General features: G+C 35.3%; 6 protein-coding genes and 2 non-coding genes across 12 annotated transcripts; 5 read left to right on the plus strand and 3 right to left on the minus strand.

Moving 5' to 3' along the window:
* Positions 1–2,810: 2,810 nt before the first annotated feature.
* LOC129274867 (uncharacterized) lies at positions 2,811–7,765 on the minus strand. The gene is made up of 5 exons (XM_054911608.2): positions 7,632–7,765; positions 6,214–6,273; positions 5,701–5,766; positions 5,024–5,149; positions 2,811–4,200 (listed from the first exon to the last, which is right to left on the minus strand). Exons 1-5 carry the CDS (start codon positions 7,732–7,734, stop codon positions 4,088–4,090), a joined length of 468 nt encoding a protein of 155 aa, XP_054767583.2. The 5' UTR covers positions 7,735–7,765; the 3' UTR covers positions 2,811–4,087.
* Positions 7,766–9,158: 1,393 nt separating this feature from the next.
* LOC129274856 (protein unc-93 homolog A-like) lies at positions 9,159–19,703 on the plus strand. 2 transcript variants are annotated; one of them, XR_010296001.1, is made up of 4 exons: positions 9,159–10,712; positions 13,836–14,103; positions 16,899–17,621; positions 19,171–19,703. XR_010296001.1 is itself a non-coding variant. In XM_064111009.1 (3 exons), the coding sequence occupies exons 1-3, from the start codon at positions 9,663–9,665 to the stop codon at positions 17,120–17,122; spliced, it is 1,542 nt and encodes a 513-aa protein (XP_063967079.1). In that variant the 5' UTR covers positions 9,159–9,662; the 3' UTR covers positions 17,123–17,681. The 2 variants fall into 2 exon arrangements, 1 of the variants encoding a protein (XP_063967079.1); XM_064111009.1 differs by lacking the exon at positions 19,171–19,703 and having other exon boundaries at positions 16,899–17,681.
* A 3,991-nt stretch (positions 19,704–23,694) lies between these two features.
* On the plus strand, positions 23,695–53,493 carry LOC129284231 (cell cycle control protein 50A-like). 4 transcript variants are annotated; one of them, XM_064111038.1, is made up of 11 exons: positions 23,695–23,782; positions 24,228–24,357; positions 28,689–28,822; positions 29,959–30,111; positions 30,476–30,692; positions 31,440–31,574; positions 32,942–33,148; positions 33,555–33,720; positions 37,576–37,599; positions 40,640–40,681; positions 50,283–53,493. In XM_064111038.1, the coding sequence occupies exons 2-11, from the start codon at positions 24,228–24,230 to the stop codon at positions 50,317–50,319; spliced, it is 1,245 nt and encodes a 414-aa protein (XP_063967108.1). In that variant the 5' UTR covers positions 23,695–23,782; the 3' UTR covers positions 50,320–53,493. The 4 variants fall into 4 exon arrangements, with proteins under 4 accessions (XP_063967108.1, XP_063967095.1, XP_063967089.1 ...); XM_064111025.1 differs by lacking the exon at positions 23,695–23,782 and adding an exon at positions 23,852–23,866; XM_064111019.1 differs by lacking the exon at positions 23,695–23,782 and adding an exon at positions 23,912–24,030.
* Positions 53,494–54,881: 1,388 nt separating this feature from the next.
* LOC135155914 (cation channel sperm-associated protein 4-like) lies at positions 54,882–71,042 on the minus strand. The gene is made up of 17 exons (XM_064106397.1): positions 70,917–71,042; positions 67,956–68,104; positions 65,640–65,679; positions 65,180–65,290; positions 64,121–64,225; positions 63,161–63,323; positions 62,259–62,331; positions 61,931–61,989; positions 60,749–60,859; positions 60,018–60,082; positions 59,149–59,253; positions 58,447–58,543; positions 57,330–57,415; positions 57,040–57,147; positions 56,278–56,385; positions 55,677–55,970; positions 54,882–55,142 (listed from the first exon to the last, which is right to left on the minus strand). Exons 1-17 carry the CDS (start codon positions 71,040–71,042, stop codon positions 54,882–54,884), a joined length of 2,061 nt encoding a protein of 686 aa, XP_063962467.1.
* Positions 71,043–76,028: 4,986 nt separating this feature from the next.
* On the minus strand, positions 76,029–95,929 carry LOC135155916 (cation channel sperm-associated protein 4-like). Its single transcript, XM_064106402.1, has 17 exons — positions 95,798–95,929; positions 94,832–94,887; positions 94,072–94,111; positions 93,115–93,225; positions 91,354–91,458; positions 88,673–88,835; positions 87,468–87,540; positions 87,199–87,257; positions 85,971–86,081; positions 84,855–84,919; positions 81,640–81,744; positions 80,030–80,117; positions 79,467–79,552; positions 77,813–77,920; positions 77,220–77,278; positions 76,537–76,894; positions 76,029–76,220 (listed from the first exon to the last, which is right to left on the minus strand). The coding sequence occupies exons 1-17, from the start codon at positions 95,927–95,929 to the stop codon at positions 76,029–76,031; spliced, it is 1,911 nt and encodes a 636-aa protein (XP_063962472.1).
* Positions 90,393–90,466, plus strand: TRNAN-GUU (transfer RNA asparagine (anticodon GUU)). The gene has a single exon. It is a non-coding gene; the product is annotated as a tRNA-Asn (tRNA).
* Positions 90,766–90,839, plus strand: TRNAN-GUU (transfer RNA asparagine (anticodon GUU)). The gene has a single exon. It is a non-coding gene; the product is annotated as a tRNA-Asn (tRNA).
* Positions 95,930–96,549: 620 nt separating the features above from the next.
* Positions 96,550–100,423, plus strand: LOC135153268 (sperm axonemal maintenance protein CFAP97D1-like). The gene is made up of 5 exons (XM_064095770.1): positions 96,550–96,652; positions 97,270–97,459; positions 98,384–98,507; positions 99,496–99,641; positions 100,282–100,423. The coding sequence occupies exons 1-5, from the start codon at positions 96,550–96,552 to the stop codon at positions 100,421–100,423; spliced, it is 705 nt and encodes a 234-aa protein (XP_063951840.1).
* The last annotated feature ends 9,896 nt before the right edge of the window (positions 100,424–110,319 follow it).

Consider the following 110,319-nt stretch of genomic DNA (forward strand, 5'->3'; position numbering starts at 1 on the left):
AATATTATGCTTGGGGACTTCATTAACTTTTTTTTATATAATAGATATGAATAATTTATATGTGAAGCTTACAATAGCTGATCGCTCATTGATTTGAGCTTTGGGAGATAATGTTGAACAACTATACAGTGTGTCGCCGAAAAAAAAGCGCAACTGAGAACTGGATGCTCAATGTCACAAACGTGACCGACCTACACGTATCATCATTGTAATGGTTAACGGTTTCCTCTCCGCGTGCACGCCCGAGTGAGTGAAAACATCCCGAAGAATATATATAGACGGTATCTGAACGACAGATCGTAAATCGCATTCTCAAATTCTCGGTTTCGTAGTGTTTTTTTTCAGAGACTCGCTGTATAGAGGACAATCCGCCCTCTGATTTTATGACTTGCAGGTATTGATTTCATGAACTTTCTCGATATTATAGCCTTATCGGCTTTTTGTTATCAGGAAAGAGCACTCGCTTCTCCCCCCCCCCCTCATTACTTCTTTCTTGCTTTTTGTTCTTCGTCCCAATTCTTTCTACCCACCTCTCCCTATCAAGTTCTCTCTTTGTTTTGTTAGGTTCCATCTTTATCCCTGTTACCCTCCCTCCTCTCTCTTCCCCTCTGACTTTCTCCTAACTCTTTACCAGCCCCTCTCTTTAGCTCTTTCTTTTATACTTAATATCTTTCATTTTCACTTCAAGGTTTCTTTCCATGGTAGGAGCTTTATGGATTATGCTATAAGAAGCTATAGTAGCCATAAAACTCGACTTGTATTTCAAAATATCCGTTGAAAATATAAGTACCTCTTAGAGACTCCTGATGAAGATTGTTGGCAATATAAACATCGGATAATAGAACTGGTTTCCTTGACAACCATACCAACAAATCCATTATGTACTCCAGCACGTGACTTTATCAGAATTATCTGCGATGAAATGATACACATTGTTGTCAAGGTGATAACAGGTTTTAGACGCCTTTTAACCCCTTGCCTACCTATCATTCGTATATTATACACCAGCAGAGCGACACTACAGTATAGGCGCGGTACCTTTTATAAACATGATCAGGAGGCAAACGAAATAATGATTGATGCGAGCGCGAAGCGCGAGCTATGTTTTCTTATTTTTAGACCCCAAAATAGAACGTTTTGAGCTGACATGAAGAATCTAAATTTTAAGGACTCTTTGTGCGAATTCATGAATAGGATACCAGTTTCACTAATCAAAACATAAGCGTATCCAGCATCAACTATGACAAAGGAATTTACGGGCCCATGGACAAGCATAATAGAGTCACTGTAAAATGATGTGTTCTTGCACATTTTACCCCATGACCAATGTGCGTTCCAAATTTCATGAGAATTGATTGAAAATTGAGAAAATAGTTCGAAGCGCGAGATTTGCAACTTCGTTTGGCGTTGGTATAAAAATTCCTTCAGCAAGAAATTTACCCACATTGTGCTGCACTCAACCCAGGTGAGGTAAATGGCCGGTACCGGCAGGAAGTAATTCCTTAAAAAAATGTGCGCACCGCAATTAGACTAGCTTAGCCGGGGTAATATAGGAGCGCCTTGAGCACCAAGCAAGGTGGATACGTGCGCTATTCAAATACTACATTAAGTATTATAAGGAGAGGTTTGGAATATGTAACCGCGTAACTATATAAGTATCTCTATGATTTAATTGAGCAAAATATGAAAATACTTTTAGGTCGTCCCCCCCCCCCACCAAAAATATCCAGGCACCGTCCCTGGTATTTAATTAATATCAAGCATTTTAGGAGTCCCATAAAGCGCAGTAGAATATATGCTTTATGGAATAGTTTCTGCACTCTATAAATTTATATATCATAATTATTTATTATAATTAAAAGGAGATACATTTGTAACTGGTGACACGACATTTGCTCCTGTGACAATTACTCCGGGCTTAATTTCATCTGAGATATAAGGTTAGGGTTGCAATAAGGTTTTATTTCAGGCTTAGGGTTAGGTTTGGGATAGGGTTTTGTGTTAAATCCAGGGCTGAAATTGGCGATTCCATTAGAGTGTGGAGTTCACAGCTGAGCAATTGTCGCCGGAGCAAATGTCATGAAACCGATTATCTATGCAGGAAATGTATTTCTAAAAATGAATTGAATATCATATAAAAGATAAAATCAGAAAAGTAAAATACCCTTTTTATAGTCTCAAATTGTTCTAACGCATACTTTCAGCCCTGTTTGTGAACAGTGAAGCGTAACTCGCGATGCTTCAATGATCACGACTTAATTCTTTTCTCATCTGTAATACTCATCTGAATAAAGCAAATGGAAAGAATAAGACAGTTCTAAAAAATATACACTATAGCATGTCCCTGATCGCATATAGGCCTACTGTTTGAAAATAAATATTCGTGCATGACTGATCACAACATTAGGCGAAAACAGGGGGTACAGGTTTTTTTTTCTCTTGATATGCAATTACGTTGGTAGCCAAATTAGGATTTTTTTTAAACATTCCACATTTAACTTTTACAAGTCAATGGCGATATTTACAGTGCATAATGTAAAGTAAGCATGTAAGGGATGTTGTATAATGATCATATTAATGTTTAAAAACGACAAGATAACAATTGCATAATAACTGTGCAGTGCGAAAATGACAATATTTATGATTTTTCCCCTTTCTTTCAAGTAATAGTTCAAAACGACTAGAAAGTATTTAATCATTATTAATGGTGAAATATTCATTTTGCAGCATTAGGCCCTATGTTTTTATGACTCTTTTCTATCATTTTAATTAAATATATTTTCTATAAATATGTTCTATATTTTTCTTTTATAATATATCACATAAAAACATCGAATTCAAATGGTACCATATCAATGTCACTTTTGAGATAAACGCTCTGGTTTACTTACCATATTCAATACAAATGAGTCTATAATAAGAAAAATAAGCGAGCTTTTCTCTTGGTTGAGCAAATTTCCCAAATTTAGTCAAATATCATCTTGAAGACTTGGTGCATTGCCTTTAAATACTAGGCTAGTGCCTAATCTGTTATGGTGATTGAAACTATTTCTTTGTTCTGTTGATATTCTTGCAACTTTGCTCTATTCTTAATAATAACCTTTTAGCTCGTAGAACGGTGGAATAGTGTATTTTAAAACTCAAATGTTCTCGTTAAAAAGCGTTTAACACTTTTTCAAATTCAATTCACGAGATAGAGGTACATTTATAGAGCTGTATTCTTGATTATTTCAATATGTACTGGGGCCCGTTGCAGAAAGAGTTGCAATCAAACGCAACTCTAAAAATCACGCGCAACTTGATTTTCAACCAATCAACAGCGCGCATTTGGGACTTGCGATTGATTTTTTTAGCTGATTAAAAACTATATATCTATGGTGACAATGTTTGCTTATCTTTTAACAAAGATACCAATAAGACAAATAGAATATCTCTTAAAGTGAATATTAAAATCTATACTCAGTAAAATAATTCGCTCTGTGTATAAACAGATAATTTATCATTCTTTCCTCACCTCAATTATAATCAAACCGTCAAAGCAATTATTCCGTTTGCATTTTATTATGTATGTTAGCTCCAAGAAATTATACATTCTTTCCATGATATTTGTTATATTCTAATTGCAGAACATCGGCACCGTGTTACTTTATACTGCGCTTTAGAAATCTTATACAGATAACCGAGTTAATCTAAATCATAACGTAAATCATGAGATTTCAGATACAACAGAATCAAATATCATATTTCACGATTGTAACTGAAAAAAAGGAGCAAACGCTAGAAACACTGGGATATACATCAAAATTTGTTTTACCATTCGAATTCAGAATTCGTTTTCTTTGAACTGAACAAAGGTTTCTGTAATTATGATTATCATCCCTTTTGTATAAACAACTGTACTCCGACGTTCATTTGTTCTTGTTTTTTGTAAAGTCTGTAACAAAAAATAAATATTAATTGGTTAACTGGTATCACTCCTGTTGAACAGTGTTGGTTCTCGTGAAAAAAGGCTACCTGTTGGTGATGTGCCCGAGCCAAGGCTTACTGTTAGAGAAAACAATGATCTTTTCGATTTTTAAAATACTTTTTAAAAGAAAAATGAGAATTTTTTGGGCGTGGTAACCTTGACTAAAGAAGGACGAAAGCGACATCGCATCATGGTCTTGACATCAACCAGCTGACCAACGAACGGTGACGTATCTGGTGAAGATAAAAATGATGAAGGATTATAATGGTACTCATAATAATTGTTAAGTCGTTATGATACCAGTCGTTATGACACTTTCACTTCAACCAAATGCTGCTATACTAATAGCAATGATAACGAAGATAATGATGTGATTATATCAGTAAAAATTGTAATGATGAGTGTGATAATGATAATGACGATGATGATGATGATGATGATGATGAAGATAATGATGACGGTACTGATGATGATGATGGTGATGACGACTACGATGATGATGATAATGATAATACTGATTATGACAATGATATATATAATTATAATTGTGTCAATAAAACATAATTATGATTATGAAAATAATAAAAACATTAACGATTCCAAAAACCACAATAGTAATGACAGTAATAATAATAATAACAAGAACAAAGAAGAAATTAAGTAATCATAACAATCAATAGCATTAACATCATCAATAAAAAGCAATTTCATGATAGACTCCGTTCTTATACATTCCGCATCAGTGGACAACTGTAACATTAGATCCAATCCCACTGAAATTCCACATTCTGTACTACGGATAATACACAAAATAGACTGCGGCGATTGTAAACAACAAACCAAAAAAGGAAGGAAATGCACACAAACCTTTTTGATTGTTCATCAGAAGGGATTTACTTTTTAGATTCTTGTTCCCCATTTTCTTTTATATTTTGTGCCTTCTGATATTGATATTTCAATTCGTAATTTGAAATTTATTTCACATATTCCAGTGTTATACCCTTTGAATTCGTTTAGCTATTTTCTGGAAACAAATGGGGATGGAATGTTACTTACCATTTCGACATTTGTCAATGATACTCTTATATCTGGAGAAGCAGGCGATCAGACCCTGAGGCGCCAAACCTCTCCCGGTACCAAACGATAGGCAGAGGTGACTCATTCCATTCTCCCGCACACAGTCTGATCAAAGTTAAACGTTATTATAAAATTAATCAAACATTTTAATTTGCATTTTAAACATAATTTTCTTAATAAAAAATATATTATTTATGTCTCTGCAACATATAAAAATCCACTATATCCACGCATCTTACACAAATTGACCTAAAATCGAAACAGATGTAGACCTATATAGGCTATTGATAGTTGGAGTATTTAACCCCCCCCCCCCATTACTTGAAGTTGGAGCCGCCCCCATGGAAAGTAGAATGAATGAATTAGGGTAAACGCACTTGCGTACAGATGGGGGGTATTGGGGGCCATGGACCCACAAAAAATTCAACGATCGAGAAAAAAGGGAGAAAGAAAGAGATGGAAAGGAAATGTGATGAAATATGATATTGACTAAAATAAATATCATGTCAAAATCTAACATAAATTTCGATTTTTTTTTTTTTATCAACAGCTCACAAGTTTACTTTTTTTTTTTTTTTTTTTGGGGGGGGGCTTATTGCGCTCCTGGCCGGCTCTAAATTTTCAACATGTTCATATAAAAAGGATTGGCACTTTACCTGTCACATCAATAGGCATCTTACTCTTGTCAAGCAGGTAACAATCTTCCAGGTTTGATATATCTCCTGTCATAACATCAAATTTACAGTAACTTTCTTATTAATAAATCTTGTTTTACTATGGGATTATATGGATAAGGTGGAATAGTAAACGGGAAAGTAAATTTTGCCCCTTAAAAGGTTGATAGCCCAGAGTCTCAGGATTTCGTAAAATACGAGGGTAATTGTTTAAGAATGACTGGCAGTATGAAAGACACATAGGCATAATGATTCAGAAGTATAATAGTGAGCTGCAAAATATTAATCATACCACCCTCCCCCCCCCCCTCCATCCCCAGCGTTCGATCGCCCACACTGTTCCGAGTCAACATATTGTACAATGTACATTATACATTTCATGAATTTATTTAATATAATGATATACCTATTTCTATTATTCAGTAAAGGTTTCGAAATAAGATATTTTCAAAATAAAATTGCATTGAAAGAGAAATAATCACGATTTCTACTTACGACTTCTAGCATCGATGATAGCAGTAACCGAACAGTTTAGGGGTTTGATGGGTTTCGCACCTTAATGAGAAAATACATAACTTGAATGTCTTAAATGCTATTCTATATCAAGGGGTCTGTTAGAAAACACTTTGCTTCATGCCTCGCATATTTTGTTCCTTGTTTGCATTGAAAAAAATATATTTCACTAAATAGTTCCAAGAAACATACCAAAAGATTAACATTATACAATTTTAATACTCATCCACAGAGACGTCGACCCGTTGGGCTCACGTGCGGGGGCGACGGCCCCGTTGAAAAAAAATTGAGGGGCAAATATTTAATTTTGAAAGCTTAAAAAAAAAATCATAAAATGCTAGGCAAAAATACGTTTAAACAGCATTGAAAAGCACTTTAATACCATTAAACCTGGCATAAAAGAGTAATAAAACGTAAATTATAGAATGTCAACATGGTCAAGATTATGAATTGAATTGAATTTATTGGAACATCATTGGCATCTGCCAATACTCTGTTCAAAACAAAAATACTAAGTAATACAAAACATGCAAAACACACAATATATACATTTCACGAACATTTGGGGAAAAGCTAAATAACACAAGGTAAAACGAGGTATAACGAATTATTATAACCAATTTTGTCGGAAAAAGACATATACACTCTAAAAACACTGAGTAAAGTTTACCCAATATTGGGTAGAAAGGAAACATGCATGTTTAATGAATATTTGTTTACCCAATATTGGGCTGATTCAACGCAACCATTGCGCAACCAACATGCATATACCGATTTTACCCAATATTGGGTAAACCTTTTTTAGAGTGTAGTTAATGAAAACGATTAAACAGTATATAAATTATGTGAAGAATGGAAAATGAGTTATCATTTCTAAACACCAGATGGCAGAAAATAAAGGAAAAACAAAAATATAAAAATAAGGGTGGAAGTCAAGGTGATATTATTTCCAGAGGACTTTAAACACATGCAAATAAATTAAACTAACATCAGAAGCGGATCTAGAGGGGGGGTTGGGGGGTTGCAACCCCCCCAAAAAAAAAAATCCGGGGACCATTTTTTTAAATCTTATCTTTTTTTTAAAACTTGTAATGCAAGAAAACGCCATTTTCACACACAGATTTTCAAAAATTTTCCCTACTGTGGGAGGGGGGACACCCCCCTCCCACACCCTCCCCCCTCGCTCGCTCCGCTCGCTTGGACTCGGTCGCTACGCTCCCTCGCATACCACCCCCCTTTATAAAAAGCTGGATCCGCCCCTGAACATTAATGAATAAAAATGATATGGGTCATACCGATTTCCACTGGTGGAAATCAAGGTGATATTATTTCCAGAGGACTTTAAACACATGCAAATAAATTAAACTAACATTAATTAATAAAAATGATATGGGTCATACCGATTTCCACTGCCGACAGCAAGAAGCTACTGAGAATCAAGATACAAATATGACTTGGATGAATAGAGGAAACATAATTTGTTGTAGCTCTATTCGGATCCATCTTCTCTTATTAGTCTTGATGAGGAGAGAATGAAATCACTCTTGGAGCGAAACAGTGTCGCGATACTATATGCGGTGAAGGGCGTACATCAGGGGTGTGTTAAGGGGTTACCCCTCCTTTCCCAGCAAAAAAGGGGGATTGAGTTTATTTCGTACATGAAAAAGAAACAACCAAGAACGAAGATGAAAAGATTATAGGGAAAACAATTGATATTTTGTGGTAGCTGTATCCCGACCCCTCGTTTCTCTCATGAGCTGCATTTAGGAGGGAATAATTCCTTTTTTTGTATCTGAGTGAACATAATGCATTGGAGGGTGGGGGACATGGGTGGGTTATGAAGCACCCCCCCCCCCCCCCATTCCTCACAAAAATATGGACCTCCATGTCTTTCACGAATATAATGTGTCATTAAAAATATGGCTGCTTTGTGTGATGTATTCGCTTTGGTGCACATATACATTGTACACAATGAAAATGATTCTTCCGTAAATGTATACCGTGCAGTGAAATTGAACCAATAAGCATTGATCTATGACTTAATTATTGCTTTCTAATTCGCATTTATAATAGGAACTTAAATATAAATCAAGTGTTTGAGAGTAATCTAGTGTAGTTCTGGTAATTACAGATATCATTACTGCAATTCTGGATTACTGCGATCATGGCGATATTGGAATTCTTAAAGAAAACATCGAAAGAGCAATTGTCAATATTGTCACTGAAAAACATTTGTTTTTCAGTGACAATAATAGACAATTATGCTTTCAATGTATAGATAAGAGACTGCATTTATAGAGATAGTTATCATAATGATGATGAGGCTTCTTTTGCAGTTTCCCCATGATGATTAGGGGTTTGTTATTATTATTATCATAATATTGTCATTTTCATAATAACAAGGAAAACAATGTTTGATGATTATGATGAATATTAATATTATCATACATTCTAAATTCCAAGGATTCAAAATAAATCCAGATCGGCTGTGAATCAATGGTGACCAGCCAAATTTTGGATTTATTTTTAATCTTTAGGATTAACTTTTAAATCTCAAATAATTTAAATTCTAATTTTTTAGCTTTATCTTTAAGTCCTAATGGTTTGAATCTTAATATAATAATAATTATTATTATATTTAAATTATCATTATGATTTTTATTTTTATTATTGTTATTATTATTATTTTATTAGTATTATATTTTTTACAATAGTTATGTACACACCCTCCCCCTTCTCCTCCCTCGGCTGGTCGATAATCGTAGATCAAGGTATTTTAATTAAATTCATTTATTTTCATTTTTGTAGATACAATAAACATGGGAATCAAGGGTGGTGTCACATAAGAATCCCTGGAGAAATTATTTTGCCTCTTCTTTGGCATGCATGGTCTGCCACGCCCACTCTCTGATCATGTGACACTTTCCAATGGTCACCTGACCGTAACCAAACCAGATCAGAATTAACGTATGGCCGACATCTTCCGAAAGAGGAAATAACGAAGTCGAAGAGTAAATAATGAGCGACAATAATTACGTCGTGGTTTCTGCGGACAACTGCTTCAATACGGCTTGTGTAAACAGTAAAGTGACAAAAGTATACATTCTTTGCATTGTATTCTCTTCTTTCGGGCATGCAGTCCAGTCCCAGCAAAAGTAACGGACTGCTGTATGTACTGATTGAGTTTCGGCCGTCGGCTAGCGGCTGTTCCCTGTTTCGTCGCGTCTCCGAGCTCGGTATCACTGACCAATTCTGCTGCTACAGTATCAGCTACAAAAAAAGTACAAACTTTATCACTTCGGCATCGTTACCAAATACCAACACATCCTGACCGATGACCTTATCTGTGCAGATCAAATCAAACTGAAGAGGTGCAAAGTGCAGGAACCAAGTGTGAGGACTAACTGATAACGGTTTCTATTGGAAAACGTATGTCAATGGCTCTTTCAATAGATTTCAAAGGATTAGACGACTCTGATCATGATAACTCGAGAGATCATAATATCCTGGAAGGGAGCCCACATGAAGGCAAAGAGGAGTTAAACATGAGTCACGAGGAAAGACAAACTTTGCTTCATGGAAATGATTCATCTTCCAGCAATGCCATCTATTCCAGTTACAGCTCAAGCAGCAGCAGGCTCATGCCAAAACATTTCAGCCCGGCTCGATATTGGAAAAACCTGATAGTTATAAGTCTTGCATGCATGTTTATGTTCAGTGCATACAGTGCCTTGGCAAACTTGCAGAGTAGTCTTCATTACAGTGAAGGACTTGGTGTAGCCTCTCTATGTGCTATTTATATTGGTGTTATCATATCCAGCTTGTTTGCACCTCTTGTGATCTGGGTATTGAAGGTGAAATGGACTCTGGTCGTCTGTAGCGTGTTTTATGCCATCTTCTCAGCAAGCAATATCTACCCTGCTGTCTATACCCTCATTCCCGCAGCGGCTTTACTTGGGTTGGCTGCATCCCCTTTCTGGACAGCTATTGGTACCTACCTTACAACATCGGCCATTCAGCTTGCTGATGTTCAGGATGGGATTCCGGAACCCATCATCAATCGTTTCAATGGCATCTTCTTCTGCTTCTTCCAGTCCGCCCAGGTATGGGGTAACCTCATCTCCTCACTTGTGTTACAGAACACGTCTTCCTCTGATACAATGTCCCAATGCGGACGTTCCAGTTGTGGAACTGGCATCACCTTCAACATCACCGGCAATGTTGAGATGGCTGGGGAGGAAACACTAGTCCTCATCATCATCTATATCATCCTTGGTCTCGTAGCAACGCTCATCTACATTTTCCTTGTAGATAGTATCCCAAAGGTCAATTACAAAGGAACTAAAACATGGAAAACTCATCTATCTGATCACTTGGTTTCAACATTCCAGTTGATGAAGACCCCGTATCTCTTTCTTCTGATTCCACTCATGATTTATAACGGAGCTGAGCAGGCATTTATAAGTGCAGATTTCACCAAGGTAATAGCATGATTCTTTTTATAATTTGATAAATTATAATATGATGAGGAGGAGGATGAGAGAGCATTTCATTAAGCAAACTTATTATAAACTACTGAAATCATTTCATTTGCTGAGAGCAAATACATCAGTTTGAATAATTGACGTGGTTCTCTGTAAAATGCATCTACTGATGGTAAAATGAGAGAATAAATAGCAACCTAAAATTACAACAATTAACAGAAGTATTCTTAAATTTGTAAATTTTATCATTTTTATGGTAGTCATGTTATTGCAGTTTTGGTTTGGAATCTGGATGTGGTTGCTGCTCAGCCTGAGTCTTGATTTATCCCTAACTTGTGGGGGGGGGGCATCTCAAAGAGGTTTTGACTTGACATTTCCTGACTTTTTTGTTTGAAGACTTTTAAGACCAAATTTGTGACACCCTGTTACCAAGTGCCAAAGTTATGGAACATTTTGGAACACATGTCAGAACCCAAATTGTTCAAACATGTGATTTCATGTACAAATCCAATGCAAGTTGTGTTTCTTGTTAGAATTCATATTATTTTACTTCTACACATTGAAATCAATTAATTTTTATGTTGTTTATCATTCAAAGAGTGTTGTCGCCCATTTCCACCGAGTAAACAATGGAAAACAAAATATTGAAAAGCACAGAACATAAGAAAATTACAAAACAATAAAATACATGAGAACTTACTTTCGATGTCAAAATTATCATGTTATATTTACATGAAGGCTTACATAGAAGGCCACAAAGAGTTATTTACCCCAAATTATGATATTCAGACATTGATTTCTTGATTTGGAGTAGAATTCTCATTTCTTGCTTAGCAAATCAATGGAAAATCATCTATACAGTTTTGTAAATTATGCCATGGACAACATGCATGTCAATTTTCAGCATGATTGCATGAATGGCTAAGATCAGGGGGGGGGGGGCAAGGATGCCCCTCCCGGCTTTATATGCTCCCAAAAAGCTCGGACTAAATATAAAAAAGTTATATATATAAACATATCAAACAAATACTAGTATTGTATTGAATGAGTAGTAGTTTTGTAAAGAGCTATTGCCTACTGTGCATATGCTGTAGGACCCTTGACCTTATAGTAAACCAGTTTAACAGCTGCAAAGGATACTCTGTGTAAATAGGGTGTTACTCAAATCAAATGATAATTGGTCGTGAGCTTGATTGAGGTATATCATGGAGTAGAATTCTCATTTCTTGCTTAGCAAATCAATGGAAAATTATTTATACAGGGGGGGGGGCAAGGATGCATCCTTGATCTTGATCTCCAGCACCTTGGATCAGCACTCACTCTGGAGTTTAAGAGAGATGATAATCATGTGATTTCAGAAGCAAACTCTTATTGGAAATAGCTTCCTAATTATGCTCATAATACCATTGTTGTCTCATTTGAAAATTTATGCAGCTGATGAAAAAAGAAGAAGCTCAATGTGCATTGAAGTTCCAAGAGTCTATAAAGAAGAATGGATTCTTCATGGGGTCACACCAATTTTGGGTTTTTGTGGTATTTCACCATGCTCTATCGATATATAATATAAAACATGCTGAAATAAAAAAATTGAAATATAATGTCATCACACGTTGGTATTCTGCAGTGAGTCAAAGAGTTTAAACTTTGAAGAAAAAAAAAACTATTTATATATTCTTGGAAGTCGGTCTTTTCTATCAGATGGCAGTATGATTATTGACAGAATTTCATGTTTTAATGAGCACTGGCCACTTTTGTAAAGCTCGCATATATTGGTTTTCGCAGAAATGCTCATTTTCACCCTTTGTCGAAGTAGGCCAATGGTCTCGCTAGGTGTGTGCAAGTGGGGGGGGGGTGCAATGGGACCCGAAGGAATGTTAGAAAGGAACATCGAAATTAATTTCCTTACCTAAGGTACATGTGCTTTTCATGTTTATATCCACTTCCACCCATATAACTCTTCAATTTTAGCGCAAGTCATTTTTATGACCTTTTTAAAAGTGAGTAGTGCTCACCTAAGCGCAAACTTTGTAAACACTCATATAGTCGTTCGCTGAAATTTTCCAAGATATTACATCATTTTATAGCATTTTTTTCAGTTTTTTTTTTTTTTTTTTTTTTTTTGGGGGGGGGGGGGGGGGTATGCACTATAGTTTCCATTGCTGTGTCATTAATCAGAGAAAATGTTGATCTCTTCAATTTCCAATACGAAACTTCATAGCTCCAGGGACCTTTAAAACGTTGTCCAAGTTGAAGTTGGTCTTTTATATAACATAAAATAATTTTTAGGATTTCATTTTGCTTTTCCAATCAAAATACTGTAAATTTACTTCCTCCCACTCTCTCTCTTTTTTTATCGTCTAAGCAATCAAAATAATGTACACGTGATGGTTGTTTCTTCTCGGGTTTAGAGTCTGTTCTGCCCAATTCGTTCTATCTTCCTTCTCTATGCCTTTGTTGTCTTCTCCTTCTTCTTCTTCTCCTCCTTCTTCTCCTTTTTCTTCTTCTTCTCTCTCTCCTCCTTCTTCTTCTGCTCCTATCGTATAGATTACTATTCAAGATTCGTAATGGAACAACAGAACAATCACATTTCTCATTACTGAATATTAAAAAAAAACGTATTGATAAATTTATCCCTCTCTTTCCAAGATTTCAACACGTAGGCCTGTAGCAATACATTTTGACAATAATGTAGGGCCTGCATTTTTAATGGCGTAAAATATTCTCACTATGAATTTGTGTCCCGTGTTAAACAACTACAACATTCATGATGATGAGTGTAAGTTCAGGAGTTAGGGTGGGGGATGGGCGCCCCATTCTGAAACCCCCAATCCTCTTCATCGGTTTCATTCGCATTGAAATTCCTTGAACAAAGAAGTAATTGGAGATGTTGGTCCCCTTATAATTGGTAATAGTCCTGCATAGTGCATGTTGTTATAGTCGACATAATATTCCTTTTGAGCGGGTAGGGGAAAGCCAAGTTTCAATTCGTAAGTGCGTTATGAGCAACAACAGAGTTGATCTTGCGAACATCATAACGTCTAGTATTCAATTTAAGATTTTTCTGGACGTTGTTCCTCCTTTTGTTTATGTGAACAATTGTAACTCATTATGTTTTTGCAGAGTTTTGTCAGCTGTACGAAAGGAGCTGGTGAAGTCGGTTACGTCATGATCGGCTTCGGTGTTGCTGATGCGTTGTCTTCGATAATCTTCGGCCAGCTCGAGAAGTATTCGGGCCGGATTGTGATCTTCTTGTTTGGGGGTGTGGTCCATTTGGCTCTTCTGATTGGCTTTGAACTGTGGAACCCGGAGCACTCGGCAACATGGCAGCTTGTTCTGTTTGCTGTGGGATGGGGTATCGGCGATGCTGTCTGGCAAACACAAATATCATGTAAGAGCAATCTTTAGAAAAACAAACTTGTGTGATGCTTAAATGACAAGTCCACCCCAACAAAAAGTTAATTTTAATAAAAATAGAAAAATACAACAAGCATAACACTGAAAATTTCATCAAAATCGGATGTAAAATAAGAAAGTTATGGCATTTTGAAGTTTCGCTTCATTTCACAAAACAGTTATATGCAAATACTGGTCGGTATGCAAATGAGGAGACTGATGATGTCATCCACTCACTATTTCTTTTGTATTTCTTTATATGAAATATGAAATATTGTAAATTTTTCCTCATTGACCTGCATGTCAAACAAAGTTTTATATCCTCCTTAAATGTGGAATTATCATTGTTTTAACATTTTATATTTCAGTCAAGTTGGTTCTTATTGTCAAATCTGTAAAAATTGAAATATTGTACAATTCAATCAATAAAAAACAAAAGAAATAGTGAGTGGGGGACATCATCGATTCTCTCATTTGCATGTTGCTGAGTTCTGCATATAACTTTAAAATGTCATAACTCTTATTTTACATCCATTTTTGATGAAATTTTCAGCATTATGCTCAAATTATTTTTCTCTATTGATTCAAATCATCATTTTTCTGGGGTGGACTTGACATTTAAAAAGGTTTATATGGACGTTTTTAATAATTTTATTTCATTCATTTTCACACCGGCCTCTCAAACTGTCAAGATACATGACTTCACATCCATCACTCTGAGAAACTTGACTCACCCCGTATTTATTTCATTTAGGGTTTGAGTGGCCACTATTTGAATTTATTAAAATAACAACAATGATATTGATAATAGAATAAATTGATGATAATAATAATAATATCAGTTGTGGCTTGGTCTATATGGAGGTGCACGTCTTAGTTGCGTTTCGTTTGTTTCTTTAAATTTGTTTTGAATTCATTAAGACCACTTTTTCTTTTCTCCCGTAATTCAATTGATAGACAGAAAACTGAGCGCTATACATCTGTATTAAGCGCCCTATAAAATGCCATGAGTATTGTAATTACTAATGATAATAATAATAATAATGATAATAATAAATTGATAATAATAATAATAATGATAATGATAATAATAGCAATAATAATAATTATAATGATAATAATGATAATAATAATAATAATAATAATAATAATGGTCATTTTGCCTCCGACGAAGATTCTGCTAGGATCGAAAGCTTAGGCCCCTTTTTGACTTTCTAATAATAATGATAATAGGAATCTAGATATACATATAGCGTCATCTGTCTAGAAATAATACATTCGGAAAAGCACGGCGGCTTTAGCTCAAGCTCCTGTTTCTTTTGTTTTGCATTGAAGGAAATAATCCCACCAGGTACACACTCACCTTACCTGGGTTAATTGAGTGCATTGCGATCTGGGTACATTGTTCCCGACCTTTCGTCGGAGAACGCGAACGCTTATTTACGACGTTAGTTGATTTTGGAAGAGACTTTTGGGCCCGTCGTCATGGTCGTAAACTCTGTCGTGCAATGCAAACTGTACGTGTGACATGATATTTTTTTTTCGTTTCGCATCTGCAACGGAAACATTCAACATGCGTTTCGTGTGCAAAATTCTGGTTGCTACTATGGTAACAGCGATATATCCGATCTAGGACGACTTTCCAAAGCCACATTTGGTTCCTCCCAGAGCTCGAGAGGCCGCCCGGGGGGCCCACTTCCATTGAAGAGTAGATACCAGGCGCGACCACGCGTAAAAAGGGAAAGAGTGGGCAAGTACGTTACGTATAGGCCTATGTAACGTTATAAGGGTGTCAAAAACGATGTTTAAAATACTGAAAAGGAGGATATGTTTTCAATACTTGTAGGGTTTCACAAGCTAAATACTTGTTAAGAGATGCATTTTCATAATCTGGAAAAGCCTTGCTTCCCTTGTTTAGGGTGCTTTTCGAAACCGCATGGTCGTGCCTGGTATCCACTCATCAATAGAAGTGGTTCCCCCCCCCCCCGGAAATTCGAATCTAATCCCCCATTTCTGGGGAAAGCAAAACATAATGCTATAGAGGCATATCGTTTGCGTAGGAGCAAACAAAAGAAAAAAACCGTGTTCAGACGTATACATGCTGTGTACATAATCAACGCATGCGAAATGGTTTCGGCTGGAGAGGTGATTTGATCTATGGAATCAATTGCCAGAGATCCACCAATTATCCACATTAAATGCAATATCTATTCGATGGACTGTAATGATCTATATCTAAGCCTTAATTCAGTAACTTTTTCCTCACTCATTATGTACTCGATTTGTTTAAAAAACCACTTTCTTATCCATGTCATAATCTATTGTAGGTCCTGTATTTCGAATATCTCCAGCCATCAGTCGTAATGTACATGCATGTATGGTGCGGGTGTCGCGGGAAAGAATTTTGCACACGAAAAGCAGATCTGTAGGGCCTGTTACCTCCCTGTAACACAAAGCTTAGCATTGATTGTAGAGCAGTTTTCTACGTTTGATTCTATTGACTATAATGTACAATCAATCTTAAAAATCAAGTGTATGATTAAGCGTTAACTCTTGTGTTAGGGGACCCTAATATTAGCGTCCGTGATGATTGCGAAAGGCGGCTATTTGCTGAAGGAAAACGCGCTATGACGGGCATGACTGGGATTCTCACCCGGGGATTTGAAACCACTTCACACCCCAGAGTTGAGGGTCAGAACCTCTATACTGCAGACCTCGTCACACTAGTGATATAGGCTATTATTTCATTTAATATTTTCGCCTTCACCCCTCTTTCTCTTCTCCTCCTAGCTCTGGTAGGTGTGATATTTCCGGAATCTCAGGAGCCTGCCTTCGCAAACTTTCGACTGTGGCAAGCTGTTGGTTTCGCTGTGACCTACGCTCTGACCATCCCGTCTGCTATCTGCATCTCTCACAAGATATACGGACTAATGGCATTTTTATCATTTTCCATTATTTGTTACATCATAGAGGAATATTTGATATCAAGACCAGCCCCTCCGTGGACAGATTAAAGGACAATGAATTTTTGGATATATGTATAGTCGTGCATAAATTAGATAAACAAAATAATAACAGAGAGGCGAATTGAAAGATCCATATGCGGTGGCGTGAGGGGCGCACGCCTCATTATTTGGACAAATGCACATTTAATATACAGTGTACATATTAATAAAGCTAAAGCTTATAAAATATGCAAACTCTATTTCCAAATTTGCTCTTTGCATCCAATCTATTTCAAAATCCTGGATCCGCCACTGAAATTGAACTCTCTTAAAGGAGGATGAAATCCTCAGAACCAGATTAATTGTTAAAAGACAAATATAAATGAAACATATTAATGAAATGATATATTCAACAGAACACTAATGAAGCTGATCACCATATACGATCAGGAAATATATTTGTTTGTTTCAAAGAAGAAAAGAGATACATATTATGATTAGGTTCCATTAATTTATATAATCTTATTCAGTTATTTAAGAGACCATAACTCCAACCCGGGACTCCAACATCCGATATGCCTAGTAATTATTTGTAAAGAAACAAAATTCAAGAAAATTCTTTTCTATGATGATGATGATGTTGTTTTTCGTAATCCAACTAATTTATACCACGGTCACATTTGCTCTATACGGCGGCCGTACGGCGAGTCGAAAACAGCCGTTTTATTTATTTTTATACAAACCACCTATATTATGTATAGATCATACATGAAATGTTAAAACGGCTGTTTTCGACTCGCCGTACGGCGGCCGTAGAGCAAATGTGACCAAGGTATAAATGATGAATATATGAGTTCCTTCATATACATATTAACACTCTAAAAACTTCGAGTAAACAATTACCCAATATTGGGTAGAAAGGAAAACATGCATATTTGCTGGGTATCCCCCCCCCCCCCCATTTTGGCAAAATGCATGTTTTAAGGGTAAATTTCAACGCAACATTGCATAAAATTTACAAAATATTTTGTATCTTTTTACCCAACAAACATGCATGTTCCCATTTTACCCAATATTGGGATTTTTTTTTTAGAGTGTACCCTTTTCTAAATGATTTTCAAGCATTTAACAAGCTCTTAATTACAGCGCAGAAGAATATATATATATATGCACATAGATTCTGCGCTCTACAAATCAGGTTATTACCGTTTATTATCATTGTCATGATTGTAGAATTAAGCGATATCTTAAAATGGTGTAACTTATTTTTCCCCCATCTGATTCGAATGGATTTGTTAATGTATTTTCCCCATATATTCAATCAAATCAACTTATTGTTCGGGATGGACTTTACTTTTAAAGTCCGTGCAATTTTATCTCTTTACAGAAGGCCTATTACGTTAAAATTTGATGCCGCAATTTCATATTTGTCGCCATTGCAATACAAAATGTCATAACTTTCGTATTCACCATCTGATTTAGATGGATTTTTATAGTACTATACTTCTTTAGTTTTCTATATTTAATCAAATCAAAATTATTGTTCAAAGTAATTTATTATTTACTCTATCGATGACGCTAAAAACTATAGTATGATTTAAAGGTCAAGTCCACCTCAGAAATATGTTGATTTTAATCAATAGAGAAAAATCAGATAAGCATTATGCCGAAAATTTCATCAAAGTCGGATGTAAAATAAAAAAGTTATGACATTTTAAAGTTTCGCTTATTTTTCACAAAATAGTTATATGCACAATAATTTAGTCAAACGCAAAATGAGAGAATCGATGATGTCCCTCACTCACTATTTATTTTGTTTTTTATTGTTTGAATCATACATTATTTCAATTTTTACAGATTTGACAACAAGGACAAACTTGAATGACCCATAAAATGTTGAACAATGGTAATTCCACATGTTCAGGGAGAAATAAAACTTTGTTTCACAGGACAATTGGACAAAGGGGAGAAAATTAGAATATTAGTAATAAAACACAAAATAAATAGTGAGTGAGTGATGTCATCAGTTCCCTCATTTGCATACCAAGCGGGATGTGCATAGAACTGTTTTGTGGAATTAAGCGAAATTTAAAAATGTCATAACTTTCTTATTTTACATCCGATTTTGATGAAATTTTCAGCATTATGCTTGTTGGATTTTTCTTTTTTTATTCAAATCAACTTTTTGTTGGGATGGACTTGTCTTCTAATGGAACAAAAGGCCGGTTTCAACCATATCGATTCTTCTGTTGTAGTATTTAGCGTTTTCGGGAATTTTTTCGTCTTGTGACGTAAATAGGGAGATTTTTGCAATCGCGACGGGGTCGGATTTTACAACATAGAAAATATATTGTCAAAGCCCTTCATGACAAAGAAGTCTTTGTCGAAATCGGTGAATCAAAACAGCAGCTGTCCTGGTTCACCAGTTTTCGACCACGACCTCCCAGCTGTTCATTTTGATTTGACTTTGATTGTCAATACATTTACTGTGTTCTTGAATTCGTTCTGGGTTGTGGTGCGATAACTCTCTGTTTACGAATCATTTGCGCTATTGTACTCACTTTTTGACTATTAATCAGTAAAACTGTTGGTCGTTGCTATTCATCAAGATTACTAAATACTAATGAATAAAGAAATATAATTTCTGTAATCAATATGCATTGGAGTTGTCTTCAATACAAACTGATTTCACGATGTGGTGAATGTTATACATTTAGTCGGAGCATGGACCTACTAGGCCTACTAGGTCCGTGGTCGGAGGCAGGACGGATCACTGAGCCGACTAAACGCTTTGAGAAACGCCTCGTATGACAACGGTGGTGATGATGATGATAATGGTGATGATGATGATGATTATTATGATGATGATGGCAGTGATCATTTTATGCGTGTGGTGATGGTGATGGTGGTGGTGGTGGTTGTGATGGTGGTTGTGATGATGTTGGTGGTTGTGAATGTGATGAAGGTTGTGGTGGTGGTGATGGTGATAATGGTTGTGATCACGTTGGTTGTGATGGTGATGATGGTGGTTGTGATAGTAGTCGTGATGGTGGTTGTGATGGTGATGGTGGTTGTGATGATGTTGGTGGTTGTGAATGTGATGAAGGTTGTGATGGTGATAATGGTTGTGATCATGTTGGTTGTGATCGATGGTGATGATGGTGGTTGTGATGGTGATGGTGGTTTTGATGGTGATGGTGGTTGTGATGATGTTGGTGGTTGTGATGATGTTGGTGGTTGTGATGAAGATGACGATGATGAAGAAGATGATGAATAATTGACAGGGGCCCATTATACTCTGATCGGGCTAAAATCTCGAGATTGAGCAAACTCGGTCTGGTGCAGCACCGCCTTATACTATATACAATCATGGAAAGCGACCATTAGCAATAGGCAAAAGGTCAATCTGCATGGGTCCCGTCTTACAAAGAGTTACGATTGATCCGATCAATTGTAACCAGTATGGAAATCCATCAATGTCATAATTTTTTCTTCGAAAAATTTGCACAATATCCTTTGAATGCAAAGAGAAGCACAGTGAACTTTTAAGAAAACAATGAATGCATGAATATACTTCAGAGCTACAAATTATTTTGAACAAACATGCATAATAGATGTTGACGTTGCTGGCCGTCCATAGTTACGATTGATCAGATCAATCGTAACTCTTTGTAAGACGGGGCCCAGAAAATTACTTAATTAGTTGTACTGAAAATAAAAAAAACATTCGAAGGTGTTCACAAGAAACGGGTATGCAGTAATACATGTAATTCAAAATAAGCATGCATATTTACATAAACCATGATAGGAGGCTGTCCAAATTATCTGCCAAATTATCGAAATTTATAATTTGCTTGGAAAGACAGGGAAGGTAGGGGAGAATAAAATAGGTAGTGCAATACAAGCTGGGTCAAGCTACTATCATGACTAAATATTATATACTTAACAAAAAAGCAAGTGCCCAACTAAAACATTTGAACGGAATATTATTTAAAGATTTTTTTTCACAGGTCATGTTATACACTCGTTGAGTAAGTTCTGTAAGAAATGTGAATGATCGGTTCGAGGCATGCATGTGTGATCAAAGTCAAAATGACATTTTTTTTAAGTCACATAAGTTATTTGGGAGGTTGTGTAAGTACGGAGTTGGGCGAATTATGATATTGTGCGTCTTTTATGGTGCTTATAATGTTTTACTATCCATCACCCATGATAACATATTTTCATGGTTGAGTGCGCACAGTTTCTTAATGACGTATCTTCACAGGGGCAGGAAGCGCCCCTCTATAATTGAAAATCACTCATTTAGGGTCTACTGTAAATGTTATATAAGAACATTTTAGCGACACCCCTCACTATTTTCAGAGCCCCCCCCCCCCCCCAATGATTTTCAAATCCTGGATACGCCACTGATTTTCACATAACTCAAGTTCGAATTGATAAATGCCGGACACATGCATTGTCTTCATTTTCAATTTTTCAAGTGTGTTCGCTCAACTGAAAGTGTAAAAATATATAGAAATTGTGTGTGGGGTGATATTGGATGCTAAAGAGCAACATCAAGTACAATAACTTAGATTTACAATTGAATTGGAATTCACCGTTCGATTTTCCTTTTAAATCCCCTCAACATTAGTTTATACTTACTTAAAATGATAACATTTCCTTCATGTATTCACTCTTCCATAAAATAATAAGCGAATCATTTTTTTATTCAGAACTCCCTCGATATAGTGACTATTTTCAAATGATATTACTCAAGGCTTAAAAAAATAATAAGTTTCACCAATCACTAACTCACCTAAGATCATGATATGTCAATGACGGGGATATAAATTTAAAAAAAAGTGAAATGAGGCTTTGTTTCAAGGATTTATTTTTTTTCTGCTCTAAGGTTTTCATGAAAATTGGCACGTGTTTTCAGAGTGACGCTAATTTAACAAAAACACGAAATTAATACTTTATATACGACAAATAGTGTGGCCAAAGCCTCAACTTGCTTCTATTCGCCTATTTTCGAATATTATGTGCTCATTGAAGCACATGCAAGACATCGATATTGAAACTAAAATCAAGTGAACTGTATATGCAAGATGATCTGTGATAGATATCCCAAAGTAAGCAATTGAAATTTAGTCAAAAAACGAAAACCATGCATTGTAAGCCATACAATGTTTCTAAGCGCTATATTGGCCTACTAAAAAGTCTGCAAATGAGATAAATCACGTGATCATCAGAATTACTGGCAATAGCGTACCTAAGGGGGGCAGACTGCCCCCCCCCCTGACGAGTCACAACTCATGCAGGGGACGTATCCCTGCCCCCCCCCTCCCCGACGAGAACGTGAAGACTTTTTTTTTTTTTTTTTTTGCTTGTCAAGTTTTTTGTGGTAAGAAATCCTTTATTTGTGGTTGAAGACCTTTTACCTTTTACGAAATATCCTCCAAAAAATTGCCCCCCTTCTGCAAAATCCTAGGTACGCCAGTGATTACTGGTGTTACTGGTCAATCATAACCTGTCCGTTCCTTACAGAATAATTGTTTTCATAACAATACTTAATATCTGTACAATTTACTATCAATGATTTCAGTAGCTTTAAACTGTTATTGCAAATTTGTTATAAGAAGTCTTTGTTTAAAAAAAGGCTCCAGTTGACTATATCAGTGAGGAATATATCTTGTTTAATATATTATAATACATACGTATCTCACCAATACTTAAAAAGTTGTGAATAGTTTCTGCGCTTTATAAATCTGACAATGAAAATTTAATAATAATAGTAATAATAATAATAATGATGATAATAATACTAATAATGATGATAATAATAATAATATTAATAATAATAATAATGACAATAATAGTGATAGTAAAATTACGAAAAAAATAATAGTGATGAATATAGGCGACATGTATATGTCTTTCTATAAGTTGCAATATTAATTTTAACTGATCTGACTGGAAATAAAGTAATTAACACCAGTTTGATGATTAAACTGGTTTTACTACTTTGCTTCAACATGAATACAATTGATGCAAGTGCATTGTCTCCGTTCGATTTTTATTAGTCCAGATAAGAATCAACTGGCCAAGTAAAAATCTACGGGAAACCAAAAAAATCTTGCTGGTTTTACTGCGGGTTTTACTGGTGCGGACATAGAGATTCATAACTCATCACCCTTTTCCCTTGGCCCTTTCCCACTCTTTTCTCGGTAGGTGGTTGGGCGCATTATGCGGGGCAGTATGGTCCCCAAGAATAGACAGCGGGGGGGGGGGGGGACGGCTCCTGTCCCCCCTAAATTTGAGGTGCAGGGGGCGGACCCCCCTAAAATTTAAATTTCTGTTGATAACCTTTTTTTAATTTTTTTTCATTGTATTATTTTTTTTTTTTGCTTGTCAATGTTGTTTCCTGCGCCCCCCTAAAATTTATGTTGATAACCTTTTTTTTTTTTTTTTTTTGTTTGGTTGTCCAATTTTTTACCTGTGTCCATCCCAAAATTTCAGGTGGACCCCCTAAATTTTTTGGCTTCCGCCGCCAATGTCCTCAAGGGAAGGCGCCTCCTATCTGCATGCCAATGGAAATAGGAATTAACAGAAGAGGTGGGTGAATAAACTTATTTTATCTTCGGTAAGGCATTTATCCTCATTACCAGGTCCATCGGAGAGGTCCTTAAGCCGTTGGTCCACTGGTTGCTTGCTCACAGTCATTCGTGCTTTCTTAGCAGTCAGGTAAAAAAAACCTCGGTAAACCTCTAGTCTACCAGCTCTTCCTGGGCGCATACATGTACGTAACCAAAGCACAACCATAGAGATGTATACTAATTACGCGTTATTAGTATATATATCTCTATGAGTACAACACAGAGATATAAATATCCGGGATAAATATATCAACATGATGAAATAGTTTAGCCTTATTATGAACTGCATAATGTGGTATCTAATTCCAATTGGGTTTTGACAACATTTAAAGTGAAGTAAAAATACATTTGTATTTTTGTAAAATTTTACCCATACTGTAGTCTAATTTTTGTCGTTTTGAAGAATTCTAAATATACTAAATTTTAATATTGAAATTCGGATATTAGTTACAGTATAGTCCATCATTCAGAAAATATCTTGAATAACGTCTATGGAATGTAACCATCAAATAAATAATTAATTATTTCACAAGATGGCGGATATTGAGACGATAGACACTGTCCAAAGCACGGAAAATGACGTTCATCAGAGGCCTAAGACATCCAAATCAATAATTCTTGAAGAGAGAGATGAAGAGGAGAAAGTCAGTAAAAAGCCAGGAAGTAAGTGAATTTATATTTCTGGACATTTTGTAAAATATCTACTTTTTCTGTATCCTGTGTGTACGGTTGCGTCTTCCGCCCTTTTTGCACAGTCCCACACGTTTCAAATTGTGCATTGTTTTCTACTCTAGTTGGACTCGTTTTCACTTGTTTTGTCAGAGACAGAGGCAGCGCTGTAAAGTCACTAGTCTAACCTGTCTCAGTACGTTATGTGACAATTTTGCTTGATGATCAAGGTTGTGGGTGAGGGGGCCTGGGGCCCGTTTCTCAACACCGTCATAAGTCTAACTTCTTGACTAAATCGGAGATAGTGATACTGCATTAGTGAGCTACTTGTCCGCTAGGCGCTAACCGTTTCACGAAGCCCTCTTTACCAAGATCGGGTACAACAACCTCACTAAATATTTATGACACCTCCGAACCTGTCTTAACTTCTTTCTAATGACGTAGTGGCATCACGTGGGTAGACTATGACATGCGAAAGTGCCTAGAAATTTTAAAATTATAATCTTACGTAATCAATCAATCATAGTGGTTGAAATTACATCACAAAACAAGTGGGTTGATGCATTCAATGATAATTGTAAATGTAATACAAAGAAACTATAAAAACTGTTGGTAAACACCACAAAACCATTCATTTTGAAATAGTAAAATGATTTAATCGATAAAGATTCTACCACGTCAGGCCATCCATAACTGAGCTCGTATTTGTTGTTTTCAGACCCCTATTAACAGTTGGATGAATTCTATCTATAATTTATGCATATAATTTGTCCAATATCGTATCTTTCGGTATCAATGATTAAAAATGTTTCGTTAAACTATATTTTGATGACGTTTGGAATCGTAAAAGTCCGTATACAAAGAAAACCGTTATGGTTTACTTTCGTAAACTATTAAAATTGGGTCTCCCGGGGGGTACCCATCTCAACTTCCACAAGTGAATTTTTAGGAATGAAATGAATTATTCATACGGTAATTTAATTTTCTCTGCAATTGAATGCTCCAGTCTTCATGGTCTAAGTATGTATGATGCATAATTCACCTGTGCTATTATTTTGATAAGATTTATTTCCCAATTCATCATAATATTTGCAATTTTGTCATAATTTTTCTTTTTGAAAATTATGCTATTTTGTGACTAAGGCTACGTCTCGGCTCTTTTTACCGATAGTATCGATATCAAGGTATTCTAGTTAGGAAGCCTTTCGAGAAACAGGTTTAGTAAGATTGGAACTAACTCCGTGGTTGGTGGATAAAGATATGACTAACTTGTCCATGTGTTGAGAAACGGGCCCCTGGGAGACAACACCCAAGCCCCACTCTAGGCGACACCCCAATACTTACCCGCGTTAATAAACTGGGACTCCACTCACGCGCATTTGGGCCGCCCTAGCTTAGAACTAAGCAATATTATCTAGAAATTGTTAAACTCTAGTCATAAAATATGTTCTATTAAATAAATTGATAATGTTTAATCGGTACTCACCGGTTCTTTTGTTGCATCTTCAGACCATTTCTCACAATTCTTCGTAAATATTTGCGGCAAATTTTGTCGCCATAGACAGCTATACATCCATCTTTATTAATAAATGGAGCGCCCTTTACGATAGTTGTTAATGCCGCGGAGAAATCGTTAGGCATTTTGGCCTGTGTTCAAGGCGTTCTTTCTGTTTTATTTTTTATATTGAAGATTGTGCATTTGTTGAATAGCGCCGTCTACGTCAGGTATGAGATCGAGTGTATAAATACACTCTTCCAAAATAATTATGATTCCGACCTGGCGCTGTTTAACTTCAATCTCTTTCACCTAAATTAGCGATGAATGCTAGCATTATGAAATATATATTATTAACGTCTGACGAAAAGAATAATCAACCGATCAGCTGACGAGAACGCGAATCACGTGATCTTCATATCAGCTTCGATCGCGAGTCAGAAGTGAAGAGCAACTGCCCAGAAAATCAGGAAAAAGCCGTGAAAATGTAAGTTCCCCTTCATTTCTTTCATTTTTTGTTGTTGCTAACGATGCATTTACACTATAAAATTATAATTTAAATAAGAGAAAGGAATATAGCTTGTACTTGTGATATAATATAGAAATATCCTGTTCTCAGAGATTTCTAACCAAAAATACTAGTGATGTCGCCTATGAGGTCCATACATGTAATGTTTGGACCTCATTGGTACTAGGAGTGCCAAGCCCCAAGGGTTCATTACATGTCGCCGCGCACAGAAAAATCAAGCCATAAAAGTTGTGTGTTGTGGACCCAAGAAGTGAGATCCCAGCACACACGACCCACTAGTTAGAAATCCACTGCCAAACGCGGTTCGTGGTGCGAGGTTAGTATACTAATACTAACCTCGCAATACGTGTGAGTGGGGAGACAATAAATGACATTAAGATGCACATGATCCGATTAGGCCCGTTTCGGGTACACGTGTACACGTGTACACGCACGGTCAAGTCAGTGCACGTGTACTAAATTCCATCACCGTGTACACGGTAGCATCTGCATAAAGCTTGCATGGGACTACAAAATCAGTGAACAAGCTCACAGCCTCACATTAAATCATAGTTCTCAGACACTGCACATATTCTAATTACTAATATGTCAATATATTTCAATTAATCTAGAGTGAGTTCACTTCCAAAATCGCCGATTTAATCCACATACATTCTGGAGACTCAAGTTTTTGTACCACGAAATGGGTCTGCTCCGCCTCCGGTCTCGAAAGTGTTGCTCAATTACACTCATAGCCAATTTGAGAATCACCAATTGCAACAGCGATCATTGCTACAACTTACGTGTTATACGCTCGTACACATGTGCTACAAGCCTACAAACAAACGCTCCTCAAATTGGCAACAAAATAATGAAAATCAATCGATAACTTCAGTTACACTTCATTCTGCAGCGATCTGTGCATGCACGTACGGTACAGTATACAAAATGCGCATCCAACGAGCGTCGGCGCTAGCAGGGCCCTGCACTGATTTTCTTTTGCATTCTTTATTAATTTAATGCGCTGCTAAGCTGAGTAAACTTTTAATTTGCACCAATTTTTGTGGATTGATACTTCAAACTTCTCTGGTAAGCTTTAAAACCGTGACTTAGGCTATATAGACCCCCTTTTTAATGACATGTTGATGCAGGTCCGTGTCGACATGAAAACAACTCGCTCTCAGAGTGTTTACAACGTGTACACGTGTACACGACCGAAAAACACGCCGTGTACACGTGCATCAAAAATGGACTTTCAAAACGGGCCTAGATCCGATTGATGAAGAACTTGAAGGAACAGATTCATTTCCATTTCAATTTCATTTTTGAAAAAAAAAAAATCTTTTTTTTTCTTCGTGTGAATGTCAGCATGAACAGAAAAATTACTTATAAGTTATTGACTTACTCATGTGTACTTTGATTAAACTTTAAAGACTGATGCAGGGAGAGTAGGCAGCTAAAATTAATTTCCTTAGTTTGGAGGAGTTTTTAAACATTTGTTTTTTGCCCTCTTCCTAATCAATGGACAACATGTTACTTCGCTAGCCAAGGCAAGAGGACTCTGTGAGTCTGTGATATAATATGATATTGATATTGTCATCATGGAGCCAAGACACTATTGCAATGCAAAAAGGCCAGTATCGAAACACATACAAGGATTCTCTAGGAAATCCATGCACAATTATTTTGAAGAAAAAAATGGTGTTAATCTGGGTTTTTTTTCCTTAGAGTAGACTCCTAATGCTAAAAAATGATTCAGAATTTGATTGAAAAAAGGTTCATAAATTACAATGAACAGGTTTCTAACCGGCCGGATGTCTTGCTTGTTCCTTCAAAATGTTCCCACGCTTTCTACGTAATGCGTTTGACATGCTTCACGATGATGCATGATCCACATGGAGAGAATTGATGGGATCGGGGCTAATGCTGAAAAAAGAACATGATCCAGTTTATAATACATTCATGAAAAAGTCATGCAGCATATCATACAACTTTTACATTTTGATGACTGGTGTTTGAATTAATCAACTCATTAAAGTTTTGTGTATTAAGCCCAAGCCTGTTTTTTACTCAATATGTGGAAAATAAATTGAATTGATTGTTGTGTATGACGCTTTACCTAGAAATCATGGCATCGATGATTGTTGAAAAAATTTAGCAAATTTGTTAGTTTCATCTGATTTTGATTAAAGAATTTACTGTTAAGCTTCTGTGTTATCATTGAGAACAACTTGATAGGCAGTGTTGGTCCTTTAATTTTGCTTGATGCTATGATATATGTCTCATTTTCAAATAATTCTCTGATTTTTTACATTATGACAGACACAGCCTTCAAGCAGCAGAGGTTACCAGCATGGCAACCTATCTTGACAGCAGGAACGGTCCTTCCAATGTTCTTTCTAGTCGGTATTGTCTTTGTGCCTCTTGGAGTTGGTTTCCTGGTTACTTCTAACAATGTGAGTAGCAGTTTGATAATAGTTTATTCAATCAAAATTCAATATTTAAGATGTTTATTGGCAGTTTAAAACCAAATAAATTTGTCCTCGTACATACACATACTACAAGCATAAGAAAAAAACTCCAACTTTTTGTTATTATTTCTGTAGCATTACATGTATGTAGTACTGTTCCAAAACCAGGTCATTGCTGTATCTTCAGGGACATTGAAACAATTTGTATAATTCCTGAAATAATCTTTAAATTTGAGACTCTACACTGTCTCCAACCTTGTCCTTATTTCATCATCTTTTCCCCTACTTTCTCCCTCATCATTTCTTCCTTTTTTTCCTGGTTTCATTTTCTCTGCCCTGTGAATGTCTTGTTCCTTTGTAGTTTCCATTAAATATATTTTAATATGTATTATGAGCAAGTGCTGGAGCTCTTAGTAAACATTGATATCAATATAGGATTTAATGTAATTTACATGAAATTTGAAGGGGTACTTCAGGCTGAAAATTTAATAGCCAAATCCTGGTTTGGTCTTTGCTTAAGACAAATGACTGCTATTTAGAAATGGCCACTATTGTTTGGTCATTTAAAACGTGTATCATTTGAATCAAGCCAGCAGTCAAATCTATTGCTTCACTTATATGTCCGATGGTCAACTTTCTTTATTTTATGGTAATCATAGCCTTTTTGTAAGTAAACTGGCTCCATGGAAGACCAGCAGCAATTCATTATTGCAGCTGAATATGGACTACCAGCTGTATAATTTACTTTATTTCTTACCTTTTATTATTGTATCTTAACATTGACCTCATCATCTCATGTTATATGTATTTGTATGTACTTTGTATCTGTTATTTTATATACGGAAATAAAACAAACAAAACAAACAAACTTTTATAAAAGGAGTGCTGTCACTTCTGCATATTATGAACTCCTCGATAATGTGTAATTTCACTAGTAAATTCACAATTATCAACTATTATCCATTCCATTGGTATATTAATAAATGCTGTATTCTTTTTCTTTTCACTGAAACTTAAACATTTGTTAAAAAACACAAATATTGTTTTTGTTTTTAAGTATTCTGTTGAGTGCTTTCTTGATGGCTATTTACACTACAAGCACAATCCTATTTTACCTACAGGTTCAGGAGGTGATCCTGGACTATACGAGAGCATGTACATACCTGAATGAAACCAATGGAACAAACACATGTATTGACTTCTACACCTACCCAGAGAATGAAAATAGTTCTTGCACCTGCACCATGAAGTTTGAGCTGAATACTAAAATAGAGGTTAGTCCATAGTTGGAATGACAATTCTTGTGTGTTTGCAAAATGAAAATATTAATGAAAATAAAAATGGTAACAATAATGAATTTAACAGTAATGGATAGTAGGCCTAATGATAATGATGATGATGATAAAAAATACTGATAATGATAATCACACTATTAACTTTATTGGTTATAATGATAAAAAAATATGAACATAATGATGATGATGATTTTAATAGTGTTAGACAGTCATATATTAAATGGTCAAATAAGACATTCCACTTTTGATGATGTACTTAACACTTGTTTATTGTGGTTGTATCTAACTCAAATACTTATATTACTTATTTTCACAAATTATTGTTATTTAAAATATAACTCAGGGTCCCATCTACATGTACTATCGATTGACCAACTACTACCAGAACCATCGTCGTTATGTAAATTCTCGTGATGACATCCAGCTCTTGGGTAAAAACCCCCTCAGTGCGAGCAGTGATTGTAGCCCGTATGACCAGGAGCTGCGAATATACTCCAATACATCACAGGAGAGGATCACGTATGCTCCTTGTGGAGCAATAGCAAACAGTCTCTTTAATGGTAAGTCCAGTCTCTGCACCTGTTTTCATAAAGCTGTTTACAGGTGCTAAATCGGGTACCTGATCATTTCATTCAAAACAGCTAAAGTTGAAATCTGATCATTGCAACAATAATCATCACATATTATTTGAATAGGGATATAGGAAATTAAGTTGAAGAGTTCTAAGCACGACCAACAAAAATTATAGACACAGCAATACATGTGACTCATTGCAAAACTCAAGTGAATTTCATTTTTTTTAAGCACTAGTTGTGGCTGACCTTTAAGAAGTAGTTGATATATGTAAACCTTTTTGACTTGTCATAAACAACCTTACAAAGACTGGAATATGACAAGTCAAAGCACACATATTTGATATGTAATCTCATTGACCAATGTACATTAGAGAGTATCCCATGATACATTGCATCTCAGAGCTGCCAACTGTTATGAAAACTTTGTATTCCGTACTTTTCAAACGTTGGCAGCTCTGTATATCACACACAACTGGGAATAAAAGTGTGATTTTAGTCTGACCTGAACCTCTGAAACACTCATCGGGGGCCTGTTTCATAAAGAGTTTAATACAATTATGATAACTTTTCCATTATGGTAACTTCCATGGTAACATGACCAATCAGGAGCAAGATTTCCATGGTTACAATAATGGCAAAGTTACCATAGTTATAACTCTTTATGAAATGGGCCTCTGGTCTCGTTGAGAAAAAAAAGTTTGATTTCTAACTCTCTTTTCTCCACACACATAGATACCTTCAACATAACCTTTGATGATGATGGTGAGCTTCCTAGTGGTAAGGAGGTCATGCTTGATAGAACCAATATTGCTTGGTCCAGTGACCGTAGGACCAAGTTTAGGAATCCTCCAGGAGATCTTGAAGAAGGTTTGTAGAAATTCTTTAGTGTTAATAGTCAACGTAAAATGCTACTTGGTCTATACCGGCTTTTTCTACTTTTCGTTTGATCTTATCCTGCATGGTCTAATCTTATTTCATATTCAACCAGTTTGTCTAGTAACCATTTGGTCTATAGTCATTTTGTCCATTACCACTTTTGTCTTATTTCTTGTTAGGCGATACCCATTTCATCAAATATCAACTTGATGTTATATACATCTTTTTTCAATTAAATTCAATTAAGTTTAAATTCAGTGTTTTATTTAATTCCAATAAAAATCGATGCAAAGTATAGGATTCAGTAATAACAAATACAATGTACAGTAATAAGGCAAGAAAATGAAAGATAAATCAAGAGAATATATGGATACAAATGACAATAAAAAGATACCATATTGCAATTGGATGGTCATTGAAACCTTTATATGAATAAAGTAAGTCACATTAAAATTTCAAATTCTTGATGTCAAAGATGCCATAAACTGTTTATAAAACAATTTTTCATTTGACTAAGAATAAATTATCATAGACAAAATTATAAATCATCCGGTTATGAGACTCGGTGACTGTTAGACCAAGGGACTTGATATATCCTTCGACTTTGCTCAATGCTACAATGTAGTAAGAGTTAGATAATAAATTGATAGAAGTGATAGAATGATTTTTGTTTGGGTTAATGACCGTATGTCAGGAGCTTTAGTTGAAGTTTGTGGAACACATCCCTTTTCTATGCTCAATACCATAATAGAATCTCCTCATGTAATAATAATCCATTCTAATTTATTTCCACTTGATATTATTAATTTCTTTTTATGAGATTATAAGTAATAACAGAATCCCCAAAATAACCTTTTTGAATGAAAATTCTTTAGCCAATGATTCTGATAGAAAATGAATATTTGCTCATCTATTGGCAAAATGAACATTAAATCTTTCTTATAGATGGACACTTTTCCAAGTTGCAGCACATAAATGTTACTCTACCCACTTGTACCTATCTTTCTTGGCAGTTTTCAGTGTACTTGGTTGTCAGCTACTCTTAATTTTCATTTAACAGTGTTTGACTTGTTTAAGCTATATGGCAGAAGGTACTAGGTCTAAATCTATGTGGATATGATAATGATACACCTTTAAATGGCTCTCTGAAAGGGAAGGAGAGAATAGAGGAGAAAAACAAAGAGAATGATTGGTGTCTTGTGTGTCTATGTGTGACCAGTAATTGCAACCTTTCCAAATTTGTATCTCATATAAAAGTCTTTTATTACATGTATGTCAGATGAAAATATCTTTAGCTCATGAAAATCTCTTTATTGTATTCTAATTGGGTGTTGATAATGTTTCTTGTTTTGCTACAGCATTCAACGGAACAACTAAACCACCTAACTGGCAAAAGTACATATGGGAAATGCAAGATGGCTACAAGAATGAGGACTTTATAGTCTGGATGCGTACTGCTGCATTTCCGACCTTCCGCAAGCTTTACGGTCGTGTTGTAGACCAGCCAAACACAAGGCTAGATAATGGTTTGCCTGTTGGCAACTACACCCTTACAGTCCAATATAGTATCCTTTTGAATCATTGTTTTTTTTTTGGGGGGGGGGGGGGTTAACGTTCAAGCAAAGTAGGAATAGTACTGCTATTAATCTGCCAGTTCGAATAAAAATTTGACAAATTGTAGTTGCTTTTTTTTTTCTTTTGTTCTATTACTGTCCATTGTACAGGACAAGTATCATACATTCGGAAAGTTAATTCAAGGCTATTTTCTTCTGTTTTTTTCTGTAAAAAAAATGATTATATTATTTGTAGCATCTCTCTTCATCATCCAGACTTTAAAAAATAATCAATGTTGCTATATTAGCAGGTGAAATGTAAGGAAACTGATCGTTGAACTGTTAGAAATTGCTCATAATAGCACGTCAAATAGAGAGGAGTTCTTAGTCCTAGTCCTTAACCAACATTAATCTTCAGACTACTTGGTTCACATGTTTGATGGTACAAAAAGCATCGTTCTGACCACAACCTCTTGGTTGGGGGGCAAGAACAACTTCTTAGGAATAGCATACATCGTTACCGGGTCTATCTGCATCGTCTTTGGCGCTATATTTCTCATCGTTCATATCAAGCACGGCAAAAAGTGAGTATATCTCATTGCAAGAAAGTGGCATGCTAATGAATGATAGTGTTATTAATTTGATTTCCCTCTTTTTTTATTTGCTTATTTCATCTTGACTAAGACTGAACCCTTTTGCTTACTCCTTAACTTTGACCATATTTGTAGTTTGGTTTTATATATTGCTATTCCCTTTTCCTTCCTTCTTTTGTTTTTCTTTGATAGATCAGTTTCACTTCATAGAGAAGACACACTATAAAACAGGTGTCCCAAATAGATGTAACTAGTACACTTCAATCAATCATCCTTTGGAATTTATTGAATATTTGTATATTTCACTCAATCAAATCTGGTAATTTACATGCAAGGTATTCCTAGCAGGTGAAATAAACAAGGTAAATACAGAAATCAACAAGTAAAGAATTCATCTCTGGTGTATAGAAATCTACTACCCTAGATATCTCATATACATGAAGGATGAAACAACTACTTAAAATGATATGAGAGCAAAGATACTACAAGGGGAAGATCGGACACTTCGGCAATGTTTTTAAATGCTCAATAAATGCTCATGGGGAAGGGCGCCCACTAGCGTTGAGTCAGTAAATCATCGCACATCGGCATGCTGCTGTGTATATAACATATGGGGAAAATGAGAGAGGGGTTTTTGGTGAGGGCTCAAAATAGGCGCATGGGAATAATTCCACTTTTTATTACCCAGAAATATATTCATCTCAAATTTAAGAAAAAAAAATTGAAGAAAAAGAATCTGAAAATGTAAAAATTGTCTATTCCTTCACTCCTTCACCATTTCTCTCATATGTTTTGTACGCAACCAGATCACGATATGCAAAGGTAAAAAAAGATTGTTACCTACTCAACTCTTTAGGGCGCTCTTCCTGAGCGTTTCATTACGCGGTCTATGTACTGTCCGATCTTTCCCTTGTAGTATCTTTGTAGAGAGTGAAATTTTTTTTTATTTTGCATGAACTGATATAAATAGCCTGTGCCCTGGCTTGCTTTGCATGTTGATGTTACCCTTGCAAGAGAGATTTAAGAATAATGAAAAATATCAAGATAGTCTTTTTAAGTTTTATCAAATTAAATGTCTTATTGTCATAAATTTTTTTCCCGTGACCTTGACATTTTGACACAATGTTTAGTGATTGATTTAGGGCTGATTTTAGGATCGATTGCATCTATCAAAATATGTAGCATTAAGCATTTATAGCATTGTTCATTATCATACAAATCCATTGTATGATCAATCTCTTTGTGTCTTGGAACCGAGCTATATTCTCTTTCATGAGGAATATTTTCTTCCACTTTTTCATGTACGAACATGTTCTTTGTAATGATTTGTTATAACATTTCAATCATAACATATAGTTGATTACATCTGTCTTAAATAATATTCAAATTTCAATGGTGAATATTTGAATAGATTTGATTCTTTTTAAATCTGATTTTAACAGAATACATTGAGACTTTTTAAATGGAATGATTTTCCCCATTTAGACTGGCTGTACCACCTGGACAGAAGCGAAAATTTGAATCATTGTAATTCAACCTTTGATTACAATTCCACTAAATACAAAAAGACGTGGTAAATTTAGTAGTAAATGCAAAAACATCTTTCCTCTAACACTACAGTTCTATATGCCTAACATGGTGATGTGTTCCAATAACATCTACATGTGTGATTTATAGCATTATTATTGCATACTTTTTCATTCAACACATTGCATACAACATGGTTGGGATGGCCAGACAACACATTCAAACTATAGGATCATTGTTATAATGTTTTTCTTTTAAAATTTGATTTTTTGGCCGGTGGCAAAACCCTTGTGACCATAAAAGATCTTGAAATCATTAAAAGTGCATTTCAGTGTATCACTTGGTAAGCCATGCCTTTAATACAGTTCAATTCATTGGGCATTTTTAGCTTCCCCTTTATAATTTTCTTTTTTTACCTAACATACATGTAGGAGGGGTTCAATCCAGACCCCTACTTAATCCCCCACACATACACACTCGACATGAAATAGAATATGTTAAAATAAAGGAAATCTGGTCATCCTGATCAAATTGTATGTTGCGTCAAAATATATTTGCCGGTGGAGGGAGCAATATAGCCTGTAGACATCTTTGTTCTTTGTAAACGAAGTCACTGGTGATTAATAAAATCTTGAATTCTTATGATATGGCAATAGATCTAGCTGTAATTAAAAATAAGTAAATTCTTTATGGTCTACCCAGAATTTATGAAATCTCTCTTTTTTAAAGATTTCATCTTTCTTTGTTTTTCTTTAAAGCAGGCCTAGTTGCTTGGATCGTGATAGCTGTGTAGAAATTTATTGGGTTTTTTGGTATATTGAATTCATTGGAAAATATTGTAAAAACTAATTACATTATTTCTGTATACATATTGTGATTTTGGTTTGAAGTTTATCTATTTCTAGGACAAGCTCATGCAAATCTTTCAGGTTATACAATTACTGCAGAAATATCATTCTAAAACATTATTGTTGGTTAAAGAAAAATAACAGAAAAAAATTTGAACTTGTGATAAGCCAAAACATTCATTACAATCATCAGGACATTATCACATTTTGAGATTCTATTATTGAATGCAAATACATTGCATTGGTCAATTCTGATTAGAAATATTGAGACAAACAGATTTTTAAGAAAAATCTGCATTCAACCTCAAAAAATTATTCCTGACTTTAACACCCCTTCTTCATCTTGTCTGGAACTATAACGATATATTTCCTAAATGGACAACTGAGATCTCTTATTGAAATTAACATGTCTCTATTGGAACAACGTATCGAAGGAATTGATTTCTCAACAGTTCGACAGTTTACAACAATTTTGATTAGGCCTATATTCACATACATGTAGATCGAGAATGAAACCTAGATGCATGTAGTGGAAAGAAAAGGAGAAACTAATCCAAATATAATGATATCCATAGAATACTATTTTGTGCATATTTAATACAGGGCTGAGCTTTGTTTCCAGTTTAAATTTCTTGCAGTTGATTCTGGAAAAATCAACTGCTCAAATACCCTGATCCTCTCTTGATTTTTACAGAAACAAAGGGAGAGCGTTGGCCATTGCATTGCCTGATTGTCTAATATTTACTTCCCAAATCAAAGGTCACTTTGCAATGTGGTATACAATGCACATGACAAAGAACAAGGCACATTGCAAAAGTTGAATCACAATCTAACACTGCTTGGTATATAATTTACATAATTAAATGGGTTGTCATTGACAGTAGTAACACCAATTAGTTTGTCTATTTATTTGTTTGTTTATACTCTACAATAGAATAACTTTGTGCTATGAATGCATGTGATTGATGGGTTTTCAGTTTCAAGCAAGCATACAGATACATGTAGCTAAAATCTAAAAAATAGCAAGAGTGTATTGTGAGGAGATAATTATTCCTTTTGAAATAGAACTTTAAAATGACTCCCATAGAGCAGTGTAGGATATTGTTCTCCATTGTGAATGGGTTTGATCATGATAATTTGATTTGCTTTCAAAACTTAAAAAATAGATTTTATGGATACTTGCACCAAGCATATTCAGCTTGATTTTAGAGGCCTATAAATGTTTCCACTGACTCTTCATTTTGTCAGATAATCAAAGACTGAAATTAAATTAATTTTGTCTTTATTGTAAACTAGAGATCAGTCTTACTGCAAGTCATTTCTACCATGATTTTGTGCAAGCCTGATATGTTTTTTTTTTTTCAGCCTTCTGTTTTATGTATATGATCACTGTCAATAGAAAAGAAAATTCCTTGTTTTCCTATTTTCATCTCACGATCTGTTGTGTATGATTTTTAATCCTTTCATACAGAAATTCCCTTGATTTGGCATTGGCGTAAGCAATAATCATTAACTTTATAGTAGACTGCATTCTTGTTATCATAATTGGCTTCCTCATATTGTGGTGGGCTCTCTCTTTCCTTTTTTTTTGCCATTGTAATATTGTGGTTGTAAATTCTAGTTAAGCTGGTGATATACTGTATCTCATCTGAATGAAAACGAATGCATGATATAATGTATATTGTAGTAGGTACATGTAACATCATTTTTGTATTACGTTTTGATCAATATCCTCCCTCTTTGTTCTTTTTGTGCATGGGTATTGGTGTTGCTCTTGGCTTTGTTTTGTGAGAAAAGGTATTTTTAGTCAATAGTACTAGTTTGATAGGATGTATAATTTTGGTATGACTTTGAGGATATTTTGCCAATTGAGCTGTTGTTTATATTTCTTATTGTGTTAATGATGCACAAAACAAGATTTGTGGCTTGTTTAGTTAAAATTTGATTAATAAATCGGAGGCGAAATCCTGTTGATAATAAACTCTTTACTGTAATAATGAAAATTACCTTTGCCCAATAGGCATTATGTGAAGCACAGTGCTTCAACCTGACACTCAGTTTCTGACTGACTTAGCGTTAGTCAGAATACATGTATATCTACACATCACATACAGTTCTTCAAATATTGACTCACATATTGCGCATTTTACATTTCAAGGCAGATAATTTGACACTACAAGTATGATGCAGATTAATATTCTATTATTTCCACTATTGGGAATAAGCCTAAGTCTTCCAGGGTTAAAGATTTCACACATGCGATGTGGATCTTTATATTATTTGAATCACGAAGCTAATAGCTTCATGTAATTAAAGATTCCATTCATGCATGAGATATGATTATGCCATTATTTTCATCATCATTTTATTTGAATCATTAGAAAACAGTGTATTGCTATGATGTTCATTATTTTTAAAGTCTTTGCAGACTGCATGCTTGGGCAAAAGGATAAGGAAAGGAGGTAAAATAATTCAGTTTGCTTTTTTTTCTTCCAACTTCAAGAGCAGGTGTGCTTCTCTCTTTTCCCTTCACCTGAGATTTATTATGCTCATTTGAATACTTACCTATTCTACATTGTAAGGCGGGCCACACTTTTACGTACAGCTTTCCCTAACTTGAACCCCAAATGTTTGACTGCCACCTGAGGACATTTCATATTAAACAGATGTCTATTTTAATATGATGGGAAGAAATAAAAATGGTGTAATTTTTTGTATGATGTCATGAGGTCTGAGGGTATATGACATCAAGAGCTTTTATGTTGGAGTTCCCCACAATTCCTCTCTAAATGCATCATCTGGGAGGCATCCTCCATAACCTTTCATAGTGTAAAGTTATCTGACAGTCGGCCTGGAGATTCCCCCCCCCCCTTGATTCAAACAATCTATCCTTTATTCTTTTATTGTTTCTGAGCCTTTCTCAAAATGTTTTCATTTTTATTCCCACACACACAATGCGTGAATAATATTACAATTTCCTCATTCTTGTTTGTAGTCAACTTGTCATACTGAGGATACTTTTGGAATGGCTTTTGTGCATGACTGCTTGGATTTTTGCATGATATTGTATCACCAGTATTTAGACAATCAATATTGCCAGTTTTAAATATGTAGTATTTTAATGTTCATAACCGTTCTTAGTGTATTCATGGGAATTTGGTGGTCAGCGATGAGTAAATACTGCCTTTTCTGCATTGATAAAGTACATGTATAAAGATATAGATATGTGATATCTTTGAGTCAATATCAATTCAGTCCAGAAATGAGTCCATTTGTCTTGTATTCTCCACCATGGTATGTAGTCTTCAGCTCCTTGTGGCAAGTTTTTAAAAGATTTGTTCGCCTGAATTTCCATTGAAGAAAAAACAGAAAGAAGAATGATCTTTCAGCTTCCTGCAAAAGAGGTTTTGAGAAGATAGTGATGGGTTCACTTTTATGTTCAGAGCCCGATAGTACAAATACAAGTGCAAGAATATCTGTGATGAATCTGCTATTGATTTATGGTTTTATTAGACACTTGTGATTTGATCATAGTATCTATGTGTGCTTTTTCAATCATATTGAATGATATTTCTTCTTAAATTCCATTTTCATTCAAATTTTTGAACGAACTACATGTATCAATAATTTAATACTTAATTCGATATTTCTTTCTTTTTTCGCAACCAATAAGTAATATTCCTTTCCTAATTCACAACTAACTAGAATTTCTTGCCCAATGCACAACTGATGAGTAATATTTTCTTGCCTTATTCACAACCAGTTAGTAATATTCCTTGCCTTATCCAAAGTTATCCACAACCAATTGGTAATTCACATCTACTTAGTAGTATTTCTTGCCTAAGTTCACAACCAGTTAGTAGTTTTTCTAGCATAATTCACAATCAATTTGTAAATATATCTTGGCTAATTTACATATAACCTAATTAACAACCAATTAGTGATGTTCAGGTAGTTCAAGCCCTGTTACAGGCTTTGCATACATGCTATGATCCCCTTTTGACCACTTTCATTTTAGTCACCCTGCCTTTTAATACCAAACATGTATTATCAACTAATTTGATATTATTGCTATCTCTTTAGTCTATCCATAGACACTTACCCAGGTTTTAGCCATGATCTGATCCCTGTTGTGAGGATACACTTTCTTTCTTTGTAGAATTTCACATTAAAAAAATAAATTCAGGTTGGGGATTTGAGCAGAGCATTTTGAAATCAAATGAGCATGATTTAGAAATTAATTATCAGTGATATTTAAAGTTTTTTAAATATCCGATTAATTTATCGATTTTTATGAACAAAATAAAAGCACGATTTAGCTTTATGAAGAAATCATTTTATCTTTTGCTTTTGCTTGAAATTTATTTCTTTCCTTCAGAAGAATTAGAATCATTCTAAGCAGAAACTCACTTTCCCTTCATCTTGTTATCAGTCGATCTTCTAGTTTTACTAGATGTTCCCTTGCGCCATTGAATGATGATCACTTACTTATCTTTCTTTCTTCTTTTGCACCCAAATAATCGATATTGCTATAGCCTTGGTGACCCAGAAAGCAAGCTTTCCCATGAGTGCCCACAGTCAGTTCATTTTTGCATGTTGGGCCCTGTTACATGAAGCTTTGCAATTAATCATGGAGCTGATTTTTACAATTGATCATACACAATAATCATTGCAATCAGTTGTAGGAAACAGCTCCAAGATTAAGTCCTAAGCTATGGCATTGGGGCCCAGATATACGCATGTTTTATATTTATTTGGTTTTCAGGTTGGTTTTGCAATAAATGAATTTGTTGATTACCGGAACATGTATGCCTTGCTGAGGTATACTCTTTAGAATATATCGTCGGCTGTCATCCGAACCGTCGTATCACTCATACGACGATGCAAACCCATTTCAGAGAAAATTTACTTTTAAGTTTACTGTAATTTTCACAAGTTCCCCAGCCTTACAACATATACACTGCTAGAAAAATGCATGGTTGGAAAGACCAAGACAATTGCTTGACATTGGTATCCTTATTTTTACACAAAACTAAAGGATCAGAGAAAATATCGCAAAAGAGCTACATGATTGTAATTTCGGTTTGAGCGGCTTAGATTTTCACTGTACAAAAATGCCATAGGGAAAACTGACCGCGATTTCAATTAATTAATTTATTAATGGTACTTTCATTTTCTGCAAAAATCTCAAAATTGATTTTTTTTTAAAAACCAAAATTGACTGATATGACGGTTCGGATGAACGGTGACGATATGTGCGTATAATTGTGGTCAGGAGCCACGTGGTCTAATATTGGTTTATGTTATTCTAAGATCAACTTTAGCTTATTTGGTCAAGACTTTGTTTTGAGTTTTTTGGTCTTCTTGTTGTTTGGTCCACTCATCACTTGGTTTAATAACATTTGGGCTAATTGCTATATTCAGATGGTCTAATTTCCAAATTCAATGGATTTTAATCATTTTATAAATTTTTGTATAAATCAGAATTTGGGATCCAGGAATTCTATAAAACTTTTTTAGTACATTTGTACAATATATATTTGCTTTGTGCCATGAACTATGTCATTTCTGATTGAGGCTTATTACTGGTAATCTGGGCTTTTGTGGTGCAATGAGGTTCAAGAGGGAAGTAGAACACCAGTCTAACTGAATCCATCCAGTCTGTTTTATGTTAACATTCTGTACACAAATCTTATTTTTAGATCAATATCGACGGTGAATCGGTACAGTTTCACAATTCAGATTTTAAAAACTGATCTTTCCCAGTTAGAGACCTCCACATAAAATGATCTTTGATTAAAAATAAACAATAAATAGTAAAATTTGGTCTGTATGGTCAGATGTAAGTTTGGATTTGATATAAGTAATCTAAACTGTAAGGTTTTTAAGGTACTCTAAACAAAGGTAGAGTATGTTCTGGTGCTGTGATCATCAGATTAGATGGTTGATCATTTGGTATGTTGTATTGAGATGTTGCAATTTTGGTTTAGCGTCAGTGTATGTAAGGTGTGTGTATGAATTACGGATGAAATGTTTTTTTCTGGATCCTTGTCACCTTTTAAAAACAAATCTGTAATGATTATGGAAATACAATATGCATGTTTGTAGTTTCTTGTGTTGGGACTTGGGAGGCATGGATCCCCCCCTCCATTTTTACCATGAGGCTCCCATTTTGAGCTCATGCCCAAATTTGCTACTTTGTTTTACAGTTTGTATTGGACCTTATTTGAATTTAAAGATCTATTTGTTAGTTTCCAGGGACTTTGGGGTGTAATTCATTTCTCTGGGCTAGCTAGATATTGGTATTTTATCATACTGTAACTAATCCTGGGAGAGGTGATGCCACTCTGCTAAGCATGAAAAAAAAATCAGTTCCAATTACACTGTACACTAGTTATGAGCCAGAAAGTGGGAGGGGTCAGATGTGACTTAAAGGAGAATGAAACTCTTGGAGCAAGTTAGCTTTTGTGAAAGCAGAAAAATCAAAGAATAAGATCAACAAAAGTTTGAGTAAAATAGGACTAGCAATAGAAGAGTCATGAGCATTTGAATGTCGAGATCACTAATGCTATGGAGATCCTCCTGTTGGCAATGCGACCAAGATCTATGATGTCACAGATGAACAACTCTCCCCTTTTGGACACTGAAAATATATCCCAAAACATCTCTTTTTGCTCATTCTAATCATATGACAAATGATTCATCAATGATATAATGTTGTGAAACCTCTGTACTTGTCCTCTCATAAAGAGAACACCTCACCTTGTGATAGACTCTATAAAAGTGAGAATATAAGTGAAATAAGTACTAAAGTAATGAGGGAGTTGTACGTGTGTGACCTCACAGATCTTGGTCGCATTGCCAATGGGAGAATCTACATGGCATTAGTGATCTCAATATTCATATGCTCATAACTTTCTTATTATTCATTCAATCTTCCTCAAACTTTCAACAATATGTTTCTTTGATTTTTCTCTTTGATATGGATTCAGCTGGTTTCAAGGGTTTCATTCTCCTTTAAAGACACCATTCTCACTTCCTTCCTAAAACTAGTTTAACATGTAATGAGAATGGTCGAAGCGATCATGGAAGCATTTTTCCAAACCAGTTCAGAAAACCACCTCGCGATGTAGTTTTCAAGATTGTTTTGCATCGTTAAACTGGTTTTAGCGTGAGGACACAACCGTTCCTCGGGAAGCGAGCGCGCTACTCTACATGACAGGTGTAGAATGCCTATGCTGCGGTAACGAATTTCACGCGAAACGTGTCACCCACTGAGAGTATTTCCATAGCAACAAGATCGCTTTACGTGAAGTGATTTTGAAAACCACTTTTGTGTGATCAAATGGGAATGCTAGCAAAGCGATCTTCCAAACTGGTTTCCTGAACTGGTTTTCAGTAAACTAGTTTTAGAAAGCGTAACGAGATCGGTGTCTTAGTTCTTTTTTTCAATTCAATTTTCAGATACATGGCATTGAGACATATAACATAACGGTGAATACAGTAAGAATATTTTTTGAAAAATTAATAAAAAGTTAAAGAGTCATCCAATATCCATGCTGTGATTTTTTACACTAAATTAAATAATAATCAAAAAAGCTTACAGAGAAAATCAACCCCAACAAAAGTTGATGTGAATGATAAAAGAAAAGTCAAACAAACATAACGCTAAAATCTCATTAAAATCTGCTGTAAAATAAGTTATGACATTTTGAAAATTTGCTTATTTTGAAAATTTGCTTATTTTCACAGAATAGTTTTATATGCACATCCTGGTCATGATGCAAATGAGGAAACTTATGTCCCCTCTCGTTGAATATTGCTATGTGAAACAAGTTTGGGTTGTCCTTGAATATGTAGCATTACCAGTGCCATTGCATTAACCTATTTTGATTTAATGAAAGTGTTTCCTTATTGACTATAGTGCAAAAATGAATTATTATATATTTCATGTAAGAAAATACAAAAGAAATAGTAAGTGAATGACACTAGACTCTCTTCTCTTATTTGCATCACTGTTTTGTGTATAGAACTGTTTTGTGGAAATTAGCAAATTTTCAAAATGCCATGATTTGCCTACACTGTACAGCGCGTCCCCAAAAAATGTCCCTCTGATATGCGGCTAAATTACTTCAAAAAATAAGAAATATTCTCAATGAAATGTATAAGACTAGGAAGCTCATATCATGTTCTAACTTCTTTAAACATTTCATTGGTCTCGCTTCAGTGGTTTTGAATACACAGTATATTATGTAACAGTGGTGCTTTTCAGCCCATTCCAAGTTTGCATGTATGCAGCACTGCTGTGTGTTCTGCACTTTCTAGCATATCAACCCCCTTTGAACATTCTGACCAAGGTATTCCCTGATCTGATCAGGGAAGTCTCCATGATCTAACCAGGCTCATCAAATCACAACCTTGAGCATGATCAAAAGGGCAAAAGCAATATTTGACAGTTCATTTCACGTTTGATAACAGGAGATGCACAATGATTAAGACAACTGGTCATGTCTGTTTCATGCCATATTCATGCCTACTTCATGCCTAATATTGCAATTTTGTTTTCATAATTTTATTTAGTTGATAAGCTACTGTGGTCAAGTTAATTCAATGAAACTTTTTGAAAGAAAAAAGAGGTCAATTTTTTCTCTGGTAAAGTTCCTTTTTGCAAAGGGTGATTAACTTGTGGATTCCCCTTTATTTTTCAGCTTATTTTACTCATCCCTCATTCACATTTTCTTTCCAAGTTGGTGCACAGATTCCCCTTATCATCAAACAAACTTATTTTTTTAATGTTTCTTGTCCTTCTGAACACGCCCAAGTTTATGATTTGATGAGCCTGGATATGATTAGGGAAATGTCCCTGCTCAGATCCTGGATGTACAAATGGGGGTTAATATGCCATAGACAATGCAGAAATGCAGAAATGCTGCAAACTTGGAATGGGCTAAAATGCACCACTGTTACGTAACAGAGTATGTATTCAAAACCGCTGAAGCGCGACCAATGAAATTTTAACAGAAGTTAGATCATGAAATGAGCTTTCTGCTCATAAACATTTATTTGAGAATACTTCCACATTTTAGAATAAATTCAGCCCTTTGTCAGAGGAACATTTTTGGGGGGACGTGCTGTATTTTAACTCAGATTTTGTTGAAATGTTAAGCATTATGCTTGTATGATTTTTCTGTATTTATTCAAATCCACTATTTTGTTGGGTGGACTTGCCATTTGGAATGAACATGTAATCACCTCAACAAGAAAAGCTTTTTTCATTCATCCTGTTTTAATTTCTCTGAATGCCCTGAGCATTTTACATGTCGTAATTCAAATGAAAAATGAAATCTCATGTATCATTGTTTATTAGTCTCATAATTATCGCTATGGTTATGAATAAAAGTCTGAGTTATTTAATCATTCTGACAGCAAGTGTGCTTCTTCGTAATTTTCTCAAAATATATTACTCCTACTATGCAACACAAGCTGTATAAAAATTGCAATAGGTAAAAAATGAGAGGGGTTTAGTCGTTTTTGAGAAGGATACATGTATGTGGTTCTTTACTTAACTTTCTTTGGGAAGTCATTTTAAGGGGGAAATGTATTATGTTCAAATGATTATGACATCTTTGTATCTATTTTATGAAATCTTCTCTAATAACATTTTAAAAATGATTTAATGATTAAATCATTTTGAAAATGTTAATATTAGAGAAGAATTCATTCATGACATACAAGTTTCTAAAATAAGGTACCTCTAATACAAACTAAATTAAAACTTGTTACGTTATCATCTAATCTAGATGCACTTTGATATTTGTCATATTTCTTATACGTATATCATATTAAAGGACAAGTCCACCCCAACAAAAAGTTGATTTGAATAAAAAAAAAAAATTTCTGGGGTGGACTTGACCTTTAAGAAATGGTAAATCTGTAAACACCACAAGCTCCCTCGCTTGCATACAGGCTAGGATGTGTATATCATGCAACGGTCATGGTTTGTGAGAATATTCAATCGTGAAACTTAAAAATGTCATAACTTATTTATTTTTCATCAGGTCTTGAATGAAACTGCAGTGCATGAACTGTTTGTTTCAAATTGGTATTTTTTTCCTCCATTTACCAATCAATAGTAATTGCGATTGACATGACCTTTGATTTTCTCTTGTTCCATGACATTCTGAACAAAAGTCATCTTTCTTTGTGCTACTGTATATTACTTTGATAAGAAATGATGATACAATAATGAATACTCAAGCTGCCAAGTATTAATTTGGTCTGATATCTGATAGTCATTTGCTCTTTTAACTTCGGGTATATATGTTTACAACACAATTAGCCACCTTTCTTTATTCACTTTAACCAGAGTTATTTCCTTAAATAGACATATCTTAACCATTTATAGGTTCTGAATACCTCCACATAATCATCACCAATCTGATACATGTATTCTACTCTTGTAATTACCATACGATTCCTTCTCATTCGCCATTGACCTTTCATTATTGTTCATGGTTAGATTGCCCCATGTTGGGGCTATGGTGAAACGCAAGTCCAAGGAGTATGGCACTAACCGTACTAACATTGCCCCCCTCTGTAAGTAATGTAACTCAAAGAGTGCTATATCATTTTACACATCATATATCATAAATTATTTGATGTGGTTGCAAATACATGCATTACCATTTCATCTACATCGTTTTGATATTGCACCTTTTACAATGCATATTATGCAACAGAAATCTTGATTTTGTATGAAATATACACACATAATTCACAAAGTAGCAATGCTGACACAGAAATAAAGTTAACTTCTGTTGTTAAATTACAAATTTGAAAATAAAGACATGCATTGGTCTTGTTACTCTTATCTATGACAATGGCATCTAAAATAATATGAAAGAAAAACTGAGTTTTTCTTGCCCGAGAGTTTCAGTTTTATCTTTGTCTTAGCCTGTCTACCCATAATTATCATGGCTTAATATTCTGTTAATTTGTTCATCATAAATCTTTTGTGTTAATCATGGAAAATACAATATACAATATTTCATAAAGGTTTGTTTTCCATCTGGCAACTACAAATGTATACAAATAAGAGGCGAGCAAATAAAATTATGTGAACTGCCCTTTTTAATTCCCTTTTTCCCCCTCTGTGAATAAATGAGAACACTTCTTTCTTAAACACAAGACCTATTAACTGTCCTGCATGATTCAGGGGGACAATGACATATTGGAAAAAGAATCATGACTTTGGATTGTTTGAAATGTGTATTTTTTGAGAATCCGTGATTAAACTTAATCTATATTGCAAGAAGTGGTCTGATCAAATGGTGATTTTTGTAAAGTTATTCTCTTTTTTTTGTACCTGTCAAGTGGGTGATTGTCCCAGGATCCTCAAACACTTTTCTGTGACACTCAGAGGGCCCACGCCCAACTCCCCCCTCACATCGTTTAAGACAATGCACATTCGTTATTACTGTTGATAAGAAAATACATGCTCATGCGCATACATTTAGTACAGGTATGCGGCAGTTAGGTTGGTTTTGTTCATAATACTGGAAAATTCTACATCACTAATTGTGTACACAGTAAAAAAAATTATACAACGCTGTTTACTATTTGAACCTTACAGTAATTGTTTGAACAGTTTAAACAAGTGTTTAAATCTTAAGCAACAAAGTTTAATTTTCAATATCTAATCTTCAATAAATTAAACATGATTGTTTAAACAGTTAAACAAATACTGTAAGGTTCATATTGATATAGTAAACAGCATTGTATAAAATCTTAAACAGCATTTTTACTGTGTACACATCAGGTCAAGTAACCGTTGTGTAACGAATGTCACAGCTGACATGTTGATTTCTGACAATGTAAAAAGTATTTAACAGTTAGAAACCAGTGCTTTTTATCTAATCACAACCAAGGATTTCTTTATTGTAAATGTCTGAACTTCCCTGAGACAGTACCCGCATGCTTTAAAATAAAAACAAGAATATCATCAATTTTGTGGGGGGGGGGGCTAATTCAAAAGTCTTTCAAATGAGGAAAATATCTTTTCATCATCAAAATATTAATTAGAAAGTAAAGTAAGCAAAAAGAAAACCCATAAATTTACAGGAAAAAAATTGTGTGACACTTGATTCACATTACCATCTGTATCCACAATGATCAGCCTTTTCCATCCTATCAGAATCCAGTTATTTTAGGTTGCAGAGCCAGATATTACAAAAATGACAATATAGTGGCTTCAGATATTTCATGATGAATATTTGCATTGAAATTAATGGTGGATAGGGCACATCATCAGTGATTTTACGAACTGGCTCAAACCTGATTTTTGGTCAAATTTTCAAAATGATTTTTTTGCATATTCTGAAAGCCTGTGATTCACTCTATTGATTTGCCAAATTTCAGATCAAAATTTGCATTATTGAAAGAATAAGAGCATATTTCAATTTCTTATGAACCGGCGCAAACCCTCCTTTGATTTTACGAAGTGGCATAAATCATTCTTTGTGTACCATATACTGTAAAGTCTTTGGAATGGCATGCAGAAGTCAAAACCCAACCTAGATGTTGGGCATATGTGGTTTGTGCCCCTGGTTTGTGCTACTAAAAACCAATGCGCATGGTACGCATGATTTTACAAAGTGACCTTAACCCCGGACCTATTTTGGGTAAAAAATAATCAGTTCCTGAAATGCATACCTGCACTTCATTTCAAACTTTGAAAAACTAAATTTGAATTGCAGATAAAATTTTGTGTATTATAAAAGAATAAAATGTATGCTTTAAATTGGTTGAATAATCGATCTGGTTTCTTTTCAAAGCACAAAGTTAAGAGCATCTGAAAAACATTCAAACTTTGAACGCAATTATCTCAAAATCATGTTTTGGAGACCAGCCATGGTTTGAGCCGGTTCGTAAAATCATCAGACAACTGAAAGAAAAAAATCAATTATGGAAATTTTTACCATGAGTGTAAAACCCATTCTGTGTTTTTTCCTACCTATTTTTTCTGTCTTTTTTCACACATGCTCTGAGGGAGTCTGAGCCATCAAAACTGGACCCTAATTTGATTATTTCTATGGTGGTTTGCAACTAATGCTGAAGTACATAATTAAGCAATTGCAAAATGTGAGCCTGCAAATATTGCTGAAGCACAAACCTGTTGCTGCAAGTGTGCAACTAATGTCAACATGTGATTGTAATATATAAAATATTTCATTATGAAAGTAATATTGATGATCAGGGGCCCTTTGCAGAAAGAGTTGCAATCAATCGCAACTCTAAAAATCATGCGCAACTTGATTTTCAACCAATCAATAGCGTGGATTTGGGACTTGTGATCGATTTTTTTGACTTGCGTTTCAACGCAACTCTTTCTGCAACTGACCCCAGTACTGATAATGATTAAGACTTTTTTTAATGCACTTCAGGAATCATTACAATTTGCATGTATACTGCCCATCATTGATTTGTGTGCCTTCATTTACTTCATAACACATAATACATGCATGCTCCCAAGCTTTTCTTTTTATTTGTGTTTGCAATTTTAATGTTTATTTTTTCATTTATTGTGTTTGACTTCTCATATTATTTTTATAGATGTTAACATTATAGTCTATCGAGATGCAATATATACATGTACATAGTTTAAATCGGCTTGCTTTATATGAATTGTTTTAACTTTGGGTTGTATGGTAAACTTATTATTCAAGTTCAATTTGCATTTTTTTATCCGATATGAATTAATTCTTTTAAGTTAAAGCTCTCTTGCATAAGCCCCAGTGTACATGAATGTTGACCTTTATTATTCTAAAAGAGAAAATATGTTTGTTTTTTTCAAATTGCATCTCTTTGATGAATCTTATGATTTATTTAGTAATGAAAATTTCAGTTCATTTTTTATGAATAACTTAAAATTAAATATAATACCCATTTTCGGTTAATATGAAAATTCAAATTTATTTTCACCCCTGTTACAATCTGATTGTAAGTATGTAAAATATATATTTCTTTCAAACTCACAAATGCATACAATACCATGTAGGAAGAAAGGTAAGTAACCTTTCAGATGCCTTTTTATGCAACTTAGCCTCAGCTTTCCAATACACAAATGACTGTAACTTGCTATCAAGTTCTAAGATGTTTGTATGTTTATTTTTGTTTTAGGAACAACCTGGAAAGTACCACAGAAGTGATTGGGTGATGACCATGACTTCTTCTCTTCGCTCTTTTTTTTCATTCTTCACTCGATCATTCCATCTTGGGCATCAAAGGAAGGGTACACCACTTTTTCCTGCATCCTTATAAAACACCGGTGATTCTATCACAAGACAGGTATTGGTGGTACAGTGTTTTACACAACACCATTAATTGTAGTCCCACTACCCCCACCTTCCTACCAATGCAGGAAAAGGAACTTACATTTATATCCTCTAGGGTGTACAGTGTAAACTGTGATATATTCTAATCCTATATTCCCAGACTGCTACTTACGCAGAAGACACCAAAGGTTTTATCATGCAAGGTGTATCTTGTAACTGTTACAACACCATCACTGTCCTATCTCGCTCTGTTACTCATGCACAAGAAGTTAAGGTTAAACCATGTAAAGTATATGGAGTGAATCACATGAAATGCTTAACTCTCGATTCTAGCACCATTACCCACTTACATGACACCAAAGGTTACTTCTCAGAAATATCAGTCTTCAGGCTTTTATACGATTTTAGATTGACAACTTTCCATTTCAGGCCCTTTTAAGCATGGTATTGGTAGGTGCCGGAACATGATTTGACTTCTTTTCTGGCCCATGGTGTAAAACTAACTGGCATCCCTGAATTATTAAAAAAAAAAGTGTTTTGTGTAAATGTTTTGTGCATATAAACCAGGGAGGTGTCTCATAAATCTGTTCGTAAGTCAAGAACGACTGGTGAACCTTTCTTACATGCTAAACCATTGCCAATTAACATTTTGGTGTATACCATTTACCACAAGAAAGGATCACCAGTCATTCTTAAATTGCTCTTAACTTACAAACAGCTTTATAAAACACCCACCCGACATGAAGAAGGGTCTCAGGTAATTCATAGAATAAGGGTCTGCTTTTGAGAACAAATATGACATAGGGAATATGTATTGTGGCCTGAATTTCACTTTTCTTCAAATCCAACTTGCATGTATTTGGTAATATTGGTCCGAAGTAAACTAGAGTTGAAGATGCGATCTGCTATTCCTGTTTGCGCTTCTTTCTTTCTCCATTGTCTCAATATCTTCTGTCCGAATATTACTTGCCCTAACTTGAAGAAAAGAGAGATGGAATCCCATTTTCCATTCAGGTTCTGTTATGTGGCTTTATATGAATATCCAATAAAACAGGTGTAAATTTTATTGTACAAGCCAGATACTGTAGCTAAAGCATCAATGTTGTCATCTCTTTCAATAGTTAGCATTTATTCAGATCCATGAAGTATTGGAGCAATATCTCCATTATGTGATACTTTTTCCCCATCTTGGTAGCGAGGAATGCATAATAAGCATAGAATTACATAAATGTTACTGCTTTGTAAGGTTACTAAGGTACATTTTCTTTATTCTTTTTCTTCCCCCTTATTTTTTCTGGATCCCATTTCATAAAACCTATCAATTGCAAGTCATGAGCTGTTTTAAGTGATTGAAAGCATGCCGTGTGATTGGCTGAGAATGAATTTATCATGGTATTTCAGCATTTGTGATTGAACAATATGTGTTATAAAATAGGGTCCAAAACTTTACACTGTTATGAATCGAGGATGTGCAATGTACACTGTGTAAATAATTCATTTTGTGTCTATTTCTATAACAAACACAGGATGTTGTTCAGGAACATACATGTTGATTTGTGAAATGATTTTACATAATAATTTTACTTTTAAAGATGCTATGTTGTTTGTTATCAAAAGATGTTTGTTATCTTGATGATGCTATTTGATTTTATATGTGGTGATGTAGAATATAATTAGATATATATTTAGAAGAAATACATTTATTATATTGTCATTATTAGATATTATTATGATTACTTTTGTATTGCAACATTGCTCTTGATTTCATTCAGGAGTGTGATGATTATTTATTAGATAAACTGATCACTGGTGTGTATATTCTATTGTAAGTGCACTGATTATAGTTTAACAATGTATTCACACTAATAACATGTCTGCATGATTTATCAATAGTTGTAACTTAATTTAGTCCCGTAGAGCCGATACTGGCAACACTTTGGTGGACACTTCATAAAAGTTATTTGATTTTAACAAAGGGGTTGAATTGTATCATATCACGTTAGCTTTGAATCCAGGCCCTTTTTAGTTTTCCATGCCTTTTTTAGTTTTCCATGCAGATGAGACAATATGTAGGGTAATTAGTAGTTGTTTCTGTAATGAACTTAGGAAGGTAAGAAGATATATAAAAGCCACTATGCCAGAGATACATTAAACAGCAGCAGCTCAAGACCTATCACTGCATTCCTGGATCCATGGGCAAAAAGCCCAGGGGGGACGTGTCCCCCCTACCAAAAATGGTAGGGGGGACACTATCAAATGTCCCCCTACTATTTTTGTTTTTTTACGATGGAGAAAAATACATCACTTCACAATCAAAATAATACATGTATTTTGGACTAAATGACCTTACATTTTGGGTGAAAATTTTATTTTTTTGCTTGTCAGATTTTCCAGGCCCTGGTCCCCCTACCGTTGGGGACAGATTTCCACCCATTCCTGGATCATTACCCGCGATGCAAGAAATTGTTTTGATATACAATTATACAGCCTTACATATGTTCAGTAATTTACTCTTTATAACACCCACAATATCTGCCCAGATATTGTTTACCACCTCCCTCCGCCTATGGTTTATCAAAGCCTGTGTAGTACCTTGTTTCATATAGTCATGGTTGTTTTATTTGGAATTCAAGTTCAACTACCATAATACATTTCATAATGGTTAAGAGCTATTTTGTATAGTGGATGTTTCATTACTTTTCTTTGAATAATCTTTGTATGTTGCAGGGTTTAGTTGTCTTCGGTTTTTTTTTAGTCACATTTTTTATCATGCAACGTCATGGGAAAATCTATTTGATTGTCCCCAAATCTGAATTTTATAAATATTTTTCTTTTAAAATCACTTTTCATCCAATTTATGTCATGTACAATGCGAATACATAGATGCCATTTTCCTTATCAATTATAAGTATTTTCAAACCTGTTTTTATGAGATAAATCAAGCACAATGAAAACTCAATTCATATTTAAGTCAATCAATGGTATGTAAATTAACCAAAGTTTTATTAATAGTCATGTGAATTAAGAATTTCAATAAATTTCTTCTTTTAACTAAATACTATTTCATATTTGTATAAGAAGTGTTTGTTTTTGTGAATGATGTTCAGGACACTAATTTTTTAGGAGGTAAGAATGCACTTTTGGCATATATATACAGGAAAAGCATATTCAAACCAACAGTCTTGAATATAAATATGTGTACTCTCAAAAATAACTTTTCTGCTACCAAAGTTACAAGGAAAGTATATTTTATCCTCCTTCCTCTCTATGCCCCTCCCATCACACGGACATCATGTCCATCAGTTTTTCTCTCCATCTCTATCTGTCCCTCTCTATGCCTTTACCCATCTCTGTATCTGCTTACCTATCTCCGGGCCTATCTCCACATTTTTCTGTATAGATCTGTATTTACCCTTTGCTATTTATTTATCTCTCTCTCCAGTTTAATAAGGTAAAGGAGAAAATTGAGAAAGTCAGTTCTAGGGAATTAGTCCAACATTATGCAGGACCAAGACAATATTGTTGTGATTTGCAATATAAATTTTTTAAGTCACCCTTTGTCAGTAAATACTGATAATGCATACTTATTCTATTGACTCTGTGATCAGTATGACAAAGAAGTTTTCTTTATGATATAGAAAAATGTTTGTAAGGAGTCAGTTACTTTGTCATTATGTTTTAGATTTACATTTACAAAAAAAAAAACCAATACATTTACCACTGGATTTATATGTTAAAATGGATTTGGCTGAGAAAAAAGAAACTTTAATCTCCTCATGTTTAAATTCAACGTTGAATCCACTTTGTAACACTTTAAAACACAAACAATTTTCAGTAAAAAAAAAAGAATCGCCATGCTCTTTTTGATGTACTTTGCGTGCAATATATTGAGTGACAGGCATCAACTTTCTGTGTTTTGAAGCATGGGCTATCTGCATTACAAAAAAATAATAAGTAAAGAATAATTAGGAATAATAATAGGCAATAGGTATCAATAGTGATAGAAATATTGTTTTATTGTCGTAACATAAATGAACAAGAAAGAAATCATTAAGACAACTATAAATTGATACATATATTAGAGACATTAAGGGCTTCAGATGCGAGGGATAATTGACTAGAGATAAGGTGGGAAGGGGGAGAAGAAGACAATAAATGTTCTTATTGGATGAATTAAAAGCAGGATAACATGTTAAAAGAAACTGAGATTTGAAAAAAATAATAAAGAATAATACACAGATTGATTTGAGAGTTTAGATAAATCTCAACTTCTACCGTTTAGAGGCTCAACTCCTAGAGAAAAGGCCTAACAAATCCAATTAAATATGAAGATATGATGCAGTAGTCCTATGGAATGGAGAGCGAGTTTCAGCCTTGTCTGAATTTGATGATTTTTTAATTTTTGCAATGTGTAAATGCTGGTTTCGGAGGTACGTTCCTGGTCCTAAGATGGCGGCATTGACTTTGGTATGTGTCGTGGGACTGCCCAACGGGGCTCCGTCTCGGATGTCAAAGACTCTGAACTTGGATGCCAGGACTCTGGTGGGTTGGACCCGGACTCGGGTTCTGTTGGGATAGACCCGGAATCTGACTCTGGCTTCTTGGAGATGGACTCCGACTCGGGTGTGATGGACCTGTCTTCAGCATTGGATACTGTGGCCTCCGTAATCACACCACGTGTCGATGCTGTTGGTTGTTCTTCCACCTACTCAGAATAACATAAAAGGAAAATAGTTATATATTGTATGGGGTCATCTTGAAAGTAGTTTTGACATGGATGGGAAAATTTCACATCATGTTTCCATTTTTTTCATTATTCAATTAGACTTTATACAGGGGTGGCACCAGGGTATTCTGATAGATGTAATGGTCCAATCCGACTTCATCCCCCCCCCCCCCAATAAAAATAAATAAATAAAAATAATAAACAAGGGTTAGGGGTAATATACAACCCAGATCCCTCTTTTCATACTCCTTGGATATATATATTTTTTGGCCACCACTTAAAAAATCATAGGAGGCGGTCGGTCCCTTCCATTTGTAGCGCTGCTCCTCATTTTATAAGTCGGGGGTATCTTCCTTTTTGAGGAAAAAAAATAATTCTGACATTTCGAGATCAATTATCTCCTATGATACCCAAAATTTATGGTTTATAATAACTTGGTCTAAAAGCAGTTAGTGGTCTTCTCAGATCGTCCAATACCATTTATGGACTAAACACATATGGGTTTGAACTCACCCCGACCCTGGGAGCCATTCGATCTTGAGACTGTGACGTTCCTGTGCTCACTCCATCATGGTTAATCTTCAAGGATGTCCCTGAATCTCCTAGGTGTGTCTTGCTTTTGGGTTTGCTGGTATCTCTAGAGGAGTGCTGTGATGTGAAGTGTGCGGGTTGGCTAAGAGTTTTGCTGGTCGGGACCGGGACCAGGCGTGCTGCATCTTTGATTAGATCAGAGAGGCTCCCTTGGCGCGTGGAGATCAGGTCATGCTGTTCCAGTTCCAGAAGATTGGAAAGGATGTCTCCCTTTTTCTGGATTTTTAGATTTCAATACAAAAGAGTTTAAATAGACAAAGCATAATGAAAAATCAATTAAAGTTATTGTTGAAAAAAAGAAGAAGTAACACAATCATCTACTTATTTATACCTCCCTAGCTCCGACCGCTCATTTTTCTACTTCCTCTTCCTCCCCCTTCTCGTTCTCCTCCTCCTTATTCTCCTTCTTCTTCTTCTCCTTCTTTCTTCTGCTTCTTCCTTTTCTTCTTCTCACCATTATCTATATAAATTCCACCATCATCTATATGTATCCACTCTGTGCAAATTATCATTCTTCTCTTACCCCGATTCTCTCAAAGTCTACCGTTTCTGGGGCTACTGCTCCGGATGCGGGTTGGTCATGATCATCTGTATCATCGAATTCGTTCACTTCCTTGATCAGCAGAAATAACTGAAAACCAAGAGACTAACACGATGTGAATTTGAACATTTTCGTAGTCATCAAAATGATTTTCTATTTTCATTTGTATGATTTTCGATATCTTTGTTAAAAAGATTGACTGTAATGAATGGCTGTGATGATACGTTGTGTCAACTATGGTAGTCATAGCTAGACGGCGATTTCGTGTGATTTTGTGGTCCAGCTAACGTTAAGGGGACGGGAAGATCCTCTCCCATACGCTAGCCTGCTGTTTAAAATTCGAAAATCGAGGGGGTGTCCTCTCCGCCCCCCCTCCCGGATCCCCGCCAAAGATGATAGCATATTAAATTGGGACTAACTTGGGATGAGTATGTTACATCTTGTTAGTTCCGCTTGCCAATACTGTATATTATTTTGCAGCGATAACAAACGAATGCTTCATGGTTGAGGATGATATTTGGTAATGAATTGAATTGAGTTCATTTCAAAATACTTCGTACAATAACTTTTGTGCACTGATGTAGCTATATTTTTTGACAGAACTATTATTCCTACTGATGGGATGTAAATTTATAGCGTCTGCATTTTTTTAAAGAAAGGGGATATCTTTAATTTCATTGAAATTTGTACCGTCAGCAGAGGCCACAGTCAAGCTAATTTCTTCACGTTTCTTTTCATACAAACCTTATCGAGGTCATCTCTGATCGTCTTATATTCAGCAAGGTTGTCCTCAAGAGCCGAGATGAGGACCATGTAGTTCTGAAATTTCTCTGCCGTCAGATACTTGAAATCCTGCAGGAAATTATGCAGTGCAGTATAGTTTATGATAAGAACCTGTCTTCGATTATTATTTCTAACTTTTAGGGCAAACAACCACAGGAAACTGGAAGTCAAAATCAGAGTGTATTTTTTTGCCAAATGTGGCCTGAAATAATGTAGGGCCTATAGGACTTATGTAAGTTTGGTTTGCTTACCCCGAAGTGTAGCGGCTTCTGAATACTCAAGTCTGTTTTTTCCAAAACCTCTCCAACACTTGTGATCGGCAAGTCATTGTCAGCATCTTGGTTAAATCAAAATAATGGAAGGGAAATCGTAGATAAATATAATATTGATGAATGGATGGCCGAGGTTTTTTTTTTTTTATACATTCATGGATATATCTTAGGGAGTTGTGAGTATCCCTTGGGCCTGTTGCATAAAACTTTTGCCATAAAGACTCTGGCAAACAAAATGATGCCATTGAAAATTACACATTAAAAAACTCTGGCAAAAAATTTGCCAAAGTTTTGTATGGCAAAAGTTTTATGCAACGGGCCCCTGGATATATCATGGGTAAAAATTGCCAATTCGTCTACTGCCAACTCTTCCACTCACCACATGGTCTACTTTCATTTAGTCCAATGCCATTCTGTCCATCAACATTTCATCTAACAACCATTTGGTCCAATCATTCGTCTAATTCGTCTATGACCATTTCGCCTCATAACCAATTGGTCTAATATCCATTTCAATTTCATTCATTTTGCACAATTAACACTTAGTCCAATTAGACCAATATATAGACTAAAAGGCTATTGGACCAACAGGCTATGTAGACGAAATGGTGAGTGGACGAATTATCAATTAGACCATTTGGATAGTGGACGAACTGATGGTAGACCAAACGATAGTAGACCGTGTAGACGAGTTGTAAATTGGACGAATTCGCATTAGACGAATTTGAAATAAACCGTTGATATCATCCCAGGTTGTGATTGGTCAATAACGGCAAGCATGGTTGAATATCAACATGACGGAGGGAGGTAACACTTTACAAAAGGCTTCGACACCAACATGTGACGTCATCACATTTACGCAAATCCAATTCATGATTGAAACAACCTGAATCAAGTACCATCATCCCCATCGATGTCTTCTTTTATTATTAACATTATCATTACCATTATAATTATCATCATCATCATCAATGTCATCATCACCATCACAACCATCTTTTTCACCATCATTTATCTCTTTGTTTATCCATTTACTTATCCATCTATTCTCCACTTATTCGTTTATTTATGAAGCACTAATATTTAATGAAATCACTATGCTCACCGGTATCATCTTCGTGGTGTGCTTTCGTATTGTTTAACAGATCTTCTCTCTTTTTCTTATCAAGTTTTATCTCCTTGACGGCTTTGTCCTGTAATGAGAGAGAGAGATAACCTTAATGTTACGGGGCACTGAGGGGTGTTTTTGTTTAGTGTTTCAACAAAATTTGGAACTGAATTTTCTAATGAACTCTTGATATATTTCGTCTATACTAGATGAAAGAATTGTATTCTGCAAATCAGATCCCAGCTGTGGTTTGATATCGACATTTATGTGCGATCTTTAAACTATTGATTCTGATCACCAAAGGCAATTTCGTCGATTTCTTCTGCACTTTTTTTTCTAGAAAAGATAGCACATCTAGAAATATTACCCCAAATCAGTCTATCCCCGGCTTTACCTCTCCCTGTCATTCGGCCTTTTGTATTTCAAAATGAAAATTTCAAAATGGAGAAAACATTCACCCTCTGATTTTTTCCATGATCATAATGATGATACTGTATGTCGTTACCATGGGAACGCGGTACCCGAAACATTCGAAAATCTGTCTTGCACATTTTCACACCAAGACCAATGTGAGTGCCATGTCTCGGCAGCTGTCCATTATCTATTCCTTCCAATCTCAATCTTTAATTTATATAATGCAATGAAGGCAGGAATATATCGGTATATGAGCTATGAATGGTTTGTATTTACCAAATTTGTGACGACCACGGCGACGACAAGGTTAGCGAAGATGAATGCCCCGACTGTGATGGCTAATATGAAGTATAAAGCTCCAAGCATGTACAGATTAGTGTTCTGAAATAAAATAAAGCATTTGCTAAGATATTACATCAGTGAGTGATCGCCGTTTAGATTTATAGTGCGATTCAATTATATCTTATATAATTTAACTACAAATGTAAAAATAGGCTGATAATGTTGTAGCAAATTCATTCAATTCATTCAATACAGCTATCATTGACAAATTCGGCAGTATCCGTTACTTATAAAATACATGATATTAACACCCCCGCTCCCTTATCTAGAAGAAAAGCTTTCACTGTATATAGTCGATCTGTAATCATGGTAGTTGTCATAGTAGTAGGGCCACCGCACACCATACGACTATAGTCCACGATCCGATTTGAAACAAATCACATTTTGTTCATTTTCTGAAAATGTGGATGAAAAATATGTTCTTTTATTTGAGGTCCAAATTAAGTGAAAAATATATAACAATTTTGGATGATTGCAAGCCTTTATTTTAGAGTAAAGATCAAATTAGTTTCAAATTGTAGCCAATCGTAAGATTGCTATGACGTCATTACGACTAGATATTAAATTCGCTTTTAATATAATAAGAATTATAGCATAGTCGCAAATTTGAATATAGGTATCAGTGAAATGAATTAGAACATTACACATTAAGTTATTCCATGTCTCAATATTAGCATCAAATTCGACTATACTGTTTTATTCCAAAATCGGGTCGCAGACCAATCGTAAGATGTGAGGTGGCCTTTACATATATACATTTCATGTATGCATCGACATTACAATAATAATCTGAATATTCCTACCTTAAATTTATCGAATATCCCCATCCATCCATCTTGGGTTAAGCAGATGAAGAGAGTAAACATGGCTGCCAAAGAAAATGACAATTATAACAAGATGAAAGCCGTGCTTTTCTTATTAAGGCAGACGATGATAGGGAAAGCAAAATAATGAAAATGGTTGTCAACGGTTATTATTACAATAAATTTATAGAACACGGCTGCTATGTAAATAATTAAGATGCCCTACCTTAAACGTTAATTCGACATAGATTCAACTTTATTTAACAAAATCAATTATTTGTTAATTGTTCAGTTGAATTGTAAAACAAATAAGAGAAAGGAGCTGAGCCATCGTGTCTATAGAGAATCGGAGCCCAGTACGAGATTTAGAGTCAGTTGGTCGAAGGTCGTTTTTGTCCGAAGATATTTGACAAGCAAAAAGGAAAAAAAGTCAGTCTCGTCCCGAGAAATTTGACTAGCAAAAAATAAAGGGTTCCCAACCCAACTATTGGTCTTTTCCCTTACATTTTTCGAAACAAAATAATGTGCCACACCTACCAGGGGGTGCTGCCTATGGAGCATTATAATACACGCAGCATCCCCTGGGAAAATATTGGGGGTGCACCCCTCTTCCCAGGGCCATGATGTCAAAATAACACCATGAATTTTAACACTGGTGTAAAATTCTTGCTGTGGTATTTTCAGAATACCGACTGGTCTTTGTTTTGAAACCTCTGTGTTTGTATCCTCACCTGATGGAAGATTGCCGAAGTAAGTTGGGAAATCATTGCCAAAGAGGAACACACCCAAGACACTGAGAACGAGCATGATGATGACAAGGAAAAGGGCGATGTTCGACATGTCTGCCAAAACGAAAATAAAAAGAGAGAAGAATTTCAAGCGTCTAAAATTATGAAATTCTTTTTTTTTTCTTTATCAAAATATCTTTCGACCATTAATCATAACATAACACTATAATTATATACATAACATAAATAATAATAATGTATGATTTAAATTTACAGCATAATCGATATATTATATCTACACCAAAATTAAATTCTCCATCTACTATCAAAATATACAAATCTATTTTTTTTATATAAATATAATGTTCAACAGAACGGTAGTAATTTAACATAGAGTTGAAAACATTTTAACGGAAATTCGTATGATGCTCTTCATGCTTTTACGAACTACTTTTGACGTTTGCAAGGCGTTCGCAGTGGACTCAAAACAATGACCCAAATGACTTCTCCTTCTTATGAGTGCCGTGAGTTGCACGTCCGACCATCTTGCAACAGTCGTCGTAAGATGACCGTAAGTCTGACGAAAGAATAACTCGATGCATTCTTACGAAATACTTATCAATTGCAGGGCCATTGTATAACCGAAAATCATTTTGTTCCTCAGGAAAGTGTTGAGTTGTTCTTAAGAAGCCCATAAGAATTTTCACTCATCTACAAATCTCTACGAACTCCAGAATTCGTAAGAACTAGAACGAGATTTATCTTTCGTACGAACCTTTGTGCCCGTAGCTTCAGGAATTATGAATGTTTTTATATTGTATTAGTATAAGTGAAATTTTATATATTGAATAAGTGATGACACTCTAATCTAGTACAGTCATACCAAACATATCGACCCATGGTATAGCATTTCATTGAAAATAACGTTATACTCGTCGTTATACATTTTGATCGGCTCTTCCCGTGAGACAACAAAAATCGATCGGCAACACAGAATTTTAGTCTTATTGAGCGGTATTTAAGCAATTTTATTTACTCCTAATTTGAAAATACTATTTGCCAACACACATAGCTCGCATTCCAATTACGTGTATTATTTACACCATTTTCGAAATTTCAATTTCACTATAATAAAGAATAAAATTAAAAAATACTACCAGGAAAAATATACAATTTGATACTAACCCGGAATCGATTTTATTATAGTCTGCAGCACAATGGAGAGACCGGTTAAGGTACGCACACTGAAAATAGAAGAGAAAAATAAAGGTTGCTTAATATGTTCGTGAAAATTTTAAGTATTTCATAGTTTATGAACTATCAATATCTTAAATCATGCTATTAACTTCTCATACACTGCATGTAGAAATAAAATCTTGATCGTGTTGGAGATGTAACGACTACTGCCAAGATATCTAAATCTAAATGGTTCATATAAAATTATTTAATTTGAATTATTTCATTTTTCTAATCGTATATAAGCAAAGTGATAGAACTGTTCAAGTTGACGTACCTCCTGAGACTTCTGAAAGCTCTAAGTACCCTCAGGATTCTCAAGTTCCGATTGCTTCCTAAGAATTTGAGAGCTGTAAAAATAAAACGGTAGGTTCCAAAAAGTTAAAAGGGGATAAGAGAGAGAAAGGGAATAGTTGTTTTGCTGCTGTGAGGCAACGGCGCGGCGGTGTCCTTGATGCTAAAATGACGATGATAACGATGATGATGATGGTGGTGGTGATAATTATGATGATGATAATGACACTTCAGATTATGATTACGATGAGAATAGTGGTGGTGGTGTTGGTGATAAGATGATGATGATGATGTCGATGAGATAGATAGCAATCATGAGAAAGACAATTATGATGCCGAAGAATAAGAAATGTAAAGGTGTAGGCCTGAGCAGATAGGTTTACCATTATGTGTGCAGATGAAGAGGAACTATACCGAAATAGAATATGTAGGCCTTATGCCTGGAAAACAGACCATCATAAATGACCATACGTCCATACGTAATACGTAACACTTGTATACTCACTTGTATACTTAACGGTGATTATATATATATATTTTTTAAAGAGGTGCTGTAATGTTTAATAAGCAAACACTCTAGAAGTTTACGAGTGAGCAAAAACTATAACTAGTTTGGTAGGAAAAATCAGTGGCGTAACTACCCCTCTTCGGATGGCAAAAAAAGAAGAAAAAGGGAAAAAGAAAGAAAAGAAAAGAGAAACATATATGAAAAAAAAAGGAAAGAGAAGTTGCTATTTCAATGAGTATTTATTTATTTTGGTTTCAAATTTATGATAGGAAAGTTAAATTGCATGCATGTATTCTACTTTAATTGCTAAATTTCATGCCATCTGCATGAATTTTGTATTCATCCCCTTAACTCCCATTACACGATCAATTACTCACTCGGTCCAAGTAGGAGGATGACAATGATGAAAAAATCAAAAATGTTCCATCCAACTTTCCAGTAGATGGTGAACCCATTATACCATTTGAGCATCAACTCACAGACGAAAATTCCCAAGACAGTGTAGTCGAAGATGAAGAAAAGCCAAGCATACTTCTGAGACTAAATATAAAAAAAAAACACGTTTCTTAATTACTCGTGAAACTTATTCGGTGTTGAAAGAAAATTGAAATAAATTGCAATCGAATTTAAGTCCTAATTCAACACCAATACATGTATAGGCATAGTGGATTTCTTCTTCCGGCACCATCATGACCATGAAAGTAAAAATCTATTTTATTGTTCAAGTTTATTCTAGCACTAGAAACAAAAAAGAAAACTGCTGAAGAATAAAAAATTTTACGTTATTGTCATTAAAAATAATAGAAATTTAGGGAAACAGTGGATTTTCTTCTGGTTCTATACTGTACATGATGTAGTACCTGTTTGGCAAGTAATATAAAAACATAAGTTTGCTCAAGAAGATAATTTTCAGAGGAAATGTAATAAAAAAGAGATAGATAGGCGTACCTGCAAAGTGATCTACACCAACTAAATTCATTGTAAATGTTTGTGTAAATAGTGACAATACGTTCGATTGCCAAATACTAGTATTATGTTCATGACGTTACAATGATAACAAATAAACTAGTACTAAGTGAGATTTGTTAATCAAATTCAATTCAATTTACCTTTAAGAAAGGTATAAAAGGAGTCGTACCTTAACATTTAAGATTAAACGCTTAAAAAATGCAAACAGGTCATGTGGGTGCCCTTGTTTGCATAATTATGTAGATACTGTTTCATAATACTTGTAAGCAGTAACGAATTCTATAGAAAAATTATGAGGAAAATGATTTTGGTCAATCAAGTAAAACTTGTGTTAAAGTACATTGTGTGAAATATTTGTATTTTCTTACCAGATCTTGGTTGGTCTGTACTCCAATGAGAATAGCGTTTACTATGATACTACCGAGAATGAGACCACGAAACCATTTGTTACCCACCAACTTTCCTACCAGATCCTTTGAATTGGAGAAAGAAAGATTATGATGATTATCACGATGTATACATGTATAGATAGATGGAGTCATGGTAGTGAAGAAGGAAGAGAAAAATAAGTTCTTCTCTTCCTCCTAATACTCCTCATTTTCTTTCTTTTTTCTCCTCCTCCTCCTCCTCCTTCTTCTTCTTCTAATATCACATTACTGATATTTGATGCAATCTGGGAAGAATCCAGGGAGTGCGATCACTGATTTTCAGTTTCCCCGAAATTTTCTAATGTGGGAATTATTACAAGACGCACAAGAGAAAACAATACATGCAAGCAGTGATCTACAACAAATTTAGATTTATTTTTAAATAGCATGCATAATTGTGTTCCTTTGAATAATGAAGTATTGTTTCACAAGTAAAATTGATACTAATTATCGATTTTCATTAATCTTGAGTCTACATGACTTGCTAACTTCGATAACCATGTATTGTCTGTCAGCTCTAATTGCCAAATACTTTGTATGGTACAATAATATTATAAGAAATCACTTTATACAAGTCATGTAGACTTGTATCAGTGAGATTTGGTAAGAATTATTTCAATTCAATAATCAGAACCCCTAAAACGCATTTAGTTCTTGAAAAAATCTGAGAGGGGAATAGTATCTGGAGGAATTTTTACAAAAGGGCAAACACATACTCCAAATTTGAAGCGAAGATGGGGGGGGGGTGCTCTCTGTTCCCCCTGAAACCACACTAGGGCTCCGTAACATAAAGGTTTGCGATGAATTGCAAATATGAAAGAACCGCACTGATTGGTTCCCAGTAAGAGTGCGCCTGCAACGATGATCTTGATTGGTCATTGGTTAACGATTGATTGCAAACCTTTGTGTTACGGAGCCCTGGAACTACTAGTAAATATTTGAAGTCTGACTTGACTGAGTGTGATGTTATTTTGACAAATCATGCATGTACGACCTCACCTGAGACACGACCTCTTCCACCCTTTCATCATCTAGTTCAACGACCTCGTTGAAATCTTCTACGATCTCGTCGCTTTCAAATAACTCGGCAAAACGTGCCCCGCGTTGTATCTGTACGAGTTTAGAAAAATCATTCAGCTGAACCGTTAGAAGAAGCGCGAATCCTAAAAACATCATTAAGGTCATTGTAATCTTTAAAAAAGAAAACTTAAAATCTACTTAGTGTATTAATTGTTTTGATGGACATTGTTTTTCAGCCAATCAACGACAGGAAAAATTGCCAGACGACATAATGAAACGCTCTACTGGTTCTTCTTTTCATCCTGCCATAGTGCCATATATACCCCCCCCCCCCAAAAAAAAAAAATGCACAGTCTCCCCCTAAATGACTTGATGGACCAAAAGCTGATGATTAATGACCAATATATGAAAAAATAATTAGGAAATAATTTATACTTACAGCATGTGCATCAAATGTAAACAGGCGAGGAACATCATCTCTGATGTCATAAAAAGAAAAGAAGAAAAAAATCACATCGAATGTCTATCAGGGGGAGGGGAAAGTTTCCTACTTAGATTCTACTTGAGTCCAGGATTGTTGTGTGATTACTAAATCCTTCATTATTTACGGCATTGAAATATTGCAGATCTATCACTCAATATCCTCGATTCAATTATAATTGAGAAATTAAAAAAAAGATATCGTTGTTTGCCAGATTGAAAAATTTGATATTTTAAAATAATTTTTTAACATGAAGTGTTGTTTGAAAGTACTGAATTGATGAGAAAATGATGAAATTATAATAATAGACCTACATCTCTAGAATTCATGATTCGCCACTTATTACTATCAGGAGCAGCTGTTGTCTACATGCTAATTGTATTAAACCATTTTTCTGACATAGCAGTTACATGCTGCTGCCAAATAAGAGGAAAAATAATAAGAATAAGAGTGAGAATAAGAACAAAAATAAGAATAAATAGTTATGCTCGTAACCGTATAGTGTGTCCATCCATTTAATTCTGCTTGACTCTAATGTAGTGGCGTATAGATCATTGGCGGCGGAAGCCAAAAATTTTAGGGGAGGACCACAAATTTTTTTTGACAAGCAAAAAAAAAAAAAAAAAAGGTTATCCACCAAAAATTTAAGGGGGGACGCAGAAAAAAAAAAATAACAAGCAAGCAAAAAAAAAAAAAAAAACAAGCAAGCAAAAAAAAAAAAAAAAAAAAAAAAGGTTATCAACTAAAAATTTAGGAGGGGGGGCCGTCCCCCCACCTAAAATTTAGGGGGGACACGTCCCCCCCGCTTCCGCCGCCTATGGTATAGATGGAAGGCTTTTTATGACCAAGAAAAAAAAAGAAAAGGAAAGAAAAGGAAAGAGAGAAGGATGAAATGTGATATTATTTTCGGAATATCATGTCAAAATTTATCACACAATTAGATTTTTGTAATAAAAAAATTGAAATTTTTGCACGCTCGCAACTTTGTATAAATTTTGCCCGTATGCCGTAATATGGGAATTCTTTTTATGTTATAATACATGACTGTAATACAGGGAATAGCCTTAACAATGATGTTATCACTGCCCCAAGTGTGCACATTTTTAAAGCTGCTATAGATAGATGCTGGAAAAATGAGCCAATAAGATATGACTACGAAAGCCCTGTTACCGAAAGTGAACCAGTCACCTTGAGGAGGAAAAACCTATAGAATTGAATACAGAGGCATAACATGCCTACATTCAGAAACTTCCCTAGGTAGGTATTCCTAGGTAATCTGCCCCCTCAAGTTTTTTTTTTGGATCACTTTTATGCCACTTCTATATTGTGTAAAGTGTTTATAAAATTGTAATCTTACCTGTGTTTCTTTTTTATATTTGATGCAGGTGTGTCGTCATCATCTCCAATCTTTTGGAAAAAGAATACATTAAATTGCGGTAAACAATATTAGCTCAAAGGGTATGATGGTGGGCCCCAAGTCTGCGTTCCTAACAATTTGAGTTAAGACTTAAAATGAATTTCTTCTTATTTCACAAAATCTTTCAGTTAATAATGTTTCTTATATTATTAAGAGTAAGTGTACCAAATTTCCCATTAAAAAATGAAAGAAAATATAGGATTTTCTTGAAAAAACCTCGGGCAGTCATTTTCAGATTAAAAAAAAAATGATACTCAATGTCTGCGCACTCATTCACTTTGCACACGATTCGGGGATTTTGATGAGAAAGGCTGCATTTTGAGGCCGTCACATGAAATGCCCTAAATTCATTATTTTCCACCATTTTGAGTCGGATTTGTTTATGAATACCTGTCTATGTATTGCATGTTTAAAGTTCGTGCTCGTTGCCTATCTTCTTTTACTAGAATCGCGCAGATATGCGTGTGCGCAGACAAGGGGGACTGCGCAGACTTGGGGGAACTTGCCATACCGTATGGGCACTAGTACCGTATGGGTATGATGGTGGGCCCCAAGTCTGCGCACCTAACAATTTGAGATAAGATTTAACATGAATCTCTTCTTATTTCACAAAATTTTTCAGTTAATAATGTTCCTTATATTATTAAGAGTAAGTGTACCAAATTTCTCATTAAAAAATGAAAGAAAATATAGGATTTTCTGGAAAAAACCTCGGGCAGTCATTTTCAGATTGAAAAAATAAATGGTACCCCATGTCTGCGCACTCATTCACTTTGCACACGATTCGGGGATTTTGATGAGAAAGGCTGCATTTTGAGGCCGTCACATGAAATGCCCTAAATTCATTATTTTTCCACGATTTTGAGTCGGATTTTTTTATGAATACCTGTCTATGTATTGCATGTGTAAAGTTCGTGCTCGTTGCGTATCTTCTTTTAGTAGAATCGCGCAGATACGCGTGTGCGCAGACAAGGGGGACTGCGCAGACTTGGGGGAACTTGCCATACTAGTATTCAACCCGGCATAATTCAAAGATTTTGACATATTCCCCAAAATATTTAGAAATAGGGAATTTATCTTAATTTCATACCTTTGTTATTTCCAGGGTAATCTGTTGTCGGTATTTTCTTTGTCAATCTGTCGACTGTATGCGCGGAGGATCGAATTATGCGGCGATGGCCTTTTGCACTGAATGGCACTAGTATTCAACCTAGTGAGGATTGATAGCAAATCTTAAGGGTTTAGATTGCTAAATTAGATCTAGATCTATGAAAGTCTCTGGCTTTGATTAATTCCCTGTTTGGTCTCATCTCAAATGGTCTAGTCCATAGTCGGATGGGACAAGGGCAGATTGAGAGACAGGGCCATCTTTCATCGCTAGGTTGAATACTAGTGCCGACGGGTTGAATACTAGTACCAAAATCCGTCGCCGTATAATTCGATCACCCGCGCACACAGTCAACTGGTTGAAGAAAAAAATAACGGAAAAAGAATAACCAGCATTGGCTCTTGGAAATAAGAAGGGTCTGAAATTCAGGTAAATTCTATATTTCTATATATTTGAGGAAACTCTCCAAACGGGTTGAATACTAGTGCCCTTACGGTATTCAACCCGGCATAATTCAAAGATTTGGACAAATTCCCCCAAATATTTAGAAATAGGGAATTTATCTTAATTTCATACCTTTGTTATTTCCAGTGTAATCTGTTGTCGGTATTTTATTTATCAATCTGTCAACTGTATGCGTGGAGGATCGAATTATGTGGCGATGACCTTTTGCACTGAAATGCACTAGTATCACTAGCGTACCTACGGGGGGGGGCAGGGGGGGGGGGCACTCTGCCCCCCCCCCTGACGAGTCACAACCCATGCATGCAAAAACCTTTTTTGCCCCCCTGACGAGCTTTAAGACCTCTAATGCCCCCCTGACGAGCTTGAAGACCTTTTTTTTTTTTTTTTTTTTTTTTTTTTTTTGCTTGTCAATTTTTTTTCTGGAACGAAAACCTTTATTTGTGATCGAAGACCTTTTTTTTTTTTTTTTTTTTTTTTTTTTGCTTGTCAAATTTTTGGGCGGACGGTTCAACCTAGTGATGATAGATGGCTAATTTCAAAATGGTTTAGATTGCTAAATTAGATCTAGATTTATGTAAGTCTTTGGCTTTGATTGATTCCCTGTTTGGTCTCATCTAAATTGGTCTAGGCCTAGTCCATAGTCGGATGAGACAAGGGCAGATTGAAATTAAGACAGGGCCGTCTTTCATCGCTAGGTTGAATACTAGTGCCGACGGATTGTATACTAGTGCCAAAAACCATCGCCGTATAATTTGATCGCCCGCGCACACAGTCGACGGGTTGAAGGAAAAAAAAAAATAATAAATAACCAGCATTTGCTCTTGGAAATAAGACGGGTCTGAAATTCAGGTAAATTCTATATTTCTATATATTTGAGGAAACTCTCCAAACGGGTTGAATACTAGTGCCCTTACTGTACATGAGCAATGAAAGATGCTGTGAAAGAAGTATGGTCAGTTCCAATGAGAGAAATATAAACTATTTGATGAAAAATGGATGAAAAAACCAATATTTTAAGTAGATCTAGGCCTAGATCTATTTCCTATTTTTTTAAAGAATGAGAAGCCCGCGTCATCGTATCATCATTCATTACAATTTGTTATAGGCCTAGTCCCACATTCCAAGGGCGTAGGCTAGTTTGAGCATGGGGAGGTGCACATCCTGGGGAGGTGGAACTAAATATATGGGAGGGTGCAGACGGCAGACATGCCATTTTGATGGAACCATTGTCATTGTCATTGGTTTTTCAATCTGTGGTCCGTTTCATAAAACTTGTTATAGTAACAAATTTGCAATAACAGTTAAAAGCTACTGAAATCCTTCAATCTGATTGGCTAGACAATTTGTTATAGAAATTATGAATTTGTTATTATAACAGGTGTTTATGAAACGGGAACCTGATGTCATGACAGGGCATGGTTTTTCACCAAAATAATATTTTTTGCAAATTCTGGCGAGATCTTTGATAATATTACTCTTGAGAATATATACCGTAAGGGCACTAGTATTCAACCCGTTTGGAGAGTTTCCTCAAATATATAGAAATATAGAATTTACCTGAATTTCAGACCCGTCTTATTTCCAAGAGCAAATGCTGGTTATTCTTTTTCCGTTATTTTTTTCTTCAACCAGTTGACTGTGTGCGCGGGCGATCGAATTATACGGCGACGGATTTTGGTACTAGTATTCAACCCGTCGGTACTAGTATTCAACCTAGCGATGAAAGATGGCCCTGTCTCTCAATCTGCCCTTGTCCCATCCGACTATGGACTAGACCATTTGAGATGAGACCAAACAGGGAATTAATCAAAGCCAGAGACTTACATACGGTAGATCTAGATCTAATTTAGCAATCTAAACCCTTTTGAGATTTGCTATCAATCCTCACTAGGTTGAATACTAGTACCATTCAGTGCAAAAGGCCATCGCCGCATAATTCGATCCTCCGCGCATACAGTCAACAGATTGACAAAGAAAATATCGACAACAGATTACCCTGGAAATAACAAAGGTATGAAATTAAGATAAATTCCCTATTTCTAAATATTTTGGGGAATATGTCAAAATCTTTGAATTATGCCGGGTTGAATACTAGTACCCATACGGTACATAAATTAAAAGTTAAAAGGAACAATATTCTGAAACTTTTTTATTTATTCCAAATAGGCCTAGGCCTATGTCTTTGTTAATCGTAGGCCAAACGTTAGCACTAGCAGACATGCCCCCCCCCCCCCTTCATACCTACCTTCTTAAAGGCTCCTCTTGCATATTCGACCTGTTGGGAAGTGCGCCGCACCCAGCCCATCGGGCGTTGAAAATCCTCACCCTCGATTTCAACACCTTTCTCGTTTCTCGCCTCATCGCCCATCATTGTGGAGGATTAGAAAATTCAAGATGATGGAAGAAAGCAATTAGGATTTTGGTGAAGAAGACGATAATGATCAGGGTTACGAATTGCGGCTGTAGATGGAAGATTAATTACTCCAGTCTCGGAGGAGCGCCTAGACCTCCTATTTCATTAGTCTATTTTAGGCTATAAATATCTAATCTTACTATTTCCGTAGTTCTACAAGATTGTGTGACGTCATGATGATGATTTTAAAACAATCCCCTCTCAAATTTCATATCAAATAGTCTACTTCATGAATTATCATTGCGGTAATCAATGGTTATGCGAATGCGTATCAAAGATTACAACGCGTGCGTCATAAATTTGGCGCGCAAAAATCAACACTTTTGAAGCGTCGTTATGGGAAAGTTCAAATTTGTGTCCTATTTTCTCTCAGAGCACCTTTTCGATAGATTATATAGATTTGACATTTCTTTGTTTGTTTTTATCATTTTGTTGAACTAATATTTATGTAAAATATGCTAATTATATGAATTATTCTTGGTAAATTATAACACTTCCTATACCACCGAACACTATCATCCTTCTATTCTACCTTAACATTCCTTACTTTGGAATTATGGACTATTTATTGCATGGGGTTGTGCATCAATTTAACGAATTTATGAATAATTATTTAATTTTTGAAGCCATTCGTATATAATCAATTATGCAAATTTCCGGGCACACACAAGTAATTTTTTATTTAATGGTTTAAAATTAAAGAATTGTGTATACTTTTCAGTTTGGACGGTAAAGGCTTAGCACTATATAAGCAGTGCCTGTGCAAACTCTTTTCATTTACCACTGAATAGAACTATTTATTAGTCCTTAATTATAGGTTTGGAGATGTCTCTTGCTTATTCTCTAAGTTCTCTCCACTCGGTATCCGTCTCCGTCACTTCGCCGTCCATCACACTCAAACAAACCAGTAAAAAATGACTAGTTAATAGGGTCAACTGGGTGCAACTGTTATTCCAGTCATATTTGACTATTTTCTAGTCGTATTTTATGAATATAAAATAATATAATTATGTCAGAAATGTAATAATCAGTGATTGTCATATCAGTTGCACCCAGCTGACTAATGGTCTAGTCAATTTGACTGATTTATTTCAACAGTGCAGTTCTTTGAGGATTGGTCATAATTTTGAGACGTATATAGGCCTCATATGCCTTGTTTTATTCATTTGCACATAATGCTTTATTATTGTCATGTCCGCGAATGCAATTTTTATGGTTAATTTGATTTATTATTTCCACGTGTGTTATACTTTGTTATGTTAATTTTCCATTTATGTTATTGATGAATTGAAATTGAATCGAATTCATGGTAACTGCTATGACCCGACCACAATATGCAATAATAATGATAGGCATATTCGCATCATATTGACTTGCCTATCTAAAAGCAACCCAAATTTCATTTAGTTATCTAAGTTAGATATAGAGTTCTTGTATAGATTTTGTTTAAAAATGAGATATAGATTGACCAAGTAAACCATAGGCCTACCTTGGGAAATGTTGCAAGCGCAAGCACATTATAAGGGGCATTTTTTGATCTACAGGCAACACAGAAAAATGTGCCCCCCAGGGGCGGATCCAGCTTTGGTCAATAGGGGGAGGGGTGGAAAAATATTTTTACTAATATTTTATACCCGATGTGCCGCTAAAAGCTGATTTTTGTTGTGTTTTTAAAGGGGTAGTCCTTATAAAGACCTAAGGGCTTACGCTTAATATACAAATAAGATAAAATAGATCTATCTCATACGGCCAAATAGATAATGCGAGCGCAAAGCGCGAGCTCAAGTTTGGGAGTTTTTCATTGCATTTCGACATGAGAATTTAACATTCTGAGTAAGCATGAACATGATGCGTATCAAACTAAGCAATCTAACTTTTTAATAAAATGTCCTGAAAGCGACCTGTTAAGGGATATTTTGAATGATTTATGAAGAGGATACATAACCTTTCATATTTTATCAGAGAGATAAAAAGTTATCTCAGAATACCAATTTCAAGATAAGATTAAAAAACAAATGAAGATAATATAGCCTCAGAATACCACCACCCCGTGTATACGTTGCAGTGTTCTTAAAGCACCCCACCCCCTCCCCCACACATAGTTAAAATAATTATAAAAACAACACCCAATCTGAATGCACCAGCACACCCAGGGTAGTTACCTTGTCACCAACATTGTCGGACCTGACAATTTCACTTGAATGCTTGATGAACACTATTACATGGTACCTGTCGGATTAAACAGACTTTGTCGGATAAAAGTCAATGTCCTATCATGAAACGCTTTCCAAGAGAGAGAGAGAGAGAGAAATAAAGGGGGCATATTATCATCCTCATCCAGTCCCTTTACAACCATGCAACCCCTTCATCCACCAGTCAAACACCTTGCCATCATCACATCCTGACTCCCATGAACTCAACACTGAGTCTACCACAGAAAATTACAATTCTACAATAAAAAATGCAACTCGTCACTCATGAATACACTTGTTTTTAATTTAATACACAATGAAATTCACTCAGTAAAGTTAAACCCATACTAATCCGCATGGATTTATCACATCTCCCTTACTTTTAAGATCCACGTGACTCACATGGCATCTCACTTATTGGAAGGCTAATTCCTGCGCAACCTAATTTCCATACTGCACCGTAAAAACGCTGTTTAACATTTTAAGCAAGTTGTTTAAGCCCGTCACCGTAACAACTACTGTTTAAACTTTTTGAACATCTGTTTAATCTTTAACTTTAACTTAAACTATTTAAACAATTACCCAAAAAAAAGTTTAAGCAAATTGTTGTTAGAGTGACAGACTTAAACAACGTGCTATTTTTTTTACTGTGTGTGAGCAGTACTTGCCTAAGCATGACTAATTTTAGGATTTCTTGTGTCATTTTTATATTTGGTTTTGGTTTTATCAACCATATAAAAATAAAAACAATGAATATATAAAAATGTTGAATAAAACATGAGAATGTTAACCTAATATGAAATTAAGACAAAATAAAGACGAGGATGGATAACCATATTAAAAAACATTAATATAATAGCTCTGGAGACTTTTCATTCCTGTCATATCATGAGCTAATTATACATAATACCATTTTTACCAGAGTCATATCTGTATCATTTTCATTATTTTGGAAACCATTGAAAAAATAAAAGGCGTTTTGAGATGCACGGTATGAATTATGGTAAACAAATGCATTTTTTCTTAACTGAGAAAAGAATGCTTGCAGCTGTCGCGATGTTTGTATTCGCCAACACTTCCAAAGAGCGTTGCAAGTTACGCTTACGTCATATAGGACATTAAAAAAAAAAAATTGTTTTGAAACGGGCAATAGGTATAGGTTCGCAATCGTTCGAACTTCAACATTCTCTCAGTGGTCTATTACTGTAACACCATGGAGCTATTACATGGTAACACCCACATGGTCGCTAACTTCAGTGTCACTGTCTTACAGCAGTTCACAAAGGCTTGTGACTGTTTTGGAAACGCTTTCAACTGTTCGAAAGAAATGTTGAATAAGTTCAACATAGAGACAAGAAGGTGAGACTGCCACGGGGCGTTCCGGCTCGGCTCCGCTTGTTTAAAAGCAAGGGAGAATCATTTGAATTTTCACCGAATCTGAATTTCACTTCAATTATTTAATCAATATCACATTCATGGTAAGCATATTATCACTATCTTATTCATACACAAGTATTGTAAAACCTGTTAGAGATATATTAAAATCGTCAGGATAACTCAAGCACAAGAAAATGCCATTCATAGTCACGTCAAATAAGACGTATATAAACCAACAAATATTTCAACGAAGTACATATAAACTAATAGTAATGGAAATCTTTGTTTTTTCTAAGGAGGGGACGCATAACGACTTTGAAAGTGAAGGGAAAAGGCTAATATGGTGGGTGGAATAACATGCAGAAATCCCAATTCGATTGTCATTTTCATATTTTTGTAGAACATGGTCCATGATAAATATTTATTCATAAATTGAATGTGAATAGAACGTACATCAATTTTGTCCATTTCCATTATACCATGAATACATTTTCTGTTACCATGGATACATGAGAATTTATGTGATCACCCCTCTCTCCCCTCCTCCGGCTTCACACACACCCACTCACCGCACATAATTTAAAGCTCTCTCTCTCACATATAGAATGTTCCTTCCTCCATTGTGATGCCCACATCAGTTCCATGACATTTGCTGTAAATTCCACACCCTAGCGGAATTACCAACTTCAACCCTTGATTTAATACTATCCTAAAGCTAACCCTAACCAAACATAAAACCATACTGCAACCATAACCCTAACCCTATTATAGACGAAATAAAGCCCAGAGCAATTGTCGCTGGAGCAAATGTCGTGCCACTCTCACGGTTAGCAGCAATATTCTGAAGAGAAGGTAGGGTTCCTTTTATGTCTTCTGGTCGCTTCTTCTTAATTATACATGTAGATGGAACAACTTTGTATCTTGCTCTCTTGTTCTTGCTCCATATTCTCTCTCTACATCTATTTGCCCCTCTATCTAGTCTCTCTATTGCTCTCTCTCTATACCCCTCTTTGCCTCTCTTCTAATCTGCATCTTGTCATCTTTTCTCTCCCCCTTCCCCCCCCCCTCTCTATCCCTTTCTCTTTAGTTCTTTATCGCAATTCATCTTGTCTCAACAAAAATAGGAATGAAACATGATACTAAGAACAGATGAATCTTGGCAAACACTGTGGTAGAATCTTAGAGAGATGAAAACAGAAGGGAATAATCTATAATTGTGATGGGAACAGATCTATTGTTGCATCCTGGACAAGAATATTGTTGCCACTCACGAGGTAGTACAGGTCTTGAGATGGCGCTGTGACATAGTGGCTTTAAATACTCCAGTAATACACAGTCTCTAGTAGGCCCATGGTCCAATATAGACCTCATCACTTCAACTTTCCTCGCTCTTATCCTCGGCAATATTGCTAGTCACTTCCTCTTTATTCTCAGAATCGTTCGACGATGGTGTACCAATGTTCTCTGGATGTGATATCGTGGCCTTTGAAGAACCTTTCCCTTGAATGCTTTCGGTGCTTTCACTTGACTTCAGATCACTATTTGATGCTGTAGAACGTTCTTCCACCTACAACAAATATGAGGAAAGGACATTAACATCACATTTCCTTGCTTAATGTCAATAGGGACTAAAGGGATTGTAGTCCTGTAAGTCGGGAGAAAGGGTTGCTTTCCATTTTAAGAGGGGGAAATAAATGAAATTCTGGACAATGACACGGCAAATTTAAGTTAACTTAGATACGAAATGATAGGTGGTAAGAGGTGCACCAAGTTTTCATTTTTTTTTCTGTCTGTTATTATTATTTTGTTTTACGCTGTTATCAAAATCTAGATATTTATTATGATTCAGCCCTTGATCCAAAGATCTTCCATAATCAACTCACCCCATCCCTGGGAGCCATTCGATCTTGAGACTGCGATGTTCCCTTGCTCACTTCATCTTGGTTAATTTTCAAGGACGTCCCTGATCCTCTTAGGTCAGTCTTGCTTCTGGGTTTGCTGGTATCTCTAGAGAAACGCCTTGAGTAGTATGGCTGTCCGGTAGTACCTTTGCTGGTCGGGATCAGCCGTGCTGCATCTTTAAGAAGACCAGAGAGGCTCCCATGACGCGTTGAAATCAGTTTACGCTGTTCCAGTTCCAGAAGATTGGAAAGGATGTCTCCTTTTTTCTGGATTTTTTTAATATAAAAGGATTTGCATTTAGAACTGTCAATGAAAGCCGTTAAAACGAAACATGTACCACTGAGTCTATGTAACAAACCTTGCTAGCCGCTAAACTTATACTTGTTTTCCTTCTCCTCCTCCTCCTCCTCACCATTCTTCTTCTCCTTCTTCTTTATCTTCCTTCTTCTGCTCCTTATATCCTCATTAGGCCCCCTTTCTTCTTCATCATCGATCGTTCACGGAGCCGGACATAAAAACAGTTGACCCCCAAATCGCTTCAGTAGTTTTATGCTTGATATATTGGATTCAAATTTATCTTTATTCTCCCTCTCCTCTTACCCCAATACTTTTGAAGTCTATAGTTTCTGGAGCTGCTGCTTCGGATGGTTGGCGAGAGGATAACTTCGATTCAACACCATCTTTATCGTCGATTTCGTTCAATTCCCAGATGAGTCGAAAAATCTGAAAAAACCGTGCAAAGGATAATAATGAATTAGACAATTTTTAGGGTCATCAAATAATTATTTCCATAATGGTTTGCTAAAATTATTAAAATGATGAATAATGTTTCTCATGAGGTACACGTTATCGAAGTGCATAATTATATGGGCTAACCACGATTAACATGCTGCTTTTTTATTTGCTCCAATTGCCAAACACTATGGATTATCTTACAATGATTAGAAAAGATTGTATACCATGGAAAATTTGTAATAAATTTAATTCATTTCGACTTAATTCAATTTAAATATAAAAAATTATTGCAAACGGATGTTTGGTGATAATATCTGGAACTTAATCAATTTCTACCTCATATTATTCGTACCCATTAATTTCTAACATAAAATTCCCACAAAATAATTGCATAGTTTACATTCTTTTTTGCATTTACTGCTCGCAATAGTTTGTACCAACTCTTAACTCGAGAGTGAGGGTAAATCACAGTCATAATAAATGTACTCATTTGCATGCGCCATTATACTATGTCGTACAAACCTTGTCGAGGTCATCTCTGATCGTCGTATATTCAGCAAGGTTGTCCTCAAGAGCAGAGATGAGGACAATATAGCTCTGAAACTTCTCTGTCGTCAGAAACTTGAAATCCTGCAGGAAATTATGCAGTGTACTAGAAATTTTGTAAGAAAGTTTGTAAACACATATACATGAACAGGAATTGAGGAGGGCCAGCCGCGAGGGATTGGAGCAATCGAGCGGCGAAGTATGAGTTGCTAATTATTGGGTGCATTTTGTCTTTGTTTCAAGTTTCATTTATTTCTCCTCAAGAGATCAAGATAAAAATACATAAGAAATAGACAATGTAAATACAATGAACATCAAATTTAAAGAAAGTGAGGAAGGTAATGACTAAAAAGGAAGAAACCTTGTGTGAGGCCAACCCATAACAAAAATTGTACTTAAAGTTAAAGAAATATTAAAAACATCATATAATCACAAATTCAATGAGAGAAAACAAAAAATAACAAACATTTGTGATCATTAACATGAGGTATGTATACCACTAAACAATAATGCCAGCGAGATGATGCGCGAACAAATTCTTTTTATGTAATGATGTAAATACTTGATATTTCAAGCATTGTTTGAATCCATGAACTGTAATATGTATTGCATTAACAAAATGATGCAATTAAACGCGAAGCGGGAGCTGAAATTGCTTATACTGACATGAATAAGTGGTATATTTTAAGCATTAAGTAGCATTTTAAAATTTTAATTCCTGACATGATTCCTTACCTAGAACCATTCTCTAGGAAGGTATATGATCACTGACTGAATGCTAACTGTCGGCGTCTGCATGGTCGCCACAGCTTTAGACTTCCTGATAAACCCATTATAATATATGATTTAGAAACGGATAGCCAGCGCTGCCATAGCGTTCCTGCAGCAGCTGGTCATGGGCGTCAGACCGAGCATTTCATTAAGATTTCTGTCTGCCATGTTTGACAGATCAGATATCTTTCCTCGAATTTGATTGGCCGAGAAGCGCTGTTACTAAAGTTACTGTCAGGTAAAATAGGACTTAACGGATAAATCGTCCTACAGTTCTTTTCGTGACACGTTCCCTAGTCTACATTTGGTCGGTTTAACCGACTTTGTAGATTTAGGAGGCACGTCCAGATCTCTATCTTTCCCCTTTTTCCGAATCATCGGTCCGTGTTTCGGGTTCGGGCACAAAAGGGGGAAAATATTCAAAATTTTGCATATTGTGTGTAAAACGCTCCGAAATGTGAAAAATTTATATATTTATAATATTTTAATGCCAATTTTGTTTTTATATTGCTGCGTTGCGTATTATGCTTGTTACAAGTTGTCAAATTTATTGAAGGTGATCGCCTTCCCCTCCCATCCCCTATCAACGCCTCTGCCCCTTAAGTTTGCACCCGTCTACATCGTTGATGTGATTCTTTATCCATGTGACACTGTGAGGCCACAATAGGCCTAATTAGTTATTCGTATACAAAACATATGTACATTTATTGTACAATACAGAATAGTCCCCTTATCTTTGAAACAGTGCCTGACCAATTCCATTGCTAGTTTTGTCAAAGAAAGAAGGAACAATCTCGGGAATGCATGGATGACCATAGATCTAATCTAGGCCTTTAGATCAGTGAATCAGTTTGCTTACCCCAAAGTGTAGCGGCTTCTGAGTACTCAAATCTGTTTTTTCCAAGACCTCTCCAACGCTTGTGACCGGTACTTCTTTGTCAACATCTTGGTTGAATCAAATGGAAAGGAAACAGTAGAGATAGACAAGTAACATATCCTCTTAAATGAATATACATGTTCTTTATCGTCATCCTTCTCATCCCCATCATCATCTTGACCATCATTCTCATTATCAGTATCATTGCCATTGTCATCACCACCACCACCACCTTCATCATTATCATCGTCATCGTCCTCATGACCATCCTCATTATCATTACCATTGTCATCATCTTTTATAACATCATCGACATCGTTCAATATCAATGACATTCATCATCATCATCATCATTATCACCACCACCACCATCATCATCATCAAAATCATTGCAATCTTCGTTATCACCGTCATTATCTATTGCTTATTCATATATACTGTATAATTATATATATATATTTCTCTCTTTCATTTCATTGTATTTGGTTCATTTTAAATGCCTCAATAAAGGTTTATTTCATGTATCATGAAAGCAATTTGCTTACCGGGCTCATCTTCTTTTTGGACGTTCCTCGTGGTCAAGACATCTTCTCTCATTTTGTTCTCTTGTTTTACCTCTTTGACGGCTTTGTCCTGTAATACGAGAGTGGCATTCCGTAATTTATTTAGGGAGAGTGGGAGGGCGTGGTTCTCATTCGACAAAATAGCAATTACATTGGAAGAATCATCCAACATGCATACAATGTTTCATTCGAAATGCATTTCTTAGAAACTGCATGTTCAACGTTCATTTTGAACATGAGACTCACCCCTTGAGCTTGATTTTATACTCTTTCTGCCACGGTCCCCCTTATTTATTTATTTATTCATTTATTTATTTTATTTTATTTTATTTCATTTTATTTCATTTTATATTTATTCTATTTATTTATTCATATTCCACAAGTCCTCAAAGTACATTTCGTAATAATTCATTCTTACAATGAAAAGATGCATCAACTGCATAACACATGCAGGATTGAAACATACCAATGAAATGAAAAAAATGGAGGGGCCTACTGATAAGCAAACCTTGTAAGATGTAGACCCCCTATCAAAATTTTATACAAGGGTAATATGATATAAGTAGAGTAAAAATTATCAGCAAAATTCTATAAATTTATATAGATATAAACACTGTAACACAAATGTATATACACTATATACCAAATTAAATATTGACTTTAAAAAATCAACACTACCGTGGATAAGTATGAAGTTCACAAAATATTTGATTGAATCAATAAGAATTTAGAAGAAATGTTTTGATGAGTAATTTAAATCGATTCAGATTAGCTGCCTCTTTTATTACTCTGTCCAGAGAATTCCATAGTTTTGGTCCTCTGAAAAATACAGTTATGCTAGAAAATATTTTTTCTACTTTTAGGTAAGTGATAGTCATTTGACTGTCTCGTATTATATGAATGCAAAGTATTTTTTCTCATAAATTTCTTTTATAAGACATTAGGAACACTGTTTCTATCTAGCTGATACATGAATTGGAATAGTTGTAAGCGGTACAGGTCATCATCCGTATGAGCTCTAAAGGACATATTGCATATTATTCTCAGGACTTTTTTCTGAAGTAGCAAGACTTTGTCGAGTCTCGTTTGAGAGGCATTACCCCATGTCAGAATCCCATAATTAAGATAAGGTAGAATTATTGCACCCTTGGGTGTACTATTTGGTCATTTTATATTTTAAAATGAATTTGGTATTCTGAGATCACATATTCATCTCTTCGATATAATATATTTTTTTGTCCACGCCGCAGTCACTGATCTGTCGCGTATCGTCTGCACAACAATATCGCACATAAAATTTCGCGATCGAGCCGATTTTCCTCGAGGTTGCGGGGTCGAAGGCTGAGATCATAAGGGGGGGGGTTGGAATCAGCCCCCAGTCTTCTCAGGCTTCAAAATAGCCCAGTCTTTCAAGTTTAGGGTAAGAACAAAAGAACAGGGCGTGCTTCTCCTGAATCCGCGCCTGAATATACATTTTTTTTCTGATTTTTTTAAAATAAGTTCTATGGGCAAATGCCCGAAGGGGGGGGGGGGGTAATTTATGGTAAACACAATTATATCATTTATCAATCAGTTTTAGTTTTTGTATTTACCAAATTTGTGACGACCACTGCAACGACAAGGTTGGCAAAGACGAATGCCCCAATAGTGATGGCTAATATGAAGTATATAGCTCCCATCATATAGTGGTTAGATTTCTGAAAGAAACATTTATAGAACCATCAATGAGTAATCTTTGTTTAAAGTAAAGTTATAGTGCTTTTTTACAAAATCACTCACGCGTCAAGCTTGAGTGAAACTGTTCTCCAAAAAAATAAAAGAAAGTCCAGATGGATAGATTGATCTTTTTTCTACTGTAATTAGTACTTTCTTCCAAGAAGAATTAAGATATACATCAGTTTAAACTTCAGGCTTATTTTGCAAGAGCTTTGTGTGTTCCATCATGCAATGAACAATTATATTCACAGCTAATCTCTGTATTTTCATTATGATTGTGAATGATGTGAACACACATAAAACAATCAATATATAAATTAATAATATATAAATAAATAAAAAAATAAATAGATAAAATATTAAAATACATAAATTGATTTTATAAACTGCAGATAAAAAGTAGGCGAACACATTTTGTGAGAAAAATTGAAGAGACAACTATTAAAGGAGAATCCAGCCTTGGTCATAAAATGTTGTATTGGAAAGGAGAAGAATAAATAAAACAGAATGGTGAAAGTTTGAGAGAAATTAGACAAGCAATAATAAAGTTATTGCTGTTTTAAAATTGAGATCCCTAAGACCATGTAGATTTCAAATTGGCAACTGGGTTAGTAAGTTATGACAAGGCACAATGACAACTTTCCCATAGGCCACATACTTTATTATCAGTTATTTGTGGTTTTCTCCTAAGTACCCATTCCCCTGGGACTGTAATGTAAATATAGCCTAGGAAGTATATTGTTTTATGTCCTCATGAAAGAAAAATATAATTTGAAGTAAATTTTTTGAAAAAAATGAAATTTTAGCCATTTTATGTATTGGAGTACATGGATGAGTAGTCCTTGCCTTACATCACTATATGACATCACATATGTGGCCAATTTGAAGTCTCCATGGGTATAGTGATTACCTATATTAACAACTATTAGAAATTCATAACTTTCTAATTGTTTGTCCGATATTGTTCAAACTTTCACCTATCAACTTTGGGGATTTTTCGTCTGTTTCAGGGTATTTTTTAAGGTTTTGGTGAAAAATAATATAATTTGCTTTTTTTCTGTAAAATAACGCTAATATACGATCACAGAGGTGGAAAAATTACGATTTTTATTTATCCACCTCTATGTATACGATCTACTGTAGATAGTTAACGGCTGGCTTAACCCAATCAGGGTTCCCAGCTTTTCAAGAAAACAAAAATCCCTGATTTTTCTCTGATGAAGTTTAAAAATTCCCTGATAATTATTTAAACCCATTCCCAGTTTCTCATGTTTTTTAAGTTGTTGCAGTGAATTGCATGTAGGCCTATTATTATTTTGTTATACATGTATATAGGCATATTATTATTGTTAATCATTTGTACCAGTAGGTCTATACTTGTACTGTAGTAAACAAAAACACTGAAAAAAACACCATGTCATTCAATGAACGTTGTTTTAATATACAACAAAATATAACAGAGTCTGACTGACTATCGTGCTTTCGACTCTTGGGCCGATCAAAATTCCGTGATTTTGCCCTCATTTGAGGCATTTTACCCTGATTTGAGGCAATTCCCTGATTTCCCTGACTGGAAAAACGTTTAAAAAAAATCCCTGATTTTCCTTGATTTCCCTGATGGGCTGAGAACCCTGCCAATCCATTTTAAAGAGGAGCCGAAGAAGTAGAACAAAAAACATAATGAGAAGATAAATAAGATGAATGACTACTGTGGTGATAACTGATAAAGGTCTGCAAGCGTAGGCTTTACAATGTTATTACATGTCAGAATGAGTCATGGCTGCTACCAAGATGGTCGCCGTGATGTTGTCGCAGCTAACCCAATAAAACTGTATAGTGTTATCTAACTGTATCTAACTGTTCTGTTATTTGCCTCAAAACTAAATATTGAAATAACTAAACAAATTATTCATAACAAAATTACATGATCTAATGGCTTTGTAACTTTTGGAATCCCCCAAACTGCATAACTATTGCTTATTTTCCATCAAGTTCAAGTATCGTCCGTAATGGTGCATAACAATGATTTTAAAGAGGCATAAACATGTTTACCAGATACGTATCCACACAATCGATTACATTATATTTACTTTCTTTATAATAATGTTATTCTGATGAAACCCCGACATTCGACCATTATAAGGTACAAGGTCCCCAACTTATTGTTCTGTAAATGTGCATGCGGTGATGTAATGATTATGAGTATGATATGATTTTTCATCATCATCTATATAATCGATATATATGCCTAATTATAAGAATTATATTTGATTAGAATAATTCATTTGATGTGCGACTCGTCATCGATAGGCCTTCACGGTGAGGGTTTGCGCCCACCAGCCCTAACCCGGCTATAGCTCTATACCCCTCCGGATCCTGGCGACATGTATTAACTTATGCATGGTATTTATCCATAACGTACCATATTTGTTAATTCTAGATCAAAATAAATAAATGATGTTATATTAGAATAAATGGACATTAGACCAAGTGTGCATATGAATTAGACCAAATGAAAATTAGGCCAAGTGACGATTAGACCAATTGGACATTAGACCAAGTGGTCATTAGACCATTTGGCTATTAGACCGAGTGGTCATTAGACCAATTTGATATTAGACCAAGTGGAAATTAGACTAAATGGAAATTAGACCAAGTGGAAATTAGACCAAACGGTCATTAGACCATGTGGCAATTAGACGAAATGAAAATTAGACCAAGTGGAAATTAGCCGAAGTGAAAATTAGACCAAGTGGTGTTAGACCAACTGGAAATTAGACCAAATGGTTTTAGCCCAACTGCTCATTAGACGAATTGAATATTATACCAAGTGGGAATTAGACGAATTGGATATTAGACCAAGTGAAAATTAGCCCAACTGGTTATTAGCCCAAATGGAAATTAGACGAATTGGATATTAGACGAACTGGTTGTAAACGAAATGAGTTTAGACTATGTGAAGTTGGACGAACTGATAAGAAGACCAAGTGGTATTAGACCATCCGATAATTCACCAAATAAATTACTTCGTTCTTTAATAGCTATCGCTACCTGAAATGTCTACGTGTCGACATGATCTAAATATTCTTACCTTAAATCTATCAAATATCCCCATCCAACCATCTTGAGTTACGCAGATGAAGAGAGTAAACATGGCTGCCAAAGAAAACAACAATTATTGTTAATGAACGATGAAACGTTACTCTATCGCATCCACCTAAACAAAAATACAAACAAACAAAACAGAACAAAACAGTAACAACAATAATGATGATGTGACTCAACTGTAACTAAGTTGATCAGACTATACGACACAATACACTCTGTTTAGGTGCATCCTCCCGATAGAGCTACACTACTCTTTATGAAGAATAATGTCTATAAAATAGTGTAGGCAATAAAATAATGTAAAACGAAATGTACACAATGTAATGTAAAAAAATATATTAAAATACCATTGTGTATTTGCATTTTATAGATTGATAACAATAATACACGGTAAAAATCAACCACGGCGGCAGTTTTTAGAGAGCCATACTCTACAGTGCGTATCAAAAAAAGTTTACACTTAAAAAAAAATCCTGTAAAATTATACATTTTAACATTGGTACAGATCCATTTAGGCAAATGACGATATAACTGTCGAAAAATATTTCCGCTTGAGTGAGCACCACTTACTTTTGAAAAGTTAGTGAAAAATGATTTGCGCAGAACTTTGAAATAGTTATGCGAATAAAAGTAGACCTTAATCATGAAGAACACGTGGATTTGAAGATATCTTTTACCTTTTTTTAACTTGTTTCCTTGCCCAAAACACTTCGAAGAGTGCATTGCGCCCCACCCCACTCCCCCATAAGTTTGATTTCGCCCTTTCCCCTTGACACAGCGCGAAAACGAGCATGTCTGCGAGCTTTACAGAAATGGACAGTGCTCACCCAAGTGTAACATTCTGTCAAAAGTTTTACTTTTATTGGATAGATGAGACCCAAACCCAAGATTATATGTGACAAAATTACCCACATGTTGTATATTTTTTAATTTCCAGGGCTTTTTCAAAGTGTAAACTTTTTTTTTGCTACGCACTGTAGTTGTTATATGAGAGTTTGAACTGAATACCAAATAGTGTGGAAATAAATAGAAATACTCTCGGAACAACGATTGGTGTTAGATTTAACATCACTATATATTTGGTGTGTATATGACTCACCCGTTTGAAGATTGCCGAAGTGAGCTGGGAATTCATCACCAAAGAGATACACACCCACCACACTAAAAACAACCATGAGGATGAGGAGGAGGAATGCGATGTTCGACATGTCTGTCAGAAAAACAAAACAAACAAACTAACAAACAAAAATTGATCGAAAAGAATTTGAAGCTTCTAATATTTAAAATCATATTTTTTTCAGTGCCCAACAGGGCCGTAGCCAGGGAGGTTCCCTGCAAAACGCTGTTTAAAATTTTAAGCACGTTATTTAAGCCCGTCACTTTTTAAACAAGTTGTTTGAATATTTTAAACAATTACAAACAAGTTTAAATAACTTGTTGTTAGAGTGATATAGGCTTAAACAATGTACTATTTTCTTTTTCTTTTTACTGTGTGGGTTCCGCGGAACCCCGCCGCTCTCCAAAAGCAAACAAAAATTTAAAAATATAATATATCGATAAGAAATAAAGGAGGAAAGTCGTTCATGTTAGCTTTGTGGGTGGAAAGTTCCAGGGTTTCCAGTGACCCCCTCCCTCTTCTACAAAGAGTCGAGTCTAACTGAAATGTTTATTGGAAAAGGTTCAATAATATAAACTTAGATGTACTAGTAAATGTTTACAAATAAGATATAATGACGCCCCTTTTGATTTGATCTCTCGATCAGCATAGACCGCTTTCGATTTTGCTGTGTACGATGAATTCCACAAATTGATATTATTTCTAAAAATGTCTTATTTTTTCCCTTTTTCATTGATTAAAATCATTTAATATATTCATGTACATGCAATCAAGCGCAGATCCAGGGAAGGGGTACATTCCCTCCCCCCCTCTCCTGCACAAAGCATACCCTGTGTTAGATGGATCATAACTGTTAAATAAGTCAAGGCAATTATTGGGACACATAGCACACGACATCAGAAGAGCAGTTCGAATCTGATTGACCAACAGCATGTTTATCAAAGAAATTCTGTATATAATGTTTTTTTTCTTCATGAGCATGATGACACATATTCCTGTAGTACATAATCAGGAAGCGTTGCAATCAAACGCAACCTTATTTTCAACCATCAAACGCTTGCATTCGAGACTTGATCTTTAGTTGCGTTTAACGAAATTCTGTATGCAAAAGGAATACAGATCAAAGAAGATATGAACATCTCATTAAAGATAACAATCTATCATTCATTTATTGAGACTTTATTTTATTTTGTCATACTTTGATACTAACCTGGGATTGATTGAAATATCGTTTGCACCACAACAGAGAGACCGGCTAAGGCACTCACACTGACATTAAACAAAAATAAAAGAAAACAAATAAGTGCGTGCTTAACATTGTTAATGGATAAAGAGACAAAATATTATTATAATCTTACATAGTACATGACTGTAGTACGCCAGCTACATGTATATAATCATCGGTAGACCCCCCCCCCCCATCCAACCACCCTAATTACAATGATCATACTGATAAAGGATCTATTTAGATTGACATACCTTCTGAGACTTCTGAAAGCCCTAAGTACTCTCAGAATTCTCAAGATGCGACTGCTTCCCAAGAATTTGAGAGCTGTAAAAGTAAAACAGTAGTCTTAAAAAGTTAATAGGGAATAAGACGGAGAAAGGAATGGTGATTGATGTGGTGCTAGTTGCAATGCTATGGGGCAATGGTAGTGCATGCGGATGACAATAACGATGATGATGATGATGATGGTGATAATGATGGTGGCGGGGGTGATAATGATAATGATGGATAGCGGTAGTGTTGGTGGTGGTGATGATGATGATGGTGATGATGACGATGATGGTGATGATGAATAGGAAATGTAAAGATGAAAGCAGACGAAACAAACGAAGATGAAGATGAAGAGGAAGGCCGAAATATAAAACGTAGGCTCTGAGAGGTAGTAATATTCGTTTCAATTTACATTAATTGATCTATAAAAAAAAACGCATATCAGCAAATTTACCATAGGTCTGGTAATTGACTATTTACAAAATAATAATCTACTGACTACACCGTAATATATATTATTGAACCGTTTGTCTGGTTTTCCTTCCCCTTTCCTTTCAGAAGCGGATCTAGAGGGGGGGTTGGGGGGGTTGCAACCCCCCCCCAAAAAAAAAAATCCGGGGACCATTTTTTTAAATCTTATCATTTTTAGATGCAAGAAAACGCCATTTTCACACAGATTTTCGAAAAATTTCCCTACTGTGGGAGGGGGGACACCCCCCTCCCCCCTCGCTCGCTCCGCTCGCTTGGACTCGGTCGCTACGCTCCCTCGCATACCACCCCAACCCCCCCCTTTATAAAAAGCTGGATCCGCCCCTGCCTTTTGAGGCCTTTATCAATTTCAAGCTCGAAGCTTAAGATGAAGGTCTCCCACATTTCAAAATGTATTATGTCAATATATGTATATATATATTTTTTTATGCTAGTTGTTTTAATAATAATAAAAATTATCAGGTATAAATATAATTCAATTAGATTGTTAGAATGTATATATGCATATGTTATTCATTATGTCATTTGCTTATTTTTTTTATGCTAAGAAAAAAATGATTACTCTTGTATATACTTTCGTTATTGGAATGTGGAAATAAATAAATCAAATCAAATAAAAAATCAAAATATATAATTATCAAAAATTATAGCTTCATTCCGTATGCCCCTTCCCAGTTACCATGGTATCTTTACTCACTTGGTCCAAGTAAGAGGATGACAATGATGAAAAAATCCAGAATATTCCATCCGATCTTCCAGTAGATGGTGAACCCATTATACCATTTGAGAATCAACTCACACACAAAGATACTCAAGACAGTGTAGTCGAAGATGAAGAAAAGCCAGGCATACTTCTGAGACTGAAAATTAATTTTAAAAAGTCACAATTGTTCGTAATTGCACTTGAAAGGACTGTGGTATAGTGGTTCTGACTCTCGTCTTTTAATGAAAGGGTCGTGTGTTCGAATCCAAACGTATATATAAAGCGTGCCTTGGCAAAAAGTTCATCCACACTTGGCCCTTTCCACTCAGGTGCTAATGGGTACCCGGTAGAATGTGAAAGTCATTGTCCAGTACTATGTGCGCCTCATTGGCGACTGGCTAGAATACTCCCCGGGGAGTGGGGGATGTGCATACATTGGGTGATGGAATGAATGATTGAATCTGATGACAGGGGTAACAAAATAAATATATAATCAATTAAAAATCCATAATAACGAAGTTTTATGAATAATTGATTAATACGGAAGAAATTTAAAAACAAATACCTATACACTGTAATAATATAAGGAGTTAAAGTTACACCAGCCGTATTTAGAGAGGACCATATTTGCATGATTAGATTCATTATAACAGCTATTCTAACACTGTATCTAATTCCCGAGGGTGGGGTCTTTCCAAAAAAAATAAATGATATTGTTCCAAAGTTACACCTTAGTGTAGATAATAGCATTAATCTATCATTTGCAAATTTCGATTGATAATCATCCGATTTACAACATTTTTTGTGTGTGCAAAACTCTTCTCTTTTTTAGACAGCTCTCTTTTATTTTGGGTAAACGGTGGTTTAACTTCATTATTTGAGAATACACAAGGCTTTTAGATGTTCGTGAGGAGCACAAAACTTTAAAGTCAACAAATTATTGTTCAAAGTTCATGCATTGTTCAACGGGTGCGGAAATGTTATATATCATTATAATATATCTATCTATCTATCTATCTATATATCTATCTATCTATCTAATTACCCATTGATCTCAAGACCACGTGCAGGTTAAAGAAAAAAAAATGAAATGTCATGCTTTTAATTTATCCACGTTCTCTATTTTTGGGGGCGGAAGTGATGAAACGGGATTAATACCATAATAGGCGGGGCCTCTATATCTTTATACAGAGGGGGTGGGGTGGTTACCTACTGCTATATGATGGCGTTATTTTTTTCACAGCGGTGATATTTTCAACAGGGGTAATAGATGGATGTAAACGATTCAGGTCTCTATTTTGATAGTTTCATGTCTTCCCTTTTTTTAATTTCTTCTTCCCCCACCTTTTACACTACGTGGAAATACTAAGGTGAGGGGGTGGGGTGGAGGGGGGGGGGGTATCCGCTCCCTGTAGCTCCGTTCCAGAAGAAAGGATAAACAAAATGGTCCGCGCAAGTTTGACAAAATAACTGATAAAACGTGACATAATAAAAAATTGCACTTTACAACGCAACATCGCAAGAGGGATCCTTCTCGAGTAACTCATTTTGTGACAATATGACTGGTCCATTGATTCACCACACACCAGTCATGAAGCAGACAAGTCACTTTTCAAATCGTCACAGGGACTTGAATTTTACTTTAAGTGTTTTCTTGAAAGACTTTGAATCGATTAGTCTTATATTTCTTTGTCCGAGTTTCAAAGTCCACCTTGTCTCTGTGGCGCAATCGGTTAGCGCGTTCGGCTGTTAACCGAAAGGTTGGTGGTTCAAGCCCACCCAGGGACGTTCGTTTTTATATAATATTTTATATTTCATTCTCGACCCTCACCCCGCTCTTTTTGTTTTTAAATGTTCAATGTGTCAGCATTTGCCCCATCATTTCTTTGTTACTTGCGTTTTCATTCTTTCTCAGTATTTTACATAGTATAACATACTACTTTGACAGTAATTTTTTTATGACAGGGGGCTCATGTTTTGTATAGAAAACAAAAAGAGATTTATCATTTTCAAAATAACAAGCTCCCATTTTGAGATCATATGAATCTTAGTTGTGTAATTCTTAGTTTTCCAACGTCTCGCATCTTGTCTCTGTGGCGCAATCGGTTAGCGCGTTCGGCTGTTAACCGAAAGGTTGGTGGTTCAAGCCCACCCAGGGACGAAGCTCTATATTTTTTTATTGCCTTTCTCGCCATCGTATTCATAGGCGGTGATTTTATGAGATTTGTTATCCATCGGGGAGGAGGGGGAGAGGACGGGACTATCCTCTCCAAAAAGCTTCTATACAAAGTTCTAAAATCTAAGGGGAATGTCCCTCCCCCGCCCCCGGGATCGCCGGCAATGATCGTTTTCTTATTTTTTCACATTAATATTTTTCATATTTTCACATTTTTCAAGATATTACATAATTATGCCTGTTAAAACAAAACATTGTCACCTTCAAAATTCAAAATTCATGAAGATCATTTAGAACCTCAAGTCTTTGGCAAGTGTAGTAAGTGACGTGAGTCCCATGCACTTATTTTTATCAAACTGGTCAAATATGAAAACTAAATGCAGGAGTTTCTGTTTCATAAAACTTGTAAGAAATAACGAATGATAGAAAATACGGTTATAGAAGCTAATATAAACATTAGCTTGTACAAAATACTCTGTGAAGCATATTTTTTTCTTACCAGTTCTTGGCTGGTCTGTACCCCGATGAGGATAGCATTCGTTACGATTACACCGAGAATGAATCCACGAAACCACATGCTATCCACCAACTTACCTACCAGCTCCTGTGGAATGAAAAATATTGTAATGGTTATGATGGCAGAGGTGGTGATCAGGAGGAGGGAGAGAGAGAGAGATGAAGGGAATGATGATGGTGGTGGTGGTGATGTCATGATGATGATGATGATGATGATGATGATGACGATGACATTGGTGACATTGATGATGATGATAGTGGTGGTGGTGGTGGTTGTAGTGATAAATTCCAGGATGATAGTAATGATGATGATGAATGATGATGATGATGACGATGGTGATGTCGATGAGGGTGACAATGCTAATGACGATGACGATGACAATGCTGCTGCTGCTGATGATGATAATAATGATGAATGATGAATGATGATGATGACGTTGAGGATGATGATGACGATGCTGATGATGATGATGACGATGCTGATGATGAGGATGACGATATTGATGATGATGTTAATGACGATGACATTGGTGACATTGATGATGATGATAGTGGTGGTGTTGGTGGTAGTTGTAGTAGTGGTAAATTCCAGGATGATAGTAATGATGAATGATGATGATGACGATGCTGATGACGATGAGGGTGACAATGCTAATGACGATGTTGATGACGATGACGATGACAATGCTGCTGCTGCTGATGATGATGATAATGATGAATGATGACGTTGAGGATGATGATGACGATGCTGATGATGATGATGACGATGCTGATGATGAGGATGACGATATTGATGATGATGTTGATGACGATGACATTGGTGACTTTGATGATGATGATGATGATGATAGTGGTGGTGTTGGTGGTGGTTGTAGTGGTAAATTCTAGGATGATAGTAATGATGATGATGATGCTGATGACGATGAGGGTGACAATGCTAATGACGATGTTGATGACAATAATGACGACAATGCTGATGATAATGTTGATGACGATGACATTGGTGACTTTGATGATGAAAGTGGTGGTTGAAGTGGCAAATTCCATGATGATAGTAATGGTGGTGATTATAATGATGAATTTTGATGAATGATGACGATGAGGATGACGATGCTGATGATGAGGTTGAAGTTGATGACAATGCTGATGAATATGTTGATGACGATGGCAATGGTGACTTCAATGATGATGATGATGATGATGGTGACAGTGATGATGAAGGTGGTGGTGGTGATGAAGAATGGGGAGATGGAAGGATGGAGAGACTGGAAATACGGATGAAATTTGCCCATAACAAATATTGCATGACTGATTTTTGACGCATTCACATATTAAAAGTGGGAACACCTTTTTTTTCTCTTGAATTTTCGTAGAAGCCGTGAGAAGCAATACTCACCCAAATCCAACAGGGGATGAATCACCAGAGGGTAGGCACAATGCCAACATGGAAGGGGAAGGGGAGACATGTGTTTCCCGTGTCCCAATAAACCGCGTTTTTCCAAAGCCAACGTCGAAAGATACGGCGCCCCTTAGGTAACATGACATTTTTTTCTCGTTCCAACGACTTACTAACTCGTTCCCTAAATTTATGACTCATCCCCTCGACTATATTTCCCTCAACTTATAAATGTAAGTCGTTAGAACGAGTTAAAGGAAAATAAACAATGTCATGTCACCCTACGGGGTCCTTAAAAACACGCAATTTGATTTTCCAAATGAGATACATGTTTGTTATGTATCTGACCTGAGAGACGACCTCTTCCACCCGTTCATCATCGAGTTCAACGACGTCGTTAAAATCCTCTTCGACCTCGTCTGTCTCAAACAAATCGCAAAAATCTGCACCGCGTTCAATCTGTATCAGTGGAGGGACAATGATCATTCAGTATGCGTAATACACAGTGCCAAAATGTGTTTTGTTTTGGGGGTTGGTTCACAAGGAAACAAGTTAGGCGGAAAGAAACATCTTTAAGAATATTCTACGCTTAATAACGGTTGTTTTTATCAATATAACTTTTTCCAAATTTTGCGCAAATACTTTTTCACGAACCTTTTTTTTTAAAGTAACTGGTGTTCTCTCAAGCGGACATATGTTGACATTCATATTGTCATTTGCTTAAAGAGGCATATTTCAATACAAATATGTGGAAAAGAATTAAGGATATTATAAGTATATTTCATAGAATTATTTCAAAGTTTTCTTAAGATACGCATATAATGTAAATGCGTATAGGGTCTACTAATAGGGTTTATATCAAACTAATATTCAAAAAAAAAAAATAAAATAGATATGAATGCAGAAAACAAATATATTTTTGGTATGCTTTGAAAAACTATGTTCTGCTAGAAAACTAAAGCCAGGAAAGCATCACATAATTTTATCTCGACCTCCATGGGCGGAAATCCCAGGGGGGACAGGGGGGACGTGTCCCCCTACCAAAAATGGTGGGGGACACAATATCAAATGTCCCCCTATTATTTTTGGTCTTTTATGATGGAGAAAAATACATCACTTCACAATCGAAATAATACATGTATTTTGGATAAAATGACCTTACATTTTGGGTGAAAACTTTTTTTTTTTGCTTGTCAAATTTTCCAGGTCCTGGTCCCCCCTACCGTTGGGGACAGATTTCCGCTCATGTCGACCTCCAAACAATGATAACTAATGATTAATGACGTATACAGTGTATATACTTACAGCATTTGGATCAAATGTGAACAGGCGAGGAGTTTCGTCTCTGATGACATAAAAAAAAGAAAAACAAATCAACATGAAAGATTGAATTGATGTATGCACGAGAGGAGGGATTATATTATAATGGAAACTTCCCCCTCCCCACTCCCCCCCAAAAAAAAACAAAAAAAAACTCATCCCAACGAACGGCTCAGTTTCTTCTTCTACTCCTTGGCACATTATCTCCTGATAAAATACTTACTGCTTTGGAAGCTTGCACTACTCATCTTTATGTTAGACTTTTACGTTTGTGATGGAAAATTAAATACCATACTGAAAGCGAAAATAAAAAACAAAAACATAAACAAAAACAACAAACAACAAACAAAACAAAACAAAACGACAACTAGAAAGTAGACTAAAAGTTTCAAATCAAATGCATTTTTACTGATACCAATCATCAATCGAATTTGCGCTTTTGTTTCTTTTGTTGTTGTAGTTGTTGTTTTGCACATTACCAATTTGATTTTTTTAATCTAAAGTATTAATTTCCTCCTAAATGTTGATTAAAAATATGAAACCTACCGCTCTGTGATATTAGCCTATTTTGTCAGTTTTTATTTGCCAATTATTTGGCGTAGATTTTCATTCTGCATGCAGATTGTAATAAAGTTGACCTGACAACGCAGTCACATGTATTATTAAGAGATAAAAATAATCACAAAAATGGTCTCCATTTACCACATCCCTGTGGAAATTATTTGACAAAAACTTGTAATCTTACGTTTCAGTTTTCTTCTTTGATCCAAGTTTGTTCGCCAACTTTTTTTTCAATCCAATCTATCGAGAGAAAACGATACATTAAATTGGAGAAGTGAACAAAGAAATATGCTGAATAGGTTATGAGCCATTACCGGTATGTCCAGTTACAGAATTGAAAATTATTCATGATTTCGCTAGTGATACACCTGATAAATTGTATAGATCTATATTTCATTACGTTGTACCCTGGAAATCCGGGAGGCACAAAGGACCTAGCCTACTTAAAAGAATTCATCGCCCTTATTCTGAAGTCAAGATTAACTTAGACCACGGTCTAACTCTGTGCTAAAATTATGGCAGCCGAAAATTTGAAAATTCTGTTTATGTTGTATATTTCTTATGTTTACTATTTTGTTTCCTTTGCTTTCATAATGAGGAAAATACTACAAAATACTTCAGTTATCATTCCAAGAGAATTATGAACAATTTGGGTGTGATATGAGTCAATATATTGGATGTGTACTGTTAGGGATTTGTGCCCCAATTGGCTCTCCACGGTTAAACCACAACACTTTCTTTAAGACAGGGTTTAATTAAACCTGAGTTCAGAATACGGGCCATAGAGTTACTGCATGTAACATAGAAAAAAATCTCCCACGTAGGCTTAAAAATCTACCTCAAAATAAACAGAAAGTTGGATTGAAGAAAAAAAAATCAATAAGGGGCAAAAATATGCTGCTCCCTTTTCTTCTTCTTTTTCTTAGAGCGAAAATCGGGAGAATTGTAACCTAAACTAAGTTAGATCTCGATATAACACTTGAGGGGAATTCCAAGAAAATATTTCAATCAATTGCAAACTTTCTCCTTGGGGAATTGTGCCCCCCTTCTGGAAAATCCTGGATCCGCCCCTGAATATAGGCCTACCGTCAAACATCTTCACACCATTCGTCTCTAGCTTATGCCAAAGACAAAGTCCCATACAATTTACCTTTCTGAAAGCTACTCCCGCACTTTCGACCTGTTTGGAGGCACGTCGCACCCAGCCCATGGCCATGGGGCTCTGCAAAGTCTCAACCTCCTTCTCGTCACCCGTCAAGTTTCCCGTCTCATCACCCTTCATCGTGGAATATTAAAAATTCGAGATGAGGGAGGATAGTGATCAAGATGTCGGGAAAGAAGACGATGATGGTCAGGGTGACGAACAGAGGCAGGGTTATCAACAGAATATACGACAGTAGATGAAATATTGCTATGTTTTCCAGTCTGAAAGGATCACTTCCAATTCCATACTTCGATAATAATCCCTTAACAGATCACGTGACGTCACGACGATGATTTCGAGATAATCCCCAACATTTGACAATTTGTCCTCTCAATTAAACTTCAAAAATTATCTCGATGCATTACATCATTGCGCTTATCATTGTTGTCAATTGTACGCGCCATGAAATATGCACAATTATTCAATTTAAAGCGCATGAAAGATTATAGCGCGTGCGTCATAAAATGTGCGCGTACAAAATCATAACAAAATATGGGCACGCAAAAACGTCACGAAATGTCACATCACAAGAACATGGGTCGCGAATGACAAGGGTCCCTTTTTCTCGATCTCGTAAAAACAAGAAGCAAAGAAAGAGCAGAGCGGTAAGGGAACAAGGGAACAAAACACCGCAAACACCATTTCTTTGCTTTTTAATTACTTTGAAGTGGAGAAACTGGTACACATAGGAATTAAATATGCATCGAGCTTACCAGCCGATCACCCCTGCCAACAACAAATTGCTGAAGAAAAGATGGGATGAGAGGAGATTCGATACCCATCGACAGAAGGTTCAGAATGGTAAGAAAGAGAGAGAGAGAGAGAGAGAGACAGACAGATAGACAGACAGACAGAAACAGAGACAGAAAAATGAGAGGGGGAGGGAGACAGATATAAGGGGAGGAGATGAGGCGAGTCTGGGCAGATAACACAAAATATTAGGCCGAGGGGGAGAAGGCAAGGAACATAACACTAACGTTAACGTTACAGGAACGGGTGGGGGGGGGGGGGTCTCCTTAGGCCTAAGTTAACTTGTCATTATCTAACTGTTAGTCTTACTTAGCAGAGTCTAGTATAGTAACATAACATCTAGGCCTACCTATCGATGCTAATAGGCGGCATATGTAGTCACCGGTAGCATCATAACAAGGAAGTAGATACAGTCATATGATCATACAGTGAGACAGATCTATAGGTTTATTTTGCGGCAATTTAACTTTATGAATATCACTAGTCATTATCTAACGTTAGATCTATCTATTTTCAAACACATTCCCTAGGAATGTTTCCCATGGCATGCGAATTGTTACAATCTTATGCATATCATTCAAATCGACTTTTATGAACTTTTCCGACAAAAAAATGAAATTAATTTTTTACACCTCTTTCATTTTTTTTTTGTATTTTGACGGTTGCAGCCAAGCCAGTAATTGATGACAAGCCGCCGAAGACCTACGTTCATCTCCATCTTAAACTGAAGAAGATGCAGATGGAGGAAGAGAGATTGACCATTATTGAGAGGGATAATCGAATCCTCTTGGAGAAGATGTGTCTCATCATGCTAACAAGAGGCAACGTCGATAATAAGAACTTCTATGATTGCAAGAGGTGAGAAAAGGGGATTGGACCGGTGGTATATTGTTATCTTTATTCGGAGACAGGGAATCGGGAAAAGCACCGAGATGTAACTGGATCGTTCTCTTATACATGGATGCGTTCCATAATTTCATTGAATCCAACTAATTTTATTTGCAACCTACTTCTTCTGTATCCTTCCTCCATTGTTTCAGAGATTCACAGCGTATAAAGAGCTGTACTTAATTTGAATGTAATGAAGACATTTAGTCGAGAAAATGTTTAGTTGCATTGCATTAAGTCCGTGCGAGAGAGATGCATTTTGTGCAAGAATTGTAGAATAAGTAGGTTCATGGTATTTCTTGCTTGGTGAGGAAGGGATATAAGTCCGGTAAGAGGAGAACGGTCAGGGTAAATTGTAATGGGCAATGATCACCGAAGTATTCTGTAACATTTCTCCTCAATGCATTAAGGTCTAGTGCTAATCACATTTAACGTTGACACTTATTATGAATATTATTGCAAGAGGAAAGATGTGGAGAGGAAAGAGGAAGAATTAAAAAAATGAAAAAAGAACGGGTAGAATGAGGGGCAGAAGGAGAAATTTATAGAAGAGGTAGAAGAAGAAAAAAAGAGGTCAGAATAGAAAGACATATTGATTTCTACTTACTTACTCTAGAAGCGTGGTTGTTCTCAGACACAAATGTAATAAAGAAAAAAAATAGATCTGTAGGAAGAAGTAGAGGCAAATGAGTTGAGTAAAAGTGAAGAAAATAACAATGGGAGGATGGCATGTGTATATCTGAATAGGCCCGCATTTTCCTTTTAGTAAGTCAAGTGACAAAAAAAAATAGAAGCAAAATTCAGGGTGTCAAATCTAATTGCATTTTCCACCAACACGTTTTCACCATAACTGTATAGCCATTTTTGTTGATTACACATCTATATCCAATGCAGTTTAAATCGCATGGCTCGTCAACGCGAACTGCTTCGAGTGACGCATGAGAATCAAGCGATAATGAGAAGAATCTTGTCAAAGCAAGCGACATACAGTCACCACCAGTGGGAGGATGAGTGGACGGTATAAGTTGATACTTTCATTCTTCATGTTCTTCATGTTCTTGTTTCATAAATGTATTAATTTTAAATATGTCATTAGTTTATCATTTTATTCCATTCATCCATCTTTTCATTCATTCATTCTTTCATTCATTCATCCATCCATCCATCCATTCATTCTTTCATTCATTCATCCATCCATCCATCCATTCATTCTTTCATTCATTCATCCATCCATCCATCCATCCATCCATCCATCCATTCATTCATTATTTCTTTAATTTTATCATAACTTCATTCCTTCTCCTCTTCCTTTAATTCTGACCATACTTACAGTTTTTGTCCTAAACAAATTCCTGCCTGCACTTTGGGTTATTATACCATGGCAGTTAAGTTTTTTTTCGATAGATTCTTTGTTGAATATTCCACGTGAAGAAAAATTCACGCATCCATTCATGGCAGTGTTTGTTAACCATGGCAGTTAACTGTTACGTAAATATGTAAAAGAAAACTTTATACTTCGTTATTTTTTTTAAATTCCTTCTTAATATATATTGTTTATAATATTATGTATTGTAGTATTTCTCATCATTGCTTCAAATGCTGAAATGCAAATGTGATTTCGGAACATAACCCGGTGTCAGAATTAGAGGTGGATGTGGTAGTGGTGGATTGGGCTTTACTTTAGTGCTGTATATAGGCATTTGTATACAGACCTATGGTACAGACTAACAGGCAAACCTTTATTGCTACTTTACCTAGGCGTCACTAAACACGTACTGTAATCTACATAAGATATGAACCCATTATTATCAAATGTAAAAGGAATGCAAACTTTTAATCAATGTTTTAATTTTCAAACAACCTTATTAAAAGTTTCAAAAACTTATTTAAAAAAATAGCTATTAAAGTGATGAACTTAAACAACATGTCGTCATTAATATTACATTGTATAATTGATTTTTTGTGACAGCATTTTCATCCTGTTTTTTCTCCTTCTTTTCATATAGCTTAACAAGATGTATATGAAGAACATTGCTAAGTACCCTCAGTGGTATGAGAGCGCATATGACCAATGGAACAAGAGGAATAGCAACAGGAGAGCACATCACAATGATCGAAACGACTCTCACTACGAACCAAGGAATAAAAGCATGTAAGAAAAATGTACGAAGTCCTTAATGTGATTATTCACATTTTGATCATATAGTTACAGGGGAGGGTAGAATGTTTTAAATCAAATTTCAATGCAATGCTTTCAAAGTATGATCAGTTTTGTTAGTGATGTCAAGTTCGGTGTTGATGTTGGAAGCCAATTTTCTACATTATATAGCTCTTATACCTCTCCAAGACCAAGTGATACTTGTTCCAAGAGTAAAGACTAATATATATTTTGGTGATGTTCTGATGTAAAAATCGCCTTAACACCAGCACCGAAAAGTTAACACTGCACCTGAAATCACCTAATGTCTTTACTAGCGCATCATAATGTTGCATTCAATTATTATTTAAGATCTAAAGATCTAGAATGCCCCTTCCGGACCCAGTGGGGGCATGCGGTGGGGTGCATGAGGGGCTAATGGACAAGAGTTCCGTGCGCCAACATGAATGGAGGCAAAATGTTCTATTATAGATCTTGCAGTATGTTCTTTAATGAACAACCAAAATGATAAAAAAGATATACACATGTTTTTTAAAAGTTTGATTGTTTTCTTTTTGCCAATTTATGCTTTCTGTATCATCACTTTGAAATAAAACTCATAATCACTATTTTCTGTTTTTTGTTTTTTAATTAGGATGTCTTCAATGGAAAAATTCTCAAAGAAATGGGAAGAAACCAAGGAAACAAACAACAAGAAAAAACGGGCCTCACATCGATCAACCAAACAGAGCCAACAAGCAAAGAAAAATGGCGCCAATGGATGTGGAGTCAGCTGATGATCTCATAACAAAAATCTTAAGAAATAATACTTAGCACTAAAATCCTTTGTATCACAATCCCAAGATCAGATTTTTTCCTCACGTTATCCAAATTACGGTGTTTACTTTTCTCATTCCTCTTTTGGTTGTCCTGTCAGGTTTTATCGTTTATATTGTTTGTGACAGTTGAATGTGATGTTGGCCTCTACAAGCTTAAGTGCCACCTAGATGTCCAGATGATCAGATGACAATCGGGGGACCGTTTTATCAACATCTTTGTCCGACAAATTGTCAGATCTGACATCTTACCTTGATTCTGATTGGCTGAGAAGCACTGTTACTATAGTAACTGTCGGATAAATGAAACGCTCCCCGGATGTCTATATCCCGTAGAGGGGATGGTTAGATGACTTCGATCTTGTCACGTCTATGTCCTTTTGAAGAGATGATCAGATTACAAGATCTTATAGATCTCGTCATGTCTCCATCTTGTAATCTGATCATCTCTTCTAAAGGACGATAACATGACGAGGTCCAAAGATCTAGTCATCTAATCATCGTCTCTTTCACACGATGTTGTTATGACGAGATGGACATCTTGGTGGCACTTCTAAGCTTGTTTGCCTATCTATAGTAGCATTTTGTAGCGGCTTTATGTTTTCATGGTGGAATGTCTGTTTTGTTTTGAATAAGGGAGTGATTATTGTGAGAGTCGGGCATCTTAGTATGTGTTAATATTTTTCTATCTCTTTCTACCTCTGTCGTCTTGTTTCCTCTTGGTTCCATCTTCTTTCGTATTTGTTTGTTTTAATTTTGGTGTTTATATTTTAGTATATTTTATTCCTCGTAATTTGTATTCTTTCATAATTTTCATACTCGGAACCCTTGAAAAATTGATGTACTAAATCAGGTGTATTATGTTCAATTTTTTTTGTTCTCCGTCTCTCTCCATCACTCTCTCTTTCTCTCTATGTCAAGAAAGAAATGACGTACATTCTTGTTTGATCTTCTGTCACTGATAGTGTTATGTATTATTTTGTTCTTATTTTGGTTTTGTTCCTCTTTTTTGTTTTCTATGATAAGCAAGTCTTTGGATCCAATTTGGACTGCGTTGCTGTCGTCATCTCTCAATCAAATGTTGCATTTTTGAATAATAATCCATCGCAGAGTTGTTGAGGTAATTTAATAATTACTGCTTTCTATCCATTAAGGGACCTTTTTTTTGCATAGCTGTACACTCTTAATGGCAAGGATTAAAAACAAACCATCCTCTGCAGGTGGAATGTAGGTAGGGACCAATTAAATTATGGATTTAGTTTGAATCTTACAAATCTTTTTTTCAATCTCGAGGGATTTTAATTTAAATCCTTGGAGATTTAAAATAAAATCTTTAGGATTCAAACTAAATCCAGGATATGATTGGTCACTTCCTACACTCGACCTGGATTTATTTAAAATCCTTGCAATTTAGTTTTGTCTTGTTTTGAACAAGGTCTTTTGTTAATATCGTCTCAAGGTTCTTTTTTTGTTGTTGTTCTTGGTTAGATTTTGTTGGTACGTTTTTACCATTTTCTGAAATCGTCTGCGATCAGGGGACCGTTATATAAAGGACTTCCAACTGTTGAAGCTTTGCCATTATGGCAATTACCATGGTACCAGGGCTTGGCAACCAATCAAAATCAAGGTTCCTATGGTAGTTGTCATAACTGTAAAGTTACCGTAGTTGTAACTCTTCATAAAACAACTCGGTTCACTATAGTCATCTGCCAGAAAAGAAGGGAAAAATGTTAGTTTCGTCTTCATCGAGTATTTTGTTTGGTCTTTTGTTACGGGGTGATATAGAGTCGATACGTGTGTTTTGTGTCTTTGGTGTACAGTACAAGCACATATTACCCCGTGAAATAGGGTAATTTCTGGAATATCTTCTGGTGGTTCGAGGGGCTGATATGTCAATGGTTTCCCTTTCTGTCCGATTTCTTGGTGTTCAACTTACCGTCTTGTCCTTCTTATAGGTGTTCCATCTTGTCTCTCGCTTTCATGTTTGTTTCTAGTATATTGTCATGTACTGTGTATCAAAATCAATTGACTAATCAACAACTGTCTGATGTAGAACGATTGAGGACCTTTTCTCAGTGCCGTTTATAATGACAAAGGTAAAAATGATTCGGGGGGGGGGGGTGTGTACTTGGGGTAGGGGTTTAGAATTAAGCATCAAGTAGTTATAAGTGATTAGGGTTATACAAATGTCTCATTTTTACCTTTGTCATTCAACCACGATAACATCTAATGGCCAGTAGAAACGGAATCTCCTTTATTAATCACAATCAGCACAAAAATCAAAGCAAAAAAAAAAAGAAGTAATAATTCAGAAGTCTCCTGTGTGTCTTAGGGGTAAATATTTATGTGCGTATCTGATATTTTTGTTCCCATATCTTCTCTATGTATCTATGACAGAATGTGTATGTTATGTCTTTATTAATCATGAATACTTAATTGTGTTACATGTGACTGGTAGTTTCAGTGTCTTGAAATGAGGAATATGGACGTTTCTCTTTGAGTACAGGATCGTTACACTTGAAAGGTTTAGTCAGGCCAATGTACAATCATGCTAACATACATATGGCAAACCATTTCATCATATGAAATGATCATATGATGAAATGGCTTGCCATAATTATGTATGTTAGGGTTAGCACACATTGGCTAAATCATCCGGGTATGGCAGTCCCGTTACTTGTTGCATGACCGAAATTTGTACTCAACTATGGCAGGCCAAGCAAACGATTGATGCTTTCTTTCATTAATGGTATCCATCTTACAAAGGTTTTTGATTAAGTAAATCAATCTCAATTATGAAAAGCCAGCAACACCAACATTTGGAATGCATATGTCAATTCAATCAGTATTCTTTCATTGAGATTGATTGTATCAATCGCAAATGTTTGTAAGATGTAGCCCAGTTATCTCACATCTGTTTAAAAGTCTATTTTGACAATAAACTAGCAACGCCAAATTCTGTAAGTTTGTGTTGGTATATGGTTTGCAAAAAATCCTGAGACTGATGATGAAAGAAACATTGTCACAGATGGCCTGCCATAGCTGAGTGTTTTTCAGTCAGTGTTTGTCGAAGTGAAACACCCCTAGGATGTTTCATAAAGTTGTTTCCAAAACCAAGATGTGTTATGGAAAGCTGATAAGTTACACCTCTCACAAATAATAATAAAAAAACAAGAATAATTTGTAACATCTGTTGAAGCAAGGTTGAAGTACCATTCAAATACTCAACAAGCAATACCATAGGCAAAAGTGCCAAGTTTGAATTAAAAAAATGAAATAAACTGATCACTATCTTACATTTGGCTTTCCGTAATGATCTAGGCAATAAGAACCACTCTTTGGCATTGTCTTGGGATTGTGATATCATACTTATCTCTGATCGTAATAAAATCTATAGCGTATTCATACTACTGTTTTCAGATTTGTGACTTAAGAACTTGTCCCCAGAAAATTCTATACCCTCCCTTTTCTTCCATATTCATTATCACCAAACAATCCCTCCAATACGTTAAACTCTTATTTGTCAATAAATTTGGAAGATATCCTACTTGCCTATTTTCATTGAAAAGTGTGTGATAATACAGTCAACATGATTTATTCTCAAATGTAAATTTAACTTTATCCATCGGGAATAACTGATGAAAAAAATCATGGGTAACAATGATTGGTCATGAAAATGAATAAATCTATAGACCTTTCCTTGAGAATTCGATTTGATATTTTCTTTTTGTCTTTAAAAAAGTTATAAGGTTTATATTACTTGATTGATTGTTCCGTCGACTCCTATTTTTATTTTATTATTATAAGGATAAACCAAATACCTTTTTTCTTCATAGCATTATATTCATATATACAGTTGAGGCCAAAAGTTTATTATACCAATGGAAGTTAGTGAAATTTGTTTGCTTGCCAAACATCGTAAAATTTACTATATCTTCAGAAATATAAATACTACCATGACAAATTTGATATCAAATGAAAGAGTGTATTAAGCTCTTTCACATGATTGGGATGCCGTTGGGATTAAAGAAATTTCAGGTGGAATTTTCTTTGAAGAAAAAAGTAATACTAGTGCCAAATGTATTCTATTGTTTATATTTTCAAACATCGTCACATAGAAATATATGTCTCAAATCTATGATTTATATTACATTTTCTATCATGATATGTCACCCCTAAACATAAAAAATGTAATCTGAAATGTTTGTGATGAGAAGTAACTAGCACAAACATAAAATGTTTTTGTCCAGTTTTTATTTTTAATTTATCTAAAATATGAAGATGGGGGGGGGGATGACACTTCAATATTTTTCAGCTCCTGATGACAAAGCAATGTGATGAAGGGACATGACATACTCATTTGTTTGATATCAAATTCGTCATGATAGCACATACAGTAATTTTATGATGTTTGGCAAGTGTCAACTTTTCTTTGAATTTCCTGGGTGTGTGTAAAATTATAGCCTCAACTGTATATATTATATCATATTTTGCCATCCATAGTCCATCCACAAATTAAACTAGGGTTTTAATTGTTCTATACAGGCCACAAGTATTTGAAGACTCATTACATGCTTGATTCTAAAATTGCAAATTCTAAATCAACTACAAAGCACTTAAGATAAAGTTTAAAAAAAAAATGCAATTCATACATGTGTAAGAAGAACTACAAAACACCATTTATTTCATAAAAATTATCACACAAATCAGACTTGATATGTAAACACTGGGTATAACGTAAATAGAGATTATATACATAAATATAAGGCATGTTGGTTCTCTATTATATAAGTTGTGTTGAGAAACACACACAAAAAAGAACAGGAAACATCATCTATCTAAAAGAAACTGACATTTTTTAACATTTAATACATAGACAGTGCAGCAAAAGACAAACAAAATCCCATTGGGGGAATCACACACCTCTTTTCCCATAGATATATGGAGATTATTTTTCTACATATAAAAAGAAAGAAGGAATTACCTTTTGGTTTTGATTGCCATGTCCTCTTGATCAAAACAATAATAGTTATAGTAAAAAAAAAAAAATCAATGTAATATATCATTTACAATCTTCTGTTCTGTTTTATCACACCCCTCATGGAATTTGTTTTACAATGCCTACTTAATTTGTAGGCAAGCAATTTGTACCATTTTAGTTATCTTTATCAGAGTCTTGTGAACCATTGTGGCATATATATAATATGGCTAACAAACAACTCAGATACATTTTTAGTGTTAAGGTACCCATCCCCAAAAGGACTTACAATTGTTGGACCTTTGCCACTACGGCAACTACCGTGGCAACATGGCTTAACAGCCAATAACAATCAAGGTTACCATGGTAGTTGTTATAATTGCAAAGTTAAAATAGTTGTCTTTATGAGATGGGAAACAGATAAGTGATAGAGACAAATTGGACCACTAATAATATGCATATCTATGAGTGTGTTATGAAGATGCAGCGGACTCAAGGTCATTTACAATATTCGACAAGCATGAGACACTTGCGCAAAGTGCTTTTGCAAGTTATTGCAAATACTTGAGATTGCTGCATCGCCACTAACATCACACATTTTAAAATGAGCATTATGTTCTTTAAAACAGGTTGGCAGTATGAATTTGTAGTGGAAAGATTGTTCAAATTCCTCTAAATTTCAAGGTTCGCACAGATGAAGAGATCACGCCCGCTTTCTATTAAGACATCACTGGCGTATCTAGTATGCGCACCAAAGTAAGCACCAGCATATATTCCATAGCCTTTTTTGTTGTTGAAAGAACACATATTTCAGATGGCATCTCAGTTTTTTTATGTGCTATGGGGAAAATGTACAGTGCTGCACAGAAAATGTAAGGCTTGGAGGTTGCATAGAATTAAAGCATGAACATGTGACTTGTATACACACTTACTATTAGCTACATCCTTCAACTGATTTTATAACGGTGATTATGAGAAAATCATTTCTCAATCAAGAATTTGTGTAGAGTTGCACAGACAAACTCAAACCATTATAACTTGTGCCAGCTCAAAGTTGGACAGTCCACTGCTTTCATGCATGAGTCAAAGAAAATTATCTCTCCCTTCGCAACATTTGGATGCCCTACATCCAAATGAATTTTTAACACAACATATAACTGAGCTTTGATGCAGAGCATTATTTTGCTATGACTGAATAAATATCTAAACAAATCCTATTAGCCAATTAGGTACAAATCTGGAAGACATCCTATAGTATCAAGTCAACTTCCTTTTCAAGTTGAATTATTACCCGTATCAGACATCAAAGCCAGTTATTTACAAAACTGTATTGCCCTAGTTTTCAAAATGTCAGAAAGGAGTTGGTATATTGTTTTCATTTTGCTACTTCTATGTACGCGTACTGACTTTGCATCTAGAGACAATGCAATATATACCTTTGTATTTTCCAGGGTGTTGCATCTCAGCATCCGAGGATGCATAGAAAGAGATATGCGTCATATTTCCGTGCAACAACAAAATATGTTGCAATGAAGCTATAACAATGGATGCATCCAAAGGGATGCGACTTCATAATTACATCACAATTTTTAGCTCAGAGCTCCGGATACAAAGACGACACAAAAGCAATATACATAAGTGGCAAAATATCAAAATTTTCATGATTTTACTCTAGATGTTGGATTTGGATAAAAATATTGACTGGCTCTACTTTTGGGGAACATTAAATATATTGCCCTTAAAAGAACCATATTGTCTTGTCTAAAAATTTGGGCCAATACAGTTGTTGCAGGCTATAATTATACAGATATTGCCTACCTAGAGTTTGAATATAACATTTCCTCTCCCCGACGGAGTTATATTATCCCCCAAGGGATCATATTTTGCCCGAAGCACGCAGCGCTGAGCGAAAATATTCTCCTGACGGAAAAATATAGCTTTGGAAGGGAGTTGAAATGTTACTTATAAAAAAGATAGACAAGGCAATATCTGTTATATTATATAGTCCATGTAGATTCGCCATCAGAGGCAGCATTTATCATCTGGCTTTATGATTAACTCGAAATGCTTGCTGCAGCTCTGATCCATCTACGTCATAATAGACAAATTTTGGAAAAATACAGCAAGCGCGTTCTTCATGCCATTGACACATAAACACTAGCGCGTACATCAAGTAATTTACCTGATTACCCAACTTGTAAGCAGTGAGTGCCGTCACCTTAGTGAATATAATGCCACAGTTCACAATACAACAGTTATATTCACTGAGGTATCGTCAAAACCTAGAATATAACAAATGCGATCCTTGTAACTATGATCATGTGATGACGTATTTACCTATCACTGATTCGAATCTACATAACCTATGTAATATGTTAAATTTTCCCCTCAAGGCCTGTAAATATTATGTAATTATTGTCTTCAGTAGTTAAGTTAAACCACATTATTAGAAACTTTGTGCTAAAAACCATCTCTCTTAAAAAAAAAAAGAAGATTTTTATGGTAAAAACAAAATATCATTATTGTTCCTAATGTGTGGAGGGGGAATAATTGTACCAGACAGATACACAAAAACAAATCAAATTAATTTGGACAATAGGAATATGATCTCTGTGAACATGCCCTGAGTATACAACCCTCTTTCCATGTACATTTATACAATTTATAGCATCTTCAATAAAAAAATCAAATGGAAACAAAGTCAGGAAATTCTACTTCTCTTAATTAAGTTACGCATTCCATTTATCACTGAACAAACTTGAAAACACATATATACATTTACAAAAGAAAGAAGACATCATAATACAGTCTAAAAACATTTCAGACACATCAGTACAAACAAATATAAATACCAAAGACAACAAATCAGTAGAAAAGTGGAAAATATGCAAAGTAATAGTCAAATTCCTGAATAAATATCCTATCAAAAGAATTGAAGCAGCATGTATACATGTCTTGAGTGACCTGAACACAATACAATCTTTAAATCCAGCTTTTCCCCTAGCTGAACTTAACTAAATGACACTTCAAAATGTCCTTTTTTTAAATCACTTAAATCTTATGTAGCACACACAAGCAATAACCAACCAAGATTACTGCATGCTCACTTTTTTTTCTTTTCAATATACTAATTCAATCAAGTGAAGGAATATATGTGAAAAAATTCTCAGAAATAATACTAGTACTAAGAAAATCTCTTACATACAAGAATTTTAAGATGATAAATTTTCATACCACTCCTGTATCAAGCTAGAGAAAGAACTTTGATACCACTGTAGTATTTTTCGTTCCTGCCTGGAAATTGGCAGAGTAAATGAGTTTTCTGTTGTACACATAGTGTATGGTTGGAACTACCCCTTATCGACCACCTAATCTTCTAAGCATTGTATCTGCGAAAATATTCATCAATTTTACCCAGTTTTCGTCTCATTTGTGCAGAAAATTGAGCAGATCAGATTCCCATGTTTCGCTCGGCGACTCCGATTCAATCCGCGTATATATCGACGAACAATGAATACGACGATTTTCCATTTGCTCATTTGCACCCGTCTTTTGAAACCGACCACCCGCGGTAGACTAAGTTTACGGCCGATTCTTGTCGCGGTGGCGAAATATTTTCACTCTTCAAAATCAGTTCTATGATGTCAACATGCTAAATTATCGTCTCACTACTTCCATTGCGAGCTCCGGCACATGATTCGACGATTGACGACGGATGTTTGTTCTAAAGCCGTTTCCTATCGGATTTCTTTGTTTTTCAGCGGGGTTTGGGTCTGGTCAATACAATTTTGATTAATTCTACTAAATTTTTACTTTTTGTTGCTTCTTTTTTTCTCGTAAAATCGATTCTTACCGTTTCTATGGACACTGCGCCTACTCTCCCGCGCGTATCGTTTGTAATACGCAATAATTTTAACGCGCGCAAGGTGGTCGGTTTCAAAAGAGGTGGTCGATATGTGGTAGTCTCACCATACATACTAAGAAAAGGAATAACATAGAAAATGATAGCATTCTCTTAAGTAATCTAAAATTAACTATGATGCTTGAACACTAAATCTTTTTTATAATCTTTATTTACATTTTTTTTTCATTCCAAGCACGTCTTCTTTTTCTTCTTTCAAATAAACAAGAACAAATAATAAAATAAAAAAATGACATATGTGTAACTATCATGTCAAACACAAGGCAATTATATATAAAAAAATGTAAATAGGAAAAAACAGATGAGAAATGGGGGGGGGGGGGATAGGTAGTCTGAGAGGTAATGAGATGAATACCCATATGCCTGTATTTCAATCCACTTACTCATGTCAGGATGGATATGTTTCGATTTGTTCTCAACTTATATAAATATCTGGACAATCTGGTATTTAAGATTTTGGCTCTGCATTTACTCAAAATATTTTTTTTCCTTAAACCTATCAAAACTATAAAAAGCACATCACCCCAGAGGCCTTGATTCGTCGATTAAGGCTTTAGACTTTTGAGCATGTATTTCAAGCTATGCAGAATTACAAAATGTAAATGTGATGTGTGTGCATTGCATATCAAATCAAACTTCAATTTTGTGGACACATTTTTTATTCATTGCCGACACGTTTGTGTTAAGAGGTTCACATATGGCAGCAAAAACAAATAAAATACTGACTTTTGTATTTCGAGGAAGATCAAATCAGGAAGGCGATGTTTCATACCAAACATTAGATATGATATGGTAGCTACTGAAAGGCAATATGGTGAACACCTCAATATTTAGGGCAATTCCATTAAATATGTACATGTTTGTCCAACCCTTATCAGTTTAACCTTTCTGATATCTTGTAATGCTCACAAATTGTCACAATTTTAGCAGTTTGTAAATGAAAATTCTTGAAAAAGC

The sequence above is a fragment of the Lytechinus pictus genome, chromosome 2, assembly GCF_037042905.1.
Source record: "Lytechinus pictus isolate F3 Inbred chromosome 2, Lp3.0, whole genome shotgun sequence".
NCBI lineage: Eukaryota > Metazoa > Echinodermata > Echinoidea > Temnopleuroida > Toxopneustidae > Lytechinus > Lytechinus pictus.

Bases quoted from the DNA above. Each gene is read 5' to 3' on its own strand.
- LOC129274867 (XM_054911608.2), bottom strand. From the start codon at position 7,734: ATGGATCCGAATAGAGCTACAACAAATTATGTTTCCTCTATTCATCCA. The intron at 5,150-5,700 runs GTAAAGTGCCAA...AACTTTGATCAG, and splicing joins GATGCCTATTGATGTGACAG to ACTGTGTGCGGGAGAATGGA. The intron at 4,201-5,023 runs GTAAGTAACATT...TATCTTCACCAG, and splicing joins CATTGACAAATGTCGAAATG to ATACGTCACCGTTCGTTGGT.
- LOC129274856 (XM_064111009.1), top strand. From the start codon at position 9,663: ATGTCAATGGCTCTTTCAATAGATTTCAAAGGATTAGACGACTCTGAT. The intron at 10,713-13,835 runs GTAATAGCATGA...ATGTTTTTGCAG, and splicing joins TAAGTGCAGATTTCACCAAG to AGTTTTGTCAGCTGTACGAA. The intron at 14,104-16,898 runs GTAAGAGCAATC...TTCTCCTCCTAG, and splicing joins CTGGCAAACACAAATATCAT to CTCTGGTAGGTGTGATATTT.
- LOC129284231 (XM_064111038.1), top strand. From the start codon at position 24,228: ATGGCGGATATTGAGACGATAGACACTGTCCAAAGCACGGAAAATGAC. The intron at 28,823-29,958 runs GTGAGTAGCAGT...TTTTACCTACAG, and splicing joins TCCTGGTTACTTCTAACAAT to GTTCAGGAGGTGATCCTGGA. The intron at 40,682-50,282 runs GTCAGTTCATTT...TTTTTGTTTTAG, and splicing joins CTTTCCCATGAGTGCCCACA to GAACAACCTGGAAAGTACCA.
- LOC135155914 (XM_064106397.1), bottom strand. From the start codon at position 71,042: ATGATGGGCGATGAGGCGAGAAACGAGAAAGGTGTTGAAATCGAGGGT. The intron at 57,416-58,446 runs GTGATTTCATTA...GATTTAACCAAG, and splicing joins AGATGATACCGGTGAGCATA to ATGCTGACAATGACTTGCCG. The intron at 57,148-57,329 runs GTAAGCAAACCA...AATTTCCTGCAG, and splicing joins AGAAGCCGCTACACTTCGGG to GATTTCAAGTATCTGACGGC.
- LOC135155916 (XM_064106402.1), bottom strand. From the start codon at position 95,929: ATGAAGGGTGATGAGACGGGAAACTTGACGGGTGACGAGAAGGAGGTT. The intron at 77,921-79,466 runs GTAAGCAAACTG...AATTTCCTGCAG, and splicing joins AGAAGCCGCTACACTTTGGG to GATTTCAAGTTTCTGACGAC. The intron at 76,895-77,219 runs GTTATCCTCTCG...ACATAGACTCAG, and splicing joins AAAGATGGTGTTGAATCGAA to TGGTACATGTTTCGTTTTAA.
- LOC135153268 (XM_064095770.1), top strand. From the start codon at position 96,550: ATGCATCGAGCTTACCAGCCGATCACCCCTGCCAACAACAAATTGCTG. The intron at 97,460-98,383 runs GTGAGAAAAGGG...TATCCAATGCAG, and splicing joins AACTTCTATGATTGCAAGAG to TTTAAATCGCATGGCTCGTC. The intron at 98,508-99,495 runs GTATAAGTTGAT...CTTTTCATATAG, and splicing joins AGTGGGAGGATGAGTGGACG to CTTAACAAGATGTATATGAA.